The sequence below is a fragment of the Tetrao urogallus genome (assembly GCF_951394365.1).
Source record: "Tetrao urogallus genome assembly, chromosome: 4".
NCBI classification, from domain to species: domain Eukaryota; kingdom Metazoa; phylum Chordata; class Aves; order Galliformes; family Phasianidae; genus Tetrao; species Tetrao urogallus.
This window is the reverse complement of record NC_136817.1, coordinates 10,826,219-10,949,318: the sequence shown is the minus strand read 5'-3', so window position 1 is coordinate 10,949,318 and position 123,100 is coordinate 10,826,219. Positions and strand designations below refer to the sequence as shown.

The 123,100-nt window shown below is 40.3% G+C and overlaps 1 protein-coding gene across 2 annotated transcripts; it reads right to left on the bottom strand.

The window, feature by feature from the left end:
- Positions 1–6,333: 6,333 nt before the first annotated feature.
- Positions 6,334–101,486, bottom strand: GAB1 (GRB2 associated binding protein 1; the record flags this gene model as incomplete). Of its 2 annotated transcripts, XM_079534387.1 has the most annotated exons (11): positions 6,334–6,492; positions 6,743–6,865; positions 9,684–9,807; positions 10,142–10,235; positions 12,342–12,431; positions 25,050–25,353; positions 25,559–25,644; positions 27,490–28,094; positions 34,963–35,176; positions 44,013–44,307; positions 101,415–101,486. In XM_079534387.1, 11 exons carry the CDS (start codon positions 101,484–101,486, stop codon positions 6,334–6,336), a joined length of 2,166 nt encoding a protein of 721 aa, XP_079390513.1. The 2 variants fall into 2 exon arrangements, with proteins under 2 accessions (XP_079390513.1, XP_079390514.1); XM_079534388.1 differs by lacking the exon at positions 12,342–12,431.
- Positions 101,487–123,100: the final 21,614 nt, after the last annotated feature.

Below are 123,100 nucleotides of genomic sequence, written 5' to 3'. Positions count from 1 at the left end.
GAACTTAATTCCTAAACTTGTACTTACATACCTCAATCTAAGTACGACTGTTTTCAGAAAATGGTTGGAACTTGTACTTGCTTTACCGGTGAATGCTTCATTGCCTGACTACGACAGCCTGCTCCTCAAACGATCAGTGGATTTACGTGCTTGGGAACTTGCAATCCTATTACACTCAGTAACTTCTCAACACCACGCCTATCTAGAGATTATGGAGCACAACTCCACACCATTTGTTTTAATATTCTGGCTTAACTACAACTATTTTTCCAAGCTAAGTATGACATATATGTGTAAGTATTATTGTTATAAATAATACACAGCAATCAATATATATGTACATGTATTACTACAAAAACAACCTCAGCAAACGCTTCCATCACCATTTGGGTGCAATTACCTCCAGACACAAACTGAGGTACTCCAGCAGGCCAGTGTGAGGCATCTCCACAACTTCCCAGCCAGTATCTTTTACCACTCACAGGCAAGGGAAGAAAATACTAAAATGATTACAATTAACTTGCACAGTGTATGCAAATTCACTGCGCAACTGTACAAAACCAAGTAGAGATTACTTTCTGTGTATTTTTATGCTATCTTCAGGGACCGTCTCTGACTGTCTCTTATTTAAAATCCAGTAGAAATTGATAATAAATAAGGCACCAATTCTACTCCTCCTCCTATTCTGTCCAAAAATAGTAAAGGCAACTTTCAGCTGCTCAGTTATATTTTTCCACATTTGCTAACAATGACCCACGAAGCAACCTGCTTTCTGCAAAATGGCTTTTTAAGTAGAAATTGGTACTCTACCTGAAGCATTCTTAAAAGCGGTATTCTTCACGCACATGCTGGACTCTGCTCTGCTAGGTTATATAGCTACTCGCTAGCTGGTTACAGCTAGTCCAGGAACAGCTCAACTCTCCTACAATAAAAGGGAAACAGCTAAACCTGAATAAAATACTAAGTCATCCTACTGTGAGCATTTTGGATTTTATCTCCTCAACCAAAAATGTTTTATTTCATACTCAAAAGTTCTCGGTCAATCGTCGGAGTAATGCTAAGAACGGTTCTGCTTCACATTACACCTTTTAAATATCTCCACAAGACTGGATTTCCACGCCACCTCCCAGCACGCAATCAGGCCACCTGGGTGGGTACACCCGGGCAAGTCCCACCTACATACCAGTACCCAGCAGCTGCAGCTGAAAAGAACCTCGAGCAGCATTTAATAAAATCTTATGATAGCAGCAGCCAAATTCTTATGAGCTTTTCTAAAAACTGATGTGATATGCATTTTCTTCTGGTTTCACTGCAGATCCAACTTACTGGGAAAAGGCTTAGCAACAAAGCCTGTAAGAATCTTCAAACACGTCCCAAGATTATTTGTACAGACTTTATTTTTCTTTGAAAAAACTGAAAGAAAGCTTTCAGGGTTTCCATTTTAATTATTTTGTATTCTAGGTTCTGAAACCACGGGATTTCTTGTATGCAAGATCTTTGGACACATCTGGCTAAAATATTTCCAAATTAGTACGTTTTTTACTTCTCGTTTTTAAAACAGACGTAAAGGCATTGCCCCATGACTTGTGGTTTAGTAACAGCAAAAAAATATTTCTCATCTCACTAAGTTTAGCATCATGATGAGATACTTTCATAGTCCATTTCACCAAAATGTTCAGCGTTTCTGACGTTATGCACAGACACTGCGGGTTACTCAACTGTACACTTCAGGTAACTTGTGTCCCGCTTACCAAGAAGTGAAATTGCTTCTGGCAGGTTCTTGGCAATACCAGCTTAATTATTTGCAGGTAGGCCAATAGTCATATACACAAAGAAGGATGGAAGTCTCCCAAATGGGAAGGGGCTCTCTGGCTGTACGGTACTCCTTCTCAGGAAGCAGCCTAGGTCAGAACTACGCTTTCCCTTCAGTGGCAGGCGCATAGATGAGCAGAGAAGCTGCATCTGAGTTTACCTCCTTTGGACGCATGGGGAGCACAGGTGCAAACCATTTGCCCGTGTTCCCTGGACCAGCTACAGCCCTTTACCAGCTGCTCAATCATCAGTTCAAGCTGCGACCTAACAGCTCCCCTACAAATTGTTTCTTCTAAACAAATGAAAACAAGCATACAACCTTTTTAAATCCTCCAAAACAAAGGATTTCTTAACGAAGATGTTAAATGAGATCCATTGGCATCAGAACGTTCTAGCTGTTTAGTAATATGTCAAGCCTCTCACCTAGTCATGCAGCAAGTACTTGCTCTTCTCCCACTTTTGTTACTAAACATTAATACCAAAGATGTCAGAACTTAAACATACACTGGGAAGCTCTCAAGGGCAATGACGCTGTTCATAAGCAACTTTTTTTTTTTGTCCCACTCTGTACCTCACCAAACAGGAATACATCCAAGCATATCTGGCCACTTGTTTAGTTAAAACGGAAGCTTAACAAAAACCTCACAGCTTGGTCTTGGCTCATCCACAGCCCATAGTCATAATGCTTTTGAGGAAGGTTTGCTCACAGCTAGTCATTACAAACAGTACTAAGCTTAAATTTGTTTGCAGTCAAGATCTTGTTCAGCTCTCGGTACAATGGGAAAGATACAGAGCTGCCCATCAGTCCCCATTTAGCTGTATGTAGCAATGCATTTCAAACGATACGTAACATTGCAAGACTGTAATTGCCTGCAAAACCTGTGTGTGTCACTATATCACAACTGCCACACTTAAGTGAATCGTCTTCTTTTTAATACATAAATAAAAATCTCAAGTAAAAAAAGATAATGGTCACGTTGATGTTTTTATCTTTTTCAACATCACTTTGCACATTTCTGGGAGAACATGACTATGTATCTGCATCAGCACTTTAAGAGCTTACAGTGATTAAGTCGCACTGTGTAGAAGCGTAGCCAGTAGCCTTTATGAGAAAGCAATGGTTGAGATGATACAGTAAGCCACCTTTAGGAGTCTATCTTACCGCACGAGGCGCTAACATTTTCTTTTGATATGAGCAAGATCCAGATGCGTATTTGCAGTTTAAATTTGCTTATTTTAAATGGACGCACAGCAGTGAAAACTACACCATACTGTATGATAACCCTCTTTTAGAGAAACAAGACAGAACCTACCTGTTTGAAGAGGAACACTTGACAACACTGACAAGTTGCACCTTCACTGCTTTCTACTGGAGCTTCAACCAGCATCCACTCGTTAGTAGAGCGTCCTCACACAATTAGTAACTGGAAGTTGCACGTGGCTAAGTCTAGCTCTCCTTCTACCACTTTCAATTTCAGAACTTACATTCTCAATTTAATATTCACACCCTTTGAAAATCCTAGAGCTCTGTCAAACCCGAAGCGCAAAGTCCTGTTCTAGCTTTTAAGGTGAAAACGTGACATGTCGTCAAGAGTTAGCGTGTCTCTGTTTCTTTGGACTAAATGAAAGTAGGCAAGTTATTACTGGAAACAATGGGAGAAAACAGCTTAGAAATTTAATGAAACCAAAGATAACTTTTAGCCCGTTGCTTACATAGCATTACACTGCACGTTGGAAGCTATTATTTTCATTAAGAAAAAGAAGGAAAATGGTATAAAAATAGTAGAGTATAATTCGTAATTGACACTCTGAATGCTGTCAAATTTTAAACGAAGAAAGAATAAGCAGAACCTGTAAAACAAGTACTGATGTCATAAAACAGAACAAAACTGCCTTGTATCAATTGTTCAGTAAGAGATGCCAGTCTAGGAAACTTTCTCTGAGGCATTTATACTTCTATCTCAGAGATGCTCAGGACACCTGAAAAAATACTACTGATACCTAAATACAAGTGTCAGTCAGTGTTCCATTATAACAACCCAAAGAGTTATTAAGTAATAAATAAATACACACACAGAGCCAGTAGATGATTCAAGGAAGGGTGGGTTATGAATAAGAAAACAATTAGCACCCCTTCCAAAATCTCTTCCCCTAATGTGTCTATGGAGAGACAAAAGAAACAAGGTTGAAATAGGATTCTAAGATCCTGTGGAAGTGCTGGACCACACTGTATGACTCTTTCCCTTAACAGTAAGCATCAAAACAACTATGGCTGATAAACCAGAGCAGTGATTATCTCATCACTTCTGTCAGCAAATTAGAGGCAGCTCGGTGGAAGCGCTCTGCTATGACTGTACCAATAAAACGCTTAAAACCAGCATCCTAAACCAAAATTACCTTCACATTAAGCGTTCCAAGTATTTGATGTATCTGTGAGTGCGTCAGCCATCGCAGCAATGAGGAACAGTTTATTATGTAGTAATAGTAACTTCAAAGCAGAGTTGAGTTGCACCTCCAGAGTCCTCCAGGATTTGATACGCTTCCGATCAAGCTTTCAAGGTCCCCTGGCTCACATCGCTTTTCCCAGCTCCCAGGAGGCTGGGACTCCGATTAATTTAGTTGCTCGCAGCAGGGTTTGAAAGCAGAGATTTGTTTTGAAAATTAATTCAACTTTTTTTGTTTTGACAGCTACGTAATGTACAATTTCAGAAAGTAAGCAGTTGAAATCTAGGCACTTTTACAAACACATTAATACCCAACTGCTGTTTAACAGGACAGAGCTTACACATCGAAACTGAACAACTTGATTTATTTAAAATTCACCTCAAAAACCATTTTTTAGCTTTTTTTTTTTTAATGAACATTCAAAGCATCAAAATATTACTAAATTTAAAAGAACCTTCGTTAAAAATAACATAATTTACGTATGGTAGATTGTGGTTGCGAGGGGAGAGAACCAACGAACGGTAGGTTAGGCACAGTACTAAGGCCAACATGTCAGAAAACAAAACAGCTGCATACTCAAATTTTAAGTGACCTGGACAAAATAAAACAATGGGGGGGGGGGGAACAAAACCGATAGCTTACTCAAGGGCAGTTGTAGGGAAAAATAAAAGCGTTAGTAAGTTTTCTATCTAAATCTATCCTGTTCACGTATTTAAACAGCTCTATTTTCTTCCATATATCAAAAAAATTGTTTCTAAATCAAGGCAGATTATTATTTGGAACTGTCATAGTAAAATGAGGGATCACAGTATACAGAGCTTAAAATCCTGTACCAGGAAAGAGGAACGAGTGGTTTACGAGGGGATCATTTAAGTACATGATCTAATTTTTAAAACGGAGATATAAAATATCAGTTGCATAGGGATTTAAATATAAGGCCAAGCAGGAGATTAAAGTAAAATACAGATCGTAAGAAGGGCACTACGGTGTCAAAACATAGTATTTCCATTTGAATTAATGTCTAATTAAAAATCACAGTATTTTGCTAGTACTACAAACAGTGAATGTCAAACTGTCCCGTTAATCTTGAACTGAAAACTGACATTAGAACTTCTAAACAGTACAAAACTAAAGCTCACTGTCTAAACCTGATCAGTGTGTTAGCACAGTAGTGCTTGGTACGTACCTGATTTATATACTCTACCTTCTGTAAATAATATAAAGGTTATTTCTTGTTAATAAGTGTGAGATCACAATATTACTGCATGCCATCAGTGGTTTGCAGGCTTACGTGATATTTAATTACTCAGTCTTAAAAAGTGTGAGATCCCACCCTGCAGAATCTTCACCTATCAAACACAGAACACTGTCATTAATAAAATACAATAGAAGTTCCACCGCTAACAACTAACATATAAGCCAGTATTGTAGGTCTAAACCCAGTATAGTTCATTATTATTAAATCACAGCAATTTTTGTTAGGAAGGTAACCTGCAGACTTCCAAATAATCTTTTGCATGTATTAAATATAAACAAGTACGTAACTAACGGTTACCTCTTGACACTTCAAGTAGATTATTCTATTGTGAAAGCATTTCTGCAAAAAATTGATTTTAAGTTGTTAAAATGAAGTTCAAATATTCATTTCCATATCTACACGTAGCTTAATTAACCTAGAATCGTAAAGAATAGTAGTGTAAGGAAAAAAATTCTGCAAATGAATTAGGCATTAAGGTACACTAACTGGGAATACCTGAACCAACATTGTAACTGAAAAAGTGCATAAACATGGTAATACTACAGACGTGTTAACTACAGAACGAGAGGTTTTCTGAAAGCAAAGTGGTACTATTTTACACGTTATTTACAGGTTGCAAATTTTCCGGAGACCACATAGCCAATTTATGATCTTAAACTCCTCTGATGCTTATGAAGTGTCCTTTGGCTTCCATCCTACTCGGTCAAAAACCTATTCACACACCAGTGAATACCGAACAGTCAAGCAACAGGGCCATTATGGTTCTTTAAATCTTCAAAATTCATTCCTTTCCGTTCTTTGAAGAATAAGCAGTGTTTTCACTTCACGCTTTTTGTGGGTGTTTCTGATTCTGTAGACTGTCGCCCATCAGTCCATGCCTCTCGTGTGCTCTTCAGTGCAAGTGTTTTCTGCTGGTCAACTACAACATAATCAACTCTTTCATCTGCCACACTGCTGCCTGAACCGCTGCTCTTCTTCTGGATAAAGGCAAGAGAGAATGAAAAAATTAAGTTAAACTAATAATTTATTCATTAGAAAATTAAGTACATATCCCAAACAAATAAAGAACAAGCACAGGCTTCTCTGGAGAGTGTGACAGAGCCCCTCTGATTCACCTTAGGACAAACTACATGGGGTGATACGGCTGGAGGCTCTTTCCCAGCAGCTACTTGTAAGGAAATCCCAAGCTGTTTGTGCCGATCATTCGAAAAGTCAGGACGTGCTTACCTTACGAGGCGGGGTAGATTTTCCTGAATCTAGGTCCAGATCTAGATATTCTACTTGCTTATCTCCTTTAGGTTTTACCATGGGGCTGCTTCCTCCATCAAGACTGTTGCTACCGAACAAATTCTGAAATTGTAACATAAAGAACTTCAGCTGCGAATGTACACAGTAACAACCCAAACTGTCAAATATGCTTATTATTAACTGTCAAAACACTGAAGGTTAAAGAACTGAGTTTTTACGACCAGATAAGCCATGCAAGTTTTGTTGACGTTATGCAACAAGTGGATATAGTCAAATTAAACAAAAATGAAACAATCTTGAGCTTGGGACAAAATCAAAAGCCAAAGGGAGTGGACGGAAGGAAACCAAAAGCCGCCCCCCCAAAGTTAAGATTGTCACCAAATCAATCTGTACCTTCCACCTAATACCCCTTTCATACCATGAGGTAATAATGAATTGCTTTGGTGTTTCACATCTCAAGTTTAACATTTCTTAACTACAATTAAAAGAAAGAAAAACTTAAAATTGCTGTTAGGTATCTTAGAAGAACTTCAGCCTTTCACAGTAGCAAAGCTTCAAACACAACTTTTCAATTTCAATGAAAGCTATCGTAATTAAGCTTAAAACCAAAAGGTATTATTCAAGTTAATAAAACTAAAAGATTATCACTTTGGATAATTTGTGCAGGACTGCCTAAACTGAAGTCGTATTGCATATACCTACATTTCAATTAGCCCAGACTTATACAACCTCACCTCCTCTGTCCTCTCCCAGCCTGATCCCTCCCTCTTAACAGGTGTTATAGGAACAGTACAATAGAAGGACTCTTCTCTAAAAGATAAAGAAAAAAAGGAAGACAGAGGGCAGCAGTCAGCAAAAAATGAAGAGGAAGGCAGAAGGACAGACAGAAGGGTAAGGCTGACAGCAACTTGAAGGAGAGAGCAGAACATTGCTGATTTTATTAAATAAAACAGAAGTGCAACATGTCCAAGTGATGATTCAATGCTGATGACAGAAAAGGATTTTAAAAGTATGGAGTTCTCACTAAGATATAGCTGAAGCAAAAAAAAAAAAAAAAAAAAAAAAAATTCTGAATAGTCTACGCATATTTTAAAACAAAGGCCTTGGGATACCTGGAAACATTCAGGTTCTCTAGGAAATAAAATATTTTATTGGTTAGAGCTAAACAGGCTGGACTCTTAAAATCCATGCTGTTATACATTACGTCTGTATCATCCAACGTATTAAGTGGTAACAATGACAAACAAACAACAGGCCAAGTTTTTGTTGCCCAGATTCTCTAAATATATTTCTTCATATTTAACACAAAAAGCGGCATCTGTGTTAAGGTTTCCAGCACAAATTACAAAAAAAAAAAGCTCTTAGTCATTAAACATCTTCTTATCTCAAGCAAACTAAACAGGTAGAATGTAGGTATAAGAAATCAAACGTAAAATACACTTAAATGAAGATGAAAGAAAATCTGTAGAACAACCCTGGAAAATAAATGGTGCAAGCAAACAGAAGGATACTAATGATAGGCTGTCTCAGCCGCAATACTAAAAGCACCACCTTAGCACTCCTTGTAAGAATCAGCAGAAATCCCCACTCCTAATTGCAATGCTGCAATTCTACTGGGGGTAGGAGGCGATTCCAAACCTTTGCAAAACAGGACATCTCTTGCATCTGTATAAGGGGATGTGACTGATTACTTACCAGTGCCTCTCGCACAGTACTCTATGAGGAGCAAAGTTTTTACATCACTGGCTCCCCACTGCTGAAGTGCACTTCACCTAGGAAGCGCACCTGTGCTGCTGACAGGTCAGAGAGACATTGAGCAAAGCGCGAGCCAGGACTTTCTGGCTCGCAAGCTCGCACCGAGTCAGAGTCACAAGTGCCACAAAGAAACCAGCAGGAGGGGCTCACTCTGGGGGTCGTAAAAGGTGTCATCCATAGGCAGCTACAGAGCACGAGGGGAAGGAGACTGGAGGAGACCAGGGAGGGTATCTGGGACAGAAGGGAATAGGGTAGCAAGCAGCACTGCCAAGAGACAAGGGTTAAGTGACATGGGATAGCACATGCCATATAAGGCAGCAGAGCAACGAAAAGAACAAAAACAGAGGTAAGCAGGTTCTGCCTCAAAGAAGATTTGGAAACCACAGCTTGATACGGCTTTAAAGATGAAAAACAGATTCTCTACTAAGAAATCCAAGCAGCAAAAACACGTTAATCACACTAAAACTACTGTGAACTAAAAACTGAGGTACAAGTGCAGATTTTCCCCCAGTGTTTCAAGGGTATTAAGGATTGTATTTCATTTTAGGCCTGGGTTTACTGCTATCCTTTGACTTCAGAATTTTTGTATTTTCTCATACTCTCTCCTGAAGAAAACTAAAGCAAAAATCCACAGCATATCAGTAACTTCTCTTACCTAGCTCTTCAATAGATGCTAAATATTTGAGACATCACCATCCAAAAAAGTTCTACCCAAAAGGGGAAAAATAAGCAACGTATCAAACGTCCCCTCTCCCTGCCCTGGATCCTCCACGTTTCTCACATGTCCTTTCAATAAAGGTTCTAGGCCTGTCTCAGAGGACCTATGATAGCACATTTTCCTTCATGTCCTGATATTGAACTGCTGCATGGTCTAGAACTATCTACTGAAGACAAGACAGTTTCTACGAAAAAGAAAAATAAGTAATCTGCTGATCTATTTTGCAGAGCGCAAACATACGCTAACCACAGTCTCTACATGACTATGCTCATATCTTCCTTAGTGAAATCAAAATTACAATTGCAGTAGAGGAATAATTTTATTCTTTTCCAATTTTGATCTAGAAGTACAAATGAAGGTGATGTTGAGTGGAAGGATTTGTGTTTGCATGATTTAAAAGTAAGGACTGCACAGGAAGAGAGTAGTTAAGACGTAGATGTTACATACTGGGTCTTCAGTGGACTGATTTGGATTCATGGATACATAATTCTCTTCACTGTCGTGCGAGTCACTGCTGGAAGTTGTGCTATGAACTGAATCCGGTCTGGGAGACATGGGAAACCTGGAGGAGCTAATTACCAGGAATTATTTTACAAACAATACATCTTGAATATCTTAAACCTCCTGGTAAACAACAGAAATAAGCACGTTAGAGCTGGAATCTTCATTCAAGATTACTAGAGCGTCTCATAGTTTGGATATACAGTCCTTTACATATATTATTACAACATAAGAATTAATATTGACATACTTTTGTCTTAATGCATGCATATGCATACACACAGTTCAAGAGGAAACTTCAATCTGTATTACATAGGCTGAAAATACAACACAGATGTATATACACATTATTAATGCTACAGTCAACAGAAACTATCCAAATGAAGAAAAGCTAGGAAACTTACTCTCGTGCAAAGCTTCTGGTGATAGGAGACCTAACTGGGGCTTGTAATTCTTCCCATTCAGGCAAAGGTTTTATTTCTAGTGGAGCTGGTTTTGCTACATAAGAACACAAGCATAGAACGTTCTTAAGCAAACTTAAATTTAATAGCTTTTCAAGTTTCTAATGCCAAAAAGAAATACTGTTTATTAAACAGTAAACACTAGTTAAAAAGAGACACTTTCATTCTCACAAAGCTATGACATAATAACTTATGTTTTACGCTTTCCAGTTACAGAATCACAACAGTACTTTAAAAAAACACAATTTAAGAATTTTGCAACATAGACAAGTACATAGTAATTCTATTTCGAAAAGAGACTGAAAATGGCATCAAGTTCCGTGGCACGGGGACTTGCTGAACTGATAAGCGCAGATAGGGATGACTGACAGTTTCAGCCTTAAAATGCAAGCATTGCCAACTCCGTATGTTTTTATTGGCTTGTGGACTATTATTACTATGCAAACTCTGCCCTCACTGCACAAGTCTCCTTACGGATTAGGTTTCACAGCTCAAAGTATGAGCAAAATATTCAACTATGATTAAGTTTGCAAAATGGAGAGATGAGCCAGTAGCTAGTTGCAATGCCTAAAGGTGCTTGGCTTGCTTCAGGGATCATCAACTAGAGAGCAGAGCAGCAGCATGCTGGTGCCACCAGAGACAGCTAACGTGCCATTTTTAAGCTCCATTTTCAGAACAGAACCACAAGTTGAGTATTAGTGAGAAACACCATCCCTCCCTCCAACATCTACAATTCACCCCTTCCTAGCCAAGAATATATATCTATTAAAGGAAGATCATGAGACTTTACAGAGAAAAATATTACACAAACTATTGTCATAGTTGTAATCTGAACTTCTACCTTCTTAAAAACTGTTTTAAGAAAATGAAATGCAGTGTCATTTCAGTAACATCCAGCCCCACCACCCACCCCTCAAATCATCTGCTTGCGGCGTGTTAACAAATTCACCAAGATCAAATGTCAGGCATGCAGAGTAAAAGCTGTCTTAAGAGACCACATGAGGAACTGACAGAAATCAGTTGCTTAATCAGTGTGGTCATCTTGCAAGGAACAAACAGAACTGCACTCATGACACTTTCGTGATGCTCTCTCTTCAGACAGAGTTCATCGTGGAGTCAGCTATATTATATATCAAACATAAGGATGCATGATTCACATTTTCTGGTTAAGTATCAGTCTTCAGCATCCCTAACAGTTTTCCCCTTTAATTAGAGAATCATAATTACTCAAAGCACATCAAGCCTGATCCAGTAATTCTGCCACTTCTACTTGCTCATATAAGACCTGTCACCACAGCCTCTGAAGAGGACCGACAACACACCTATGTCAAGGTGCCAGGTATCGCAGGAGACAGGGTGGCAGAGCTGAACTTTACATAGGTGAGATGACACTGAAGACTGAGCGACAATAATTATCAGTTTGGCCACAGCCCTCTGTGGAGGGCAGAAGCTAAATGGCAGGTATAATCTGTGACCAAGGTACCACTCCAGCAGAAAGAGTAAGGACCTTGTGCAAAGCCCTCTGAGAATAGAAGCAATGGTTCATCCAGTTGCAATGGGCTTGAATAATGAAAGGTACTGTTCAGCAAAACTTTTATGAGATTTTTAACGTTATCTATTATTTGCTCTACTACACGTGACCACATGAAGAGCCAACTCAACAGCCTAAATAACGCCCAGACTAATTGCGATATTCATGTAGTTTCATACGTAAATCTCTGCATTAATATAAGGTCACGGGAACAGCTTTTTGCCTTACTTCAATCCTTATCCAACAGCAAGTGACCCAAGTAAACTGTGAATTCACAACCATTTCCTAATGAAAGATATTTCAAGCAACTTCCAGGTGAGTAATACATATTTCTAAGGAAATAAAAAAGTAAATCCAGAATACGAATAACTAAAATTTAAGAGACTTAGTATCTATGTTAATGCCAAAACAACGCATTCATGCGCTCTTTACAAGAGAAAGCTTTGACTTTCCTATACAGGACATCTTTTGCTCAGCAAGGTATATGCACCCATGATCTTAGATTATAATAGAAGTAAAAAGACTATAGGAGAGAGATATAAAATAACAGTTCCTTTAATTTTTGTCTTATTTTTATAAAGCTCCATAAACATACAGTGCTAAAGTACATACCCTTTCTTCTTGCAGTAAAGTCACCTATGGTTTGTGAATCAGTTCGCTCTAAACCATGTGGTTTAGGTCTTAAAATTTTAGGACTTTGACCTAATTGGCAAAAAGAAGACTCTCTTAATAAAATATTCTTTTTAAAATTGGAAAATGGAATTTCGTAAATAAACAGCACAATCCCCTGCAGAAAGGTTACCGCCACAAGCATAAGCAAGCTGCTCAAGGAAGAGTTTTACAGTCTATAGCTAGGTTTCACGCTAAAGCCGTAAGCACCAAACTTGAAACAAATAAAATACTGCATGCAAGTAATTTGCTAGAGGCAAGCATAAAAGCTGTACAAAAAAAGCCCAAAGGTGCGTCAACAAATTCTGCAACTGATCATCAGTTGCTTTCAAGCTGTATTACACAAAAAACACCAGAAATGTATTTAAGGAGTTCTCCAGCAGGACAGGAGAACAGTTACCTTTCAGATGTGAGTTAAGTTACTTCCAAACAAATTAAGTCCTTCTTCAGTGAAATGACTACAGTATTGGGTACTATTACCTATTCACCACACACTCCCTTCACCTGAGAAGTCCTCAGAGTTCCGTACCAACCTGCACCAAAATCACCCCCCTGACTGCAGAAACTGAGTGACCTTCTCTCCGAGCTCCCAGTCTGCACTCGGGAGCACACCAGAGCACACACGGCCTTCACCACAAAAGGCCTTATCAGAAAGTGAAATCACTTAAATATATATCTTTTTAATTGTTCGTGGCCATCTGCAAGTGCAGCAGAGGCACTAATCGTTCTTTAATATGCTGCACTATCACAGAACACCCTATCTTAGACCAATCTAGTAACAAAACAGAGTGCAAAATAAGAAAACATCTTAGATAGAATAGCTTTCTCACGGGAAGAAAGATACTTTCCTTTCAGTAAGGAAGTTGTTTGCCAATTTAAAACCCTGCAAGCAGCTCCGGTCATGCTGCGTATTTTAAATATGATCAATAATACACGATAACTCCAATCTTCTGAGTAAGTTTACACGACAAAATGTTTAAAACCAGGAAAGGCAAGCGTCTCCAGGTGTTACACCAAGAAGCCATATGAGAAAGGTAAATCTTCACAATAAATCAAGTAAGTTTAAGACTGTTTATATTCAAAAGTTGCCCTACAGCGAAAAAAATATGGGAAAGGACTGGCACAGAGTCAAATGTGGGCTTGCGCTACCAGCAGCAAGCAAGAATGCCTTTTAAAGAAGTAAATTTGGCAAGAACACTGGGACTTTGCAAATCTCAACCTGAAAGGTTTTGCATGTGAAGAGCCCTATTACTGTTATCGCTAAGCATTGGGAATAATCAAATAATAAGTAAACAAAAAGGTTTTGTACTATATCTGAACATTTACACACTGCTTCTGAGAGATCATGCAGGAAAAACAATGTATTTATTTACTAATATTGTTGCATAGCGACTTTCTTAAAAATAAGAAAAGAAAAAGAACAGACTTTCACACAAGTATTTTTTCATTTCAAGAACAGATGCTGCCTTAAGTGGCTAGAAGTGCTGGCAAAAAGACAGCGCACCCAGGCAAATGCTGACCAAAGACCTGGCTTACAAGTGGTACTCACAGTAACTGTCAAGAATGCTGCTGGCTACAACAAAGCACGACCCAGCATGTTGGCTAAGTTTATTCTGTGCTGACCCGATATTCTTGAGTACCTGACCTACAACTGTGATAAATGCTTGCCTGTAGAAAAAGACCAAGGTCCCCAAATCAAACGAACAGATTTGGAAGTTAAAATTCAAATATTTTCTACTAACAACAGTTTGATGTCGAATATCATCACCTACTCACATCAACTCTCCATTCCACTTTAATAATCTGATTTAGAAGAAATTCAGGCACAACTCTATTTAGAATGTCAATAAAGTACTAACACGTGAGCATAGATCAGTGCAGTGAAAAATCAAGCAGAGGTAGCAGGGTAATGGAATAATTTAACCAGCGTGTACATTATAACTTCTCTACTCTTGCAGCCAAATCATGTAGGCTGAAGTGACTGAAACCAATTGTATTGAGAGGTAAGCACAGCCTTAGGAATCTGGGTCTGCGAGTCATTATTTCTGTTTTTAGTAAGGGTTCAATGTGGTCTTGTGCAGTCAATCTCCCTGAACTATATTATCACTCCCATTTGCAAAATACAGATATTACCTAATTGCCTTCATACTTATACTTCATACTGCTTCGTACTTAATTTTGCATTCAGAAACTGTTCTGAGACTTTGTGAAGTGCTATTTAAGTAAGTACAGGTCCCTGCAATATTTCTTCTATGCAACAGACGAGAACATACAAGATGTTCCCGCATAAAATAGACACATGGAGTTTTTACCTCTTCCTGCTGAACAACTGTTCAGTCTAAAATAAATTTGGTGGCAAATCAGCTTGTTATTATTGCGATAATGGAACGACCTTAGTTTGCCACAGGTAATTAAAATATTTGTGTATTTCCCTCCCCCCACACACACAAAACCAAAAAGCCTAATCTCTTCTGAGTAGCTCACCCTGCAACAGAAAGACCTGACATCAAGGAAAGGAAGAGAGCTGTGGAGAAACCACAGTCATGGAACTGATGTTTCTTGTTTCGGTCTGTACCGCAGAATTCTTCCACCCTGGTTTTTTTTTTGTTCATGAAAAAAATAAAAAATAAACTAACAGAAATCCTTTGATAATACTCTTCACTCCATCAAAAACCGCATCTTAAATAAATGTGTCAGTTTTAAAAACTGTCATTCACTGTCCAAAAATCGGCAGTTCCTCCACTATCTTAGTTGCTTCTATGAACAAAAATACATGTTTTAGAACTTAAAAAACCCAAGTCTCACAACTGAAGATCCCGCTGCTGAGCCAGAGTAACCTTGCTGCTTTGCTCCTCAGAGCTTTCAGAAAAGCCCTCAGAGTAAAGAGCTGAATACAATAAACAGAAAATGCAGCGTACCTGTACAACAGGCTGTTCTTCACCATTTATTCTCAGAAAAAATCTCCTAAAAAGTGTCATAGGGCCCCTCTTCTAGTTAGTTTTCTGCAGGAGAAAATGCACGAGGTCTCTGTGGAGAGCACGTGGTTCCACTTGGCATTCCAGCTCCAGGATCACTACAGAATGCGCTTCCAACGCTGTAGGTTTAGGCTCACAGACCCAAGCTGACCCAAGCTAATTATTCAGGCACTCAACATATGATGACATCTAATTTACAACACTATTCTGGGAAAGGTAAGCCTGGGTCTACAATACAGTTTGTTTATTTATTTATTTTTAAAACTGACAAGGAAATGAGACAAACAAAAGCCCGCTAGGAAAAAAAAAGCAACAAAATAAATACGTTGTGGCTAGTGAAACCAATCAAACAAGAAGTGAAAATTAACACGTTTTTGTTGTTCAGTGAAATCAGCACTTGTGAAATGCAAAATGCTACAGTTAGAAAAAACCCTCAGTTTCTACATAGTGATACAACTGTGCAAGGGCACTGTGAGATGAAACAGATCTAAAGCAGCCCAGTTCTCTGAGAAACGGCTGCTTGCAAAAACTGCCCAGTAGAACAGGCAATTATGAATCCAGCATTAGAGTGCACTCAGACGGCATGAATTCTGCTCCTGGCATTTCAGCATGTGTCAATGCTGCCTTTGTTTAAGAATTCATCAGGAGAAGAATCACTTGTTTGACTTTGTTTCCAATAACGGTTTAAGTTAAAAAAAAAATTCTTGCTTCATTAATTGGCTGATGCATTCTCTTCTTGTTTTCCATACAACACGTGACATATGATGCCGGAGACAGGCAGTGGGAAGGTGCACCACTACAGCCAAGTCCTGTATCAGAGTAGCTAGGCCCTAACATTTCTTGTTTTAAGGACACAAAAGGTAATCATTGAAGAGCCTCATTTTGCTTTCAGGCTTTAACCTTCAAGCACTACTGCTAACAAGACTTCTGTTAAAAATTTCTGTTACTTTTTGACTAGTTGCTTGCTGCCAATGGATTTTACATCAGGAAATTGCAAATATCCTCATAAAAGAGGCCAAAAGACTCCTTAAGCACCAGCTATTTAGGGCTTACATTTTTAAAGTAAACTTACTAATGTGACATAAAATTTGAGAAATGTGTGATCTGTTAATGCTGTTTCCTGGCCAACAGGACTCCAATCCTCACGAGACAAGGAGATCAGATGTAGGAATGCTATAGCAGTGCTTTACTTGGACTAGAAGGGGGAGAGCGAGAGGAAAAAACAGCCATATTAGTGTCCTGCATCAACAGAAGTACTTTTAGAAAGGCGTAACTAATAACAGTTTTCAGTTCCCATTAAAAAAATATGCATCTTTCTCTATGCATTCAGAAGAAGCTGAAATGTGCAGAGGTCCAAGAATACCAGTACTCCAAATCATTGCGGTTTTTTCCTTAAAATAATAATAATAATAAAAAAGTCAAGTCTGAAGCTCAGTCTTAGTCCCACAGGGTTTATTATTTGACTTTCATTTCTGCAGAACAACCTCCCCCTTTCGTTCGCTTCCCCTTCCTCACCGGAGTGAATTCCTGAGTACATGGGCTTCAACACAGAGCTCTACAAATATCCTGAATTTGCTTTTTTTAAAAGATTGCTTTTAGAAAGGTTGTTTCCCGCCAAGGTCTTCTATTCAGAAACATGTCTTCAGTTACACAACATTCATATCCATTCCCACACTAGCACCTAGTAATAAATACGAACAACAGTACGGTACTCAGATCTGGTCAGTGGTACCACATGGATGATGACAATTAGTCTTCTCATAACAGTAAAATTGAAGCGAAATCAGCTTATGCCTTCAATATTATGAATTTTCAAGGCAGTCATCTGAAGAGATACTCTCCAGTTTTCTTAGACACCTTTGTCTCCTCCAAATAGTTCATCACAGAGCACTGGTACTTTGAATACTCCCAAAATTCAGAATGAATTGAAAAAAAAAAAAAAAAAAAAAAAGTCTATGAAGTCAAACTGCATCTGACAGCTAAGGTTCACTGGTATTCATAAAATGTTTGGCAAGTGTCAGAAAAACTGCTTTGAGAATACCAAAGCTATTAATCATCCAAATACTATTTGACTGCTCTAATTTGCAAGTAGTTCGCCATGTTCATATTTAAAAATCCCCTACTGCATGACAAATTAAAAGCCTTCACGTAGTGCTTTAAGACCAAAGTGCAGTGTTCTGATGTTTTCATTGACTAGTAGCTTCAAGCAGCACTATCACTCATGAAGTCCAAGTGATACTACTTGAGATTGATTTCATTTTTTCTTTTTAATGAAAAATGAGAAACTGGAATAGCATGACAAGATGTATATCAAATCAACTATGCTTGCATATACAGGCATTAAAACACAGGGAATAAGACAAAAAAAAATGTACAAAGGGAAGAAAAAAATAGGTTATCACCAAAGTCCTGTTTCTGCTCTCCCCAGGGTCTCTGAAATTCTACAGCAGCATCTCTGCAACTAATATCAGAATAATTCCTGTAGCTTGTCTTTAGAGAGCTATTTTTTAAATCTTTAAAACCATCAGATTTAGTAAATCAGCTTCATCTGCAGCTATGAAATACTCATTCAGCTTTTTTTTTTTTTTTTTTTTTAAACTTGAAATTATTTGTTGTTTCAAGGTTTTGCAAGACCGATCACAGCTGCAAGTTGAGGACTGGTGGATCATACCAAGGCACTACATAAATTTCATTTTAGGCTTGGAACCGAAAGCTAGCCTTGCAGAAATAATTTAGTACTGCCACTGTAAAAGCATAAGATCTAGCTAACCTGAAGGCTTTGGAGACTGAAGATGGTGGGAAAATAAATAAATAAATAAATCAGTACACTTCCATTTATCCTGCTTTAGGAACTCTGCGGAAGCACCGAAACATCCTCAACATTTTTACCTTTCCAATTGTTAAACAAAATGAACGGCAAGTTCATTTCAAGAGAAATTAAACACTCAGATTTCCTGAAATGAAGCATTCTTCTGCTCTGAAAAGCAAGCATGAAAATTAGTTTCTTATCCGCTGTTCAGTTCAGTTCTTGTCGCTGATTAAAACTGATTGTCACTCACAATTCTTCCATGACTATTTGCCGTAAAGTCTAAGTGAGTGGTCTTTTAAGACTGTACAACAATCATGATAGCACAGAACACTGCAGCATTGCCAAGTTCTGACTCGGTCTCCCTTGGCCCCTAATCTTTCCCTTAATTTTTAAAGAAATCTTAGCTGTCGCAAATGCTGTAACTGTTCCTGTGATTTTATTTTGGGTTGTTGGTGTGGTGCTTCTGCTATACTAGGAAAAGCAATATGTTCACACTGTCCAATACAGACACCCATACACAAATATTTAACGAGGCAACTGTTCACTTGGCTATTTATAACTAAACTTCATGATTAACTCAAGTCCATTTCCTTAAGAAAGACTTAGCTTAGGATTTTAAAAGAACTATACAGAACTACAACAATGGGTAATTAGGATTGTCATCCAGAAGCATCACGGTGGGTCCTATTGTAGCCAGAACATAGCAAACATAGCAGATGCTTCCTGACACATGTGGGAGTTCCGTGCACAATTCCATCTTCAAAGTGGACTTGCATTTTCAAACGTAAGGTTTGGTTTTTTTTGGTGAAAAAAAGAACTTTTCTAGGAGGTTAATCTGGCTGAGAGACACTCACAAGTAATCAAGGAAAAGGAAAAGATAAAGTCAAGTCCTGATGAAAAATACATTTGTGTGGTCTGACCATGAATTCCGTCATGAAACATCATAAATGGTAAAGTGAAAAATAAGTGAAAAATGAAAAATAACCAGAGAAAAAATCACAGAAATGTACGTGCTGGACAGGACCTCTGAAGATCACCTAGTCCAACCCTCTGCTAAAGGAGATTCCCTACAAGTTGTTGTGAAGGAAAGCATCCAGGCAGGTTTTGAGCATCTCCAGAGAAAGAGCCTCCGCAATCACTACGGGCAGAAGCAACACTTTCAAAACAAGCACAAGTACAAGGTGCAACCAGGTACTTCATCTGCACGAAGAGAAATGCATGCACCACTCCCTATCTCTACATCCTAATTTACTGCTTTCTCAGCTTAAAACTACCAATACCAAGCAGCAGTTTCTTTTCAAGATAGTTGTATTGTATGGACTGAAGTTGCAGAGAGCATCTCTACACAAAATTCTGATGACTTATTTCTGCTAAGAAATAAACTTTTGGGGCAGGGAAGGGTTGGGGAGAAGGGAGGAGGAAAAGGTGAAGAATCACTATACTACCTATTTGTTTCTCTTGCCATCAGCAAAATACGCTGTGAAATTCAACCCAAGACTAGGACTGAAAACCTTGTTAAAAATAATCTTGAAAGTAGTTAAACTCCAGCAACATTCAGGCAAATATAACTGCCATCAAAAATCCAAGGAACTGGGAATTTAAAATTCTCAACTGTCTGTCAGCAATCTGCTTAGCGAACCTGAATACGTTATTCCATCACAACTCCCTGTGACCCTGGAAAGACATCTGCATTAATCTGAACTCTCCTGTAAAGTGTTTTTATAAGAAGGTTGGATCAACAGCATTACAAAAATAACAGCACTGCACTCAGTTTAAATTACACTTAACTTCTGATTTTCATTCCGTGGTGATCGTAGCTTGTTAAATTCAGCCACATGCTCGCAGTTCATATTTTCCTTTCTAGAACCTCAAAAAAAAAATTCACTTTGGCACAAAGATGTGCTTTAGAAAATGGAAGCTGCCAAGCTACAGTAAGTAAAGCACCACATCAAGACTTGAAGGAACTACGTTCCACCACCATTAATTCCATCAACTTGTTTAAGATAGATATTGAAAAAATACATTTTGCCAGCCAAGACTGAAAACACAGACAATCTTAAGAACTCTGAACCTTACAGATGAAGAGATGCACCACATATATTAGATACTATACGTCCTGAAGGATTCCTCCATAGCTTTATTAAATAAATATTTTTCAAAATATAAAGATCCTAAAATTTTGCTTTAAGGGGACAAACATGATCTTTTACCCCTGAAACAAAACACTTTGGGGGTGTCCTTATCATGCACAGAGACCCATGGACACCCAATCTCTCTCCCACGCTTGTAGGTCAGCCTTGTCCTGACCTACAAAGTACTGCTGACCCACCCTCTGCCCCTTTCATTTTCAAGCATGTGCTTTCCTTGATCTAGGACATAACATCGCATTTGTATCGAAGATTAAGATCGTCTTAACTCTCAGATCTCCGTCAGGCTTCACAACTTTCTCATGGACTGCCAACACAGCCACTTGAGACCTGCCTGTTCAGTATCTTTCACTACATAGACTTGTTCCCTGTGGAGCAGCAGTGGCAGGAGGCACTGCCCCATATCACACATTTTGAAGAACCTATGAAAGCACATGGTGGAACAGAAGAGAACCTGTCTGTTCTCTGCAGCCTTAGCTTTCTAGGGAGTCTTCACACCTCACTGCATTTATATACTTTTTACTCTACTGGCCCTACTTTCATAAACAGCACTTTTGAAGGAGAAGCATGAATGCGTGACTGCCTCCAAAAAAAAAAAAAAATATTGCCACAGAACCACTCTGTCACAGAACCCGTCACAGACCTTTAACAATTCAGGGAAAGTGATTTAACTGCAGGGATGGCTGTAACATGTCCGGATAAAGTCTTTTGCTAGCAGCAGTGCTTCGAACTTAGCATCAGGATTGCATGCAACCACGGCAAGCCAAAGAGCCAAAAGCAAAAACACAACGAAGATTTTACATGAAATAAATTATAATTTAAAGAAAACAGCGCTCCAAGAAAACCCACTTCTTTTAAATCTAATTTTTGTCATTCAGTTACAGGTGACTGCGGAAAAAACATTTGGCCATATACTCTCCATTTTGTCCCGAGTAATACATCACTTACCTTTTGGTGTATTTCTTTAAAGAAAGAGTAAAGTGTTTGATTTAAGCCACAGGGGCAGGAAGCCAACAATGTTTTGAAAGTACTTTTAAGACTTGCAAATAAGTACTGGAAACTCCCCCTACTTACACATAGAAGGAGTGGTAATCCAGTTAAGTTAAACTACCTGAAAATGCAAACTCAAATTCCTGTGTTTTGTTTTTGTTGTTGTAGGTTTTTACCCCATGCTCAAAAAACAAAGCTCTTCTAGAAACCAGAACAAAATGACACAGGGCATCTCACACCTCATCATGGCTTCTTGCCCGCTCTATTCCTTCTGAAGAACATCTGGCAAAGCAGGGGTGAGCAAATGTCCGCGCACAGAGCATGCACACAATTTAGTGACTTTCATACATACATATTACCCACATTTAGTTATTGATATTACTGATTTTCATAACTCATTCTTCAATCACAACTGGAACAGAGGAGAGTGTTAACAATATGACGAGGTACCCAGAACTTCACTGCTCTCATGTAAGCACTTGAAGTCATGCACCTTGTAGTCAATGCTGCTGACATAATTATGTCATCTGCTGACAGATGGACAGATCTTTGTTGCCCAGTTACGTTATTACCCAAAGACCACAGAACCTGAAGTAATCAAGCATTTATTTTGTCTGAGGTTCACAAAACAGAAGCACTGGAAGGGAAAGCAGGCTACGTACGACAGAACAGACTCTGGAATTCTTGTATTCGTTTACTACTATTGCCAAACTCCACTGCCTGTAAAATTCCAAGGTCTTAAAATGAACAAAAAATAGAGAAGATACATAGGCACATACATCTAACAACTAAAAGCAGTGTCTTCCTTTTTCATTTGGTAATTTCTCTGCTATTTCTGTTCTACATTCAAACCACAATTTTGAACCAAATTCGACAAACTTTCCTGATCCACACAGAAACAATACTGAGCCAATGTTTAAGATAAAGATTATAACTGTACTTCTCAGTAACAAACACATCTACAAAACAACTGTTTGCTGGCAACACAAATAGTACTTTTGCAGCAGTATCTGCAACTGATAAAAAAAAACAACTGATTCTTCTGACAGAAAACACAATATGCCCTCATACGCCCAGAAGCCTTAAAACCAATAAACCTGATCTCAGTAATGGCAATACTGCCATTTTTAGTGATGCTCTACAACAGAACATGTTGAATTAATCACAAAAAAAATATTAAAAGGAACAGTAATCAGAAATCAACTATTTCACGTACCATTTGCCCATTTCTACGCCTACCTAGATATTAGGGAACATACTGACACACTTACTATTTTCTGGGTACTAATTTGTAGCAGAACACCACTGCAGAACATTTAAATAATGCAGAAACAAGCTGATAACGAAATGTGCTAAAAGAACTTGAACGCTGAAAAAACAACACAATAGGATGTAAAGCACATACTTGCTTTGATTAAGTAAGGGTCCACTAAATCAGAAGTTTTATTCTATTTTAATTCAAAAAGAACGGAAGTTTTATTTTCCCAAAAATATTTCAGGAAGTTATTTGTGTACCAAAATGGGAACAACATCACCACCCTGGGGCGTCATCATATCTGCTCTTGACAAGACTGGAAAACTTGTATCACTAATGTAACACAACTGAGAGAATTTGAGTATGCCAGCGTGAGCCTGCGTTTTACTAAGATAAAAACCTCACTAATAAATCAGAATTAATATCATTCTTGGTAACTCAAGATCTTTCTACAGCATTTGTTTGTTCCCCCAGTCAGTATAGCCAGCCAGTAGGAGCTACACTGGGCACCTCTACACTCATTAGGAGACGTGTTAGCCACCTAGCCTAAAAAATTGTTTCCCATTGTTAGTTAGGGCTTCTCATCTGTAAAGCATTAAAGGGCAGGAGAGAAGCGTAATCCTCACGCAGCACTTACAGAAGGTGAAACACTCAGTTTCAAGAAGAGAGTCTCAAAATTAGCAGTGCTGCCTCAGCAGACATCTAGGTGACTGCCTTGCGTCACCAACAGCAAAACAAGAAACTTTTCAAGATTAAAACTTAATTGTGTTTAAAGTCAAGCATTTCATCAGTTGAATACACAAACCTAAGTCAGAAAAAAATACTTCAAAGCAGCTCAGTATTTATTTTGAGAATATTTTCCAGCATTGAGTTTCATTCTGCTACTGTCCAGTATTTCTTAAAAAGTAAACAGAGCTACTCTGCTAACACAGCAACAGAAGCAGAGAGCCATGGTTCTGAACAAGGCCATGTTTCACTTTCGGAACACAGGCAGTCAGAATGAGAAGCGGCACTTTGTTTTACACCTAGATCATCTGTATCGTAATGATATTAGCCGCTTTGCTTAATTGTACATAAGGCTGTCTTCACTTATGAGGAAAAAAACAGTAATTTAAAGTTTGAATTAGGTCAATATTTTGGATCATCTGATTAAAACATTGAACACTCTTTTCAAATGTGTAATTCTGAAAATGGGAGTTACAAAGTTCTGCAGACACTGACTATTTGTTTAGTTCCCAGTTCCAGAAGAAAGATATTTCTGATAAAATATTTCACATTGACTGGGAAGTCTAAGCTATTCATTAGTGATTCTCAGTAAGCACTCTCATATGGAGGCATCATAATGATATCTATTACTTAAGCCTATCACTTCAGTCACCTAAATAATCATTTACTTTAAGGCCAAGCAAACACTGTGCACCAGATTTAAGAGATTTACTCGTTTTTTTCAGAATAGCTTTCGAGAAGCCCTCTAAAATTTGTGCACTCCTCCCTCAATTTTGTTGGCATTACTGCAGCTTGAAAACCCTTGAGTTTTCTCTCACACAGTCATTTGAAGTATTTCCACATAGAACCAGTTCTCATTTTGCTTCATGACTGTTCATCTATTGCAGCCTACTTACTGCATTTGACAAACAACGTGGAATCCAGCTCGTGTGGATAGAGCAAACGTACCTTAAAAGCAGGCTTGAATTAAGACTTTGCTCCTCACATTTGGATCTCAAGGAAAGAATATCTATGGTAACCTCATAGCCCACATTGAACATCTTTTGTACCCCATATGGCTGCTACATCTCAAACACTGGCCAACCTCAACATCAAGCAAGTTTCCTTGTTTTTACGGGTTGAAGTGAAGATAACATTATGTGCTCATCAGCAAACACTTCCTTGAAGCTAATATTATTCTTACAGTAACACATTCGTAAGAATTTTTCGGTGAATAAAAAATAATTTTATAATATTTTTTTAAAATAATTTTATTCTTGAATAAAAAAATACTGCATATCTTCAGGAAGAAGTTGCAAAATATCCCACTCGTTACTTATTATTAATTGCTAACAATGTTTAGATCAAAAGCAAACACATAAAATAGCTAAGTCATCTACATCGTACAATGGAACTGTGTATTGACCCTGCACCAAGAGCTGCTATATATTCTATGTTGTTCCTCATGTGCTGTCTCCATTATAAGTTAGCCTGCCGTCCTCTCTGTGTAAAGACTAGAACTCATACTTGAGTGTTAGCAATTCTATGTAATTTTTGAATTGAAATCTTGAATTGAAACCCAAGTTTGTATCTGGCTGTTACTGTGATGTATTATCATCATTGAGAAACATCTTAGTAATTTTGCTCATAAATTGGGCCAAAATTCCTTCGTTAGAATTCCTCAAAAACATTATTTCCCACTAATCAGAAGTTGTAAGGTCTACAATATTTTATTAGATGATAAAATCAACTATTGGATATTTTCCTCACCTTTTCGGTCTGGTTTGAGGTTCCGATCCACTGGCGGTGGTTCACATTTTTCAGTAGGCACTGACCGTCTGGGAGGGGTCTTTGGACTGGACCTGAAACCCATGTGAGAGGGAGGAGGGACTTGCTTTCCAAATAACGGAAAATCAAACGTGCCTGGTGTCATTGGAACATAATTTGTTTCCTGGATGGGTTCAGTGAAGCTGCTGGAATGCTGTCGTGGAGGAGAGTTGGGATTCATTGGGACATAATTTTCATCTAGTTCTTCACTTGAAACACTTCCCACTGTCAACATGCTTCTGTTTTTCTAGAATTAACATATATTTCCTTTAACAAAATAAGTTACGCAATCAGCTGTGAATCATATGAATCTTTTAACCTAAGCTACTCAGATTAATACACTACTTTAAACTGAAAATCATAAACACTGTACACCTTGCTTTTTTTACACAGAAACAAAAAGCATTCAAGCTCTGTTACTGTTGTCTCTCGTAAGATCACATCATACTTACAAAGTGGTTATGGAAGCCCTCCAATGAATTAGATCTGTCATTCGGAAACGTTCGTGGAATATCATAACAGTCTTGAGAACTAATTTCTAAAGAAATAAGAAGAGAAAGTGGCTATTCATCATTTGTGTTCCCCATCCCTTGGCACCAGTCATCCACAGTTTGTTTTTATTTACTGTCTGCTTCTAAGACACCGGGCAAACATACCTCCCAAAGCTGTGGCCAATAGGTTTTATCCACAGACTTGAAATGACTGTGTTCATAAATGAACTCAGCACTTGCCAATCAACCTGAAAATCTTATAACGTTTTCCATATCAGAAAAAAAAAAAAAAAAAGAAAGAAAAAAACAGTATTTTTTCCTTTCAAAGAACCAGCTACACCTTCCTTTCAAATAGGCAGGCATAAAACTTTACTGTAAGAGCCGTATCTTTTGAGATAGAAGACCCTCATGAGAAACCTACTATAAAATAAACAAACAACAGGTGTAATTTAAAGTCTAGAGTGATGTCTTCTGACTGAATACACTTGATTAGAAAGTGCTGATTCAACAGAAACTGATTCACTGCTAAAACAGGTAAATTCTTCTTTTATCCCACCACTCTTCTCTCAACTCCCCTGTAGGCCTCCAGGAGTTTTCGGATGGAATAAGTGACAGAACCAAAATATCTCCTGCTTCTCAGGGCCCTGGCTCTCAGCACTCCACATTAAGATGGTCCTCACCTTCGTGACTGCCTCTCTGGAGCACTGGGATGTTCGTGAAATACTTTGCTCCCAGGTCCTGGGTCTCACTCACTTGTTGCAGGCAACAGCATGCATTACTTCTCAACAAGCCTGCTTCTACTGACATTAAGACAGAAACTCGAGGGGAAATTCTGTTCTGTTCTCCTCTTGACCCAGACAAAGAACTCCAAAGGCTCTCCCCCCCACCATCACCTTCCTCATTTTTGCCTGCCATCCCACAGGCACTGTAACTTTCCTCACAAACATCAGCACCAGCTTCAATCAGTATAAAATTAGACTCTGAAAGTCATATCTTTATACCCACTGCCTCAGGAACCTAAAGTAAATGAAACTCTTAGACCTAAAGTTTTTAGTAAGACAACAACAACTGCTCTCTGTAACAGTAAATATCACTTTCTGAACTCAGCGTTTCACTGCATTTCTTTACTTTACATCTGAGAGAATAAGAACAGGAACAAAAACAAACAAGCAGAAAAACAAGACACACGAAAATCTTTCTAAAATAGAACTAGCCCCACCAGATTTGCTAGTACCCAGAAATACACCCAGCTGCTGAAAGAAAAACAACACTAACGCATTAGCAAGTCTGCAATGCTGGCATTTAAACTGCTAGAAGGAACAACTTCAATTTTACTTTAAAAGCTTTGTATGCACACCTAACACAAGGAGAGAAAGCCTTGTGGCGTCAATAACCAGTTCAGGGTTGATTTCAAAGCTCTTGGTGCATACCAAATTTCACTGAACTTCCAGCTTCTGCAGATTTTGGTCACTGTGTGAACCTTACCTTGGTTGTTCTGACAGACTGACAGCAGCAGTTTTGAACTCAGCTATACGACCTTATTAGCAAAAACAATGCTTAGCTTTCCACTGCTGTTTTGAAAGACTAACAGAGCCACTGAAATGTCTAGCACTTCAAATACGTCCAGCTGAAGCTGAATGCCACAGTGGAGTAGCCTTTATCAATGTTCCGCGCTTTGCTATTTCAATGCTTTTCCTCTAATCAACATGTCTTTCTCTGGTTTCTTATATATTTTAGACTTCAGTGAGTGCTTCGTGAAGTGCCGCACACTCGCTTCTGGAGGACAAAAGCAACACAATTCCACTCACATGTAACTCATCTTTCTTCATAAGACTAATATCACTGAGCATTAAAAGAATCTGGAAGAGCAAAGTAAAATATGGAGCACTGACCTTTACGAAAGATATTCAAATCTACAGTTGAAATGGTATTACTGCGTGAGGGTGGTATTCCTGCTGTAGGGATACAATAGCTACTATCAGTATCTGAAGCTGTGCGAGTAATGCTACATGTTTCCACAGGAGATCGATCTGCAGCGTGGTGAGGTTTTGGTGGCCGAGGTGGAGGAATATCTGGAATAGTATCCAACTTTGAAGTCTGAGACAATGTTCCTTCCGGAAAAGTTCGTGGAATCTGGTAAGTACCTCCAGGTGTAGGGGGAATGTCGTAACTAATGGAGATGTGCCTCATCTGTGCATCTAACGACGACGTCGCTGATGGCGTATTGAAAACATGCTGCTCGCCTTCTGCATCAGTCCCCGTTGGAGATGCTGCCTTCGGTAAAACATCTTGGGAGTAACTCCTGGGCAGGTTATAAAGGCTGGAGTCTGCCAACGGTAGTCCAGTACGAGAAGGCGGAGAGTCATAGACACCTTGCTGCTGAAAAAAGCCATTCACAGCTTGCTTGCTCATGGATGGAGCAGGGTTTTTGTGGGAGGGCACATTATCATTGCAGTCTGTTTCAGAAGAGCTGGATTTTGCAGAGTCAGCGTGAGATCTACACACAAGATCAAGAGATTCACACATTGACGAACACAAAGAAAAGAAACATCAAAATAACTTTTAAGATGTTTAAAATGTGGACATTTAGGTGCATCAGTCTCTTCCAACTTTTAAAAAATGAAATGCAGGAACCCAATTATGAAACAAACTACTTCGGAAGGATTCTAAGTTATTGCACATACACAGACCATGCATGTGAAATAGATAACAGCACAAGCACGTAACTTTAGCAGCAGCTCAGCAAGTTGATATTTCATAAAGCAAGTGATCTCCAGGAAGATGTCAAGACAACCTAAAGCAAAGTTTGTTTATTAAGGTAGTTGAAGGTGGGGTTCAATTTTTTATTCTTTTAATCAGCTCTGCAAACTAGCAGCACTTCAACAACACTGAAAAGTGAAAATGCATTCAATCCTTGAGTTCACAATACTTGCTAGTTCTAACCAGTATGAAAAAATACAATTAAGAATGGCTGCTTGCAACACCCTGAAGTTATCTACTAACCAAATAAAACTGATTCGAGTTTTTTTTTTTTTCTTTAATGCATTGTAAAGAAGAGAAAAAGACAGAGAGAGAAAAATCCATGCGATATATGTAACAACAGAGTGCTTTTTTTTCCTGAACACTAGTTAAGGCCACATCATTAGGCAAAATGGCACAGTTGTTTGCCTTTATTTCTTTGGAACGACCGCCTTTTATGACAACTGCTCTCATTAGTACTGGTAATAATGGATACAACTGCCTTTTGGTTCAGTGTTTTGTTGACTTTTTTTTTTTTTTAATGGGGGAGGGTGACACCTCCCCAGTTACCTTGCCCCAGGAAGAGAGATTCTAAGTTCTGAATGCTTGCTTAAATGCAAGTGAAGACAACTGCAGAAATACTAATGTAGGAGGAGGTAATACAGTTTTTCCACCATATCCTGGTATTTCCTTTTATCATTACCACAGAATCATTTCATTGTTTTTGTTTATAAATATGTACATGCATACTTCAGCATGTGTGCAACAATGAATGGCTGGTATACTACTCTTACTAAGCAATTGGTCAATTCAATTTACAAAGCTACTGAGGAATAAAATATTCAAATCAACACTATTTTTCCTTTAAGAGACTCTTGTTCTACAGGTGATCAATTTGTCAGTAAAATCAAACATTTCCTTACTTCAGCAACAGCCAGATTCTTACTTCCCAGAGTTCTAGTAACCTGGGGAGAAAGGAATTCAGCTTAGCAATTCATTTAGGTTTCCTCTTCATTCATTATGGAGAAATTGATACAGTGTGAAACAAGCCTTTCTTCTCAGAGATCCACCTAAAAAATGACAAATGACTCCCTAAGAGCCTCTCTGTGCCAACTCTCAAGGGAACGGATGTTATTAGTTTAGACTGGACATCAGCAGTCAAGAAAAATGTTCTTCACCTAACACATTCCTGTTGTGTTTAACAGAGTTGATACTATCATCCATCAGCCTGGTCTTCTCTGGCTTTAACTTATGACATACTTTTCTATGTTTTTTTTTTTTTTGTTACTTTATATATTTTTTTTCATATGAAAATATATACTAGTTTTGCTCTGATTACTATTTTAATGTAGATTTAAGTTTTCCTTCTACAGTCAGTACAGGTTTCCACGTGACACAGAAAACTAACCTGCACTTAGTTTAACAGACTATCAAATATTCTCATTAAGTATTTACCCTTGGCAAAAGCAAGGAAGTCAATCTTCCGATATTCCTTGTACCATCAACTTTGTTAAGTTTACTCTGTCTCAGAGCTTAACAAGTTCTCTAATGAACTACTGCAAGTTTAACATAACTGCAAAAAATACAGCACACAGGATGGAAGGAACTACATAAGGTTACCGAGTGCTTCATCAATTGTGAAAATATTATGTGATCAGATTGTATCTTTGATGCAGCCCTTGCACTTGAAGTATTCATTCCAAAGTTCTTCTTTTTCAACACACACTCTTCTAGTTCTGTGGCATTCATTTGTACCAAACCCACAGCAAAAGTCACGTGTTTTACTTCAGTGAGCACAGCATGGACCGTGATGTATATTTTAAATGCTAGAAAAATAAAGTGGGCAGACATTGACAATTGATTGTAGAACTGAAATTAGTTCCAGTTCAGCAGGATATACTTTCACCTGAAAGTATTTCTAAAACCATGGAATAATATAGGCACTGCTATACATCTTACCAAAAGCAAACAGAAATGCACATAATAAAAAAACTGTAGAGTTGACCTCATTTCTCAATTTTTAGCTTGTACACATACCGGGATCACTTTCATCCATTTAGCCACGTGCCAGAACTCAACCTTTGAAATGTTTTCAGACACAAAAGCAAAGCAAATGTCCGTAATCTTAGCAGGTCTAGGCACAATGGTGGTTTTACAGACATTAAGACACATTATAATGACGCCAAGTTATATTTGACTCTAGAGAAGCAACACATGCAAGCATATATAACCAAAACTCAAGATGCAACAACAAAGCACATACAATATAGTTACCCATCACATGTATGCAACTTAGGAGCTTTCTGGACCCAAGTAAATGCTGCTGCTTCTCTCTTGAGCACTTGTGAAAACATAAGACTTGCAGCCAGTCATTTTCTTAGCTGATATGGTATGCATATCTCATTGTAAGAGGGCTTCTATGATTTACTCCACTTTTTTTTTTTTTTTTAAGTAATCTTTTGGAATTGGCTTCCTAGGCAATTGAATTAAGTTTTCAAAATATGAAAATGTTGTAACCAGTTTGACTTTGGAAGACCGAAAACTAGAAGATGGTCTGAAATAGAGGGCACAATTATACCTAAATAATACTAGATAATACTAGATAACTGACCCTCTGAAGTTTGAATAGATTTCAGAAGTCAGCATTCACCACTGAACATGGCAGAAAGAATACATACTATCTACAAGATTTACATTGTATTCTTGATTCACGTTACCTCAAGAAAAACTAGATTAGCACTACAGATGAGGGACAGATTTTTACTCCTTGTTTTTTAAGAAAAAGCTTCAGATATACAATCTTTGATGATTTCTGCATGTTTTCTAACATAAATCATGCAATCACAGAATCTTTTGACTTAGAAGGCACCCTTAGAGATCATCTTGCCCAACACCCCTGCAGTGACAGACTTCTGCAGCTAGATTAGGTTGTTCACAGCTCAATCCAGCTGGACCTTGAGCAGAGAACAGGGCATCGACCACACCTCTGGGCAATCTGTTCCAGTGCCTTACCACCCTTCTTGTGAAAAAATGCTTCTCTACAACCAGCCTAAACATCCCCTCTATTAGTATGAACCCATCTCCCCTTGTCCCTTTACAATGGAGTCTGCTAAAGAGTCCCCTTCTTTTAGCCTTTAGAAACTGAGAGGCTCATGTCCAGCTTATGATCCACCAGGCCCCCGAGTCCTTTTTGGCTGGGCTGAATCCCCCACTGACATGGTAAGCATTCATGTTTCTTTGTACTTCAGTTTAAAATAAATGCAAAGTAATATCTAACACAACGACAACTAACCCTATTTATAATCAGAAGATGACTGTGATACAAACTCAGTATTACCAGGCGTGCATCACATATCTGCAAAAAGTGCTTAAGTGAGCAAACTGTTCTTTACCCAGTACTGAGAACTGTACAGCCTATCAGTGCAGAAGAACTGGGTGTTAATATTCACGGAGCAGAGATAAAGTACCAGGGGCAAAATAAGAAAGCCTAACACCGTGTACTAAAATCTGACTGCTGACAGAAACCCAGGAGAAAAGATTTCAAGCCAGACAGTATACAACATGAAAAAATGGGCTGATTGTCCGTCAGACCACTCCTCCTTGCAAGCTGATTCTTTTTGCAACTGCAGGAACAAATACGTCAGACTAAACAGAATAACGATAAATAAAGTGGCAGATAAACTGCTCTTGTATGCCAACAATCTGGGACAGAAACAGCAAGCATAGTAGAAATGTGGATAAATAAGTAAATAAAACAGCTCTATCTTAATTACAGCTATTTTCAGAAAATGGAAGCCAAGTTTCCATAGTTTTTTTCTGTTAAAACTGAACACCATGCAAGACGTATTCCAAACAATATTTTCAGGCAAGTTAATGGCACTGCAATTAATTTCTCACACACGTTCCAAGAACAGCTACTGTTCACTCACTGCAGTGGAACCTTTTTACTTTCAAAGTCTTCTAAGAGAAGGTATTCCTGCCCTTCTTCAGAGATAAAGGGTGACCCTTGGCTGTTTCATAGACACAAGAAAAATGAGGAAGACAGTGTTATTTCCATATACATCTTGAATGAGCCAGAACAATAAGACTTTCGGAAACAGTCCCTGGCTTCTTTTTCTTATTTATGATCCAAATATGAACGTCACACTCTCACTAAATGCTACAGTTAAACAATACTCTTTTTCAAGCCAACAGTGATCAGAGCCTAAAACTATTTTAGACAAAATACAGCATGATAATTATAACCACAAGCACTGTGCTCAAACTATTCTAATAAGACTATATGATGCACTGCATGACACTGCAAGGAAACATTTTGAAGTTATTGTTAGTTTTGATACATAATAACTAAAAATTCTGAAAAGGGAGCTTGACCGTGGCCTCTAGATTTCTCAGTTACCCATCTCACCTGAAAAAAGAATAATTCCAAAGATTTTTTATAGAAAAATCAGTGCTTCCCAGATTATCCACTAAGTACTACACAAAGTTAGAGCAGAAAACATTCCTTCTTTTTTAAAATCTAAAAAAGAAACAATGCAGAAAAAACCATTCAAGCAACAAAATCCATATATAAATTAAACTACATCCACCTACTATTGCTTTGCTTTTAATTAACATTTACACAACTTTCCCCCAGTTAAAATAAAGGCTGTATGAAATAGATGCACGTTCCACATCTGGAAATGAATAGGAAAATGATGCAGACATTTAGTGGATTATGGTAATGTACTTCGTGCCCTGCAACACCATTTTAGTAACATGCTCTGCAGATACACTAAGCTGTAATTCCATAGGAAAACTGAATATACCCTGCGTATCAGACCAAATCCAGTGAAACACCTGCAATCTTTTTACATGATGGGAGCAATCATGGAAAAACTCCAGCGTGACTACTGCTTTGAATTTTCATTATTAAATCCTTCTTAATAAAGAGACATAGCTATTTAGTGAACTTGCTTAAATATAAAACGGTACAAGTCCACACCATTCTCCACTGATAACCTTGCCAATGTTTCATCGCTTTGAAATAAAGAAACTATTATTTTAACAACCTCTATGCTCCCCATGACTTTATTCAGTTCCTCTTTCAGTTCCCTTGGCACTTTTAACTCCACTGGACATTCTGTCTTCCCCAGACATTCAAATATCTTCTCCCGTAACCATCTAAAGTCTTCCTCAAGTAATTTTGGAGGTTATTCAGACTCCATTCCTTGCCCCCTTCTGTGTCCCCTTTATGGTCTCCTCAGACTTCGTTGTCTCTACTTAAGTCATACAACCATACAAGTACAATAAAATCAACTACATATCCCAGCCTCAATCATTCTTAAAAACACCCTTCATTTGTGCTGGAAATCCACTCTGTGCCCATCCCTCGTGAAAACAAAGGGGTACTCAGACATTTCTGATGACTCAGAGCTCTGAAACGAGCCAAGATTTATCTGCCAAGCCATTATGGAAACAAAACCAAAAGTTTTGATAATTTTTGGCAGAAACTATGACATACCTATCAGGCACCATCTAAACATGAGTAAACATTTAAAATTTCAATATTCATAGTGCACATTGGATTTCCCCTTCTCTACAGGATGCTCTGGGGGCATGCCATGCTGCCTCTAACTTGCACATTTCATACACCAGGGGAACTGTAGGCTCATTCCTCCATTTTATAATGAGGACTGTAAAGGGCGGATACTTTTCTACCATGCAATCATCAGCAAACAGAGAAAGAAGCTACTCGGGCACAAGAGCAATATAAAAATGCCAAGGGAGCAGAGAGCATATGGCTCAGGTAAAACTGCCAGAGCATCAAGCTGTTGATGAAGAAAGCACTGACACTAAGAGGTATGGCACTAAGGCACCCTAAGAAACACTCAGAAAGCTGCTTTCCAATGATAGCTCTCCTCAGCCTTCAACGTGCTTTCCTGCAATCATAAAAAGAATATGCAGTTTTGCATATTTATGTGTAGATATCCCAGCACATTTTTATTTCAAATTACTGCAGAAGAGCAGCTTGCAAGAGATTTATAACTTCATCCCAAAGAATACTCAAGGTTGAAAAGGACCTCTAGAGATCATCTAATCCAGCTCTTCCAATAGCTCTAAGAAAAGGGGATTTCCAAGAGGGGTGAGGCTCCCCAGGGCCTCATTCAAACAAGTTTTGTTTGCTTGCTTTTAAATCTCAAAGGACAGATTCAGTGTGGTTCCTGGGCAGCCCATTCCAAGGAGTGCCACCATTATCCCCTCTGAAAAATCAGTGACATTTCTTAGATGGTTACCATAGATTATATATCCTTCTCTATCGAAGACGCTGGAAATTTATCTAAGGTAAAAGTAGCAGTGCATAATAAACATACATTTCTTCCAGCCGAGAACCACTACACTAATCTGATGCTTCCGATTAGGAATTACTCTCCCTGCTTCTCAAGACTGCAGTATGAGTCTAACGTTCCAACACCTCTGTATTGCGATAAGTTCAAGAACATGAAAGAGAAGCAAAAGTTGCAGCCAACTTCTCCAACTGTTTATGGGCATCCAAACTTTCAGTGACTTAGTACAACAAAAAAATGCTTTTAGCGCTAACATTCTTGGCCTGTTCAGAAGTGTTATTAAGGAAAACCATAACTTACCTCATTGGTTCGGGCTTTTTACTCTGGCAGTTAATTAGCAGTAGGTAGTCCTGAGGATCTTCTTGACTAGAGGAAGACTCCAGTGGGGGGATGTTAATAAGCTGATATGGAGGAGGTAGGGAAGATTCTGCTTGCATGGAAGGCGGTGAAGTGTTGATGGGCAAGGGTAACTCAGCAGATGCTTGTAAAGAACTGACTGGGGGCTTCACAGCATCTGCAAACACAGAAGAATACTGCTTTACACAGTTAAGAAATGGTTTTAACAACACCACCAAAATGTTTGTTAACAGAACATCAGTTTCTTTGGATTTGTTTTTAAATTCAAAACCGTACAATCAGCAGGCATAAGAAAGCCTTAGTCTTGAATATTAAGGCTTGTTACAGAGCAGACACGGACCCATAGGTCGTTACTTGAATTTGGTAACCTGAGTCACTATTTGCTTATGTTCATCCAAGATCACTTCAACATTTGCTATTACTCATCTGCTGAGAACCGGCCTCTCAATAGCTGAAAAGCAACAGGAAAGAAGCTGCTTTGGCAACGGAAGTTTCTTTGTAAATAAAATAATACAGACATACAACAGGTATCATGTTCCAATAGATGTCTTTTTACATACTCCAACTTCTCATTTTGGTGCAGTAAATGCAGTTATGCGTGCTTTTTTAAGCATTCTCTATATAATTCTTACCCACTCCTATTCGTATATATTGCAGATTAATGTATATTTTTTCTTTCTTATTAAATTATCTAGGAGATAGAAAAATACTGACACTATAAAACATGAAGCAATCCTTCAATCTTTCTTTCTTTCAGCAATTCATAGATTACAAACAACATAGTTCAAAGTACAACTTCTCAGCTATTTAGGCTTCCTTGTTCTTGCAATTCATCGTACATTCTCATTTGTGCATCCCAAGAACGGGCACTGACTACTAGCATTTTTATAACAAACATATTATTCAGGAAAAACTACCCTTTTTAGACTTAGAGCGTAGTTCAGGACTAAAAAGAAAAAGCCCATGTCATCCAACTTCAGCTTCCCAGCACTATCCTGGGAAGAACCAGATGAACACATGAGAACATAGCCCTCCTGCTTCCAGTTCTGTCTATACAAGGTATGAGCGATTTAGACATGGAAATAGGAAGAAAAGTACTTGCTTTGAACTCCCAGAGCACTTGCACAGGCTCAGAAATTAAATCCCACCACACCCACGTGGGTGGAAGATGTATGAAAATTTCTCAACTTGGCCTACCTGAAAAGGTAGGAAAGCCTAAAAAAGTTTTTACAATAAAGGTTGGACTTGAGCTCTCCAGTAAATTAGTTAACATAACAAAGGGAACACCAGACTGCACCCAGTGATCACACACACACACACACACACGAGTAAAACTGTTTCTTTGCTATTTTTTAAAATATTAAAATGTGAAAAATATACCATTTAAAAACTTCAAGAGCTCTATGAAGCTCTCATGAGACACCTACATTAAATACAACCGATCTTTATTTATTCCCCTTACGCTGGAACAGAGAGGCATCAGAATGGCTGTAACAGGCACATATTGCTTGCTTGCTCCTAGAAAAGACATAGTGGGAGAAGGGAAAAGGAGATCTTCGTCACCTCCAGAACCAGGGACCACAAGCCAAGCTTATGTATGAGTAGGAGAGAGAGAGAAAAAGGTTTCCTGTCAGATACGCTACCATTCTCCAGGCATATTTAGCAAGAAGCAAGATTCACAAGGGCTTCAGAGTACCCAAGTCACCACCTCCTGTTCCTCGCCCCTGACCAAACAAAACCTTCACACCGCTTGGTGTGCTTGGTTTGCTTGGTGTATATCACATAAGGAAAAAAAGAAATCAAACAGGTGCCCTTGAAACTTTCAGGCAAGAGAGATGTTTCAATGAGACCGTAGGTAGTCAGGAGAGCCCAGCAGTGACATGGTAAGATGCATGCCTACATGAGCCTCATGTATTTAAACAAACCACATGTTGCCATTCCCAAGAAAAGATTCAGTGGTAACTTTCCAGGGGAAAGAAAAGCACCACCACCACAATCAAAAAGCTTGAAAAAGGACTCACGCATCAGCCATGTTCAGAGTATGAAAGAATGACATCGTGTTACAAAAAAAAAAAAACAAACAAGTCTGAGAAAAAATAAATTAAGTTTAAGGTTGGCTATACAGTAAATGGTAAAAGGAGGTAATGTGAAGATGACCAGTAGGCTAAACATACAGGCTCAGATCTGGAACCTCTAAGCCTGCAATGCCCATCTACAATAGCGGCATGTCACAGACAAACTGAGCAGAAGCAGCAAGGCAGGCCTGGCATCACGCCCTTACTATCTGGCCCCCTACAGCTTCAGAACATCCCACTGCAGAGGTTGCATCCACATTCTCTGCTTACCAGGCTCTCGTAGACTTCTTTCTGAATTTCTTCTTGTTGATGTTTTTTGAGCTCCACAACAGCCTGTAGCAATGGTTCCACAAGATACTACGATATTACACATCATGAAAAACTACTTGCTTTAATTTTAAACCTGCAGCCTGGTACCTTCATTTCAGCTCCTCTCCTCAGAGAAGCACCGAACAGTCATTCCCTATTCATAATATCTATTCTCAACTTTGTGGAGCTTTGCCACTGCTTTACTGACTTGGTGCTGCTTAATTTTTCTTGGTACAGAAACTGTCTCACGGCAGCACTTGTTTCTCTTCACCCTCACTTCTCACAGCCCTACTGATTCCCTAATTCCGTTCTCAGAAAGGAAGCCAACTGTTGCGTAAAATGTAGAAAATTTGGGACATACTTATTAATTTATAAACACCCAACAATGTTTCATTCTATTTCGATCCTAACCACTTACATTTGATTGTTGCTGAGTATTGAAGTTAATGCTGTCAGACTGCCCAGAAGGCTCCAAGCAAGGATTTGGAGCCCAATAACATTAATGGATCATTAAGGTCATTTTCCTTGTGACAAGATGCCACATTTACTTTGACAGATACAATTTGACAAAATCCCCGAGTCCTTGCACAGACCTGTTTTATTCACTTATTTGTTCTTCTAGGCATTTTGTGTGCTAAGAGGAGCAGGCTATTGCCTGATTTAAAGGCCATTTGAACGCAGTTTCACGTAGTTCACCTGCCGGGCCACTTACTTGCTTCATGCATTCAACCTATTTCAAATTTTACTACCAAGAAAACAGTCAAGTTAATGACTGATCACTGATCAAATAAATCTTGTTTGCCTATCCGTACCTTCCCAAACACTCTCCTTAGCCACTTACTTCAGAAGCTGATATGAAGAATAAGGTTTCTCCCAGCAGCCTATTTATGATTTCAAAGAGTACAATAATCAGCTTGCTTCATTTTGAACCAGCAGATTTTTAGGGAAGGGGTCATCTGCACACCAAAGAACACTGAAAGTCATTTGGTTTGTTCCCAGAGCTCAGACACTACGACTGCTTTGAGAAACTGCGAGCTGGAAAAACATCCAGAATATTTAACATGCAAATTAGTGTAAAAAGAATCCTATTTTGTTTTTATAATTCTTGCATTCAGTGCAGCTACAACAAGCAGCTTTCTCAGAAGACAGTAGGAGTTTTAACTTTTCTCACTTGGTTTGTTATGAGCAGCTATAGGCATCACTTATTATAGAACTCACACTTTCTTCTCATGGCCATTTTCATATTTAACTCATTACTCCAACAATCAAAAAATCCATGAGGTAAAAAGAAAGCTTCTGAATAAAAATAATATGAACAATTCAGAAGATTTGAGTGTAGGAATTTGCATTTAGGGATGGTTTTTGTTCTTAGCGTGCATGGTTTTTTTTAAGTCAACTTTTTTTCCTATGTTGTGATATGCAATGCTAAAGTCTCAAGATGCTGAGAATGGAAATACTAGAAATATTCTCCAAGTGTAATGCAGTCTGTTTTCTACAAGAAGCATCATTTCATTAAGTGCCAAAACCATAATTGAAGAAGATAGAAAAGTAAGGAAATGGATTGGTGCAAAATAGGTATAGAGACCAAAATAGAAATGGATTTTTCCCAATCTAACAACAGATACACAACTGCATGATCCTACGATTGAGATGTCTCATTCAATCCATTTACCATGACGCAGATGTTCTCACTGAAACAACAAAATATTAGATAATAATACCCTTGCACAGGAATTTTCAAATACAAGTAGAAGTCACAAAAGACATGTAGAAGTACAAGTTATGTACTGTTATGTTACTCCTTTTTTCCTGCTTCTATCCACTACGCAAGGTGCACATATCTAAAATAACTTCAAAGAATCTGTAGGATTATATACTTCACTTTATTCCTTAAGAGAACTCCTTTTATTTCTAAGCTAGTCAGTGAAGTCATTATCTCTGCTCCTTCATGTAATAAGGCACACTTTGAAATACACTGCCAGAGTTTCCTCTACTGCCAGCTTCTCCACACTGAATTTTGCTGAGAGAGATTTTCAGCATAAATGATCAGTTTTCAATCAATGTGAAATCTAGGCAGCGAGCTTCAATTCTGAAGCTTTCAGCTTACAGCAAACAAAAGCTTGCGTGAGCACCTCACGACTTGATAGGTAGCTATCTGCACAACCTTGCAACCCACTCCCTTGCAATTCCTTTTTCCAAGAAACTCATCAAATGATTTTAATGCCACAGAAGATGTTCAGCAGGTACCACAGAGAAAAACTAAGCTAACTGCCTATGTTAGTTATATTGAGGCTGTTCCTCAAGGAAAAGAAAAATTACGTTTCATATGATTTTCTGCTCAAGGCAATTGACAGTTTAAGGTAAGAATACCAAACATTCAAGATTAAGGTCTTGACTGCATTGTATTTTTTCAAGCATTTTTTGTTCCTCATACTCTTACAAAGTAAGAGGTACCGCTGCAGATTTTATGCTGTGTCTTCTCTTAGCCATATTATCTGGAATTGAAGACAACTCAGTGTCCTCTGATGTATTCCCTTTCTCCTTTCCATAATGGAGAACGAGTATCACAGCTTAGTGAACCTCTCATCAGTTCTTTAGCCAGCAGCAACCTCTACCACATCTGCAATGCCAAATTTCAGGTCCTTCTCTGAAACCACTTCTAATTTTACTACACCACTCTATTTTCTCCAGATGACTTCTGGCAACTGTGACAACTCCCTTCACAGCCTATTCTGACTTTTCTCTCAGCAATTGCACACTCACCAAGAAATCACAGGTCTACATCTCACTGATACTTCCTCAAAGTAAATATCCAAAAAACCCTACACATGATATGTTCTTGGGCCACGACTCCCTCCAAACCTACTGCTTCACTTTTAAGATAACTAGCTCACAAACCCTATCAGAGGATTCCTCTCCTTTATGTTTAACTCGGTCCTTTCATGGTTTTTCTTTTTTTTACTCCATTCAGGGTCCCCAGTCTCTCATGTTCCTGGCGCGTCATCTCTGAGCAGGTCTGGCTATCTCTCAAGTTAGTCATATCCAAGAAGTGTCAAAAATCACAGGTTATCATCACGTACATCATCTCTACTGCACAGTACATCCTATTATCACACCCATTAAAACAAACCAATGCTCATTCAGAGTGCTTCCACTGCACGTCTAACAAAGAGAAACCTATTTCCATTCCACTGTTCTGTTCTTGCCTCACCCACATCCATCAAAAAGGCTTGTTTTGAGTTTATTATCCTCAGAATTTTTATATTCCTCCAGAATCTTCATCTATGTCTCACTTTTGAAAATTTTCATGACCAGAGTTCTCAATTATCATCATGTTACTGATTTGGCTATTTTGATTCGCCAGCCTCTATCATCCACTTGGTAAGAAACAAAAAAACTGCCTTACAGGCTAACCCTTCATGCAGGATAGCTGCCCTGAACACCCCTAATATCCAACTTGATTTACCAAACACCCATGAGAATTTCTTCTCAATAGTCCCTGTGTTCAACAACAGCCCAACAACTGAAGGACTAAGGTAACTTACCTGTCACTGTGATAAAAACTGCTTTGTTTGCTTTTACTTCTTCCTACTCCCCTGCTTCTACGTTGAGGTCTCCTACCAGACAAGCTAAGTTCTTAATGGCAAGACCTATTTTCTGTTTTGTACTTGTGCTACAGGAAGCACAGAGCTATCCTGATCTGATACAGATATCTTCAGAACAGCATGGTAGCAACGATGCTTGGCTGCGCAGCCTTATTTCTTACTGGTGAAAACAGGAGCTGAATTAGGTAGAAACGTAGAGTTAAATTCATCCTGCCAGTCATTGCTCTTACATCCATGCTATCATCAAGCAATCTATTACTGTGCATGTATTATCAGATCACGATTTAAAAAAAAAAAAAAGAAACTGGTTGCTTGGCAATTATACTGTTCAAAACAAAGAAAGCATGAGAAGCATGTATGAGACGGCAATTCCCTGAACAGGAATCTTACAAACTTAGAAAGCATTGTATGTGAAAAAACTGCAGTTCTTTATTTGTTTCTTTTAAAACTACAATCTGTATGACGACTGAAATTTTCTGTACTGCATTCAAGTTTATTGTCAATCTCACTATCTTTTCTTTTTCTTTTTTTTAATTTTCTTTTCTTCAATGATCCCATCCTGTTTCACCTGGTCATTGTTATGTTCATCAAATGACCACGTGTAACTAAGATGTTTGCATCTAGTAAGATCATTTTCCCTTCTCCCACTTTGCTAAGGGTGTAATTCATTACATTACAAAAACATGGAGCTGGATTACATATAAAACATTCACCACAGACATCTACTGAATCGTAGTGAAGGGCTTTCAGCACCTTGTCTCAGAACCTATGTTTACATACCCTTAGAAAGTTTTCCTTACCATTACATTTCTCACTGAAAATAGAACAAGTTACCTTAGATAACAACTGACCCATACCCTTCAATACTCCTCCCTGATTCATTTCGTCCTGTAAAGAATCAATTCTTCAACTATTCTACCCCTTGATCACTTAAAAACCCATTTCCATTATTTCCACTGCTCTTGAAACGTTTATCCTCATCCTCCAAGAAGATCAGACCACAGTCATTCAGTTGAGGTCTCAACAGTGCCAAGCAGAGGAGAACTGCCATTTCTAATATCCATCCCAGAATGTATGCTTGGAAGTCTAGTGACACAAGCGACAGGCAACACATTCTCGCTTATAGTTACATCTCAACCTCTACATGACTAAGCCATTACCTATTATATTATGACCTTACCCAGAAAACATGAATGCTAAGAATGCAATAAGAAGCTTGATGATAAAGCAATTCAGACTCATGCTCACACGTAGCTCCCCTTAGAAAAAGGCAATACAGAAAACGAAACACTGAAAACAAAACAAAAAAACATTTGCTGAAGAAAGAGTAAAAAGCACCCCTATTTTTTTATTTTTTTTTTAAATAGAATTGTCTACGTTACTTAAAGATATATTTCCTTGATGTTTCAGGCTCACTGTAAGTTTAAAGACTACCTAATCACCGTAAGCCCTACCTCAAAAGAACTGTTACATAACACGATTTGATACCATCAGAAAGCTGAAGACTCTACAACTTGTAAAAGTGCCTAAAGAACACAAATTTATCTACTTACTCTCCAAAAAGAAGTATAACCTTGCAGCTCTTCAGTACACTTAGGATTTGTTTTCTTCCGTTAGCAGGTAGATATATCTTACAAAATAGGAACTTTGAAATACAAACATTCAGCAACTGATTTGCCCGTGTTTCTTTTTTAATTCTTCCTCTATGAATTGCAAGACTTAACTACACCCATAAAACAGATAGTACCATCAACTTCCAACTACATAAAGTGATAGGGCTGGGATAATTCAGCAAATGCTTAAAAGCTGAAGATTAAACATGCAATTCAAGAGTAATAGGGAAGAATTACTGATTAAACTGACCGAATTAAAAACTATTTTGATCCGAACAGGGCATAGTTAGGTCTCCTTGCATTCATAGTGGAATTAATCTTCAGTTGAGATATATCAAAAGAAAGTAATGGATTAACAAAAACCATCTCTCAGAAAGTAAAGGCCTCACGGTTTTGAGGTGCCTACTTTTCCATTTCATGTGCTCTTTTCTGCAGTCAAGTAAGTGTGTGCTCTCTTTACATCCAGACTCTTAGCTTGTCCCCAGAAACAATAATTTCTAGGTGTTTCCTATTCGTGGCTGCACTGGGCCACTAGTTTGTTATCCATGAAAAAACAACCACCTGTCTACCTTTCTCTCATTTGTACACGTCTATCAGATTGAATACTGAATCATGTGGCAATCACTTAAGAGATATGTGCTGTGGGTGATCTCCTTCCCCTCCCTCAATGCATAACCCAGAAGAAAAAAATGAGGGATTCAACTGCAGTCTTTTCTCTCTGATATGCTTAATTCACAATACTTAACTGCTCCTATTTAATCTTTCCTGGGAATATGCACATAACTACAGAAAGTCATGCCACCCTCTACCCTTCAGAAGGAATAATAATAAATAAGGACAGTTTCAGGACAAGTAATGGCAATAATGTATTTGTCGGCATTTAACGCCACCTTCTTTCCACAACGCTGGTCCCACACAATGACTGCTTTGGTAGGATTTGAGCTGGATAGTGGAGAACTACAAGTTATTGTTTGTTTCAGCCAGTAAAGGGAGCATATTTTTTTTCCAAGTTGCAAAGCAGATGGAGGCACAGCAGTATTAGAATCCTGACATTTTGCACTCATTCCTGATCACAGAGCCATGCGTTCTACACCACACGGATTTCCTTTCGTGACAATCTTTGTCCTGCATGATTTTACTCGAAGATTTCTCAAGACCTAACATCATGCAAAACAGAAAAGAAACATCCTTTTTTCTATGACATGTTTAATTTGTAATGAGTTCTGAATACTTCGCTCTGTTCTGCTCACATTCTTTCACAGCAAGAAAGAACTTTCACAGTCAGTGCACGTGAGTTTTAAAACATGTGAATGTTAACACTAGTCATCCGATCTTCAAAATGTTCTATGCATGTAGGCATGACACTTTCTGAGGGAAAAAAACAAACTTACCCTCATCTGTAGGGTTGAACCCACAGATATCACAGATGCATCGAACCCACTTATTCATCTCCTCCTCGCTGTCTGCCACCAAATAGAAAACTCTGTCTATAGTGTTGATGTCAAAAATATAGCTGTTTTCAAACTCTTTTTTGTTGAATGTTAATCCAGCATCCACTTGCTGACACAAGTTTAAGTCAATAATACGGATAGGCTTCTTGGCATGGTCATTTTTGTAGTATTCCAGTACATCTGGATCTCCTGTTAAACGGCCACTCCGAAGCACAAACCATCTCCTCTTCCATGCCTGAAAATTCATAAAAGAAAAAGAGAAAAATTAGAAGTAGGAAATAATACTTCAAAACCTTCTATACGTTGTTTCAGGTCGAGCTGAACTCAGTAATAATTAGTTCAATCACAATTTGAAGAGACGACACTTAAGTTGGCGGAATTTAATGCAGTCCATTTACTTATTGTTAGAACAGCAGACTAGAGACACACTGAATCCATATTTTAACCTTTACTTCTTTTGCATTTTAGTTTTGCTTTTAAAAGCAGATCATATAATTAAGCTACTATTCAAAAATAATGAAGGATGAATCCAGTAAAGAAAATAAGGAGGCAAGAAGAGGAAAAAAAGCCCCAAAATCTTCTGAAAGTAACTGCCACAGGCATAAGAAAATGAAACGGGTCTAAGTGTAGATATTTAGAAATAAGATCATAACTTCTTGTTTCAAGCTGGTTTATTCCAGCTCTGATTATGTTTTTTTTTTTAATTGATACTCCACAATAGCAACCTGCAGTTAAAGAATACAGCGTTCACACTGCATACTTCCCTTGACGTTAGGCAATCTTTGCACTCAGAAGTTTGCAGTGTTTTACAGCAGAACTTTTAAAAGAGCAAGACCTACGCTATTATTTCAGAAAACATCAAAGATGTGGGAAAGTACAAGAATGACCCAATGGTCTAGCCTTATACCACATAAAAAGTCCCTGTATGAGGTACATCCACAGAAGAAAAAACTTCACAATCACTGCATATGTTGTATCAACCTCCAGGATGCTGCAAATCTGAAGAACTGGGACAGAGAGAAAAACACAACTAAAACGCCTCATCTTCAAGTCAACCCTCAACTACCTTTCATTGCTGTGGGCCTCTCTTTCTCATCAATTAAATACGCTCCATCACTGCAAAGACACTAATGCAAACCGAAAGAGAAAAGTTCACGTTTATCTGTCGTCACGTCACCACAAGCATTCTTATTGTCCTGCTCAGTGCTGCACTCTGGTTTTCTCAGCTCTACCAACAGCATCGCATCCTCTGCTATAAACTCCAAATGCCAGGATAATCGTAGAAAGTCTCTCAGAAAATGGCTTGGGTCAGAAGGGAGCTTAAAAGACCACCCAGTTCCACCCCCATAGCTGTGGGCAGGGCTGCCCCCAGCCCCACTCATCCTGGCCTTGAGTGCATCCAAGAATGGGGCACCCACAGCTTTCTCCAGGCAGCCTGTGCCACTGCCTGCCTCCCAAATGAAATTTACCCCAAATATCTAACCTCAATCTCTCCTCCTTTAGTTTAGAACCACACTCCCCTGTCCTACCACTGTCTGCCTGCGTGAAATTTCTGTCCGTTTATATCCTTCCTTCAAGTACTGGAAAGCCACAATGAGGTCTCCCTGCAGCCCTCTCTTCTCCAGGCTGAACAAGCCCAGCTCCTTCAACCTTTCTTCGCAGGAGATGTGCTCCAGCCCACTGATCATCTTTGAGGTCCTCCTTTGACCCCCACCTACAGCTCCGTAACTTTTTTTTGTGTGAGAGGCTGCAGGCCTGGATGCAGTATTCCAGATGGGGCTTCACAAGGACACAGCAGAAGGGGACAATCCCCTCCCTCTCCCTGCCAGCCATCTCCCTTTAGATACACATGGGAACACGCAGTAAAAGAAACCAGACATACTGCTAACTGCCCATTGGAAAAAACTGTGTTGCATTCTCACTTGAAAAGTGAACAAGCAAATCCTGTTAGGACAAAACCTGATGTTAGAACCCCCCTCCGGCCAAAAAATAGGTATCAGCTCACCCAGATTACAGACAGAACCGAAGGCCAAATGAAAGTAACAGTATCAGCAGAGGACTTCAAGACATGATATCCTTTACACACTGATGTAGCTTAAAAAACAGAAGTTTCTGACAATATATTAAGAAAAGATTCAAATGGGTTTTCTCAGGGAAGAGGGTTTCATTTTTCTGAAGGCGTAAGCTTTGAGCAAGCTCATGGAGGAAGACATGAGGGACGGTCAGAGCGGTGCCATCAAATTCCAGCTGCAAACCAGTGCCACCAGCTTTGCGCTGGAGCCACACAAACCAGTTACTGTGATACGTACGTGCTATTCTGGGTAGCAAGCTCAGGAATATGTTATGAAAAAGTAATATAGAAAATGGGAGAAAGAGAAGAACACCAGACAGCTTAATTAGGGCTTGAGATTCACTCCCCACCTATTAAGCTGCTTGAAGTTTATTTGATCTTAGACAACTTTTATACTCGATAAAATAAGCAGCATAGTTTTGAAGCTGCCTTTAAATGAGGAACTGTGTGGATCAAGCCAACGCCTCAAGCAGTGATTTCTGCAGCCCCAACGAGATCATTGGGTGAACAGAAAAATGCAGAGGTGGCAAACGGAACAGATGAAGCATGTGAACTTAGACTGCAAGTAGAAGCATCTTCAGGTAGCACAGCTGCTAAGCACAATGTAATAGAGACCCAAGAATACCATCAAAATGTGCTTTTGTTTCCTATTTCCAAATCAAATGACAACTTCGACTCCGTAATAACAGGAAACTCCAGTAACAGAGGATTCTCTTCAGACGAGGCTGACCACAGACAGTTAAGAATGGACTGCAAAATTCTTAATTCAGAAACAACATTTCTCTTAAACCTCAGCCTTCAGTTTGCCCAGATGACATTTTCAGTGTCTAAATGAGAAGATTAGAGGGGGAAAAAGCTACTGAGAAGTAAGGTTGATTCGTCTTGTCATTTGTGACCAAAAATGAACTTGGTACCAACCAAGCATACTTCACTGAAGTTCAATTCCAATACTGTGTTAACGAGAGAAAAATTTGTCTGGTCAATCCCACCAATCACTGTGGAGCATTAAAGAGTAAAAAGCACTCAAATTCAGAAAATCAACCAGCTAAACAGAATTTGGTTTTAGCCCTTCTGGCTACAAAACAGCAACTATTTAATACTTATAACAGAATTCAGCCTAGCAGCACCTGCTACTATTTTGGAAGAGTTTTCACATAGTACATATGTGAATGTTTATCTCAGTCATACAATGAGTCACACTCACTGGAACTGGCACAGATTATATTCAAAAACAAAAGCAATTCCATAAACTACACACTAATAAGGCAGATACAAAGGTTCTCTGGATTACAGTACAAAGCACAATTTAGCAGCAGAATAAAGCTAAAAGCTAGACAAGAGAACTGACATCAGCACCCTTGCTAATCATAGCACAAAAGCGCCTCTATATTTTGTCAAAGTGCAAAATGAGCCCACATAAATTACTCTTTGTTATTCGAAAATATCTGGGATTCTTAAAGCTTGATCTATTTTTAACATTTCAGTATTTGCTGTTGTAACGAGGGCTGTATACTGCCTCACTGAAGTACCAAATCCCGTGCTACATGCGCAATAAAGAGAGCTTCTTTAATAGCTGCTTTCCAAAAAGAAATCTTCAAAAAACAGCACGCACATGTGCAAATACGTACTTATGCAAATCATCTTTTCCCTTCTCTCTTTTTAACCCCTTCAGGCATCCCTGTATGAAGCTTCTGCATCTCATTTTACCGCGCACTTTCCAATCCACACAGCTCTTTCTCTTAATCATGCACACACACAAGAAGCTCCACTGGTTTAAGTCAAATGAATGTTGTGATTACTAATGCTCTGTCATGTCACTTAGGATTATCAATCATACATTATCAGCTCAAATATTTTTTCAAGAATAAACAATATTGGTATTAGGACAAAAAATCATCCCATAACCTACTGAGTTTTGTGTTTTTGTTTTGTTTTCTACTTTTCTAACCTAATCCTGTTGACTTTAGCACAGAAAAACAGCATCTGATAGAGGAAAGAAGGCTGTATTATTTTTATTTTTTAATTAAAGACACACACACAAAAGTCATACTAAAACACTGCTATTAACAAATGCACTTACACTAACTAGTTACACGACACTACGTGCAGATTTAATACTAACACAGAAGTAAATCTGTTGCTTTTCAAAGTGTGATACGACCAAAGTCACAGGAATAAAGCTCACCAAAAGCCTATGCAGGCTTCTAAAGCTCTCTATTCCCAAGCAAGACTTGCTGCTTTTGCTTCTGACTAAGAAATGACTTCTGTGACTCTCAGCTTGTTTCCTCCCAGAGCTGCACAGCGCATCAGCTGGTCTACCATAGGATGTGACCATTCCTGCCAAACACTGTCCTGTTTATATCATGAGACCATCATATCATGAGACTATCATAACTACAGGAACAAGTTTGCTTGCTTGTTTTTCAAGTAGACTAAAACATGACAAACTGCTCACTCACAGAGCCTCAAATGATGAAAGTAAGTGGAATTCATTATTTTTCAAATAGCATTATGAGCAGGTAAAAATAAAACAGATAATAATTGAAAGCTTGTAGCTAAGACCGTATGCAATACAGAGAATTTAGAGTACAGTCTCCTTACCGTAGCTCTAGCTGCTGAATACGTCAACAGCACCATAGCCTGCAGCTCTATCCCCTATAAACCTACTTACTTTAGGATTTATTTCTTTTCTTGCAACGTCTATTAGAAAGGTACCTCATTTTGTTTCAGGTTCTAGTGGAAACATGTAGGCATGTCTAAATGGTCAAGGAAAGTAAGGAGGAAGGGGCAAGAGGAAATGGATAATTTACCTTTTTATGTTAAAAAGTGTTTTGTGTTCCACTTGGATACCCTCAAGCTGCTGCTCAAACAGTTAGATGAAATTTTTTAAAGGATTAAAACTTGTGAAATATGTCAAAGGATATTTGTTCTGGACAGCTCGTTTTGCAGCATTTGTTCTCATGCATTTAAGCAACTGCACTTACTAACAAACTGGCCAATTGTCCTCACTGGGTTTACCAAGTATTATTACCCATAATCCTCACGTCATTTAAGTTGTTTTTCCACTACTAGTACAATGACCACCTGTTTTTCCATTCTCAAAATCCTGCAAAAGTAGCAAGCACTAGCAAGCCAGCCCAAAGAAGATATCACTGACATCCCTCTCCAGTAACATCACCCGTAAGTATTTTCCCTGTGGCTGACCAGCAGAAACGTGAATAATATTACGTATCTCTGACCTTCCTTCTCATCTTTCAAGCATAGCCGCTTGTGTTCAGGCACTCCAAAAAGTATGTTACAAGGGCAGTTTTTGTCATCTTTCTTTTCCAGAGCATTAATCTACGGTTTGGAAGAAGAGACTCACCCAGGGGCACAGGGAGGATCCAAAAGAACACTTGATGTTTTACAAACATAGGTTAAACATTTCCTTGATCCAAAAGAACTTCTAAAGTAAACAGAAAACAAGCAGGGTGCGAAGCAGAGAGAAGTAAGGAAGACAGCCCAAGGTCACTTTGTAATTCTCTCTTGGACATTTGTTTTAGTGCTGAGCTTACTTCTGAGGTTTTATGAGTCATTTGCCAGCACCAACATTTTATTTTCTTTATGCTTTTCCATGTAATTCATCCATCTCTCTTTACTTTTTTTCCCAGAGCAAAAGGAACAGGGAAATAGCTGCACATCTTAGACAAACAGGAAAAAAGACAGCAAACAGAAGAAGCTGAGTATTTGTGCCCTCTTTACCTTCCCATTTCTTGTTCCCGTATGTTGAGCCAAGCACACCTCTAATGCCACTCCACTGATTCATACAGTAGAGCTACACTCTGCATCGTTTCAGAAGCCCAAGCGAAATACCCAAGTATTCAAATGATATTTCTTTTAAGTACTGTTTGTGTTGGGCACAGGGCAGTGGCATCTGTCAGCAGGGAGCTTCATTACCACGAGGCACATACCTGGGAAGACTGCTGGGAAGCAGCTCCAAGAGGTCATGGTTAACAACGTCACCTCAAGCACAACAACTTTTTCCACAAGCCACTCTTAGGGCTTGCAGAACTCCTGAACGGTCAAATTGCAAAATTCTGGCTGAAGTTTTCCCTGAGAAATCATTACTTCTATATTTCCACGTGGAAATGTAGAAATACATGGGTGTTTTTCAGAAAGCACTTTCACGGAAGTGAAGAAGAAAACTTTTATAGAAGGCCGTACCAAAAATTCAGAATTAACAGTCGCCTCTGAAAATCACTGTTGTAACACCTACCGGCAGCCGACACGTGCTTCCTGAAAAACTGGTGCCTTTAAAAAAATAAGACAAAATTAATAAACTCAGAACAAAATAGGGCATGTTTGGTATCTTAATTCTAAGAACAGAAACTTCACTTCCTAAATTTCATAACAGTCCAACTGTTGTACTTCCAGTACGACTGCACTGAAGTGTGTAAACAGATAGCTGCAAAACAAACAAACGTGAAATGAGGAAAACACTGGATATATTATGACTTTCTTTAAATACTTAAGACTTGTTTTCCAGGAAACACCATCTTTTCTCACTGAGCAAAATAAGGAAAAAACAGTCTCAGTGGAAGTTTCCACTCTCCTGGCCATCATCCTGATCATCTGTTCCGAATACACACAAGGCCAAAATTTCCTGTTTTCCAACTATTGTCACCATTTTCTAGTCTTGTGCTGTCGATTCTAACTTTAGCTTGTTAAATAAACAGAAGAAAACACTGCAAATGCAGCAGAACAATACTTGCACACAGATTCGCTGCGAAGACTCTTTCATAACTGATGTTTCAGCATGTGAACTAAATAGTCTCCCAGCATTACACAGCTAATTAAAGCATCAAAAACAGGACAAAAGACAAGTCAGACCATTTTTGCACTCTGCTGTTTGGTACGTCTTAATCTAATTGAATATTTTCATAATCCTTCCACATTTTGCATGGAGGTTTTCACAGTTTTTTGTTTTTTTGTTTTTTTAAAGATTCTTGCTCATCCCCAGTTTAACTGTACAGCTTGTGTCGTCATCCACTGTTACGCTCATCTTCTCATGATCAGCAGCAGCAGTCATTTCAGTACTTAGCTACTTCTCCACAGTATGTCAGAACTGTTGTGATGGCAAGCATTAGTTTATCTGCAATACTCCTGCACATCAGAGAACTATCATAGCATCTTTACCAAAGCAGAACTAACTCACTAAGCTAATGCACTAGTGCAGACCTCCTGTAGAACCTCCTGGTTCTACAGGACCACATCTTCATGCTAGGACCAGTGACCTTCTAGGTTTCTAAATCATCTTACCCACCCGGGCAGCCAGAGCTACCCAGTGATTTTGAATCCTCAATTTACCCTTTCAATTCTATTCTGCTTCACACCACCCACCCTGCATGGCTAGCACGTAGCTCCCTAGCAGCATGCTGCCTGTGACATTAGTAAGCTCAGCCTTCTCTCACTGTTTTGTCAACAATGAAAGCGTAACACCATTGCACAAGAATATTTGTTGCAGGTCCCTCACCCACACATGGCACCTATGGCTTGTTGCTCTTGCTCTCAGAACGTCTCCCAGATTTCATCTTTTCCTCCCTATCTCAAGTACATTCTGATCAACTTCCTCTCTGTTCTTCCCCATATCCCTTTAATAGACTGAATGTAATGCTACCAGGACCGTCTTTTCTGACCACATCTCTGTTGTGAAGTTCTCCATTACCAACTTGCTTCATTGCAGTTTTGAGTCCCTCAACGTCTTTCTAAGCTTCTTCTTATTAAGAGGAGTGAATGCCTCCCTAAATTTGCAAGTCATCTCTTTATGCTTTACCACTGATAACAGATTGAACACATTCTCCCTCCTCTCCCGACTCTCCTCTGAAGACTCCAAGAATCAATAGGGGAACATCTCCTCCTGCCTTCAGATTCCTCCTGAAGATCACCTTCTGTGATACTACTTACAATCACTCAACCAATTACAATTTGCCTTCGCATCAGATGGATTCATTTAAAAAATAGTGGTTTTGTGTATTCATCAGTCAAAGGCAGTGCGTGCTTTTTATTTCTGCTTCAGTTCCTTCATCGGCTCGTCATTAAAAGCTACATTCTCTCCCCCACAAATCTTAATTTAAGAAACTAAAATGTTCAGGACAGGTTCTCTTATTTGTAATGACTGTGCATTTCCTATTACAAGGATTACTGCAGTGCTGACCAGATGTCCTGCACAAGACAACCTGGGCAAGATGACAGCTGCGCCTTGAATTCCACTGTCCTGAGCACAGGAGTGCACATCTTGACAAATACAGCACGACAGCAATGCACAGAAATGTAAAACTGAAAAATAAGTCTTGTTAAGATGCAATTAATCTGAAGCTGAAAGATCAAGCCTACACTGCACTGATATTAACAGCTACTTTCCCACTAATGGCAGAGGATGAAATACACCACTATTTGTGTCCGCTCACTTCTTACTCCTAGCAGAATAGTCATTCCAAAATGGTGCTTGTACCTAGGCACAAAAAACACACCATTCCTCCAGTTCACAAGTCCAGGGTTTTGTTTTCGTTTTTTTTTTTTTTTAGTTATTTTGTACACATCTTGTGCAGATTTTTTTTTTCTTGCTGCTGTAAATATCTACTTTCATCATTCATGAAAGCCTTATAAGCAAGAGAAAAAATAAAATATTAGAACTGTGTGAAAACACAATGGCAGGCTCCATTTTGGATCCTTTGGAGGACATAGAAGTTGCAACAAACCTACATGTCTCACGCTTGGTTCACTCAGGCGGCATGCTCCTACTGCATAGATTTCCACACATGACAAGGTCAGGCATCTTGCATGTTCCCTCTGACAAAATGATTATATAGTATTTTGTATTCCCCTCATAAAAAGTATTTGAGCTACAGATTCACATTCAACAAAGGATGAATTAAAATGGATTTTAGGGCAGTGCAGAGTTACCCCATAATTCCAAACTACATTTTAAGTGATCTTCACGTTGACAGCCTATCCTTACCCATCCCCTGTGAGAGCAAGGCTGGCTGACGTTTCTGCAAGTCAAGCATGTGTGGACTAAAACAGCAGCCTCTTCTGCAAAGCAGTTAACCACAATTCCAGCAATGATACTTTCTTGAGCCACTTCATGCAGAGAAAAGGGAAAGCTATTGTTCTGCCAAGGCATTATAGGGAGAATCAGTACATTATGGTTTAAATACTGCAAGGCACTGCAAGGAATTCCTTATTCCAATGAAGGATGAGAAATAAAAAAAAACATGCTCAGTGTTGTTTGCATTATTTTAAGAGCAAAATTATCAGCTTTTTCACTACCAATGAACAAATCTGTGATATGCATAAATTAAGTAGGTAGACACAGAATAACAGCTGCTAAAAAAATAAGAATGTGAAATAAAAGTTAGCGTTGTGTCTGATACACACATCCCCCCATCACTGAGAACACTTGGCAACTATGCTCAGTGGAGTTTTTTCACAACTGACCTGAAAAACTCCAGAAAAAAAATTCACTTTTAAGAAAACGAGCACAGTCCAAATTTGCACAACATAACTACATGCACATTTCTTTCGCTATGCTAACCAAATTTAGTTTCTTTTATAACGAAAACACATTTTCCAAGACTGTAACCGATATACTTCATTTTAGGTTCAGATAGATCAGTAGCAGTTACAAAGGGGTTAAGACATGTTTAAAAAGCTACGTTGCTTACTAATAGCAAACGTAACAACACACTAGCATACTTGAGGATTAAAATGATTTGGGATAACAACTGAGTGGCTTACAAAATGCTGCCCAATCTCATCAACACATGTAAAAATATATTTTTTGTTTCCTATATCTTAACAGCACATATTATTTACATCAGCAGTTTTAATGAACTTCACCACCACGACCCATTATTATTTTTTTTCTTCCCACTCCAGAGAAACCTGAGGAAGCCAGGTTTGTTCTGAAACCAAATCCTTCAAGTCTCCTTGCCACAACTGCTTACCACAAGAGCCCTACCAGAGGAACCTGAACACCAGCACAATGAGCCCCCAACAGCATCTGCTCGTAGCAGCTCGCTGCGAACCGCCCTGTTGACAAAGCTGAAGGACTCATGCTACTGCTTTAGCAGCCAAGAAATAACGTGGTTCTGGAATAACGATACAAATATCAAGAAAAGCTAGGAGCACTGTAGGTATGCCTACACAGTGTAACGTAATGCAGGAATACATCACATAACTCCTACTCGCACTCCAAGGCATAAAACTCTTTTAGTGATAAAAGTGAGCTAATGGGTAAAGCTTCAGAAGGCTGCTGCTTCAGAAAGTTTCCCAAGTCCACTCCTAAAGCAAAATGAAAGCTAAACTTCTTTCTTAGGGGGGGAAAAAAAAAAACAAAAAAAAACAAAAAAAAAACCCACACAGAAAAGGGGGGGGGAAGCATATTTGAAGCAGAAAAAGACAGCACTCTTTAAGGAAGCCCCCATTTAACCCAAATCATTTTCTATACACAGAAATTAAAAAGAAGAATAAACAAGTACAGTTTTCTCTAGTTTACCTCTTCAAGTCCTCAGAAACCTTAAGCAATGTCCTGGCCATTTCTGTAGTGGTGTCTACCCCAAAAAAAGCAAAGCTTTCTTTTTCCTGTCAGCTTTCCATCTCACTATACACCACCCTATCCTCGTAACCTTTGACCAACAGGAAGTAGACACAATGGCCTGAAAATAACAGCAATTGTAACATTTGGAGTGATTTAATACATGAGGGGTGGGTTTAAGGTTTGAAAGCCTTCCCTTGCCTGGTTTTCCAACTATTGCTTAAAAAGCATGCTATCTACACAGACCTAGGGCACCAGGCTAAAACTAGGGAAAAACACTGGTGAGATTCTGCATTGAAGTCCGCCATTAGGCCACTGCCTAATGACTTATTAAGAGAATTGACTTCATTTTACAATAGTAAAAAGTCTTACAGCATTCTGCCTTTTCTACCGATTTCTTATCCAAGTGCTCAGATAAATATCAAGTTTAGCCTCTCACAGAATATTACATTCTAGTATGAAACGTAACTAGCAGCCCACTTAAATACTGCGGTCAAAAGCGTGAACATGTCTCATGATTGAAAGCCACGAAACAGTCTGTTAATGAGAAGGACCTTCCTAACGTCAAACAGCCAAAGAGCTCTTCACGGTGTAGAAGGAAAGACCTTTATCTTCTCCTCATGTAAAAGCACATGCAATGACTCCATAGATATTTTCATTACCGATATAAAAGTCACATGCTTTAAATTTTACTAACATCTTGGCAAGAAAACTCAAGGGTTATAGATTCCAAAGTCCAAAGACAATTGAAGTACTTCTTTTTCATTAGTTTAATTCCAAGTACTGTTTGATTGCTATTTTGCTTTACTATTAAACTCATGTTTCTGTCCCGCCTTTGTCACCCTACGCAAAGGCTCCAGGTTCCTCCTACGCCGTTGTACCACAACACACAGAGGTCACCAAGATAAGGGCAGAATGAACCAGTACTAAGGGATTCACTTCTCTTCACAGACAGTTTTAATATGTCTCTTGCAGAGGGAAATAAGGGAGGACAAAAATTGAAAGTTACCCCATGGATACGCAGGATCACGCGTTCACTGCACCTCTACCCTGCACTGAGCTCTGCGTGGTTTTAGAGGCAATCCCACTGGAATTACACTATAAATACTCTTTCGTTGGCAGGGGAAGCTCAGACACTGCCTTTCTGCATTCTAAGACTGGATCCAGCCTGTCAATGCAGTATTTCATTAAGGTCTGCAAGTTCAAAATAACTACAGAGAAGCTCCACATGGCGTATTTCAGCACAGTATCCACAACAACTTCCAAATACAAGATGTCTGTACTGCACGTGAGAAAGCTTTTCAGCACAGAAACTACACATTGTAATCACGGCTCACAGCACGAAGGGTTCAATGCTGACAGTAAATGTGAGGCTCTCTGACAGTTTGCAGTTTAAGAGTCCCTTGAAACCACTTGGCCTGTAAAGAGGATCCTCCTTTTCCCTTCCCCCATTTTAAGACAGAACCTGATGCCATCACACCAAGGAATAACAGAGAAAGGATATCCTGCCTAGATTTTCCATTATACAGATCAAGTCATCAATCCAAAGAGGTCTTCGCTTATACATAGGATAAAAAGAAGATGCTTCCAACTGATAAACCCAGAGAGGAAGCAAGGTTAGCTCCACAACTATTTTTAAGTAGTTACCATTTACACAATGGCCTAAAATGAACGGTCAACCCACAGGATCCACGAAGAAGTCATTTCATAAGATACGGAGGAGGTACGCGTATTTGACAGAGAAAAAGCAAAGCATTAGAAGGGGGAAATTTGAAGTTACACTTTTTCCTGGACTCACCTTGAATTAAATCTGCACGCTTAAACTAAGAAAGCAGAAAGATAGAAAGCTTCTGTTGTTTTCTCTAAAAAAGAAGCATTTGCCTTGACAACTGCTGTGAATTCTCTCTCTGCCTGGCTCTGGATATTTTGACTAACAGTTTTGCATCATATGACAAATGTTGAGTAAACAAGAAAATAAGAATATATTTATGTACTTTTATCACAGAAGAAGGAACTTGTTTCCCAGCCCTAAATTCAAAGGCGAGCCACCACAGCTGGACTGCGTAGTGCTCTGCAAGAGGGGCTGAGCTCCCAGCTGACCAGCTCAGGGCACCTCACCACCTAAGAAAGGGCACTGAGTTTACCCAATGGCCAGTGTTTCACATCTCCCTCAGTTAAAGGCATCTGACATGTAAGTACGATATGAAAAAAAAGAAAAAAGTACTTTGTGCAACTGGGCAGTAGATGAATACAATCATCTCTGTTATCATCTGATGATATACAATTCAAAAGGCATCTTTTCAACACTAAAACGCACTGGAAATGTAATTCCTGTGGCAGGCATTTCTTAAGATAAACAAGAGCAAGCAAAACACTCCTCATTTAAAAAAAAAATAATAAATCGCCCTAATAACCCAGAAAATACCCAAAAACTAAGAACATTTTTCATATCATCACTGATCTTCCCCTTTAAGTTCTGAGAAGAATTTGGGTTGCTTTCTTTTTAAAATATAAGCATTTATGCTACAAGGGATGTTTTTGGTGGAGTTCGTTTTAAACAGCAGCGTCCTTCCAATGAATAACTGCTAAGGGAATAAAAACTGCACAGAATTACTGATCTCATCGAACTTCATCCCCTCCTCTGTCTGCGCACTAGATAAAGCAAACAATAAGCCTGCTGTTCTCTTGGTACAGTGAAACTGTTCATTTCTCCGTTAGTATCCGATCACATCACAGAACGCAGATCAACATTAAAAACACATAAAATAAAAATCATTCCACCACCAACAGTACCATGAGAAATTAGATTTCAGATTCTTGTTTTTATTTCTTATTAGATTTTGAGCACATGCAAGTGTTAAAGTGTCCCTTTACTTCATCTGGCTTGTAAAGTACTTCACATTTTTAAGTTTTGTTTTTTGACATTGAAAGCAAGCACTCCATTATCCAACTGGTTGGGTTTTTTGTTTGGTTGGGTTTTTTTGTTTTTAACTTTTTCAGAGTTCTACTTACTATAAAAATTGTTTAATTTTTAACTTGCAGGCAGCAAAGGAACTCAAACAGAGTGTCCTGGAACTTAGTTAATTAGCTCTCTATACATCTAAATGACATCTACTTTGTTTACTGACTGGAAGCACATACTACTGCCAGCACTTTAAGAACAATGTGACTGTGGAAAGGGGAAGAAAACATGTTTTCCTACATTTTATTTGTCATCTAACAGAATTACAAGGTACACATGCACCAGTCCAAAAATACTTTTAATTGCTGGTAACCTCAAATGGACAAAATAACCTCCTCCAGCAGGTACTTAACCCTACCTTAACCCTTTTCATTCTGGAACTATTTATGAATAACAGCAACTGCCTGATTGCTATGAAATTGATTATTTTTCCAGTATCTGTGCCATGAAGGCTCTCAAAGACATATTCTTTTATAAAGATGACCATTATTTAATCCTTAAGATGGGAAGTGACCTGAGGCAACAGCAGAAGATGTGAGATCAAAAACAAGATGAAAAACCTTACATAAAATCCAACCCTTAAAAAAAAAATCACATCATTTACATAAGCTTATATAACTGCATTCAGTTGCCTTTGAATAAATCCAAGAAATACTACTGTAAAGACATACCAAACTTCAAGCAAAGGATGTTGCTCATTTTCCCACACTCAAAGAAGCCCCCAAAGGCCTTCTTCTTTCAAGAACTACTGGTGACAAGTGTGCTATGTAGTATGACAAGGATCCAGGAGTCTGTGGGGTGCAGCAGAGCGGGACAGATACCACTGCTTATTCACCACTTCAATCGTGACAGAAGAACTGTGAAGACCAACATCAAGCCATAATTTTAGAAGCTGCTGATGCAGAATGATTATGTCTTCACTGTCACTGACTGAGAAGATAAGACACCTACAAAGTCCCATAATTGCACTGCTGCAGTCAGTTCTCCATTAGACAGGTGCCACTTCACTAAAACTAGACATAATTACAGAGCATTCATTTTTCCTGATAAGTAAGGAGGCCTGAGACTGAATAATATGCAAACAAATACTATCTCACTTTTGAAAATATGCTGACATACTCGAGTGGCAGCCACTCTTATTCTCAATTCTAAAATTTTTCATACAAAATATGACAGACTTCAGCAGATGAGGCAAGTCAGCTCAGATTTTGCAAACTTAAAATTATATTAATATGCTATGAAGACCATAATATTGAGGACAGGATGATAAAGCAAGTCTGTTTAAGTATCGCTTGACGCTTGATTTGAGGTCAAAGAACATGCTCCACTTTTTTTTTTCCACCCCTCACCATAAACTTTAAACCATGAGGCCCCATGGCACATTAAAAGCCTGAACACTGCCAGGACTCCTTACATCAGCTGCTGATGGACACTGTCCAAACAGTTTAAAATCAGAACAATTATTTCATCAACTAAAGTCACTGAAGGAAAGTAACAGAAAGTCTTGGCACCTTCAGCAAAATATTCCGACCAGCTGGCCTTTACTGTTTAATGTCTTTAATGACGACCCAGACAAGAGGATTGAGTGCACCCTCAGTAACTCTGCAAGCAATACCAACTAGGGAGGAAGTATTCATCTGCCTGGGGTTAGGAAGGTCCTACAGTGCAATCCGGACAGGCTGGATCAGTGAGCTGAAGCCAATAGGATGAAGTTCAGTGGGACCAAGGCCCGGGTCCCACACTTGTGCCACAGCAACCCCAGGCAACACTGCAGACTTGGGGCAGAATGCATGAAAGACTGTGTGGAAGAGAAGGACCTGGGGATGTTGGTCAATATTCAGCTAAACATGAGCCAGCAGAGTGCTTGGGTGGCCAAGAAGGCCAATGACATCCTGGCTTGTTTAAGAAATAGCATTACCAGCAGCAGCAGGGAGGTGACCATCCCCCTGTACTTGAGGCTGCACCTCAAGTTCTGTATTCAGTTTTGGGCCCTGCACCACAAGAAAGATACTGAGGGCACGGAGCGTGCTGAGACAGTGGCAACAAAGCTGGTGAGGGTGTGGAACATGAGTCCTGTGGGGAGTGGCTGAGGGAACTGGGATCGCTTAGTCTGTGTAAGAGGAGGCTCAACACAGATCTTGCTACTGTCTACAACTACTTGGAAGGAGGATGCAGCGAGGTGAGAACCAGCCTCTTCTCCCGTGTAACTAGTGATAGGACTAGAGGGAATGGCCTCAAGCTGCGCCATGAGAGGTTCAGGATAGTTATTAGGTAGAATTTCTTCTCAGAAAAAGTGGTCAGGTACTGGAACACGCTGCCCAGGGAGGTGATGGAGTCATCATCCCTGGAGGTGTACAAGAAACATTTAGATGTGGTACTGAGGGACACAGTTTAATGGGAAATACTGGTGGTAGGTGGACGGCTGGATTAGGTGATCTCAGAGGTCATTTCCAACCTTAGTGATTCTCTAAGTAATAAATAAGCATAACCAGTATTAATCACATGCTTTCCACCTCTTCACAACTCTACTCAAATACTGCAAGAACAGAATAATAGTTTACTATAGTTTATTATACTGTAGGTGATTTTCTCCAGAAATATGTGCTTGAGCCAGACATAGAAATTCAACTCCTTCTGAATGAGCTAATGACAGCATGTGATGCCACTCCGAGGAGAAGCCATAGCTGAGCTTCTCTAAGCGTTTAGGAAAGCTGTCACATCACACAGTGATGACACATCTCCCAGAGAACTGTAAAAAGTTTCAGTGATTTTATACAAATGAGCTGACACAGTAGAAAAGCACAGACAAATGACCACTCTCTTTGATTCACAACATCTAGATTGTTATTTCCAGCCCAGGTTATACAAACTGGTGTTATGATACTATTGTTAGGCTAGATGTATAAACATACTCTTGCACTTTTGGAAGCAGACCAGCTAGCTCAACAAACATATTACAAAAAAAAAAAAAAAAAAAAAAAAAACAATTAAGAGGTAGAACATTAGTTTCTTCTTGGGTTCACATATTATGTTGTTATGGAAAGGGAACAGGGGGCGGGAAGGAAAAAAACAGCACGACAGTGGAACAAAATATTTTGTGATCACTATTTTCAGAAGCATAGAAGGTTTCTTAAAAAAAATAATAACGGCTCATGCAGCAAAATAACTCTTGAGTATTTAATACAGAGATACACAAAGCAGGCAATTCCATACAGCATGCTCAACTCCAGGCAGAACTTCGTAGAACAGTCTTCAACTACTCTGGCTCTAATTCCCCTTTCTGCGCCACATTTCTCTGAAACATTAGAATAAAGATATTTTAAAAGATATTTTTCCCCACTTGAAACAAAGGATAAGCATTTTAAGACAGGCTGCTTACTGTCGTTCACCAGGGCACTCAGTTTATTACATATAATGTAGAAAGCAAGTATACAGGAACCAAAGTAAGCTACAGATTTACCAAAGGTTACAAACCAGCCTATGTAATCAGGACAAAAACGTGCCAATATTTAAATAAGAACAGCAGAGTAACTAAGACAATCAGGGATTCCTCTCCCTAGCTTACACACCGCCTCAGTGAACCTGGAGTTACTTCGCAGCAACCAACAGGCCTAGGTATCATTCCTGCAAATATCTTTCTTAAGGCACCTCCTGTGGATGTGATATGCAGGCAAGAGAAAGAAAGGCACTGGGTCTTTCTCACTGAAAAAGATCTTCAGAAAAGAATCTTCTCATTTATGATTTGCTCTCCCCTGTTCATGGCCAAATTTCTGGAGAGAGTAAGCTGATTTGCAGGCAGCCCAACAAAGGACGTTTCTATTTTCATAATGAAAACAGTTGCCTCATTTCACTGGAAATACTCCATAATTTTAAAACCTATTTAGAGGAACAGATTCTTTGCAGAAAAACGCAGCTGCAGATGACGCTTGCTTTGCCCATTAATTAAAAAGAAGCTACCAATGTTCTGTTAACTGAGCACTCTCCAGAACCCCAGGCAGGGTCAAGAGTTGACCAAGGTCTCTAAATAAGAGCTCTTGAGATACTTCAACTCAGGTGAACAGCTTAAAAAGGAGAGAAAATGTTTCTATGCCTATTGAAACAGTCAAGTAATCCATTTAAGTTTACCATACAGAAAAACAGATTTACACAAAAACACATCTTAAAGGTTAGGTAACTGCTTAAAGAAAGAGCAAGAAAATTTGCAAAGCTCACCAGAACCTTCGTTTTCTTCTGCACTGAGTATCTGATGTGCAAAACCAAGCTGAGTATCACAAATTATTATCCTGCTTTTTATTTGATATCACTGAAATCCAGCATGACCTTGCACTTAAAAATCAATACAAGATAATCTCAAGTTATGCCATTTTTAATAAATCAAGGAAATTAAACCTGAAGCGCCTCAATCCACGTACTTACTGTACTCATCACTCACTCATATCACTCATATCACTGCCATTAACCCCCTAGTAGCTTAACAAATGTATACTTTTATGCTATGTCAAATGCATGTGAAAGAATATTCTTGTCACAGTGTGCAAATTTCCCACTTTTTAGTATGCTGGAACAGGCTGCTGTAGGGTTTTGCTGAGGGTTTTTTTTTTGACACCATACCTTCAATAGCTCTTAGACAAAGATCACTTCCTTGCAGAACTGCAGAATAAATAGACCACATCTGAGAAGGGTTCAGAAAGGACTACATCACAGGGGTTCCCTTTCCAAAACAGAGTATCTGTGCTTGATTTTTGTCTCACTAGTTGCACATACATATTTATTAGTGCCACAGTATTTGCTCTCACTAACAGAACAGACCAACTGACCAGAACATGCAATGCAAATCAGAAATGTTTCTTTCTGTCTCCCCAGACAGAATGCCAGTACCATCTTTAATATCAAAGAATTCAGCTCTACAGCCAAAGCAGTTATTGCCAGTCTCAGATGAGCAGTCTGTCCTTCCTAAGCATTTCCTAATAACCTGCATTATACATACAGAAACATCCATATAAATACCTGCATTATACATACCGTAACACTTGAATTTCAGAATTAGAAACATCTGTTTTTCATTTCAGCTTGCTAGCAAACCAGGGCTTAAGTATACGACTAATCAAATATACTACTTCTCCCTTCAAATTTCATGTCACTGAATGAGCTGCCTAAAACCTAGCATATGACCAAGTCAAACAGGATTTCTGTATGCCACCTGTTCTAGCACGTGCACGCTCTACCTGCCATGATGACTTTAAACGGGACAAACAGGAGGACAAGGAGTGCCATTTACACTTGCTCTGCTCCCGGGCCAAAGCACAGCTGACAACTTTCAGAGGAAAAAAGAAAACAACAACAAAGGCAGTTACTTTATGTAACAGCAGTTTTGTTTTCAGCAATGTAACACTTAAAATTCACTCTTACCATAAGGGAATAGAAAGCTACATGAAGCCAAAACTTTTTTTTTTTTTTTTTTTTTTTTGATAAAACACAAATAGCACATAATTTCACAAAAAGCAGCAAAATAGTAATTAATGAATGAATGAATTTCTCCAGGAGAAAATAATTACTTCATTTAGTATCTTACTTCAAGCTACAGCCAGATGGAACATCCCACATCAGCATTTTATCCGGGCTGCGGAGACTTTGATCCAGCAGAAAGAGCCAGCAAGATCTCCATCTCAGCACCACTCCGAGCAGAACACTACACTTACTTCGCATCAGTTCCCAACTGCAATACAACTGAGAGCTCTGCCATCTTGAAGACTTGATGAAGGTTTTAATCATCTAATGAGATTACCTCATCTGCGTGTGGTTTCACAATGCAGTCTCAACCGTAGCCCATTAAGCCAGTCCCATGACATACAGTATCAATCATGCTAATCAGCTTACTCTGATAGCACTCCTAGAACTAGATGACTGCTGTGCACAGAAACCACAACTGTGAGGAGTTTCTATCTCACTGCAGCAAAACACACATGAAAAAATCGAGCTAGATTTTGCTGCTCAAGTACAGAACACGCTGATGCTCAAATCTTAACATGAATGTCATTTACATTCAACAGGCTTGAGCTATAGCCCATTTTTAAGTTTTACATATATTCTATGTTCAATCATAAAGCACAAAACTGCTCGTACAAAGAACATGAAGTTTAGGTATAAGCTGGGAGCACGTAAGTTATCATCTTCTGATACTAAATTCATTAAGAGCAGTACCAGTAGCTGTGTTTTCTGAAGTGCAGGATTCCACAATCATCATCAAAAGGAGTGTACAGTACCGTGGGTTGTTATATTTATTTATTTTTCTTTTTAAGGTTACCAATAAGAAAACCCTACAGTAATTCACACCATTCACGTAGTAGGCTGGCTGCTTCTAGCTTCACAAGTAACATATTGTTACTTGTAAACAAATAAAGCTTGCTCTTTTTTCTACAGATGAAGCTAATGAAGAAATTTATACATTAAGGCTCAACTGGCTAAGCTAAGTCTATTTTTTGTTCTTCAGTTGCATGGAAAAAACAGCCCTGAGCTCTAATACCTTTCTAGATAACATGGTGATCCAGTTGCTGCTCATACTTAATAAAAAGAAAAGAAAAAAAAAGCAGCTAGCTACACTACACAGCTTGCAAGATAATGAAAACAAGCCTCTCTAGTATTTACATTTCATACCAGGCAAATGAAGTGCCTTGTCCAAAACAGCTCAAGATTGATGGCCAATAACCTAAGACATCTTTTAAATTAGATAGTACTACCTCACCACAATGACATCACCTCTTTACTCTCCAGAAGTGTTTGAAGTCATTAGCACTAGAAAGTTCATTCTGTAGACAACACACTAGCAAAAACAGAAATGTTAACACTGTTAGCAATGCCATTTTCTTTTCTGAGGACTACACATATACCTAGACTTGACTGGGGACTGTAACAAGCATCTCACCAATACACAAATCATTTTCTCTAAGGTGAACACCATTAGCTGCTTCTAGGAAGGGAACAGAAGTGAAATCTAGGAGACCAGACAGTACACAAGGCTACAATCTTACAGCATTTATGTCGTAACTGCACAGAACCTCCTAGAACTTGACACAAGTAAAATCAAGAATCTCAAAAGCAACAAAAATAAACAACTGGCATGGAGCAACTTGGGGCCTTTACAACCCTATCCCCGACTATCAAACCATTTTGCTGGACCAAGCAAAACCCCCCAAATTCTTCTGAAAGTTTCTCAATCCATTGCAAGGATACTCATTTCAGAAGTGAGCAAAAGAAGAGAAAGCTAGCACAGCAATTGCTAGATCACAGAATCAAAATATTTCTTACCTACATTATCCAAGCCTACACGCTCTGCTGGACCAAATGAAGACAGGATTTGTTTTGGGACTCTTCCCACTCTCAGAAATTTTTTATTTTATTTTTCTCAGGGCAGCATACTAAGATAAAAAGGTAACCTAACAGCATTTGACAATCTCGTAAAACACAATGTTAAAAGCATCAGAACTTTTTCCTCTAGCTTTACATAAACTGTTCCAAGTCCAAGCAGTCAATAGCTTCAAATTTTTAGAGGATGAAGGTAAATAGGTCTCCATTTCAAATTTAAAAATCAAATCTCACAAGTAACGCTGCTAAACAAACACATAAGCCTTTATACTAGAAGTGGGCCATGCTGATTCTCTCACCTAAACTCAATTACTTCCACACTGAGCCAACACCTTTCATTTCCTAAGAATTACAAACTTGTTGAAGATTTTTCATTTACCTTTAACACACCTTGTTTATAAACACAGCATCAAGGCAGTTTCCACATTTTGAAGACAAGAGGGAAGCTTGGGTAAGGTAGGAACACAAAGGATACTGGGTGAGAGTGCCAAACAAGAGTCAAAAACCAAGAATCTATCCATGTTTTTTGTTCAGCTGCTCAGAGATACTCAGGGATGCAGAGTGCCACTCAACTCTTGATGCACCAGGAGGTGCACGAATCAATGACCACTTGTAACACCTGAGATTCACTCACTGCTTCCACTGAAGCTAGCAAATGAAAATATCAACAATAAAAAAAAAAAAACCCAAAAACCCAAACAACAGCTTTTTAACACAAAGGTAACATCTATCCAAAACAGGACAGCTCCTCCAGCTGCAAGAGACAAGGCTGCTGAAGGTAGCAGGAGGGCTGGTGACAAAGGACACGGTACACAACACCTCATTACCTCAGCCTCTGCCACAAAGACTGGCATTCAGAAATGCCAGACTACTGAGATTACAGGGAAGACCAGAGCAATAGAAACTTGTCCTCAGTGGAAGAGGAAGAAGTTCAGGAACATTTACACAAATCAAAGAAGCCCATGAGACCCGAGAGGACGCATCCACGAGCACTGAGGAACTAGCTGACATCGCTGCAAGTCCACTTACAGTCTGAGAGCTGTGGAGGCATTCTGGACAGGTTCCCGTGGGCTGAAAGAAAACAGAAGATACCAAACTGCCAGGAGCAACTAAAGCACTAGCTTGTTGTGCTGTCATTCAGAGGAGCTCAACACATTGGAGAAGTGGGGCAATTAGAATCTTTTCCAGCTCAAAGAGCTATACCAAGTGCTACACCTGGGAGGAATAAACCAGGCATCCATGCAGTCTGGGGTACAAGCAGCTTTCCAGGGATGGCTCCCAAGAACGTGTTTAGCCTAGGAATAAAAAAGACTAACCTTATCCATGCGTAATAAGCGGTGAAAGCAAAGACAGTGGAGCCCAACTGTCCTAAATTGGCCCCAGTAAAAGGACAAAACGTAACGTGCACAAATTGAAGTACAAGGGATTTCTTTTAGACCTAAGAAAGAACTTATCCTGAGGCTGCCAACTGAAACAGGTTGCAAAAAGGGCTCTGTCCTCACAGATGCTCAACCAGTGGCCTTCAACACCTTGCTCTGACCGTGGTCTGCAAAGGGGGCCAGACTATACCTCCGGAAGGCCTTCCGATCTCAGTCACATGAGTATATCATCAAGCAGCTATCAAGCACTGTGTTTTCTTGATGGTTGCAAAGTTTTGCTTTTTTCCACATATGCACAAGCCAAAGGACAGTTTGCATAAGCAAAAACTATCGTATCCTCTGCGATTTGAAACACCAGCTATTGAGCAAGAGCTTTCTGGAAGGAATAAAATAATCCACTCTTTCCAAAGCAATGTCCAACAGTTTGCAAGACTCTCCTAACAAGGAATACAGTTTTAAACAGCAAGATGGATAGTCAGGCTTGATCTCTCTCTCCATGGAGATTGAACTGTTAACACATTTTAAAAACAAAGAAAAAAAAAAAAAAAAAAAAAAATTAAAAAACCCTACAGCTACAAATCAGTATTGCTTATTCCAACGTTCCATCAAAATAACTGCAAAGATAATAAGGACATATGAGAGTGGAAAAGGGGGACGTGCATTTGACGGCCGTTTATTTAATCCTTTTTTGTTGTTCTGTCTTTGTTTCTGTTTCTTAAAGAGAGCACTGAAATCGACCAAAAAAGAGCAATGCAGTCTTTGTCAGAAACAAACCATTAAAAATCTAAGGCAACTTTATATGCTTCAACATAAAAAAAGTTTCTAACATGAACCACAACACTGGTAAGTGGAAAACTGGCAATGCACAAGTGTCTCTAAACTTCTGGGCCCTAAGTAGGTCTAGACACATAACTGTTCCATCCAGCAACTTAATATTGCTTCCAAATTGGAACAATATTCATTAAGTCTGCTAGTAACCTTCTGAAACGGTGTTGTTCCTTCCCACGACCCACACAAATTTCAACCTGTGAAGTACTGTCATGCTTACCCGACTTTCTCAACATTGCTACTAAAAGAATTTAATTGCCTTACACACATTCCAATATCTGTTTTACTTTCACTTGTTTTCTGACACACACTCAACTCACTTCAAATGTCCAGGACAAGAAGAATAATAAGCACAACCAGCTTTAACACGATTAAACGAAGACAATAGTGCACTAACTCTGTAACAACCTAAAACTTAGAAATTCATTGGCTGGTCTATCTATATTAACATACCTGGTGTTGCAACGTTACTTTCCATAGAGATCCAAAATACTAATTGAAATGGAAAGTCAGAAAATTATGATTGCACTCTCAGTGTGAAAGAGACAACAGATCAAACAGATCAACCTCAATTTAGTCACACATCCCGATTTCACGTAGTGCCACGATATTCTGCAGACTGCCGATTAAGTTAACAGAATTCAAAGCTCAGGGAGGAGAGACACATAAAGCTTAGGAAAGAATAAGTAATGCAGGGGTAATGAAAAGGAAAACACCTTGCTCTGAAAAAAAAATATTTACTGAATATAAATTCAAGGATGGGATTCTTTCCCCCATTACTTCTTTTTCAAGTGACCACTTGCCTTTTAGTAATTCACCCATTCACATGCATTTCCTAAGATATTTTTCAAAATCCAAAAATATTGCATAAATCAAAACAAGTGCCATCACTCACATTTCTGGTCAATTTTCCTGAGTGTTTGGACTGAGAGGGGGAAAGCAATATGAATTCACTCGTGCACGTAAATCTATCATTCAGAAATTAACAAAAATAAAACAGAGCAACAGTCATTTTTTGGTAGAAAAAACTGACTAAGGAATTCAAACAACTCCTTAGTTTATTTATACTGAACTCCTTGTTACCAAAATACTTTTCCTAATGCAAAGCACTCTAAAACACATTAAAATTGCACAAACATGCAAATAGCCAATGAATGCACAAGAGTGAAAGACAGGAAGAAACTGATTTTCAGCACATGATCACAGGAAACAAATTTTTAGGCTGAACTGCAGTTTTAGAAAGAATTTCGCAATTGTTGTCATGTACCAAAAAATTATTACCTCAAGCTTGGTATATATGACCATAATAACACTTCGTGTCTGACAAGTTATTTTAGTTCATAAAAACCATATAATTTCTGACACATTTCTCGTTGGTCAAAACCAACAGATTGCTCCATACTTGTAACCAATGCATTGCAATAGACACAAATGTTGAAAGATGGTTTTAAGAAATATCTTCCCACCTGGCAGTAATTTCTTTCTGACTCCATTATGATGAAGCAGAGAGTGTGAAGCTGCACTGGAATTTACACCCACAGAAAACTTTAAACATGAGAAAATGGTTTTGGAGGTGGACATTTGGCCACATTATGTATGGGATTGGGGTTGTTTGTGTGTTTTTCGAATTCTGCATATTTAAAAGAGTCTGTCCTGGGAAAGTGCAGGTGCTCTTTAGACCAGCATACTTTCAAACCTCACCTACAGGATTTACCATGGATATAGTTCAGAACCACAAACCTCAACATATGTGCTGTATGGCACCGCCAAGACCACGTCTGTAAAAAGGCGTATCTCAGCCTGCCCTTACAGTTCCTGTCTAGTACACTGAAAAACCCAAGTGAATGGCACAAGGCAAGATACGTACTCATATATATATATACTATGATAAATGTTGTATTTAAACAGCTTAGAACAAAGAAACCTGATCATTTCCACTGATATTACTCCCAACTGCCCTCAGACAGGAGAGTGGTGAACAATAGTTATTACCAGAGAACAGACCAGGATAACCAGCTCCATCTGAAGGGTAAAGCGTTGCCTTATCGACAGTCAAAGAAAAAAAGAGCTGGCCTAGACAAGTCTTCGGACACAGCAGAGTGAACGCTCGGCCTGAGATGTGGCTAATAAGCAACCTGCACCATCTTCCAATCCAGGGCATATTTCTTTTTCTCAGGCATGAGATCATCTTTGAAGGGGTATCTTTCTTTTACAGCTAACAGCGTCCGCTTCCACAGGGTAAAGGCCTGGTTCTGGCATGTACTAATACCTCTGTCAATGGCTGAGTCCCTAGCAATGCCACCCAGTTGGTGAGCTTCTCTACTATCTAGCCACACACTGTTGGCCCCATTGTCCCAACATCAAAGTAACCAGGTGACAATAGATTCATTTGGGTGATGTGAAAAGTCTTTTCTCAGATTTGGAATTCCATTCATTTTCAGAGATCCATCAACAATGGTAACAATATCTTGCTCACCTCTTACTCTTTCAGGACTTCTTGTTGCCCTCGTAGGCGTTGGAGACCATGATCTTACTGAGGATCCCTCCCCTGGACTCACAGGTGCTTCCCTTGGATCTCGGACCACTCCTCTGGACCTCTTTCCTCCTCTTCTCTTACAATGACTGCTTCCTCTACTTCACCCTCTTCCTCTTTCTTCTCTTCTGAGTTGAGATTCATTTCATTTTCCGTCCTCTTACAGGGGTAACTGACATCAGTTATGGTGCCTCCTGTAGTTGATCAGGTTGGTCAGTTCCGATGCTCTCACCCTCCAGCTCGACTCGGAGTCTGTCTTATTCAATTATGAGAGTATTTAGTTCAGATTGGAGGGTGTCCCATTCAGACTGGAGGATGTCGAGTTTGGATTCAAGGGAGTCTCACTCAGATTTGAAGGCATCTCCTCAAGATGGGAGATTCTCTCTCTCAGCTCGGAGATTTTCCCCTTGGGCTTGGAGACACTCTTGCCAGGATTGAGATTCTCTCTCCTGGCTAGGAGACTCTCCTTCTCAACCTGGAGATTCTCTGTCTCGCCTTGGAGACTCTGTCTCTCGGATTACAGGGAGTCTCTCTCAATTCAGAGGGCATCTCTCTTGGATTGGAGGTCTTTTCTCTCAACTAGGAGACTCTCTCACTAAGCCTGGAGAGTCTCCTCCTTGGCTCAGAGTCTCTCCTGGAAACTCTCCTTTTCAGCTTGGAGACTCTCGCTCATTTTGTACTGTCTCCCCAAGACTCTCCCTTCCAGCACTCTGACGCTCTCTCTCAAATTCACAAACTCTCTCCTTCTCTGGGGCAGTATTGAATAAGGCTCGATAAGCATTAGCCAAGCCCCAAATCATTTGTGCCTCCTCAGATCTGCCTGAGCTGCAACATTCCTGTCTCAAACACGTGTTTAAGCTCTCAGGGTCTTTCAGGTGTTCAGGAGTAAAATTCCATGACACCAAAGATGTGCATCTCTCTCAAGTCTCTCCCAAGCGTCTCCACACTCCCTGCCACTCAGTATTCTCCGGTTTTGGGGAAGGCTTTCTCAAAATATGATAAATACCAATACTGGGTGAAATGATGAGCAGTACATTCAGGAAGATTAACAAGCTGATCAGGTGAGCATTCAAAAAATGCGTAAAGGATTCCAAGGAGAGACTGGGAACCTGTTTAAAAATCCCATGTTCTGTAAAACTAGCAACTCCCTCTGCAAACAGGTTTAAAAAAGAAAGCCAAATCATTTTTTTTCCCCTCTCTTAACAGAAGCAAGATAGCAGTGCTCAAGTTTACAAATATCCCAGAATATTGGCAGTCCGCCTGGACTTTCAAGGTTAAGTTTTCAGTAAGCACCTGTGAAAGAGATAAACTTTCCCAATGAAGCTCTCGGAGAGCAGAGAGAGATTCGTTCTAAAAAGCTAAAAAGCAGCTAATGCCTGCATTCTCCACCAAGAATGTCAACGGTTTACAGGGTGGTCTGGCCCTGTTCCGTGACCAGCGGGGCAGAGGGATTTCACAAAATCCGTGCTGCCAGAAAAAGGGAACAGGGGACCCCAAAATAATTAAAAACAGCGGCAACGATCTGAGCAGAAACAAACTAATTTACTAAATACAGTATCGGAATGCAAGATAACACACCATAACACAATACAATTAGAATTGAAGCTAATAAATTAAATATAATGAGAGAACGTCTGAAAGGTGGATAGGCCTCACCATCACACTGAGGTGAGATGCGCAGTCATTGAGCAGCAGGGAGACGGGAGGAGAGCCGATGAAGAAGAGCAGACGAAGAAAAGCCCATCAGGCATCCTTGCCAGGAGTTTTATCTCCTCTCTGACTGCCAAGCCCCCTGGGAAATGTAGTTCTTCTTCTCTTCTTCTTCTTCAGGTGCCCGGAACTTGAGCATGAACAGTTCAACTTCAGTGCAATACATGATGTTACGATGCCAAATACTGATAACCAAAAACTCAAAAAACCATGACAATGAGACAAAGGACAAAATGGAAGTACTGATTTACTTTCCCCGGGTGCAAAGCATTTGGAAAACAAAAAACAAACCTGCAAGAAGAGGGAAATCAACTGGCCCCAACAAAGACCCGATACATCAGCAGTGCATCATGCACAGCAGCACAAAGCCCTGCCTTCACAGGACCATGTCTGTGCCCTATCCTGCTCTAGAGGGAGACAGGCTGCAGCACACACGTGACAGCACACTGAACATACATCTGGGTCCACTGTTTCCAGAGGCCATTTTTAGGAAAATTCTTTGTACAGTTTCTGTGTGTCTACCTATGATACTTTATATTCATAAGCGTCACAAAAAAGCAAAGCCAGTAGTTTCGTTTCTTTTCATTTCAACTTGATCGGAGGGACCTCTTAAAATCATAAGGAAAACAATCCCTGCTCATCCTTCAGCAGCCTCCCACAAGTTACATGCAGGTGCACACAGTCACATACACGGTTTTGAAAAGAGGAGAACAACAACTGATTTCCTGAAAGTGTCATGTCCTGTTTTGTTGTTGGTTTGGGGTTTTTTTGGTCCCTCCCACAAGGTGATGCAGAAAATCATCACCGTCCCAGATGTTAGCTGTAACAGTTTTGCACAGGATGGGACTGTATGAACACGTTACTCTACATACCCATTTCAGAATTCGCTGTTTTTTTCTACAGGGGCTCTTCCAAATCCTGGAATTTCAAGCTGTAGGACGTAAATAAGCACACATTTGAGATTCCAGCCATCGCAAGTGTGCATGAGGCAAGGAAATTATACCAAGTATTTTTAGACTTCGGGCAATCAACTGCCCTCCTGGCATTGCTCAATATGACACACAGTTGCCTGAATTATTCAATTGTGCTAACGCATGCTCTAATTTAAAAGTTGCATTTCTGCAAAAATAACTACTGTCAAATTTGCTCCTGCAAGAAGTTGAATCACAAATGATCAAGGGTCATCTAAGCTAAACAGCATTGTGTAAATGCTTATTAAATTAGAGAAAGTAATTTGTTTTATCTACGCAAGATAATGATGTAAACTGAACAAAACACAAGTAATGCTTGTGTGTATATACTAAGAGAAGCAGCTAAATTCTGTGCAGCTAGTTTTGCCATTACAGAAGCACATACCTATGTTTTACTTGAAAATAACAAGTGCATTCTATAAAGGAAAATAAACCAGAAAACACTGCCTCAACTTTGCAGGTCCTAGAAGACAGAACCACTGCACTCTAACAATTGTCCTGTTTGCTGGAATGGCTCAGTAAACATCCAGTGTTTGAAATGTTTCTCAGAGGAGGAGCCAGGAGCCACGTTGTAGCATCTAGGCATCTCCCCTGCCGAAGAAGGGAACAAATGATAGATGTTTCACTGAGAGAATGGAAAGGCAGGCTAACTCAGCCCAGTGCAGGGCCGACTTGCAAGAAACAGCCATGTATGGAGTGATTACTGGAACAACTTAATTATTCAGCAGAATTGAGTAACAAATTACTATTTGATGCAGCTCCAGACTATACGCTATTATAATAAATAGTGTCGTTAACCATGATTATGCATTATCTCTAATGAAGAAGCTTCAAATGAAGGAGCTTGCTAATTAGCTGTGGCCTACATCTTGGAGCCAACAAAGGAATCTTAGAAGTCTTCTTCTACCAATTTAAAAACAAGCAAATAAGTTCAATAAGATGCTGATGATATTTCTCCTACAAATGAAGTAAAAGATATCACCAAGACGTGATGTTGCGATTTTCATCTGCTGCTGATGTGCCTCTTTTGGCTTATGATTGCTCTTGGTGTATTTCAGCATAGTGGCTGCCTTTCACAGAAGAAAATTATATACTTTACAACTGCCTCAGTTCACGATCCCCTCATTAAGGCTATTATTTTCTGCATACTAAGGCACAGAAACTGATCACAATGTCCCACCTCTCCAGGAAAAAAAAATAAAAAAATTCATGGACTAAAGCTGATGATATTAACGAACATAATGGCCTTGGATTCTAAGCTCAGCTGAGACTCCAATGCGTAAAAGGTACTTAGAGAGTCAAGTAGTAACAGTAATTTTTAGAGGGTAAAAACTTCTCAGCAGCATCTTGTTAGGAAGAAATAATTCTGAATAAGAAAATCAAAATAATCTCTTTCATGTTCAGTTCAATTTTTTTTTCTTAGACAATACGGTAACAGTCAAAGAATTCAGGCGAAGGAAATAGTCTTGGGAAGTTGCTCTCTCAAATTGGTGAAGAACTAACTAAAGGAGTCACACTGACTGATTCAATGCTGCCAAGGCTTCTATAGCATAGCTGATGGGAGCAGAGCATTATATTGTATTGCTTCCAGTTACAGTCTTAGTCTTGACAAAATGAAGAGTAGTTCAAGAGTTGGGGGAGGAGGGAGAGTAGTGGAAATCAAGCTAGGTACAGAATTAAGGATCCTCTTCCTAGTAAGAAATGAAAATATTTCCTGTTACAATGCACAGTTAACCAATGCCTTTCAAAATGAACCAAATGCACACCTTTATGCCATTTTAAAAAATGACTCTCCCCTTCTGCGCAGGAGAACAAGCATTTCTGTCTGTGGATCATCCAAAAAGAAGCTTTACAGGTTTGATCAAGTTTCTTAAATGTGGAGAAATACAGAAAGTTCTTTGTGAGTACATATATGCAAAAACTTGCTAATAATTGTGTTACACGCTGTCTTTCCTGTTTATCACACGCAAGGAATTTTCCTGAAATACCCCCTGAACGTAAGACTATACTCGCTATCTCTAGAAGGTCCAAAAGTAGCATGGGAACTTCTAAGAGGTCTTGCCCACACCTGCAAATTACAATTTTTTTATCATAACCAGACAAAATTGGTCCATTTTCAGACACCTGGCAGCCCAGCATTAGCTCTTGTCACTCTAATACTGTTTGCATGAAGAAAACCCAGTTAGAAAATCTAACATTTTAAAGGAGAAAGCATCAATTCCTGAAGAGAAAGCACCAATTCCCGTCACACAACATTTTTAGTTTGTCTTTAGATCAAAGGATAATGAAAAGCAATTTTTCAGTAGGAGTTATGTTAATGTTTTCTTAATAGGAAATTGTAATCTGAGAGCTAAAAATAATTCACTCAAGAACTATGGATAAGAGCAGAACATAAACTACTTTCTATTAATGACAAATCCATTCTGGGGAGGAGCAATGAGGCTGACATTTCTGCCAAGCATACACACACTACTTGTAATAAAGCTTAAGGGATGCTTGCGATACTCCTGTAACTACTGAACGAAGAAAAATATATACACAAGGAGAAGCACGCACAAATAAAATGTTTAAAGCCACAAGAGAGCTCACTCAGTTTGACATTATCTGATTTACAAATTGAGAAGGTGAAATGCCTTGTTATTTCTCCAGTTCCCTCTCCACTTGGCCGTTTAATACTCTGCATTTCCTTCTTACTAAGCATTAAATCTGATAAAGTCACATCAGAAGAAGTAACTGGAAACCCTTCGACTTTTGTACAGATGTTCTCATTACTATCAGATCCTCACATTTAAGTGATAAAACCTTACCACACTTCATAATCACCTTCATGGAATTCTGCTGCTCAGAAGACACTTTACAAATAAGTCTCCTATTCTTTTAGCTGGAAAGTTAAATGCAACCAAAGTAGAGTACATTTTTTCAAGCTATATGGGAAGATGACAGTAATAGATAAAAACTGCAAATATACCATACATACCTTACATAGGTCATGTAATATCTCAGTCAAACGAGCACTTTCTCAAAGGTTCAGTTCAAAAAAAAAAAAAAAAAACAAACAAAAAAAAACACAAACCAACCACCTTCTGTAAGGTTATTGCTATTTAATTTGTTTTCATTTGACAGAGTAGCAAGGGAGCAGTTTGTCTTTTAAAGCAGAATCCATACAATCATCCCTAAAAGAAACAGAGCCTGTTCCATTTACATTCAGCAGGAGAATATCAATAGCTGCAATGTGAGTTAACTTTATTCATTTCAAAGAATACTTTCTAAACACGAAGTACCTTTCAGCAATCCATTATCACCCAATGGTTTCTCTACAACAGGTACAGCACAATGAGGAAAAAAAGAAGTCCGTTCCTAACAGGAAGGGACAACAAGCATCTCCCAAACACTTGGCTTTTCTCTTTGCCTATTCCAGAGTTTTTCTTAAAAGCAAATCGCTTGTCAGATACATATAATGTCCTAGCAATAAACAAACAAGTTCTGCAATATCGTTAATGAACCAGCAGTCACAAATTTAAAGACAAATCACTGCAGCATCACCAGAACTTAAAAGTCATCTTAGTAGCAAAGACTGCGATTTATTATGTTTTTTCAGACAGTTACAAGAACCTAGATTACTCGCAAGCCCCTGACAGGATTCTTTCCCCGCTTCACTAAGTTGTGAACGTTTAAAGGAGATCTTTATTTCTGTACTTCCTGTGGAATGATTTCAGACTTTCTCTCTTTTGTTATTATACACTTGCAGAGAGCTCAGACAAGATTTGAAGATCTTCTCTCAAAGTTGACTGACATCCTTAGAAGGTGTGCAAGGATTGCACACCTGCACTTCTACTACACACAAATAGTCTACTGACCCTAAACGCCAAGGCTGTTGAACAAGACTTTTAACAACAAAACACGGTTACTTAATGACTTACTGGAGATAGACCACTGCTTACAAAACAGTGCCCATTTGTCTAACTAGAAAAAAAAGTACAATTATCTCGAGGGACAGAACACAAAGCTAGTGAGAAGAAAGGAAACAGCCTGTGTGCAAGCAGGACTACACTACGCTCAAGAAGGAAAGGCAAAAGGACCAAACATACCTTCGCTGGGAGCTGCCCCTCTGCCTGCACTGTCACCGCTCTGCTCACCACACTGGTCCCCACACAAGCTACAGGCAGTTCAGCCTGGCCTGCAGCCAGCTGGGTGACTTCAGCCGCTCCATATTATCACAGCAGCAGAAGCAGGGGACAGCAGGAGAAAATGGAGCATGGTGCAGGGTTTGCTCAGGTCTGCCGCTGCCCGAGGTTAACAGAGCCCGAAGTCCCCTGCCTCACTCACACAGCATCGCCCCGGAGCGTTACAGCGCCCACAGCCTGACCGGCCCCAGCCTCCCTGCAGTACCCGTGTCAAGCTTCAGTGGCCACATGCAGGAGTGGACCGAGCAAGTGATCAGTTAGCAGGACTTACGCTTTCATGGTATAGGGTAAGATGAAAGACGTGGATTTTAGAATGGCTTGACGACTCCCAAAAATGATAAAACTTAATAAACTCCTGCAATAAATTATCTTGCACATTCTGAACTATTTCCTGAAGCACGAGTTGTTCAGACAAAAACTTAAAGGTCAAATTTGCATTGACAGCTTCGCCAACAAGTTTTCTGAAAAGAAGAGAGGAGGAAGAAACAAATAAAGATGTCACAGTAAGAAATCGCTACCTTTAACACAAGAGAAGCCACAAGCAGTATAAAAGCAGCCTGAAGAAGCGATTCGCCTTGTTTTCACCAATATTCTCCTACCTTAAGGCCTAATAATTATTTATTCCTTCTTCGGTGCTACTTGGAAAGCCTTCCTTCTTCAACATGAGGGTAAGGGCAATTATTGACTGTCCCACTTTAAAGTCTTCCTCACATTCCCATGCAGATAACTTTTTTTTCCCCCCTTAAGAACACAAGTACTTCATTACATCACTATTATTTTCTGTTAAACAGTATATCCAAAACAGCAATTCACTATTCATAATTAATGCAAGCTGCAGCCAGATGTCTTTCTTCAGGAGTTCACAACTAAGCACAAAGTCGTTATAAGAATGATCTGTGAATAGCAGTATGCTTAAGTAAGCAAATGCATGAAGAAGCCAAACAATCTCTTACCTCTGTCACTTTTCTAACTTCTTATGAGCCCACCTGGATTTTTTTTATGTTTCCTTTCACTGAAGCGGAAAGGAGGCACCTGTGTCTTCTAGAACCATCCCACTCCAATAAGAAAACTGAAGATCATAATTAGTCAGCCCTGTTCAGTTTGCAACTAATCAAGAATGCATAGCATTACGAGGTCCCACATTCAACCAGCTGATTCTTTAGTGAGATCATATTCACATTAGCACTGATATGCCGCCACACTCAGGGAAGAAAAGAGCACAGCTATGCACATGCCTTATTTTCTCAACTTATACTGCCAACGAAGCCTTTCAAGAACAAAAGGCATGAAAAAACAAACCTTGTCTCTCAACACAGCCTGGCGCTACAACTTGAAAAAAGAGCAGGAAAGCATTTAAAGCTGTCACAGACTTAGTACTAGCTTTGCAGTGACCAAACCAAAGTGAGCCATGGACGCCTAGTAACCAAGAAAGAAGACCACCCAGTAACACAGCTTACAAGCTAGCACACCTTCCCCCTCCTCAGCTTCTCCTCCTGAGGAAAAACTGCACCAGGGATAGGCCCAGCCCAAGCTATGCCTGTCACATGGCAGTACAGACTGGCTGTCTGCTACGTAACAAGCAGAGCACCTTCCCTGTACAGCCCCTCCTCACTGCAGAGGGGAAAGAGACCCCAGTACCTTTTCACAACTTGCTTCAGCTTTCTACTATAACATCCCATCACCATTTACTCTGAGGGACACAGTTTAGCCTCAGAAGATTAAAAAAAAAAACAAAACAAAACAAAACAAAAAACCCCACACAACAGAAAAAAACAACAGTGAACAGTAAATCCTGCTACCACCAGGTGCTGTGATCTGCCAGAAAGCATTACTGAAATTCCCCAAGAGAATGTCTTTGGCCCAGCTGTTGGTAACTGTAGGTCTGAATGACATATTTAAAAGCAATCAAGCTGATTACATTATGCATCAAAACATGGAGAAGTGGTACAGTTCTACAGCAACATTTAAAGAACATCTGACGTTCCTGGGTAGAAATAAGGTTGAATTGCTAAACTACAAGTGAAAAAAAGTACCCAAAAGTGAGATTTTTTTCATAGTTTGTGGATTCTAGAGCTTCTCATTCCAAGCAAAAGCTTTACGTAATCAAATGCTCAATTTAGTGACCTTGCCTTTGGCAAGTGGAAAAGATTGTAACATTACCTAGTTCTCCTATTCCTTTTTGGTGCTTTTTGTTTGTTTGTTTTCTTAGGTGCAAGTTATTCTCGCCACTCCCTTCTCACCAGGTGTAGGTTCACTTCTAAAGCTCCCAGCAAACAACCTCTCCACTCAAGTGCAGCCTATTCTGCTGGACAGACCAGCCACTCTCCAAGTTTCTGTATTCCCAGAGCTCAAAAGAAAAAAATCAAAAAGCTGCTGCCTTTAGGAGACACATTCATCAGGACAGGAGAGAAAGAACTTAGCAGAGAAAGAAGGTAGTTGGTACACACTTCCACACATCTGTGCGTTAGTCATTTTAACATGGTGTAGCTTCTACTTGGAAGGCCTAGAGAAGCTTACACAGTAATTCTGTGAACATACACATCAGCTTTATTAAACCACCAGTAAGTCTAGAGTGCAATCTCTCAGAGCTCCGGAACTGCATTTCTGCAGCTCCACTACTGCAACCAAGGAGACAAGTGAAGAGTCTCAGGGTGGTTTGTACAGGTAGATCATACAGTAACAGCACTGACATGGCATTTTCAGCAAGGAGCGCTCACCAATCCAGTCTACTTTTAGTACTACTTTTGTTTGCTTGTTTTTAACTCAAAAGAGCAGTGTTGTTTCCTTTTACAAGCAATGGGGCCACAGGTGACTCCTTCCTAAGTAATGCAGCTCCAGAAGACAGAATTTCACAAGCAGCTGGCACGATGTGATAAAAAAGACACAGATGGAAAAACTAATTCAAGACTTTTTTCCCAAGGTTTATCAAATCTTTGGTCCTATGTACAGTTCTGCATCACATCTGTGAAATTTAAAAAATAAAAAAAAGTAATCTCCTAAGGAAAAAAGATCACGGCCCACAGCTCTCCTCACATACAGAGGAGCCGATGTCTCGTCTTCCTACGTAAAGAGGAAGAGTCTACCAAAGAAATGATTAAGTCAGCCAACGTGCCAACAGGAAAGGTTTCACATTTCAGCACTGCAAAGGAAAACCAAACACGCAAAACAAAGAAATAAATTCTGCTTCCATGCATCAGGTCTGAGCAGGAACATTCACTAACGAAGGCTTCTGAGTCAATAATAACTTCAACAGAATAGAAGTAAATGTCTTCCAAGTTACTTATTGAGTATTCACTCTAAAGTCTTTGCATTTTATATCACAAGCCCACTAACAAAATTCCTTCCCAAACCCCACCCTTACCTCTATGCCAAAAAGTTCAAATTTGAAATTCTAGCCCCATCCTGGATTAACAATTCATGCTCTGTCACCAAGTCCTGTTTCGCAACAAGCCTTTAATGTAGTTGTAGCAAGAATGTCTATAAAACCTCATGCTGCCAAGACCTGCTCTGATGCTACCATTCCACTGGCTCAGCCTCATTCAGGGCTCCCTACAGCCTGGAGGCAGAGATATAAGGAAGGACAACTCTGCCAGAAGTTCAGCTATTTCTCTGCTACTGCCTCAAAGCTACATATTGATTTCAATTGAATGTTCACATGTCAGTAATCTGAAATGGAATCAATACATTTTTTGTCTCACTTCATTCTTCCCTCATGAATTAAGGCAAGAACCAATTGCTTTCAACTGTTCATCAGAGAACAGACTGACAGCACACTACTGCTAAACACTGCTGATCACAACTTTTGGTATATGTGCTATTGATATGCAAGTGAAGAAATCTTACAGAGGACAATGCACAGTCCTACAAAAAGGAAAGAAAAACACACCTTATTTTCTCTATTCCATGAGTAAATGTGTCCGTATGTACTTAAAATACTCCAAATTGCATTCCTGTATGATTCTTTCATGGAGTGCCCGTCAATAGCAAAACCAATTTCCCTTATTTCCTAACGTGAGAAGTGAAAGCTGCAGACAATATGAAATTTAAAGACTAATAAGCAGCATTTGCTTTTAGGATTTCTAATTACTTTTTTTTTTTTTTTTTTTTTTTTTTTTTTAAATCACAATGGTACAAAATTCAAAGAAGAAAAATTCCAAATAGCAACGCTATCTGGAAGCAAAGTTCTTAGGAAACAACATGACAAAGTGACAAAGGAAGTGTATTTATAGGTCTGCAAAAAGGAAAAAAAAAAAAAATCACTGAAGCAGCTGCATGAGTCTTGCACAGCAGCAGATAAAAAAGTAAAAAAAAAAAAAGGAGGAAAAGGCAGACACATAAGGAAGCAGGCAGTTTAAAACAAATGTTTCAGAACTTATTACTGTCTCACGTTACCTTAAAAGTATTTTATTCTTTAAAAGTGTGCTTTATTCCATCCAACCCAGCTTTCCTAAGTGCCTTTTCCAGTTTTCATAATTAAACCCATTAAATAAATAATTATACGACTATGACGCATGTTGCTATGGCAAGGATTGCGATAGCAAAGATTCAGGCTTTTATGACTTCGCTACAAGGTCACATAAAAGACTGCGAACAAGCAAAATGTGTGGTGAAAGAGGTTGCTTCCATTAACATCCACACAAAATAAAGGCAGTACGACCAAGAACGCGTGCATACCCTTGAGAGAGGTCTGAAGCACAAACGTTTCATTTCTTACTCCAGTCTGTGCAACAGCTCATAGAAGAGAGGGAATATGACTAGCTCATCCTTCTGGTTATATCTGAAAGGTATGTTAGCACAACTCCTGAAGAGGACAAAAAGCCCCAGGGCCACATACATTTATTTGCCCGCTAACCCCGCCAAACACTCTTTTGCCTTACAAAGTATCCATGAAATACTACGAGACTATGATCTTTAAAGAGGGTGCATTCCTCATCGTCTACCTTTCAAGTAGTGTTCAAGGCAGATAAACACCAAAGCCTCCCATCCCATAGGAACACAGGCTCCTTTCACACGGACCATTCCCAAGCAGCAAAGCACAAGTCCACCCAGGGAGGCACACCCGAGTGGCTCCAGCCAGGGCCGCATGCTCCTGCATACACTATCTGCATGGATGTTTGCTTGGGTGAGGATATCCAGAATAAGACTGGGCTCCACAGACGCCTTCGCTAGGGAGGGAGGAGCAGAGAGCAGCCGTCAGCCCCACACTGGATGGAGTTAGGGAGAGGAAGGCCATCTGCTCCCAGATGGCCGACTTTTTCCTCAAGCAAGGCTCCCAAAATGGTTAGAAACCTCTGTACAACACAGTCACTGAAGACCACAACCTACTGTGAGAAAGAGCAGCGCCGACCTACCTGAATGCTGCCTGTGAACCAGCAACTATTCACAGCGCAGCACTGTGCTGCCAAACCAACAGAAGCTGCTGGGGTGTTGGGGTGACAAACGCCACTGCCTCTCTGAGATGCACAACCTTGATCTCGGAATCCAAAGCAAAACTGAGAAAGAGCAAGATGCCTCAAACCTGTTACTATTTTTACCAGTCAATCTTGTCCTAAAAATATTTGCGTGGGGAAGGAAGAAGAAAGGAAGATTTAGGGGGTGTCAGCCGAAAAATTCTAATCAAATACATACATGTATTCGAAGGCAAATAAACTGCTTTGATGCTGCTCCACAGTGAAGTCTACAATTTACTGGAGAGGACAAGGCAAACAGACTTTCACATTAAGAGAAGAGGTGGGAGATTGAAAATTAGGGATGAAGAAAGCACACTCGTACTGAACTTTCAAAACAAGTTATTCCAGTTTAACATTTTTCTTCCTGAACTGACGTAGCATAAATAAGAACCGATGAACTAATGAAATGCAAAGCTTATCCTGAAGCATGAAAGTATTATAATTATGCTGCTCTCTGCTAATTTTAGAAGATGGAGAAGAATGACTATACTATAATAACTCAAATGTAAATACACAGGGCCATTCTATCACCCCTGGTGCACTTAGCCCACTATTGGATTCTTCTCTGCTGCTTCTCAATTTAAGACAGCAAGAGCAGCGAGGAATTTCTTCCCCTACCTCCAGATCGTTTGCTGGGTTAAACAAATCTGCCCAACTCCAGAGAAAGGATGGCCAGTCACAACCTCCCTCACATTAAGATGGAATTACTGCCCGTAGCTTTCCCTACCTGAGCCAAGCAGAGATTTCACAGTACAATAAAGAAGGGCCATGTCTGACATCTACACAGTGCTTCAAACATATCACTGGCTTCACTTTCACATCCAGATCCTAAGCAAAAAGCCAGACTCAGCACTATAGAAGTCAATGCACTAATGCCAGTGAAATCTGGAGACTGCCATCTCTTACACAACACCCAAAATATTTGGACTGAAAAAAGTAATAATGAAAAATGACTGGTTAGTTTCACACAAGGGAACTTCCCTTGTAGCCACCACTTCTCGATGAAAATCACTGCAGGTCATGACCTGAGGAGCCAGTGTTCTGCACACACCTCCTTCCAGTAACACAGATTACAGTCACAGAACTACACTGAAGAACTGTGATAAAAAACACAACGTAGCTTTACATGAGTATAAATGCTCACTATCTCTGCCTTAAGTTACCCTAAAAACCTTCAGATAGTAAAGTCTAAGCAAACCACCACATGCACATTAGGATCATCGCCAACACAAAAGTCAGGAAACCCTAAAATTATGAAGCTGCATTTCCTTCCAATGTTTTGGAATAGTGAGGAGCACAGAAAGGAAACAAGAATGTAGCACAGCTGTATTTTCAGTCTTATGAAGAACTTATACCATTTATAATTGCTTTCTTATGAAGATTAAAAGCTGGGGGTTTTTTCGTTTGTTTGCTTGTTTTACTGTAATATATAGCTTCAGTTTCTTACAGAAATACAGGTATTACATTCTAACATTAATAAAGGACTGCAAAAAAAAATCCTAAGCATAAAGCAGAAAATAGTTTCATAACAGACAGATTCTGTAGCAGAAGCAGTCCTCGTGAGTCAAACTGGCAAACAACATATTAACTATGGAGGTTACTTGGTTTAAAACTTTCAGACTTATTTCATGTTAGCAACCAAGTATTCAGCAAAACTCCGATCAAGTTACAGCAGCTCTGAATCAGCAGCTTACTTGAAAAACTTTCTGCTGAACTTCGCTTGGCATTAACTCCATAGGTTTAGTCCTAAAGGAAAAACAGAAGTATGCTGGAGCAGTTTTCCTTAGTATCAAAAAGGTTATCTGAGTGACTACCACATTCATTTTACACTACAAGTTTTCAGCGAAAAACGTCGGTCAGAAGCGACAAAACATGAAATACCAAACACATTCCTGTGATGAAAGCCCAAAAGCTCACCAAAAGCCCATGAAGGCAGCATATTTGCGAAGTTATGAAGGAGGGGGAAGAAGAAAAAACTACCTCACATGATACGAACCATCCATCAAGGCAAACATTTTCAATTTATTTCACAACAAGCCTGAAGCACAGTGGTAGAGTATCTCCAGCTTCCATTTATCTTCCCCTTAGGAACTCTGATCCCAGCACTGATCCTCCACCTTTGGGGTGTTTTTGAGCAAGTAAGGAAAATCGCAATACGCTTTGAATACACTTGATTTCCCACCATCTGCAATAATAAGTGCTATCACCATGACGGTGAGTGTCTCAAAAGCACATAGATTTCATATGCCATTAGTGTGTCATACCACAGGGGCATATTTTGTTAATGCTACGTAAGATATTACACTACTTCACTTAGCTTTGCAGACTTTTAACCACACTCACCTAACAAGACAGGCGGGTTTGGCTTATACAATACGTAAACAAGCCTTAGAGCAAACATGCAGTAGAACAAGTTGAAACATTGGTTACATTAGTTAAACCTCATTACACCTGAGTAGCCTCTTCATTTCCAGTTATTCCCATTATGAACACTGCAGGTTAGCAAGATCAGAAAATAACAAGTCATCATCTCCATCCCTCCGTTCCAGGAATCTCTTGCACAGAGATGCAGACGTATAACTGCAAGAGTAAGCAACAGCCCTGGAAGGCTTCCAGGCAAAGCTTGCACATCCACCTGCAGACAGCTCTGTCTTTTTTCCCCACGCATCCACTTGTAGTCTTAGGAAAGCTGAAACAGAGGCTGATAAGTTCTCATTCTACCAGCAGCAGCCTTCCATGCCTCTAAGGATCTCAGTGCACGCACAACTCAAACCAGGTAGCTCACCCAATTGCTTACTCGTTCAGAGCAAGAGACCTGGGTAACATAACAGCATTTGGGATATGGAGATTCCCTTCACTGCAGAGCACTGCAGAGCAAAAGGAGCAATATTCTAATAATTCACTTTCAGAGCACTGTTGAGAGCTTTGGAATCAAGATGCTGTAGCCCCAGCAGCCACACCACCACTGCAAACTCATCTCCCATTCCCAAACTACCTCAGCTCAGCCTGATGAAAGAAATAAGCATATCCAACAGAGCTTAGTCCAGGAGAGTCAATTTTCATGCTAAGAGAAGCACACAGATACTGAGGAGTTTTTTAGCCCCTTCAGATGCAGGAATGCATGTCCTTTTTTTTTTTTTTTTTTTTTTAATTAGAATAATGAGATCATCAAATGAAAGACTGTTTGGCTTTATAATTAAAAAAAATATTTCATTCTTTCAGGAGCCCAGCTTTCACATTTGTGTTTGCTTTTATATCTCAAAGGAATTCAAATCATGTGCACTATTTGGGGCTTCACTCAAGGATGACCACAAAGAAACTTTGCAGCTGATACATAAGACAGCAGCTTATCTTGGCAGGTCTCCTAACGGAGCGCAGATAATTCCCATGCTCTCCAGTTTGTATTCTGTCAATTGTTCCTATGCACAGATCCAAGCCATTTCAGCCTTATGGATCTCTACAGAGCCAAAGCCCCAGCTACAGAGAATCTCTCACTCCACCCGGATTGTACTGGAAAAAAAAAAAAAAGAAAAGAAAAAAAAAAGAGCAATTTCTTTTAAAGCCTGCCACGTGCTTCCCAAGCCCAGGGAGAGATAGGACTGTTTTTCAGTGTAAACTCCTGTGTTAGCACAGTTCCTTCCTTCAGTTGTGTGCAATCTCAGAAAGATGGAATTAAAACAGGGGAAGTGGTCAATTCAATTACTCTGCTTTATAAAGAGTGTTGACACAAACACATTGGGTTTGTGAAAAACAAGTTATAAGCACATTTATTAGCATTTTTAAGTGTGACAAACAATAACATGTTGAGTGACATACCCAGCGTAAGAAGCATCCTCCTTGTCTGAAGCTGAACCTAACCCCTTCCAGATGTAGGAGCATTTCACATAAATGTGAGAAGAATAATCCACAAATCATTTGTACACATAACAGAATAGCCGGAATTAAGAATTGGATGAGAAAATAGTCAAGTTGTAAAAGTCCAGAAAGGAGTTCAACCAGTTTACCCTAAATTTTAAAATGTTATATAAAAAAAATTGCCGGAGCAGACAAATAAAATTATTGGACAAGTGTCTTTATAGCAATATCATGCAATCACAAAAGGCTCTGAATATAACCTTGAAACAGCCTGAATTTAATGCATTTGAGAAGAAATTAGGCGTGGCACTTGAAGATACACAAATAGGTAGCAAGACTGACAAAAAATGACAGTAACTGCAGTTTGTGTCATCTGGAAAAAGCCTTCATACCTACCCAATGACAAACACCAACCATCTAATTGTTCTCAGAACAGACAATGCCAATAGTCAAGAGACTTAATTATGAAGATGTATCCGTCCACGTTCTCCTAAAGTAATTGAGAATGTGAACTGCAGAGATGGCTTACAAGAAAAAAAAAAAAATACACTTCATTTGGTATTGAAGCAACTGTAGGAACATACAGAAGACAATTCAAAGAGGCTGCATTTAGGATCAAAGAGAATAAAGAAAACACGGTTCATCTAAAACTTCAGTAAAACAAGTGTGAGAAGTCACCTATGGACAGGTCAGTGCCCAAAAACAGCACAGATAAAGAGACAGAAACTAACAGAGAAGATGCACCCTGCCAAGGGAAAGAGACCAAAAGGAAAAGAAAAAAACTAACACCACCACAATCTTTCAGGAGAGACACTAATCAGACTACCAGAGTACAGGGTATAGCATCACAAGACTAAATATATGAACTCAAGAAGGAGGTACTGACTGTTTCTAACATGAATAAAGATCAAAGGAAAATACATGCGTATATAGAGAACGTGCAAAACAATGACACAAGCGATCAGCTTGGAAAAGATCACCTGTAGACATCTGTAACAGTCATGAGGAAAGACTGACCCAGGAAGAAGCCAAAACTTCCCAAACAGAGATGTCCCAGCACAGAGTTTTCCGGGAATGCTCTTGGCTCCAAATTTTGCTCTCGCCTCCCCCTTATAACCTTCAGGGCACACTGCAAGGCCTATTTATTTACCCAGGCTTCTGCCTGAAGGATACAGGGATGGGTGTGAAGATTTTAGTGCTAGGAAAGCAGAGAGATCTTCTCTTGGTACCATCACTAATTTATAAGTTACTTAATTGTGTTAATTATAATATATCTACAGCAAGAGGTTATGGTAAGCAATGAAAGTACATATTGCACTTCATTATGTTTCGAATGTATACTGATTTGGACACCCAGATAAGTTTGTACCATACTTGATGGAAGTTCAGTGTGTTCTTGCTAATAAGTTCATTAACTTATCTGATTCTTAATCCAGAACTGCAGCAAACGTGACGGACACATTCACTTGGTCCTTTTACATCAATATACGCCTACCACAGGTAGGGTTCAAGCAACATATCTTGGTTCTCACATACAACAATTAACAAAGTTTCTCAATTGTAACATTCGTACCTTAAAGGTTGTTGCTTCCACCTAACCTTCAAAACATACCCTTGGGCAAAGCTCTCTATTTATCCTTTGAGATAGAAAGGTACAATCCTGCAATCACATCTGTACCTCTTTCCACCAGGCAGCAAAAAGTTTTCTAAAGACAAATAGACAGTAACAACATCTAATGGTTTCCAAGAAACTTTCTTCCAATCAGCCTTTTACACACCTACAATATCTGAAAGTTTAGGGATCTGTTAAAAAAAAAAGAAGTAATAATCGGTTTGGGACACTGTGCTTCTTCATGGAAAGCCAAGATTAACACATTAAGTCAACAACTTGTATTTTGAAATAGTTTAATACTCTAAGGAGATGACTGCTCTCCCCAAATGATGCAGACATGCGTCTGCTGTTGTCTGGGCCAATTCAGAGAATTGTTATTCACCGCTTGGTTGATTTCAAAATCAGACTACCCCTTCAGTAGGTTGCAGAGACTATGACATCACATTTATGATAATTCATTGCACAATTATGGTGGCTACATCCTTGGATTTTATTTCGTGGGAAAGTATGTTTCTACTACAGTCTCAACCATTTTCTTGGCTAACGCCTGCTGTCAGAGTTACAAGTTTTGGTATAGAGCTTCGCATGATTTTTTTCCTAACACCATAAAGGTGTTCTATAGCAACTTCAGGCTGTGTAGTTCAATTGCCTTGAGAAATATTTGCATTTTAAATTGAGACTTACTGGAATTCACAAGCACTGCATTAACTATTCGCTAAAAAAAAAAAAAAAAAAAAAAAAAAAAAAAAAAAAAAAAGTAAAATTATACAATCCTCTAACTGGTTTTACTTCCATAATACTTGTGTCTTCTCCAAGAAAAACAGCAAAGACACTTTGAGAAGGCAAGACCATCATCTTCTCAGACAAGTGGCAAGAGCAATTACTGAAACCCATGGTAAGATTACAATTCAAGAGCCGCAGATTCAAATGAAAAGATTTACACACCAACATGGTTTTTCATGACTAAAACTGACAAAATATTACCAGGGCACATTAAAAGACAAAGTAATGCAAAAGACTGAAAAATTGGGTTCATTATTCTTTGCTCAGTGTTATCTTCATTCCAACCAGAAATACTTCATATTGCAAAGTTAAATTAAAAGGCAATCATAAACAGGTCACGTAATACTATAATTACAGGACCCAACCCTTACATTTTTGCTTCTGATTCAGCAAAAAATTTCACCATGCAGCATGTAGGACACAAGTATTATTTGAATCTGTACAACTCAGTTGCAAGGACTCCAAAATTCATGTAACAAAGGACAAAATCAGAACACAAACTTGTTTCCATCTTCGCTTACTGCATGGCATAGCACCTTTTAAGAAACAGGTTGCAATTATTTTTAGACTAGCATTATTAACAGAGTACTGTCTTCCATCACACTTCCTTTTCTTCTCAGCTCCCAGTCACTATTCGCTACCTAAATGGCACCTCCAACATTACTTTTATAGCCCAAATACCATCATGCAAAGAAATCTAAATTCTTTCATTACAAATAAGGAAACAGACTAAGTACAAGATGAGGACAGAAAGGGTATTCAACTCTTTCATAACCTCGAAAATGAGCTACCAGTTCCAAAATCTCTCTATCTTCTCTCTGTGAAGAACTTCTGTCCTTGCCTTTACTGACTAGAAGAGAACAAAAGGCACATGGAAAGCCCTTTACTCCTAAGCACACATAATATGTCAGAGTAAAGGGGAAACAGGAGGGCATTTCCATAGCATCTAACAGCAGTGGGGGTTTTTTTCTGCCCCAGCTGTCCTTTCTGAAATTGCTATTAAACTAAGTTGGAATATTATTTTGCTATGTTGCTTTGACTGGCAAAGCCCATTTGTACTTTTATTTTTAATCATGTGCTTCCCATGCTATAAGAAAGGCAGCTATAAAATCAAGGTAGGTTGTAACTGTCAAAAAGAAGGTACCCTATTACAAGAAAAGTAGTATTAAAAAGTCAGTGTAATATTCAGAGTGTTCTTACCTCACCTAGTCTATCCTTAATACAGTTGACTTATTCTCAGCTTCTTCCCATGACAGCAGGGGAATCAGACAGGGAAGTGACAATGTAGAGATGGATAGGAAGGTACCAACATAAAGCTGCCAGAACAGCTAGTGGATCTTTCCTCTGCTATCTCAGGTGGACTTAAAACAGTAAACTACGAATTCCACGTGCAGTTGCAGTGTAGGGAGCTGTACCATTCAGCACACTGTACTGATCTATGAAGACTCAATGATACCTTCCTCTTAAAGTACAGCCCAGCAGAGCAAAAGGCAATAAATGAGAGAGAAGGGGGGTGAGAGGCCCGCAAAGATATCAGCTTTATCCTCCACGCATCACTCTGGACTGACATTCGATTTAAAAATGAAAATAAAATTAAGGTTTTTACAGATTAAAATTAACAGGAATAACAGGAAAAGCAAAGTTAGCATGCTTAACAGCTTTCACAGACATGGGCTAAGAGGTCCAGCAGATGGGTAGAGGCAGCCCACATGTCTCACAGTACTCTGTGCCACCTTCTTGCCCTACCATGAGAGCGTTCAGAAAGGAGGAAGGTCCCATCATTAGACAAGGCAGCGCCTATCCAAAGTGACTGGTTACATGGCAGGCACCAAGCACCTCAGCAGTGCACATACATGCAAGCTTCAAGAAAAGAGAGAAGAGGTAACAGCAGAGAGATATGAGGCAGCTTAAGAGTAGCCACGTTTAATAAATTCAGAAGCATGTTACTGCTTATACTCTGTTTTTATTGTCTGCTACCATTCTCGCCCCGACCAACAGAAGGGGGACATCAGTACACAAAATTGGATACGCTGTATCCACACGCTTCCATTTCCATTACCAGCTGATGTCTTTGTTTTTCCTATCTGCACACAAGACAATTAGCTTCCCAAGCAGCTGACAGAGGGATATTCCCCCTCCCTCCTCCCCACAAATACAATTTCAACTTCAGGAGAGGTGCCAGTAGCAAAATGTTTGTTTACTGCAGGCAGGAAGAGCTACCTATGATTCAGACATTAGGAAGTGACAGGATGGACTGAATTATGCAATTTAAAAGTAGGAAAATAAACACCAAGTAATTGCAACAAGAGGAAGGAGGAGGAAAGAACACAGGAGACAAGTTTTGGATCTTTTCTCCCACTTGTGCAGGGCTGAAGCAGCAGGAGGCCCACATAGGACTTCTTCACCTTTCAACCCTTATCCTAGAGCTGCTGGCCAGGGACTTTCCTCCTTAGCACTGAGTAAGAAACATCTGTCCAGCTCGGACACTCAGCTGGAAAGGACAGATCATGGTCTTCTTTGTTCCCTATTCCATATAAGCAGTTACAGCGTTTACCTCTGAAATCTCAATCCCTTCCCCTCTTATCAGCAGCTACCAGCAGCAAAGGTTTCAAACCACCAGGAGGCTGATGTTTTCTCCTCTCTAACACAACCTCATTACGAGTTCAGTAGCAGCTGGGACACTTGGCTTCATTCCACTGCCACAGGGCACTCTGAAGTACCAGAAGCCACCAGTGAAGCAGTTCACCAGAAAAGGTCTCTGCCATCTCCTCCGTCCGTACTGCACTGCCCAGAATGGGGAAGCAACAAGAGCAACATAGGGAAGAGAAGGCAGCCACCTGAAATGGGAATTAAGCAACGGAAAGTGAGGGAAAAGGTTATTTTTCAGCCACCTAAGGGAGGCAGGAACACGTTTCAGCCCTGTCCAACGCCAGTTAAAGACCAACAGGAAAACCTCTTCCCATAAACAGAGAGCAGAAGCTCCATGACGGGAACGCTTCTGCCTTGCCAGCAGTTGTTGGAAGTGAGTGGGCACCTCATCTGTGTTGCTAATGACTTGGCACCTCCCCTTCACAGTGCTTTCGATTGACTCCCAACAGAACATGCTTCAGCAAAAATTCTAATTATGCAGTTACTGCAATTTAGAAGTGGGTCCATTCCAATGCTAGAACAGCCAAGTAGAACATCTGAATCTGTCAGGTGTGGCTGTACTACAAGTATGAGAATGCCATCGAGGACACCAGGAAATTTAGGTAAAGTCCTGTCTCATTTCTAGAATTATATAAAGACAATCCTGCTACTACTCACAAATCAGATAATAAACTTCCTTTTTTCCCCCCGATCCTGGATCCATAGAAATTCTCAGATAAACTGAACTGTCAGGTCAAGAAACACGCAAAGGACCATGAAGAGGCAATTACCTTAGCATTAGAAGTACACGCCATAGCAGAAAACTCTGCAGTTACTTGTCCTGGCACCAAATTACCCTGGGATGAAACCAAGGTTAAGTTTCCCAATTTACACTGATGAGTCACTTGAATGCTACTCTTTACTTCGTATCTCTTTCCCTCCCAGCCCCCAAAATCTCCCTTCTCCTTCCAAAAACCCCAGAAAGGAAAAACAAACAAACCAACCAGGTGTCATCTCAGTAATAACCAGCTCTTGAATCTGTGCAAGCGTTCTATATGCTGACAGACCTTTAACAGTAAAATGATAGTTTAAGTTACTTGTCACAGAGCTGACAAGCTTACGCATTTCACTTCCATTATGCACAAAGACAACTACCAGATAGGTGATAACTCAGAAGGTGACATTACCTCAGCCTTGAGCTTTAAGGATGTTACTTTACATTGGGCAACAAACAAATCATTAAACTACAAAACTTATCTATGCAGCATAACACAAACTTTCAGTAACAACCACGTAGACCCGAACGTAACAAGACATCAGAATATGCAAGAACCAGGAGGACACTGTTATACTTGATACTTACTCTTGCACTTCTTCCTTTAAAGTCATCATCTGTAGCAACAGAAAATGATTTAGTAAACACAAAGTTTACCTAATGTCATCACAAGAACATTTCTACTTATATAACTAAAAGAAAGAAACATTTCTTTAATGAAAAGCACCATGCAAAAAAAAAAAACCAAAAAAACAAAAGAACAACTGTGGCATTCTGCGACAAGTGAAGCATTCAAAAGGGGTACCATTGTATTAGTCTGTGGCTTAAATCTCAGATAAAGTTCATACAGATCCCTACTTCCTAGGAAGGCATAAGTGCCTGTCTCAATCGTGCCCGTTAACTATCTCTGATGCTTGCAGCACAACAGCAGAGGTAGGAATAGACTGGATCATAGGTGAATCAATGGAACCGGTCAGAACACAACATTTTGGAAGCCTCTTTCTGTCCTGCCCAAAATCTCCATGTGTTCATTCGTACAGCTGTGAGACGCTTTCGATCCAAGTCCCTTGGAATCTCCTGCATTCCTCACTCAGGCCTCACATGGCAGAACTCCACTGCCTAATCTGTCCTGGGATAAGTGAGCCTGTTCAGACTCAGGCTGTGCTGATCACCCTCCCCTCTACCTCTCACTTCCCCTTCTTTTTTCTTTTCACTACTTAAGGACAAATCACCAATGCATTTCCTAGGTCCACGAAGTACTTCAACATCCTCTGCTGTTCCTCGACAAAAAGTACACAACATCAATCCATACAACATCCACTGCAAGCAGCAGACAAGTTACTCCTGCTGGCTTTCCTATTACATTTTTTTTTTTTCAGTAGCGCTTCTTGGGAAAGGGCAGACTTGCTGCCAGTATTTCAGCACACTTCCAAGGATCACAAAAATGTATATACCTCTTCTTTGTTGTTTGTTTTGATCATAACTGTTAGACAGATCATGTATAAGGACTTTGGACTTCACCAATATTAACTACTGCTCGCATACTAGACTGAGCTATTCCAAAAAGTAACCCGTCATAACTGTCAACCCTTCCCGCACCACCCCCCCAAAAACCAAGCCCAACGTTTCGACTACACCTAAACCAGCTTAAGAATCTGCAAAGGAACGTAAGCATCAGAAAACTGTAAACAAAGCATGCATCAAGAACGAATGGGAACATTTGACCAGCATGTTACAAGCCTCAGAGCAGTTCTTCATACAAGGAAAGATGACAAACTGACACTGCTTTCACACTTGATCCATTTATATGTATAGAAACATAGAGAGGTATCATTCTACTTAAAATCTCAGGATTAAAAATCTGTTTTTATTTGGTAACATGTGCATATCTACCTTGTTAATAATTCCTCCTAATGCACTGTAATTTTTGTGTGTTGATCATATCACAGGTCTGTTTGAAGGCAGAGGAATTAACTGCATTTGAATAGCTTCCTGTATTCTTACTCCATACCCCAAATCTAATCCCATGAACTCCTCCTCTCGGCAATAAACACCTACACAAGGTTTATTTTGCTTCTGAATCCCAAGCCCGAGACAACACAGAAAAATAAACTGAAGTCTGTCTATTTTTGTGTTGTTTTTCTTTTCCCTTTTCTTTTGAGGCCAAAATACTGAAAAGCCCAAAAGCAGCTGTAACCCCAGCGGAGAGAAACGTGCCTGCCGCACCACTGAAACACATCGCATTCCTTTTGGGGTGGAGACAGACTTACCCTGAAGGAAGACAGGCAGCAGATCTGCCATCACCCTGCCCCAAGGCTGGCTGTGCTGGAAAGTGGGTGGGGAAGCAGATTTAGTCTGTGACAGCCACTATCTCCATTGCCACAAAGGCTTTATCTGTTGTTGTTTTCACTTATAAAAGAGCAGAACAACCATCATGTGATCATCTAGCCTGCTGGAAAACTCAAGAGTCCAGAACAGGCGAAGAGAAAGATAGCTTGTGTCCTGCTACACAAGGTCATCCCTATAACCTACCACCATTCCCACCCACCTCTACCTGCAGAAAGCCACATGGCCTCCTCTGCAAACATCCTGACGCCAAGATTTCTATTTCAAGCTTGCCAGTGTTTGGGAGATGACAAAAATGAGCTCCTTTATAAAAAGCAGAGAAGACAAAGTTTGTTCTTCAAGAATTTCCACGAAGCGTAAAGCACAGCCCCCCAGAAATGAATCTTTTTTTAAAATGATTCTGCTAATAAAGTGCCATACTAGCGAAACCCTTTTAAGTTCTTGATGCAGTGTGAACACATAAGCTGCACAAAAGTGGCAGACCGCTAAACTAACTTAGCAGGGCATCCCAGCAGTAGCACCTCCTCTTCAAGGCATGTTGCCTTGAAGTGTGGTGGGTTCACGCGGACAGTCTTCACCACGTTGCTCTCTCACTCCTCCTCCTCAACTGAAGATGGCAGGAAGAAAATGTGATGGGGAAAATAAAGGCTCAAGGGTCGAGATCAATTTAATTGCAACAAGCAAAGGCTGCACAGAAGCAAGTGACCTTCAGACATGAATTGGAAAGCAAGATTTCAAACAGCATAGCAGCTGATCGTGAGTACAGAGTTCTCAGTATGAGCCCTCTCCTCCCTCCCGAAATATGTCATTGCATGGTGTGCAATAACCCTCTGGTGGGTTTAGGTCAGTTGTCCTGGCTATGCCCCCGCCACAACTCTTGCCTACCCCCGGCTTCCTGGCTTCAGAGAGAACCCTACTGAGACGCCAGCACAGCTCAGCAATAGTGAGAACATCAGTGTGCTATCAGCTTTGTTGTAGCTACAGGTGCAGAGCACAGTATCATACGGGCAGCTCCGGGGAAGCGAACTTCATCCCAGCCAGAGCCAGAACACAGAGAATTATTTTGGTTACAAAGAGGGAGTTAAGCAGTCAGATCAGTCCCTTTCATCTCAGTGAAAGTCACCATATGTGTATTTCCCTCGTGGATATTGCTAAGACAGTTGAACACCTACAATGTAAGATTGTTTTTACAACTGAAAGTGAAGTGGCATGTTCCAAAAAAAAAAAAAACAAAAAAAAAAACTTCTGTTAACTGCTGGAAGCAAGACCAAACACAAACACAAAACCAAGACTTTCTTAGAAGCCATCGGAAAATACAACTACCATAAACCGAATGTTATTTGTATGAATACAAATACTTTCCAAAGTAAATAATGCAGGGAAATAAAAAAGACCAAAACCCCTGCAATAGCCTCTTAAAGAACTGACAAAGAAGGAATTGCAAATAAGCAGTCCTTTCCTTTTGCTCCAGAGACGGCATAACTTAACTGCTCCCCAACTCCCCAAAAAGAGAAATGTAGTACTGCCTTAAAAACATGTAGGTTTTACATATGTGAATCCCACTTCACACTAGAGTCCCTAGAATAAGAGCAAATAACACTGAACCAACAATATTCACCTGTCTACAACATACCTGCCTTGACAAGATGATCCCTTTTTGTCTGATCTTTCTGTCTGCCTCGCTCAAGTAATTTGCATGACATAAGGTCTTCCCCTCCTAGTGAAATACTGCAATTAAATTGCAACAGATTAAATTGCTTCTATTGGCAATAAAATGATTAGTCACTGAAGCGTGGAAAATTTTAAGGTCAGTTTAAAAAAAGTCTCCAGATGTTTGTCATTGCAGTACTACAGAAGAAGTTCAGATGAAAGGTAAAGTGGTGTACCTTTGTTTCATCGGCTCTGTGCAAAAACAAAACCTGTATCCCATCAGCTGTACTTCTCTTCTTGATTTAAGAAAATACTTTACCCAGTACGATTTGGTGAAGTCTGTTTTTTGGACTAGAAGAACCTAATAGCAAAACTAAAGAAACATTACATATCCAAACCAGAGTCCCCTACAGTAAATGAAATTACTCTTCCTTGAAACTACATCTTCAATCATTGATGCTCCTTCCACTTCTAAACCAAGACTCCATTCAAAGCCAGAAGCCCAAATCGAACGAGAAATGAATTGTCCTAAAGATCTGCAAGATTACATTTGATTCTAAGCCATTGATCCACAAGTCGTGCCAAAAAAAAAGGCAACTGAAAAAACAAGCAACAAAAACTAACATCACATCCCAGAAGCACGTGAGCAATCATTCCAAGATTTTAAGATTTTTTTTCAAGGACGCTGGAAATGATTTTCTAACATTCTCTTCTTTCTAAACACGGGACAGTTCGGTACCAACAAAGAATGAAAACCAAAAATAACACTTCTGTACAAGTATTTGGGAGTAGTAAAGCACTTCCAGAGGGCTCCAAAATTGATGTTCATTTTGACAATTAGGGTCTAGACCTTTTAGAGCCGAACCGGCCAATAAAAACACTCCTTTTCTCAAGGCACTCAATTCACCTTTATTTTACATAGATGCTTTCCCTCACGTTTGGACTTACAATTGACTAAAACACAAAAAAATAAGGTTATCTGTGCTTAACTGCAAATTAAATTTGGAGTATTTCATTATTTCCTTTGATTTGAAAGCATGAATGGCTTAAACTCAGCGCTCAACAGCGTTCAGCAAGATTTTATGCATACATAGAATATCAGCTTCTATGAAGCATCACAAGAAGCTGGAAACAAAATGCACGGTGTATATCAGTACAACACATTCTATGAAAATCAGAGTAACTTGTCTTTCTTAGAACATGTAGAAATGATAAACGCTTGCACATGGAGTTGCACGCTGCAAAAGCGAGGTTTTCACCCAAAGTGTAAGCCTGCAAAGGTCAGCATACCCCTAAAGTTACACCCCAAATGGTTTTAGCATCTTCCATCAGCACACACAACCTGCTTCTATTAGCAAAACAAACGCTCGGTTTACTTCTGCTTTCCAATTTGTGGTTTAGGGTTTACCAACTGATGTCTTAAAATATCAAATGTCACGATACTGTTCCTGTGCAGTGCGTAGAAGAAGGGAAGGAACAGGCTTCCTTTCAGAACATAACCCTTCTACACTTTACTCCTGCAAAACGTCAGCAACTCCTAGAGGAGCGAAGCACAACCAAGTTGAGAACAGTAAGTTGGCACATCACATTACCTGGTTACAGCCATCTGCCTTGATTCTTCCCACCCACTTTTACAGGGACAGCACTGTGATGTCAAACCAGCTCATCTTGTTGTGTTGTTGTTGGGTTTTGTTTTTTTTTTTTTTTAAATGATTGTGTGTAAATTGACTGGCTCCTTAGATTTGCTCACTATACTGACACAAGATCACAAGAGGTTTTGAACGCAAACAGGTGCCTTCCAGAAAAAGGGCTTTTGTCATGCACTGCAGCTTCTACCAGATTACAAATGTTCTGCTGAATAAAACATTTCTTAACGCCATTACATCTCTTAGCACATTTAAGTATTACCCAAGAGAGAGGAGCTACCCACATGATTAGTGCCAAAGAGTAACAGCCAAACAAGACCAGAGCGAAATATTCAGTTTTTAATACTGCCATACTTATACTGGTTTAAGACAAGGCTTTACAACATCAGTGGCTACTTCAGTAGACTGTCCCTTTTTTGGTTGCTGTCTGTAACTACGACCATTGGAATGAAAAGTAGAATGCCATGCAGCCTCGTCTGAAATACATCCATACTCCCTGATTGCCTTGGGGAAATCAAGTTTACTTCTCACTTCTTCTCTCTTCATTTTTAAATAATTAAAAATGGGATTAATAATAATAAAGTCAAATAGCCGAACGCATTTTTGGTTACCAGCTAACCCAAAGAAGTGCTTTTTCTTCCTCCAATATAGTCTGTGAGATGGTTCTGATGAAATTTTACCTTTCATTCCAGTCTAGAATATCAAGAATTATTATATTTTCACTCAGAAATACAAACCAGTGCAAAAAGAAGTTCAGCTTCAGCTCTACCACATTCATTTTAAAAAATAACAAGAAAACCACAGAACCACCTGCTCGTCACATCACTAGACTCTACAAATCAATTGTACAAATGAAGCACCAACACTAAAACCTTGATTTGAAGCATATCCAGTTACCCTGCTGAGCCCCAGGCACCACCCAAACGAAAGCAAAGCAGCCCTACGAGAGAATTTAGAAGACTTACTAACATTCACTGCAGTTTTTCTCCATAGCTTTACCAAGAGCAGCTGTGTTGAAGTATCTGGTGGCTTCCTAACAAAATGGCAGATTCTATATGCTGTTGCCACAAAGAACGAGTTACTTGAACGGGCACACAGACAGCAGACCTGCAATGTAACAGACCTGTGAAACCACGGTTTGCTATCACCGACTGGGGAAAAAAGGGATTTCCAATTAATCTTGAAAAATAAGAGAACCAGAACAGTAAAAGTGTAAATTGGTGACAGCTGGTCAAAAAGTTCCCAGAACTGAAGGCAGCAGATGAAGTCAGGAAAGGAAACAATGCAGGATGTAACAGAAGTCACCAAACTTAGTGGTCTGTATCCTTGCGCAGAAACAAGTTCTTCAATGCAACTCACACAGACACTGCCCAGGCTGCAGAGACTTGTGCAGATTATAGCCCCGCTTCCCTCTCCCTTCCTTTCTCCTAAAACCGCATCTTCATCTCAGAGCTGCAGCTGACACCACAAGTTACTTTTATTTTCCCCCAAAATCTGCAGCTGAAAACCACCAGCCTGTTCCAGCAAATGAACTGCTGCGCACATCAGCTCCAGGGAGCCAACAACAGGTGCCAACGGTTATTGGAAAGTTACTGCTGTACCCAGAACTCACAAACGTGACATTAAAATAGGACCCCTTTTAAGAGGGGGAAAGATACGCATGGCATTAAGTCATACATCCGAGTAAATCTGATTTTTCCACCTGCAGGATCGTTTCCTTTCTTTTTTTAGCCTTCAAATGATCACAAGCTTTAATACTGCATCCAACTATTTCAAACTAAAAACTGCAGTCCCTGCGAAACATATGTCTGTGCACTAGCTTCAAAGTGCTCCTTTTCACCCTTCCTAAGAACCGAAGCCATATTTAACTGAAATTTCAGACTTTTTATCTCCCTTCACAGATGGTAACCTGGATTTGCCCCAACACTCGCATGCTAAAACTAATAGGGCGTGAAGTTACAGTTTTCCATATATACATGTGAAAAGTATGTGTTGCAGAGGAACAGTTTCCTATTGAAATCACTTTCCCATCTTTTCTTCTGGTACAGCCTCTTGAAACATCAGCAGGATAAAATATGGCTTCAAAAAAACACAGCTTTTCTGTGTCCCAGCACAAGCATAGAATTACGGAGAGCAGGAGCCAAAGCACTCTCACTTAAAATTCACTCACATTTGTCAACCTCAGTTTTGCTTAAAGATGGGTATTACTTTTGCACCTTTAAAATGAACCTTTAGCCTACAACTAATCAGGCACCACAGGCAAGCAACTTCAAATGCCGCTTTCTCTTACACAGGAGTGTACAAGCAGAAATCAGTTGGCAACAATGTGCAACTTATGACCTTCGAGCCTCCAGTGCATCCAGATGCTAAATCAAGTCCTGCTGATGTGAGCCTGCCATACGCTCACTCAACTCATACACTGCATCCTCAAAAAGCAGATCCCTGTTTCAAGTGAAAATAAATTACTTTGTGAGGACAGAGTGCCACCTGACAAAAAGTATAGTCAGTTTTTCCCTCAAAGGTTCTGATGTTATTCTAATATGGAAGGAGAAATACATTGAAAGGACAGTTACGTGGGAAAAAAGCTTATGTCTTCAGGAATTCATTTATGGTATCATTTTTGGACAGCAAATTTGCTTACACTTTCTTCCATAATTAATGAGACTGTACATTATTTGGAGCTTGAGTGGGAAATTAACTCAAGCTTGAGCAAAATGCAGTTTTCCCAACCACTACAGAGTGGTACAGCAGCTTCCACTGAGCGCACACACACACACACAGAGGACGAGGCAAAAATGCAGCCCATGTCCAATCCACCAGGGAAGCACAACCCTCCCACGTCCCATCAGGTCACGGTCTGCAGATCTGGTCCTGCATCCTCTGGATTAGTGGGATTTTTGCCATTGGGAACCTGTGAATGGACTATTCCTCTGTGTTGAAGAGTCCCTTTTCACCAATTCCCTGGAATATAAAAAACTGTCCACAAAAGCAACAGTTCTTTTTCAAGAAGCGATCGTTAATCACTAACAGATGCAAAACAGCGTGGTTACACTTGGTTCCACGCTCATGAATCCTCCGATCAATGTTTAGCTTGTTTCAAAAATACTGAAAATCGCAAAGGGCCGTTTCAATTTCAATCCCACCTAACAGGCTTTAGGAAAATAACAATTAAAAAAAAATTTTTTTTTAATAGAGAGAGAAGGAAAAAAAAAAAAAACAAAACCAACATTTCGTACCAATTACACAGATCCCGTGGAGCTGTGCCGGTGCCAATGGGAAAGGGCTCGGCTCAGAGGCTCCTGGCATCACCCGCACCTCCTACGTGACCCGACAGCGGCCCGGCAGCACCCCGTGCCCCAGCCTGGCCGCTGCCCTGTCACCGAATCTGCCCTCTCAGCACAAACGCTCCATTTTCCTGCGAACTTAAACGTCAGCTCCTCTCAAACATTCACTTCTGAGCAACGGCGGGCAGACAGGAAAAGAAAAAAAGGCACACGCTTCGTGCAATCTCCTTCCCCCCTCCCCCCCCCCCCTTCGGATCCCCCCGCCCGATCTACAGAGCTCCGCTCCCAAGGGCAAAGGCTCCCGGCGGCGGGGAGGGCTCCGCGCAGGGCATCCCGGCGGCGGCACCCATGGCCGAGAGCGACATTCCGCCGCTCCTCGAACAGCCTCGGTCCCCGAGCCGCACCGGCGGCGGCGGCCGGCGAGTGTTTACGTTTAAAATATATCTACACGGAGCTCGGATCCAAAGGGAAGAAGGGAAAAAAACTCCGCCCCCCTCTCGCTCCCGAGAAAAAGCTCTTCTCTCGGAAAAGCGATCGAAGCGAAGCAGAAACACCCGAGAGAAAAATAATAATAATGATAAAGAAAGAAAGAAGAAAAGGAAAGCGGGGTCGGGAAGGCGGCGGCGGGACGCTGCCGGGCGGAGGGCGCACCGTCCGGGCCCGGCGGGAGGAACCGCGCGGCGGAGGCCGGGCCGGGCGGGGGGAGCGGGAGAGCCGCGAGGGAGAGGGGACACTCACGTAGCGCTTCAACTTCTTCTCCGGTGGGGACTTTCGGAGCCAGCCCGAGCAGACCACCTCCCCGCCGCTCATGGCTGGGCCGCCCGCCTCGTCCTCCTCCTCCTTCTCCCGCTCCTGCTCCTCCGGCGGCGGCGGCCGGGCCGGGCCGAGGGAGCCCCGAGACGCGGTGGCAGCACCGCGCCCGCTTCGGCCTCCTGGGGCTGCGGGGCGAGGGAAGGGGCGGGAGGAGGGATGGGCGCGGGCTGTATGTGTCTGTGTCTCACGCACAACGAGCGGCCGGAGCGGAGGGCGAGCGGGGCCGGGGCGGGAGGCTCCCCTTCCTCCTTCTCCTCCTCCTTCTCCTCCTCCTCCTTCTCCCGCAGCCGCCGGCCGTCTCACACACGCATCGGGAGAGCCGACTGGGGCGGCCGCCGCCCCTCCGCCGCAACTCGAGCTCCGGCGTCCCGGGGCAGGCTGCGGCCGTCGCTCCGCCTGGCTGGCACCGCCCCGCACCCCGGGACCCTCCCGCCCCTCGGCCCCGCTGCCTGGCGGGACGCTGCCTTCCTCCTCCTTCTCCTCCCCCTGCGCCGGGAGGAGGGGGGAACGGCCCCTCTGCCGCCTCCTTCGGCGGGGCGGGAGCCACCGCCTCTCGCCCGTGCCCCGCCGTGGGGCCGCCTCTTCTCCGTCCCGGAGGGATCCGTCCCGTTCCTCGCGGCCCCCACCCCTCAGCGGTGCCGGCACCTCCCCGCTCCGCCCGCCCCCGGGCGTCCCGAGCGGCGGCTGCCCCGAAACTCGGCCGGAGCCTCTCGCACAACGAGGGCCGGGCGGGGCGGGCACGCGTTTCCAGAGGCTGCTGGGAGCTGTAGTCGGCGGGGAGGGAGCGGCCGAAGGGGAATGCGGCGGCGCGGTGGGACGGGCGCTAGCGGCGGCCGTGCGCTGAGGTGGGGGGCCGGGGTGAAGAAGACGGGAAAGAAGCGCAGCTCGCCTTTCCTACCCCACTTTTAGGTCTGTTTTGGGGCGTGGGGGAGCGCTCAGGGGCGCGAGGAAGGCTCTGTGAGAGAGCGGCGATCTGAATAACAAAGCTGCGGCCGGCGCGGTGGTTAGCCCTGTGAAACGCACCGCAACACAGCTCATTACAGATAAAAAGAGAAGAAAGCTATAAAAACTGCATTAAAAACACCTCGGCGAAAGTAAGCTCCTCTCAGCAAGTCTGAAGTTGCCTCGAAGAAAAAAAAAAAAAGAAAGAAAGAAAGAAAAAAAGCCGCAGTTGAAGTTGGGCTGTGAGCGCGGAGAAGCCGGCACCCGAAGCCTTGCCGAGCCAGGCGCTGCTGCCGCCGCCGGCTCCGCGCCCCGGGTGTGCGGGCTGTGCGCCTGCTGGGCTCCCCTTCGGCAGCCGTGCGACTCGTCACCGGCGGGGGAAGCGAGGAGGCTGATGCGCAAGGCGATCCCAAATGCCGTTCAGTTAAAAGACGAAACTCATGCAATAACTCGTTTCTAAAAATGCTCTCCGCCAAAAAAATAAAAAAAAATAAAAAAATCTACAAACAAAAATACAGGGTTGGTGGTTTGTTTTGTTTTCCCGTATGATTTAATTGCAGGCTTTTGGGATGGTCCCGCTGCCTACTAGCAGCAGCGCTCTTCCACCGCAGACAACTAGTCCCCCTAGTGTGCCTTCACTGCAGGAAGCGCGCTGCTGCTTGCTGGGATCCATCAAGGTGCTTTGTATTAGATTGCCAGGCAGTGTCTGCATCATTTTACCGGGGTCGTTTGCAGAAATAACAGGAAAATGAGAGGTGAAAGCCTGGAGCCATTAAAAACTCTTACAAATGTTCACCGTAATTATTTTCTTTTATTCTTGCAGTGTTAAAACTGGCAAAGCGCTATTAAGTACGAAAAGAAGGTGGTAGAAGAGCACAAGAATTCTGCCAAAAAAATAAAGAAATAAAAATTAGTATAGTTGAATGTTGTCCTTTGTCAACATTAAAAGTGTGCGCACCCGAGCATCCAGGTGGTCCTCACTGACATCTCTGCACACCAACCATGCAACTGCATCAGTGGGCTCCAGGAAGCATGAAAGTGTTGTGATGTGTGGAGCTGGTGAAGATGGACTGAAGTGCTTAAACCTGCAGTGCTAGCTTTAGGTTTTAAGCTGACTGTTGCTGTAACTCTTTTGTTCAAGCTGCTACTGCAATTTTTTAAGAATTTCCACATTATCTCCAAATGTCAGATAAGACCACAATATTTTCCACTGTTCTCTAGAAACCTGGAGGCAATTCAGTATTATCAGAGCACAAACATGTAGAATCTGTGTGAATAAAAATTCCATCATCGTCAGGATGTTATAGCATGATCCAATCATCTATTTAAACGCCGCTAATTAGCCCTAATCTCAAGGGCTAATCAAATAAAGACAGTCTTTTGGCTTAAACAGACTCTACGGAAGCACCAACATAACAAGTTACCTATTGGCCAATTTCAAAACATTTGCATGTTCGTGCATTAAAATACACTGAGACCAGTGTTGCCCTGGAGTCCAGCAATAGGATAAAAGTTGCAGAGACCTCCGTCAAGAGTAGAAGTTTCGGCTAGTTTTCTTGCTGCAATTTGGCTTTGAGACTTAAAACAAGGCCAAGCACAGCCTGTTTGGACACTGTCCGGATCTCATGCAGGGAAGCATGGGCTCAGCTGATCGCAGCGTGCTGGGGAAGCTAACATGGAGTCAGCGTGTCAAGCAGCCCTTGGGCTGACTGGCTGCTGTGACAGCGTGTCAGGATGCGGCTGCCCTCTCCTCTTGGTCCCTGCAGCTTATAACCATACAAGGGTGCTGTTATTGAGGAAGATTGCAGAATAAAGATCCATTGAGCTCAATTAATTGCACTGTGGAGCTCTTTTGTGTTTTTGTTCAAGGACTATCCTGGAGGGAAAAGGATTTACTTTGCCTTGCTAGCTTGTCAGCGATGGCCCAAAAAGCTGAAGAGGTTTGATGTGCACACTGTCATCAGTCCTGCTCTTCACGTTTTCTGAAGTCTTCGTTCTGAGGAACTGATGCCTTTCTTTTTTCCCGTGCAAGTTTCCCTTGATTTACATTGCCTGTCTTTTTACTAGCAGTAAGGAAACTATGCACTGCCACTAGTTACGTTGCAGAGGCTTTCCCCATTTCTAAAAAAGAAGCTTATAATTGACATTTACGTGTAGCCAAGGAGCAGACGTGCCCAGCTGAGCTGTGAAGGAAGGGATCTCGGCTGGAATTCCCACTGGCTATAATGCCAGCATAACTCCAGGCCCAGCTTCTACACATTTGCGTGTGTTGCTATTTATGAATCCCTGTTGTTGTCCAACTCAGCATCCATTTTACGATCAGACACTGCCACGAGTTGCGTTGTGTGGAACTCTGAACAAAACACTGCACTGACAAAGTGACACTGTGCCCTGCTGTACGACTGCTCTTGCCCCAGCACAGCTAATTGCCTTGGACATCAGGCACCTCTGACTGGAGTTGTCTCAATTGCTGCCTTCCTTCTATGAAAGATGCTTTCGTCCCTCTGCTGACTTTGTGTTCATTTGTGAGTGCCTTCTGAAGTGTTTCAAATGGCTTCTCCAAAATTTCAGAGTAGACTGTTTATATAGCTCACCACATAAAGTAGGTCATGTGTAAATCAATTTGCTCCTGGTTTGCCTGCCAAGCCCTCTTGACAAAGGAAACAGGAGCTGATAGATGAGGAGATTAAATTCGTATGGATTTGTTTCTAAAAATATAAACGATACTGATTTCTCATGCAAATGGCTTAGGAATTCTGGACTTGCATAATAAGAAGCCGCTTGCTACACACCTTGACTTTGTGTTGTATAGTGTGAAAAACTACACATGCCTCCAGGAGTTTCACACTGCTGCCTCATTCAGCTGTGGCTCCTCCTAATGATGGCTGAGCTCTTCTGTGCCCTTTGCATAAATAAAGCTTGCACTTTGTCGTGCCACAGGAAACTTAAAACTCTAATGAAGAAAAAAATATATTTTATATCTCAGACTGTGCTGCAAAACATGATTGGATATTTATGCAACAGTGAATCGGTGCTAAAATTTTTCAAGCTTGAAAAAAGATCTCCAGCATACATTTGTTTTCTTTTCAGACATCTCTCCCTTTAGTTCAGAAATATTCAAATTCAAATATTCAATAAATTAAATGTACAGAATTCTTTTGTCACTGGATGACATCATCCTGTATTTATTAATTTCAGATTGTAGTTCTTTAGATTATTTGGTAAATAAATTTAGGAAAGAGTAATACAAACCAGATATAATTGAGATTGATATCTGTACACTTCAGAATTGTTTACAAGTCATTAAACTACCTCTTGTCTGATTTCTATTATTCCTTTCAATATTGATGCAGGTAAATAAAGAAAAGTATATACTGCAAAACTCACTAAAAAAAAAAAAAAAAAAAGAGAGAGCAGTTTTCAATTCTTCATTGGTGTAATAGACTGAAAATTCCCTTGTGATTTGTTCAGAAAGTTCTCCTTCCTGCTCCTGGAATGGAAATTCACTGATAAATGTTTGTCCTTAGTTTTTTGCAGTGGGATCAAATGACTACCATGCTTCATGCAAGGGAGTAAGAAAGAAGGAGCAGACAAGCTGGTTGGCCAGCCATGCAGAAACGTCCTCCGACCTGTACTGTTTGAAAAATCAATCAGCAGTATTTTCCCTCCATAAGGATGATACCTTTGCACCTATCTTAGAGTGCTGAAAACAAGTTGTTCCTGCTTTCAAGAGGCATTCTCTTAACACAGGAAGGATTTTACACAGTTCTGCCAAGGATGAAAACTTAACAAGACAAGTTTGATTTGATCCTCTAATAGGAATATGTATTACTTACTATAGAGATGACTTCTCAGGATAAATTGTAATGCATGGTCCTACATGAGACCAGACTATGGTGTGCGTAGCCAAGAATTCACCACCCAAACCACAAGACACACAGTGAAAGATGTATTGAATTCTTCCCCTCCAAAAAATTATTGCAGTGTAGAGAGTAGGGGGGAACTAGTTAAAGGTGGAGAGACAGCAAATAAGAAGATATTTCAGGATGGAGGTTTCTGTGACAACATAAAAAAAAAAAAAAACCAAAAAAGCACCTACCATCACAAAGCAGAGATGACAGCTAGAAAGTACCTTTCTAACTTTCTAACAAGTTCTCAGACTACAGAATCACGCACTGGAACCCAAACTCACATTATTTGGGAGCTGCTGCTTTGCAGAGAACTTAGCACAACTATGAATTACCTTATCTGCAGACTTAAGGATATCTCCTTCAGAAATGATTAGCCATCATTCTCATCAGTAGCTCTTCAGACAGTCCCGTTTAATCTCTTATGTCTCACTGGAAGAAAAAGAAATGCCTGCCTTCCACCCTAATACTTTCAATCCGAGTAAGGGCAGTTTCAGGGTTGGTTCTGGCAATCGCCTACAGCATCAGCCAAAGAGGAGTCCTATTGTATTTAGCCAACTAGCAGTGCAAGTCATCTAGGCTGGATTTCATCTCACTGTAGTCATCTACAGTGAAGTCGTTTGCATACGAGTTACTCATCTACACATCCTTTATAGTCAGTGGTGAGATATAACCAGATAGAATGCATTTTGTCTCTTCCAAAGGAAGATGTTAAGGTGATTGGTTGAATTGCATTCTTGAAGTGCTTCTTTATCTCCACTGGCAATAAGAAGAGTCAGAACAAGCAGCTTGGCAGGAGACAGACAGCTTTGCTAGTAAAACGTAGAGGTAGGTAAAATGAAACCTCAGCACCTAAGTCACGAAAGCAAATATATTCTCAGAGATGAATGCCAGTCCCAAATTATTATTATGGTTATTATTGTTGTTGTTATTCTATTACCATAATTCAGTGACTAAAATATTAGGAATCTAGTGTTTTTGAGAATTTTCAACATGCTTTATCAATGGCAGGAATAGGAGATCTACTAAACTTACTCATTAGATTAAAAAAATTTGAAAAACAGGATCAAGCACTTTGCATTGAAGCCAGGACAACCCTTTCTAAGCAGAGCAATCAGGAGAGAAATGTCTTTCTACAGATACTTGTAAAACCTTCAGTGGCTTAAATCTCTCACAGCCCACTTTGTAGAAGATATAAATGTTTCTATCACTGCTTTTACTTAATCAACCCCTACAACAGTATCTAAGGTCTCAGTGACAGGCTGAGAGAGCTGGGACTTTTCAGCCTGGAGAAAAGAAGGCTCCAGGGGAACCTTACAGAAGCCCTCTAGCATCCAAAGGAGGCCTACAGGAAAGCTGGGCTGGGACTTCTTAAGGTCATGTAGAGGCAGGATAAAGCAAAAGGACTGCTTTAAACTGGAAAAGGGTAGACATGGACTAGATATTAGGAAAAAATTCTTTACAGTGAGGGTGATAAGACACTGGAACAGGTTGCCCAGTAAGGCTGTGAATGCCCCCTCCCTGGAAGCACTCAAGGCCAGTCTGTGTGGGGCTGGGAGGGGGAGGCATCCCTGTCCACAGTAACGGAATTGCAACTAAATGATCTTAATGGTCCCTCTCAACCCAAACCGTTCTATGATTTAAAAACACTCATGAGTGGAGTAGGAAGGTATACTTCTTTTCTGCCTTCCCAAACAGAGGAACACATATCTGTGCAAGATTTTTATTACTTTACTTAAAATTTAAGTATTTCTACACTGGACTCAGTCTTCACGAGAAGTGATTTCTCCATAAGTTTTAACTCTTTCAGGCTCAGTCTGCTGTGTTTTTTTCTGACTGTTACATTGTCAGCAGCACATAGTACTGAAGTAAAGTGGATATTCTCAGTTAAGTGAGGCGTGTATCATATTGTCTGGGTTTGAATTACATCTTCTCTTTCCGTATCCCTCAAACCAGAAGGAAGAACTCAGGTTGAATCTGACAGGTAGTGCCACAGTCAAGGAAAGAGAAATGTCTAGCCCTCAGGTTACACAGCATCCGAAAAGACATAAAAACATGAGAGAGAAATGGTACAGCAGGAGGGCAGTGGAGCCACAGCTCTCTTTCAGGATGTACAAAGTCACATCTAGAAAGAACAAGAGAAAGGGTGTATAATCAATGAACATACAGGTGTTATAATTAAGAATCACAAAAGAAAGTTCAGCTAAGCAGGTTATTATACCAAAAAGAATAGGTTGAGGGCTTACCCTTGTCCAGGGCTCACTGGAAAACTCCAAAGCAGGAATCTCCAGAAAGAAAAGCTTCCCTAGTCATAGTCAGCTCTTAAATGGGTCTAGGAGAGGAGGAGCCAGGCTTCACCCCTTCCAGTAGCATTCGTGAATTGCCTTCACCTGTGCTCCCAGGGCTGACTCATTGCTCGCCTCAGGTGGTCGGTCAGTCAGAGGTTCAGGCCGTGATTCAGCAGTTCCCATACAAAGGCATAACTACATGTAACTTTACAAATGACATTATCGGGTTCAAAATTTAGGGAGATTGTTCCTTTCCCTTATGTAATTCCCGGGACTTCAGGAGAAGGATCAGAGTTCTCCACAATGAAAAATGAGACAAGAATCCAAGGAACAGTGAGGAAAAGAGTTCAAGATGGGCATAGACTCATTCTTGCCAACACTGCAAAACTCAGATCAAATTTGAGAAGCTCAATCCAATTCAAGAAAATTAAAAATTCTCTCTCTCATCTCCTTGGCACAAAATCATGCTTCTGACATTTTTTTCAGTGGAGTTGAGTGTTAAGAGTCTTTGTCTCTTCTACAGCTCCCTGCAAAACTACCACAAACGCTGCACTCTCTCTTGCTTATTCAAGGCGCAAACATGTTTTTTAAATAAAGGAGGAGAGGAAAAAGATATTTCCAAGTTATATGTGAATAGATAGGATGCTCTATTTGGATCTAAATAAAAAATTACTTCACATTTTAAAGGATTCAATTTCACCATTTTTTCTGGAGCATATATCTGATGCTCTTCTGCACGTTGTTCATGTATGCTATGGGCTTTCACAGATAGCTCTTCATGGTTTTCAAGATGCAAATCTTTAGTAAAGCATTTGGCATTTCAGGAGCAGAATACTTATTTTTGTGGAATTGCTGTTTGGTGCAGCTATTGTGGCATAATTTTGAATTGGTTGTGTCCACTGCTGAGTACTGAAGCTTATTCCAGAGCTCTGTGGCAGGCGGGCGGTCACAGGCATTCTTGTCATTCATTATCTGTTACACAAATACAGTATGAAAAAGGCACTCCACTGAGGCTGGTGCTAGGGCCATGAGGCCATTGGTGCAGGCCTCAGATATTATTAAGGTGTTTAATCACATGCACTGAATATTCAACAAAGTATTCCATTGTTCTCATTTTTTTCTGGAAAAAAAAATAGAAATTTTAAATTGTGAGTGTTAAAAGAAATTCAAAACATAACATTGCTAGGTACTGATGAACTTTTTCTCCGTCCCCTCCCCTCTCTCCATCCCTCCCTCCCTCCCTCCTTCCTTTCCTCCTTGCTTCTTCCCTTCCTCCTTTTCTCCCTTCCTCCCTCCCTTTTTTTTTTTTCCTCCCCTGTAAGTTGCACATACCAGAGCTGTCTTTCAGGATTGAAACTTAATGTTTTTTAGATCACTTGAAGCCTTCCTGCAGGTATTCTTTTTCCTCTGGAAGCTTGCTGTTTCCTTTGTGTGGGGAAGAAATTAGTGACATAAACAAAACAAAGAAAAAAAGAAAAAAGAAAAAAAACCCAAACACGAAACACAGAGAAAGCAGAAACAGAAATTAAGCATTGGGTAATCTGTGGTTAACTCACTTCTTCAGAGAATGGAAGAGTGAGTTTTGATCCCTGCCTTTTCTGAAATGGAGGAGAACTTGAATCTGCCTACTCTTTCTATGTGAACACCTGAACTGCAAAATATTTTTCTTGGGCATACTGTTTTCTTATGCCTTTTTGTTGTTCAGAAGTTTTATTCTAGAATTAAGAAATATGTTTAATGCAAATCAATATTTTCCGAGCAAAAGGTATTTCTTGGAACTTTGCTGGGAAGTGAAGGCTGCTGCACAGTGATCAGCATGGCACACCACAGCAGCTCAGGACTTGTCTGTAGGCTTCATCTTCATCCTCAGGAGCAGCAGCATTCAGTTTAGCAGGAGCGGCATGGTTTCCCATTATGGTGGGTGGGAAGGGGCTCTGTGTCTTTCCCCTGGGTGACACCTGTCCCTTCTCATTGGAGGGGCTGAAGCTCAAAGTGGAGGTTAAGGGAAGCAGAACTCCAGCACACCAGATGGACTATCACCTTGTCCACAAAACCTCGCTTATCCAGCATGGTAAGAAATGAAGCTGCTGCTTACTTGACCAGCCACACAATTCTAGCACTGAGCGTCAGAGGCAGTACATGACAGAGCACTCCTGATCCCCTCAAGAGCCAGTGTTTTGCAATAGGTGTGAAATCAGTGTGGCACCTCAGCTCACTCCCTTGGGAAGAGCAAGACAGCGGTTTCAGACACTGCTGCAGCGACAGAGGGTTGTCCTGAGCTTGGGAGGACAGAAGGAGGCTGGCAGGGCCAGGCACACAGGATTAGCCAAGAACTGATAAAAAAGGAGCCAGGCATACAGACGTGGAAGGAGGTGACCCATGGCCATAAGCAATGGCATTATTTGAGGCAACTGCTTGCGCGTAGCTAGGTCCCTCTCCAAAGGGTGTTCTGCCCCTCATCTTTTAACCTGTTGTGTAAACAGAATATCAGCCTTCCCACGAGGATAACATCTCTGCTCAAACACAACAAACTTGATCTGGATGTTGTACGTATGTAATACCATGCACAGATAGCAGGACGATCTGAGTTTGCAATGCTTAGTTCCATGCTAATCCTCAGCCTCCCACATACAACAAACTAGAAATAACAGTGTTGTGACCTAACAGCAGGAATCTAGAGCATCTTTTCTGCTCTAGACATCTTTGGCAGTGAAAAAGGATAGGTAACACCACAAAACAACAACAAAAACGAACAAGCAACAAAACTGAGCTGAAGCTGTCAAACTTTTGGATAGCTACAGGCATCAAGAGTTTGAGATAATTTTCCTTTTTTTTTTTTTTTTTTTTTCTTCTTTTTTTTCTTTTTTTTTTCCCACCTTTATTTAGGTGAACCCACAGCTTTTGCTCCACAGCACCAACGCTCTTCAAGGAAACAAGCAGCTCTGGTGTGCCTTACTCAGCACTCACAGCACTGTTTCTCTGTGCTCAGTGAGACAAAGTGCACTGCAGCAGCTCCGTCAGTTGCAGGGTCAAGCTTTTTGCTCTTCCTGGCACAGCTGTTTTTGTGTTTACTGTAGCAAAAAATGAGGTACTTAATGCCATTTGAAAAGTGCCCAACACACCTAATTGAGCAAAGCCAGATAGAGACACAGTGATAATAAGCTAAAGTCTAATTTGTTCAACGCATGTGCAGATTTGATAAAAGCCTATCTAGGACCCAACCAAAGGTTAAAAGCGGTTTGAAATCCCTCCGCACGATAAGTTGAGGAGAAGTAGCATAACCTCAGCTGTATTTTATGACCTCGATCACTTTTACACCAGTTGGTGGTTATACATCTCCATCTCTATGCAGCAATCAGGCTTGACACTGCAAAAGTGCAGAGTTATCCCTATGACATTTTGCTCAATAAAGATCTCGCTTTCAAGAGGAGATTGTTCTGTTTTTGGTGTACAGTTACAGTCTTTCAATGTAACACATTTGTGGTTTACTTAGGTTTACTATAACATATGATATACTCTACTTTCCTTTGAAAATGATCTGGCTTATACTCTGAAGTTTTCTGTCTGAAAACTGAAAGGAGATGTACCAACAGTACACAGTTTGTGTTTTGTTATGCATCTACAGGGCTCCCATAGAACAGGCTTATGAAAAGTGAACTGATTCTGACTAGTAATGTCAAAATTGTTACAAAGGCTTATTTCCATTTGTCGCAACATCCTACAACCTGTAATAAGAACACAGCAACTTAAATACCTAATAAAAACAGTAGGGAGACACAAAGGAAACAGATTTAAGAGTCTATTGATACTAGTGGGCAACAGCGATTTTCCTCAGATACTATTCTGTAGCAAGCATTGCTGGCAAGTAAGGAATATGTAATGCAGTGTAAGACAAGTATGTGATGTCATTAGTCATTAAGAGGCAAAGAGTGAACACCAAAAATGATAAGGATGCTGGGAATTAAGCAAAGCTGTATGCAGAATTCACTGCCCAAGTTCGTTTTGGTTTTTTTTGGTCTTAGATTGAAAGTTTCTTGCAGCAGACGTTGTCTTCACACCCTGCGCTGAGATTGAATTCCTAGACTTGTCTGGCAGTGAAGCCTTTCATTCTTCCCCTGTCAAGGGGACAAAAGGGGCATGAGATAGGGAGCAGAGTCCTGGGGGCTGTACTTGCTCTATCTCCTAGCAGGCACAGGGCTGGGGGTAGTGTTGGAGGCTCTTCTGCTTTGCACCCTTTCTAACTCCCAGCAGGAATTTAGTATGACAGCAGCACTCATTACGGAGTTACCAAGATCTGGTAGAGATAAAATATGCGACGAGTCCTTGTCTGTTTCACATCCAGATCAACCTCTTGCCATAAGCAACTGCCAAGTTTTCCTGTGCCTGCTCCCACTCCGCTTATGTTTTACCGTGCTGGTCAAGACATGGTTCTTGCTGCTTACAGCATGCAAACAGGAATCAATAGAAATACGTCCTCTGACTTCAGAGTGCTTAGAACAGTAGAGTTTGGGGGGAAAAAACTTCAGCCAACGTGTAAAGTTAAGTTAGAGTTCTTCAAGTAGGAATTGCAGAGCTTAGAAATTTTGGATCCTGTTTTTGACCTTTTAAAACCCAGTTAAAGATTTAGTATAGCACAGGTACACATTGCTCTGTTCCACTTCTTCAAACAAGCAGAATTCTAAGAGAATTCTAAGCTGAGAGATATGGAGAGAGCAGAATGAACTTAGCAGGACTGGGGACTGCAGTATGTGCACAGCAAACAATACGCACACAGGCCCATTTGTAACAGTGGCAGAGGCTAGCTTGCACCACCTCCATATTTGCATAAGCAACTGGAGGAGAGGTGCTTACAAGTACACATTTATTTTCTGTAACACAGTGTGTAAAACCTAAAAGTAAGTGAACATGAGGTGGGTGAAACACAAAAGAGTTCATACCATAAATCTCCTCTTACATGACCATACATATGTACTGCTGTTTCCACAAAACCTCTGCCAAAATCCCAGCAACAGCAAAACCCAACATCCTGCAACTTGCTGAATATGTTGGGAATTGAAGTAATTGTGCAGAGTACCACACCGAGTGAGGAAAGCATGTGACATGTTCTTCAAAGCTGCAGAAAAACCAAGTGTAAACTTAAATAAGAGATCATATCATGATGCAAATTTAGCATTTGGTCTAAACAAGCTGTAACTCAGCATTTTAAAAGTGTGATTTCCTAAGTTTCTCTGAGGGAAGAGCAGAGCGAGCAACTTGCTGTGCTTGCTGTTTTCCTGTCAAAGTGCCTAGGCAGCACCAGAGATGGGGAAGTGAAATTACTTGGAGTAGAGGAATAATACATGAAAAATATTGTAGAGTGCTGTCAAAATATCACGGATTGCTGTCATTTATTTAGACTCCAAGCTGCTGCAGGGCCTACCTGAGGTCTATTTTGAGGCAACATCGATGTGGCGGCATTGGCCTCGTATGAGTGCTTTTTATGGGGATGCATTTCATCCCAGTTGCATAACTGTCAACAGCTGAAGTCCATAATAAACACAGTATACGACAGTTGTTAAGTGGACCTTTCTCAGTTGCTGCAGGACAGCCAGCATGTAAAAGGTAGAAAGCGCAGGAACTGAGCAACACTTCATTCTCTGTGTCTTTTCTGTGTGAGCTGAAAATGTTTTTCACTTCAAGGCAGCCCATATATGCTGACAGGAATTCAGTTTAAACACGAGATGCCATTGGTTAGAGGCCACAGACACAAACACAGGCTCACACCAAGCTGTGATCTAGCTTTTTGGTATTTGCGACCTTCAGCTCCAGAAACATGGGCTTGGTAAGATAAGAAGAGCAGCTCTCCTCGCTTACCCATAGAATAGGGCACTGATAAACGCTGGAGTAGTTTGGCATTCCTTTCTGCAGAGCACAGGGGTATGCGTACATGTGATATAATTACAGTGCAACTTCTTATGGCAGTAGTTTGCGTACCCTGTCATCCACCAGAGCAGACCTCCAACATCAGGAAAGCCCTTATCTCATGGGAATCAGCAAAACAACTTCAGCAAATCAACACAGTTTGGGACATCAACAACTTTCTGAGGGATCAAGTAAGGCAAATATCACTTTGCTTTCTAAGCCATCACGATGGTATGGAGCACCACAGAGGTGCGTGTGTGAGTATATCATTAACAACATTTCAACAGTCTCCCAGTGCATTACAGGAGGAGCTTTGCCCTGCATAATCTCCACTGCTTACAGGCGTTCTCCGTATCCACAGATATAATGAGCTTATAAAAATGAAAGAATCGTTAATCTTTATGTATGCGTTTCTCATACACTGCAGCAATCAATAACAGTTTGCAAAGCCTTTGTAGGCATGTTGTTACAGCACTCATTACTGCTAAGACAGCTGTGTACAGCTTGCAAGAGGGGAAGGATACGGTCCTATAATGACATTTCCTCAGTGATGGGTAATAGATTGGAATCAAAATTGTTTGTGTACCTGACACCAAATGATACTGCAGTGATTACTTACTGGTACAAACTAGTAGCTTTATGCAGCTTTCTGCATTTTTTTTTTTTAATGTGTAGATCTTTTTGTACAGAAGAAAAGTGGTTATCATACAGCTTCTGCTCATGCAGTGGAAATAGAGATTACATTGCCTTTGGACCCAAATTTCAGGATTCCTCCCTCTGTTTGATTTCCATGCCCCCTTAGCTCTGTCATGGCATATAGGAATTAGGAGGTGAGCTCATGAAAGGGGACAGTTGGCCCATGGCTCAGAGATCTCTTCACCATGAGGGAAAATTGTCCAGGATGGATTCATCAATCTCACTGAGAATAGGAAGAACAACAGACCCCAAATCTCAGAGATTCCATGTCTTAGTCGTATCACAAGCTTTAGCCATACTGTAACTTGTTTTTCATTGAGAATTAGGACAGATTCAGATATCTGTCATTATTAAGGTTCCCAAACTGTAAGGAAAAACTTAAGTGCTGCTCAAGATATTCCCATTAGCTATAACCTTTCTCTAAAGCCAGCACTGAGCTGTATCACGCATCATAAAAAAGTTCTACAATGGTAAGTTACAGAACTTTAAGTACTGAGTCTCATGCCAACTTTGAGCTGAATCAACTCCTCTTTCACTTCATTTTCAAGAAAGAATATATTTTCTTTTTGTGAAAGAGCTTCATATTGGCAGCAACATTCCCTTGCTCTATTTGTATAACAAAAATTACCACTGTATCATACATACAGCGTTTCATCAGCAGGTTTAAAAACAAATAACTTCACTACACTAATGCAGTGTGCACACTACAATGCATTTACACAAAATGGAATCCCCACCAACAGGAATTTTCACAAGCAAAGGCTCAAATTTGGGGAAAATGCCATAAGACGAATACCTTCTATGAGGAATCAAACCACACTGTAAATCTGTCCTCCAACACTTGAGTGAAGAACACGTGCAGGAAACAGCCAGTAGCCAGAGCAAAAGGAGGGTGAAGCAGCACCTTGCCTTCCCACTACCTCTTGCCTCCCGGCCGTGGGGAAGGAGCTGGATTGGGCACAGCTATCTGACCTAACTTCTGCTTAAGGAGCTACCAGCTGATGAAGGCAAGATAGATGGGCCTTTGAGCAGCCTGGTCTAGCAGGAGATGTCCCAGCCTACAGCAGCAGGGTTGGAACTAGATGACCTTGAAGGTCACTTCCAACCCAAACCTTTCTATGATTTCACTTCATGATACCCTGATGCAATAGCACAGAAGTTCATTTGGACTCATTGTTTCAACTGGCTGTTTTACCATTTAATTCACTGCCACTTGAATGACAGGTAGACCAGCAATGCCCTAATTAGGGATGTGACAAAGCTTCTAGGCATGAGAATAACGTTCTAACACCTGGTATACTGAAGAAGCATTTGCTTCTTGTGCAAATTACAGTAAGAACAGCGCAGCAAGAACAGAATTATAATTGTACTCAGTTTGCTAATTATGTACAGGTTGTTTATACGCTGCCTTTTCCATCATCCACCTCCTATGATACAGATTGGTCACATCCCAAATTTGCGTGATTTGGGTGTGTTGTGCTCCAAAAGAGATCCACCTGAGCTGCAGAACCACGTCAGGCCCCAGCAGGTTCCTGCCTGCGAGACCAAGGCATTGGGAGATTCCTATGAGTGCACTACCTTGCACACAGAGCACCAAGTGCTGCATGCGTGGAATGGACACACCGCACACTGCTAAGATGGATCTGGTCTGTCTTTCTCATTCAAGTCATCAGCTCCTTTATGTGAAAGAAATCAGGAATGGGCTTTTAGTAATTGCCTTAAAATAGCAAGAATCCAACTTAATTTGAATTTTCCAGTGATAATCATGTCATTAATGAATAAGCACTTCTATACCATTTTGGAGAACTGCCACCATTAGGAAGTACACTTTTTTTTTTTTTTTCAGAAAGAGTCCTGCTCACTGGGAAAGGAAAGGTCAAAGGCAGCTATTTTGTCTAACTGACCATGACTATTTCTATTGACACGCTCTGAAACAATTTCTGGCACGGTCTTTAGGCTGAATGACAACCTAGCTTGATTAGTCTTATCACTGAACGTTTGCAGTGTAATTTTCTATCCTGAGTTCTCATTTTAGATCAGTATTGAAAATGGAAAAATAATGCTGTCTTGTTTCATCTTGAAATGTACCAGGCCGTATCTCATGGCTTCCCAGTCCCTTTCTTCATTTACTTTAGTACAGAGAAGGCACTGTAAGAGCTTACTTGCAGAAAGAGAGAGACTTTTTCCACACTCTAAGAAAGAGATTCCCTTAGTACTATAATGCAAAATAATTAGCAAGCATTCCTAACAGAAGATCATTAGAGAATATCCCAGGCCATCTGCACCAGAGACCAGCAATAGGACATTTACGAATTTGGTGAGTTATAAGCATTTAATACACTCAAGTAAGGAAGTAGCAATCCCTCCTAAAACCATACCTGACATTTCTCTACTACTATTATCTACATCTGATCCCAAAAAACACATAGAGGCCAGCTTAGTACAACCTCCTTAGGTTCACTCTTCCCACACTAGAATACAATGCTCTGTCTCTGCATTTCGTATGGAGAACAGGAGTTGACCAGTCCACTTCTCATCCTCAAGTCCAGCTGCAGTAACGCAGGCCTGCCTTGTGCATCACTCCACTATTGCATACCCTAATGAACAAAACTCTCAAAGGACATAACAGAGAAACAGAAGTTGTTGGGCACTCGACTCATGTGTGTAAGAGAAAGTAGTGGCAATGGCAAGTACTTCGTTTGCAAAGAAAATCTCAACAAAAAATGCTTTAATAATACTTTCATGGTCACACAATCCAAGTTTATGCAGCATGATCATAAAACTCTGTTAGCTGCAGTTTTCTCTTCCCAAAGTTTCTTTTCCATTTCCCTTGTGAGCTATTTATATATGAATGCTTTGCTATAGGAAATCACAAAGGGAAGGTAATGTTCAGTATGTTGGGGTACAACAAACTCTGATTCTTTTTTTCTGTTCCAAGGTAGGAAAAAGCAATACAGGTTCTACTATAGGAAGAGTTGCAAACAAACACAACAATTTTCCATTTTACTTCCCAAAACTGTTCCTTCTCCCAGCATCCCACATCCCTGTGAAGGGTGAGAAGGAGAACAAGGGAAGGGAAGAGGCTGTGAAATGGTGAAGACAACAGCCACTAAAAACATTTTAGCATTTTTTTAGTTTATTTGTCTGGGTACTCAACAGCTATTAAATAGATTTATTTCCATCTTGATAACGCATTCCTCAAGACTAAGAAAGTCTAATCAGGTGTACCTAACAACAAAAGCAATAACAACAACAATATATAATCAAAGAACGTTAGAATGTTATAACCACAAAATAACCAAGAGAGTGAGACAAAGCAGACTATAATAAAAAAAGAGAATAAATAAAAAGCTTACCCCTATCCTGGGCTCACTCACAAAACACCAACAGAAGCAATCTCCAAAAGAGATCCTCCCCCACTGGTAGCCAGCTCTGCAATGGGTCTAGGAGGGGTGCAGCCAGGCTCCACCCCTTCCGGCACACAGGTGAATTGCCTTCACCTGTGCTCCTCTGGCTGACTCAGTGCTCGCCGCAGGTGATCAATCAGAGGTTCAGGCCATGACTCAGCAGTTCCCATATAAGCAGTAAACAGAATCCCATTCACATGCAGTCCTTTGCAATTATAGGAAGCAAACCAAAGCTTTTGTTTGTTTGTTTGGTTGGTTGGTTGGTTGGTTGGTTATTTATATATGTGTGTATATATATGTGTATATGTATATATGTATATATAAAAGACAGAACAAAACCAGGGATGGAATAAAAATCAGATGGGAATGTGATTAATAGAGACTAATGTTTCTGATATGGGAAGGTAAGCTTGCTAACTTTCTGATTAAACATATCTGCGCTTCCAGTAGACACAAAAGAGAGGGAGTAAACCCTGAGGCAATGTATTTATATGAAGTCACATTTTGCTTAGATCATTCCCAAAGCATATACAAGCTGACCAATGTTAATACCTTGCAGTAGCTTTTGCACTTCTAATTTTTCATCTGTAAGAAATAAATAATTTATTTGATAGTTTTAATTTATATTAAGGAAACCATAAATCATGTCATAGGATTCTGCCTAGATCTGAGTTCACATGCCTGGGGAAGGAATGACTTTTCTGGGGTAGGATTACTCTCAGTTTCTTTCTCTGCACATGCAAGTCTGGCCGGTTCCAGTAATTAGCATGGAGCTGAAAAACAGTCTTTGTTGCCTAATCTAATACTTAGTGTGTTTTTACACAGCCCATGCTTCCAGAGACATGTCAACGTGAGAACGTTTGAGGCTGCCAGCTTCTGCTTTTCTTTAAAAGGGTCTGAGCTTTTCTAGTTGTAGACAAAGATTTGGAAAGATGAATTCTAAAGCCCACAGTTTATTTTTCAGTCAGTCTCAAGATTTTGGAATACTTCAAGTTAGCACATTTATTTTCCCACACATTTCTTTGCATCCTTTTTTACAGCAGGGAGGATAGGAGGAAAGGGAGGAATGCACAGATTGAAATTTTATTTTACTTCTGTGTGAGCAGTGCAAGGGAAAGGCTGCGTACTTAGACTCCTCATTATCCTGACACACAGAAGGGCCTGGCTCACTTTGGTGCCTAAAGCAGAACCAAACATGGTAACAAGTTTTAGAAAAACATAATGAAATATGATCTCAAAGCTGACAATCCCTGATGTTCAGAATTAATTAAAATACACTTTTGTTCACGCAATGCCATAAACTTGATTGCTCTCCCTTCCTCAAAATACATGAATAATAGGAACAGCTTCTGTCAGCCAGAGCAAAAGGTATTGCATGCCTTTGGGCCTCAGTTCCATGCACCAGCACATTCCAGTTTCTACTTTTTTTTGGCCCATTTTACTTTGGCTCCTTATTACTTGAGTGAATCTGTTGGCTGGATTAAATTCTTGTTTTTGAATCAGAGAGCAAAATGAACAAAGAGAAATCCAAGAAGAAATTGAGCAAAGCGTGACACGGAGGTGAAATCCTGTTTTCCACATCTAGGGCCAAATGTGAAGTCAGTGGAGTAACTTTGAACTTACAGCGGTTGAGCTGAAAGAAGGATGTGGCCCCTGAAGTTGTGAGTTACCAGATCTGGAGCAGAACACTTGTAGTCCCATTGCAGTTTGGCTCCGACAAAATATGAGTTCTGGACAAGATCCCAACAAGACGGGAATTATTTCAAACAATAATCTTTTTGTTTGCATAGCATAGGGTTTCATTTAGTCATAAATACATATTTTAAATTAAATTTCCTCTGAAAAGCAACGATTTAAGGAACAAAGTGGTTTGTTAGAGTATTTTCAGCGAAATCTAGAACTTGGGGTGGGGGCTATTGGAGGTCCAAACCACTGCTTCGTTCTGCCATGACCGCAAGAATGGGATGCTCAATCACAAGCAGTGAGTAAGCTGGCCTCACAGTTGCCTTTGCTTGTCCTAAAACAAGACAAAAAAAATCACAGGCAGCAATGGCACTCATTTGTTTCTCCCTCTCTATTCCCTCAGAGAGGACAGGCAAAACATGGCTTTCAAAACACTTCATCTGTAGACCACACACAAAGTCTGAGGTTAACACTCCTATTTCTCCTTCGTCAGGCATTTTTTGTCTTCTCTGCCAAACAAATCGTTCATTTCTTTATTAAATAGGATTTTTTATTTTTTATTTTTTTTCCAGTAGCTGTCTCCCTTAACCTCAAAACAAACCCCTTCCCTAGAAGGGAAAGATCAACAGTGTGCAATTGCCCCCTTGGTAAAATGGCAGAGTGAACATTTCACTCAGGGACATTTTAGAGTGCTCCCTCAGCCCCTTACAGAAAAGGCAAAACAAACAAAAAAACAAAACATGTTTCCCTCTAACTTCGGGTCTGAAGATCGAGCATATGGTGCTTAGGCTCTGATTCCTGTAAAGCCTGTAACTCATTTCAGAGAAAACTGAGTCCTCAAAAAGTAAAACAAAGTAAGTATCTTTTCAGAAATAAAGTATTAATTTATTCTTAAAGGAATTCCCATCTGTGCGACAGAATAAAGTCTTTCTATTAAGCCTTTCTACTTTCAGGCATTTTTAAAGATACGAGCAGGAGCAGCAGGATTGTTACCTAAAAGGAAGATCTCTGCCTGTGTGTTTGGAGTAGCTATCACTTAAAGCATCTTTGGTCATCATTAGCATTTCAAAGGCTTCACAAAGTTCCCTAAAGTATCTATCAGACTACTGTTATTTTTCCTTGTTCGGTTTTCAGTTTGCTATACTTACATACTTGTATCGGCTCTTCTAATTGTCCCAGGGCTACGACAATAATTACTGGATCCAGGGGTCCAACTTTCTCTTTTTATTCTCTGTAGGATGAATTTCCTTCTGGCACAGTTTTTTTACTCCTCCCTGTCTTCCTGCTTTCACCAGTTTCTTGCTTGCACATTAACCCCTCGCTTGTTCATTTGCCCTATCACATATCTTTTTTCTACTTTCAGTCTCCAATCTTTAGCCTCTTCACCACATCACACAACGATTGAGATGGGAAGGAACCTCTGGAGGTCATAAGGTTCAGTCTCTCTAGTGAAGAACGGGGGCCACGTGGAGCTGGTTATGTAGGACCATGTTCAGGTGGCTTTTGAAGATCTCCGAGGAGGCTGACACTCTTGTTGCCTTACTCTCTGTCTCTGCATTATGAATCAACCCTGGCTGTGTCCTGCTGCTCACATGAGGAATCCTGCCTGTTCTCATGTGCGGAGCAGGATCATCCAGCCACTGGCATGGAGGGAAGAGCCCCTCTTCAGAATGGGCTGATAAGACCTGGTGTGAGCTCTGCTTGATGGCTCTGTCCACGAGAATCAGGCTAGTTAGTCAATGCACGCTCCTGATTGAATCAGATCAGGATCCGATTTATTCTTGGGTTGACTAGCAGGTGAAAGTTAAATGTTTCCTTCTGAACTCTCTTAAGGAAGTGAGAAATATTTTAATTTCCACCTTTTGGATTTTGTATTATGCAAAAAAGACAATTTCCTGTTTTTCATTGAGCGTGCCATCTGGAAGCATGATGTACTCCCAAGAGAGGTTATTTTTTGCAGAGGTATTCCCGCCAGGAAATGTCCACCAGCATATAAAATTCAGTTGGAAACCCTCTGATCAAATTCAGACTAAGTCAATTTCATTACTTACCGCGTTTAATTATGCTGTGCTTCAAAGTCTGACTTGTGCTGGGAAAAGAGGGAAAAAAAGGGATCTGTGAGCTGAGCCTCATTGAAGCACCAGGAAGAGCAACCCCCTCCGTCACATCTTGTGCCATTATTGCTCCTCACAGGATGAGAGCGTGCCTCAGCCACACTGATACGGGGAGCAGAGAAGGTAAATAAAGTCGCTCATCCACAGCACAATTTTGTGCTGGCCTATATTTGCATCAGGGCAAAGACAGCTAACTAGGCTGACCTGTTAGGAAAAGGCAGGGGAAATTCTCATCCTTGTTTCTTGTGTGGAATAAACAGATATACACAGGGCCTACAGACGCAGAGAGATGTTTCTTGGCACATCCTAAGCTACTATTAAAAGAGATTTCTTAGACAAACGCAGATGGAAATCTCCAATCTGTGCCATCACTATGAGGCAAGCTGTGAGGTGCAATCTTCCTGGAGAGCTGGGATACCAGAGATGGGTATGGCAGGGACAGGCACAGCAGGGGTGGGTATACTGGGGCCACAGAAAATCTCCTGGACATCTTTCCTTTGGAGATCAAACTCTAGGACTCGCTCCATTCCTTCACAAACTTCAGCCTACCCAGCAGCACTAATGATGTCACTCTGGTGTGCCAAAAGTGAACCCTAAATAGTTTTGGTTTATTTCTGGTAATAAGAAGACATTATTTAAAACATGACCTGTCAAAAATACATGGAAGTGGCT